Raw genomic sequence first — 140,110 nt, 5'->3', positions numbered from 1 at the left:
GTTACCTCTTTCTTTTTGCTGTTGCCTGGCAACTCCACGCTCACATTGTTTGCACCAGAAAGACCAGCTGATTACATTGATCCTTACCAGTATGGTGACGAGAGTGGCTGTGAACATCCACCATTAGAACCGAGAGCGAAACGTAGGATCCAAAGAGAGCAGAATAGGGCCAGTGCAGACAGCTGTTCCCGATTCATTGGAAAAAATATTCTGTCCTTCATTTTTCCCTATTGTGTTCTCTTTAAAAGCCATTAGATTTATTTTTTACATTTGTATTTGCAATGACTCAACAAAAGGTTGGTACATAAGATTCTGAAATAGAAAAAGGAAATATTTTTGTTGTGTTTTCTGCAACAATTAAAAATAGGGGCCAAAATACTGTAACTCTTTGGTATGACCATCCAACTGATCTCTGGCGATTAATCCTATTTGAAGTGGCTGAAAGACTCAAGACTCCAAAACAAAGAATGTAAAAAAAAAAAAAAAGAAATTGTGCCAAATTTTAGCAATTGTAGCATTTCTTTTTTGTCTTTGACAATAGACCTGCTACTGCTAGACTATGGGTTTATTTTGATTGTATGTACCCAGAATGCCCTGCTCTTTAGTTTGCTTCCTGGTTTTGGAGCAGCCTTTGGTCTTTTTGGGAATAAGCATTCGAACCGCGGACTCTAGTCCGCCTACGTTTTTAGGCGGACTAGAGTTTGCTTTTGAACCGCATCAGAGTTTGATAATGCATTCACAACTCCCCAAAACAAACAGCGCTTTCAAGGCAAATAAATTATAGTTTGATTAAAGCGGATTACGCAACGCTGGTGTGAATGCACCCTAAATTAACCTAACTACTTACCACAGCCGCAGTATAATCATGTTAAAGGCAGATGTTAGGTTGCAGTTGATGAGATTTTTTTTTTTCTTTCTGTTAGTTATTGTACTTGAAGTTGGAGTAAAAGTTTTAAGACCTGACTTTGACTTAACCCTTAGACAACTAAGGTTTAAATTGAATTAGAGAAAAATGACATGTAAACATGTTTGACCAATTTCCACAGGATAATCCAATGGCTCTGGTGTGTCTCTGTGCATTCTCTGATATTTTGTTAAGTGCAAAGTCACAACACAATTTGGGTCTACAAATAAGATTTCTAAAAAATAATCAAGGCCTCTCTTAGCTCATAAAGCCACAAAAGTGATTTTTCCTTTAAAAATGTTCATTTTGATGATAAGCATTGCATTATCTAGTTTCACATGCTTTGTTTTCTGTGACAGCTGGTGTCTATTAATTCTTTCTTGATGATGTGTTGTGATTAAATAAATAAGCGACTTTTACTGAAAGTCACATATTTGTCACATATTTATGCCACTTTCAGTGAAAGTCACTAAGTATTTTTTTCTTTTTCATCCTTTTTCTAATAAATTCAAGTTAGAGAGAAAGGGGACACTTAAAATACAGAGCTTGAGGTTTACTCTACAATGTGGGATTTAGCCTAAATCTTGGCAAAGTCCTCTGAATCTGGAATACACACAACTTTTACTGTTCCCAACATGGGCTTTTAAGCTGATGAAGTCTTTACTAACATCAAATGATCACACGTTAGAAATGAGCACCTTCCATTTGATGGCGAGGGACAGCTAGATCGGAAATCTGAATAAGAAACGTACTGTGCATCTTTCTTTGGAGATTTCCTGGGTATGTCTACCTTGAAGGGGCAGAGCCAATACTTGCTGGAAGGACTGTACATCCCTTCCGGCTCAGGACTGCCTGGGGATCTTCTGTGAATAACTAAAGAGGATCCCTTGGGCAAGGGAATGTCTAGGATTCCTTTCATCCTAAACATTTTATTTCTGTGATCCTAACTCAGCCAAGTAGAAGAAAAGAATGATTATGTCACATACCATTATTCAACATGTGTAGGTGGGCCACATTTGCTCACTCTAGATGTGGGCTAACTTTGGCTGAAATGGTCTCTGATTTCTATCGTAGGCTACTTATGTGGGTTGATGGAATACAATCCAAATCAGTAACCAGTTGTGTGCCAAGTAGGCCTTAGATGGGAAAAGTCATTAAAAGTGACCTATTATGCTGCTTTGGACAATTTAGCATAGGTCTATGGGCTATGTAAAACATGTTCATTAGTTTTTTCAGCACAGTATAATTCTTAGATGATAAGATTTTAGTCTGCTCAGTTCTGCCTATTATGATCTCCTTTCAGAATGGGCAATTTTAAAGCGTCTTGTCACTTTAATTCAAACTGCTGCTGGCCACGCCCCTCAACTCAATGTTTACACTAACACATGGATGGCTGAAAACAGATGCGCAATTCTACAACCATACATCTTTGTAAAGCCTCTGCCGCAACCAACTGGATGGTAAGTCAACAGCAGTATACTTCTCTTTTCCACCAGGGTTGCTCGGTCACAGGTTGGGCTTGCTAGGTAAAAGGGTTGCTGAGTTTGGTTGGGGTTGCTGGGTTTGGTTGGGGTTGCTTGGTGAGGAGGGCGGGGGTCCCAGCTGATTTGTAACTTTACATTCCAAAGGTTTCTGAAACAAGTCATTTTCCAGACATCAAAGAACACCAACTTATTTTAGAAGCAGTAGAAACTCAAATGGAAGGACAACATGCAAAATGTGTGTTTTACACAATGCATCCCCTTTAAACAAATTTAGCAACATATGGGTCTCACTTTTACCAAGAGTTGACCGGCTTCAACTCTCTAAAGGCATTGAATTATGTAGCATGCGGACAGTCCCATCTGGGTCCTATTTTGTGGGATATATCTTTACATAAATATTAACCAGGAAAACAATAGTAACCCGGATGTTGGAGCGTTCATTTCTTCCATGCTATACCTTCAATTTTTTTTGGTATTATTTTCTAACCTTATTTTTGTTACTCATTCCTCTAGTTGTCCCTTCAATAGAGTTTGTTCTGGATTTCTTCAGTAGTAATTCTTGACAAGGAGGAAATACTCCACAATATCTGGTGAAGCAGTTTTTGTGTCGGATTGTACCGAAGGGTATAAAAACCAGAAGAATGACCTTTCAGAAATCCCTCCCAGTATCTCGAACAGTAAAAATCAGACATTCTCATTACTTTCAGAGATAGCATCAAAGACAGATTGCAGAACCATTGTGGCCCAAAAACCTCCTGCGCCTGAACAAAAAAGGTGCCAGAAGGTGATGAAGGGATTTAAAACTGTTCTCATTTGTCTGAATAGACATTTTTTATTCTCACTTTGTGTCATTAAGTAATGGTAATTACTTAAAATGTGTTCCTAATGAACTCCTAAAGGTATTTTAGATAATTTGCATACAAGTCATGAAATTACTATTCCTACCTGACAGCGAGAATTTGCAGTAATAGCTGCCTTTGTTCCCATTGTTTCATTTCACTTCATTCTTTCCAAATGAAAAAAGAGGCTTGTGGTGTTCTGTGATGTTTTTTAATGAAAAAAATGACACGTATCCAAACTGAAGAAAAAATAAGCAATGATGTATGAGACCAGATCTGCCATCATGCATAAAGGTTGGAGTAATGCCACTGTTTCCTGTGCATCAGTGTGTGTTTTCTATACCTGCAAGGGATGTAAGGCTACTATCAATTATTTTCTTATAATGCTCTCATGGTTAAAAATGTGAACAAAACTCAGAAGCATCAATCACTGTTCAGAGCATGCCTTGGTGTACTGTAAGTGGTGTTTTGTCTGTGCATGTGCAGCGAGGTTGTTTGTACCTACTTGTGTGGTTTTCTTTGTGTGTTTTCTGGGTGTGTTTTTTGGTTTCTCCATGCTGTGCATTTACAAGTAGCTCAGGGCGATGTGCTTATTGGATTGGTGACAGATTGGTGCATTATTCATCACCTGATGGAGAGTGACAGATGACTCCCTTTAAGAGTGTGTGTGTATTTCAACGTGTTCATTTAAGAAATACATAATGGAAAAGTTGTGCTGCTATTCCAGCTGTATTTACAAATAGCTTGGACATTAAATATGTGTGTGAACATGTTTTTTGTCTTTGTTTCTGCCCATTGTAAGAATATAATGACTAATTATTAAGTGATGAAAGACCAAGGCCTTTTTAAAAAGTTGAGTGTTGGCCTTTTTCAGTCAAACTAAACAAGTTAGAATAAATCTCTTTATTCTTTAATCTCCAAAATATTTTCACAAAAAATGAAAATAAATATATAAGGAAATCTACAGATTAATTATTCAGTTTCTTTGACATTTCATTTACAGAAGTTTTAATGTTTCAGAGTCTCTGATTGGCTTCAATGCCCTTTAATCTCTATGTAGACACATTGTTTGTCTGAACTGTAGTTGATGATGGCATGTTGCTGAAACACATCCTATTCTGGCCTTAATTAAAACCTAAGAATATTTTGAAACCCTAAAAATGTTTTGGAGTGTTGGTTATTATTTTCGTTTACATAAGGCTAAAGGAACTCTTGTATCAGTCGCAAAGACCGTCAGGTCCAATCACATCAAACTGAATCAAATTCCTTTTAGCAGGATCCAATCCACATAGTCAGATTTATATTCAAATCCAATGAAGTACAAATCAATAATATACAAAATATTCACAATGAAATATTTACAACCACAAATTCTTGTGAGATTGAAGTAAGTGGACAATCAAGTAAATGAAAGAGCTCAGAATGTTTTTTTTAACAGAACAATTTTTGCAACATCCGTCAATAATCAAAAACCGTCCAAAAATGTCCCAAGCAAGAACTGATAGAGTAATATACTAAACCTCCAACCTCACTTGAGCACTTCTGTGTCTAAAATAAATCATGACCACTTCAAGCCCAAAACAAAAACATGCATTTATAGTTCAAAAACGACTTAATAGTGCTGCTGAGTGCTGTATTAAAAATGCTAATATGTTGAAGTTTCAAGTCCGCAATGAAGAATTACAATAAGTTGTAAAGAAATGGATTTCTTTAGTCAGAATATTTCTGACTAAGCCAGAAATATTCATTAAAAAAATCCTCCAACATATTTCACAAAATATTTACAGAGTTAAGTAATTGATACAGGGCTTGTACTCAGCACCAGACTGGCTGGAATCATCCATCAACCTGCTAAAGTGAACAGAGTCAGCAATAGTAGGCAAGGTTCCTCTGTTTCCTGCTGAGTTAAGAGAAGGTTACTTACCCCGAACACCTTCTGCACAGCGTGATGTGTCCTTGTGTGTGCGACAAATAATGCATTTTGTACGCTTTCATGCTCGCTTTAATGCGTGTGCCTTTGTGTGTCCTTTTCTGGTCTCCTCTCAGCATGTAGTGAATGACAGCTGGTGATTTTCTGCAACAACTGTTCAGACTTGAGGAACCCCAGTGTTCAGCTGTAAATAAAAAGCTTGTTCTGATTTAAACACTGGAACCCCGCCAGTTTGGCCCTAATACATAACTTACGTCCTGCCTACAGCTCAGCAGGTAGATGTTTTCAGTGGGAAAGTTTTGATAAACCCACTGTACGCTCAAAAACCAGCGACACACAACAACAAAGTGAGCCTTTGCCAAAGCTGTTGCAGCAAAAGCATAGCCAGACATTTCACAGAGGAGTTGTGCTCTGCAGGAATAAAAAGAAGCTGTCAAAACGCCAAAATCTTGCTTTGTCTTAATAGCAAAAAGAAAATGGGACTGATGGGTAATGAAAACAGAAAGTCGTTTTAATTACAACATGCAGTCCATAAGTGCCATTCTCTACCTGGAGTATTGTTGGCTCATTATGTTGCACCTGAATATAATTAGAGGAGGAACATCCAACAAATATACCACCTGAGGCTGCAATGCACATGCAAAGCCTGCAAATTTCCAGCTGCTAACTGGTAAAAACATAAAAATTTTATTTGTAGATGTAAAAGAATGGTCTTTGGACCTCTGAGCAACATGACAAGTCTTTTTTTATTGCATTTGAACTCTCTTTTTCCAGAGTGTCTTAATAAAAAAAACATGGAAAAGTTGTAGCACATGTCCAAGATAAATCTGTGTGTGATGGATCTGAAAGCAGTGACACCATCTGCAGTCCAGGACGTTCGACTCTCCCCCACAGTCCTGGGTGGCTTTGCATCACAGTCCTTTGGTTGTCTATATTTCATGTGCACATTTCTCAATGTAGGGAACTTTTAATACAACAACACCTTTTGTGATGAAATTTCTATGTCAAGTTTGGTTCAGTTGAAAGTTGCAGAGATTCTGATGTTAACTGACTTTTCATGACTTCTCACATCAATAGGCTTGTTCATGTGTGATTTTAATTGCATTTCTCATTTAATGGACACATCGCAACTGCTAAAAAATTTTGTTTTGTTTTTTTTCTGATTTTGTTATTAAAGTTTTCGCAAACATTTGGAAACACAATCCACTCCAATCCAATTGACTCCAATCCAAAACAATCAAGTCTTGTTTGAATCTGACTATAGTCTTCAAATTTTACAGAAATGTTTCATGCTAACTTTATCTTTTCCACCTCATAAAGAAAATCTTGTCAGCTGTCGGCAGTTACAGCCCTTTTGAACATAGATAAATTCTTTAACAAAAAACTCAGTTCTCTATTTGCCCAAGATTCTTTATTTTTCTTCCAATTATATATATAATTTATTTAATGGATTTAAAGTTCCTTTTTGTCTCACACAGCCAGATTGGTGTCCCACCAGATTTGTGTTTGGCCCCATCATTTTAATTTTATTTAGAGTTTGCACTAAATAAAATTAGTGCAAAAATCCAGTGGTTCCCCCATCTATTATCAATTTGGCAAAGGAAAAACATCCTATGAACATAAAACCTGAAGAAATGGCTCTCGGCTTTTCCATAAAAATATATTTAAAAGAAATATTTTCATTTTACACTGCTTTTTATTTTTCTGTTCAAGTTTGTAGAATTCTGTGTCGGCTATATTGGTTTTGCATCATAGAGATAAATTATCCAGGTTTATTTTCATTTGTCAAAGGACCTAAATTATTCACGATAAGAGTCACCAGTGTGTTTTATTTCTGCCACCTACCCTTGCTTTTGCTCAATAAATTCTTCATCTTTCTCGTGTTTTCTTCATATTTGCTTTCGTACACATCTGTCCTCTTTCTCTCTTCTCCATGATTCACTCCCTACAGGCAATGGCGGCCCTTCTCTTATGAGAACCCTAGATCTCAGTCGCAACTTTTACAGAGGCTCAATATTGTACAATCTATCACTCTGTACTGAGCTGCAGGCAGCATCAGCCTCAGAGGACGGGGAGCAAGATTTACAACAGAGGATGACGCCCTGAGTAGGTGGTGGGAGGACAAACAAAGGGAGATGGAGATGCTATTGGACATACTGAGACAGAGAGGAATCCATGCTGGAAAGTATTCAACGGGGGGAGGGAGGGTGAAGGAAAGGTGTTCTTTAGAGATGGAGGAAGGGGAGAGATGGATGTGAAAAAGAAAAGTAAGCAGAAACATAGGTGTATGGGAAGAGAGCGCTAATGAGGAAGAGGGATTGAAAGTATAATGATGGTAAGCAAGTGTGTGTGTGTGCATGACAGATGTGGAGCTTAAAGGCCAATGCAGGGCTGTGTGTTCATTAGGCGTTTAGTAAAAAGCGAGTCTGTAAAAATATTTGTGTATTCACTATAACCATCTGTGTTGGAGTCGTTGATGATTGACTGTTACTGTTACATTATATTCCCTCAGACACATGGAATTGAGTGACATTAATCCATAGGATTTAATATGATTTTGGCCCACCCTAAACAAATATGACAGCTTAAACTTTTCCTGGAGGGTTTTCAGCAAGGTTTAGGACAGTGTTTAAAGGAACCTTCAACCATTCTTTCAGAGTAGTATTTGTGAGGTGAGAGACTGATGGCGACGAGAAGACCTGGCTCTAGCACTCTTCTGTAATTGTGTGAACTGTGTTCTGTCAGCTTGAGGCCAACACTGTGTGAAGGCAGTCATATGTTTCCAGGCCTAACTCATTCGTCCATGTCTTTATGGAACTTTTTTTGTGCATGGTAAGGACTCAGGTTACAACATGAAGTAACCGTCACAAAACTGTTCCCACAAATGAGCCTGAAATTGACCAAACTGTCTTGGTATACTGAAGCAATAAATGTTGCATGCTGCAACTCAGGGCAAACCCAGCTTGTTATAAACACCCCAACACCATAACCTTCTCTGTACCACACCTTACAGTTGACACAATACAGACAGGGAAAGGCCATTCTCTTGTCTTTTGGATTGCCAAATTTGGTCTGGGTATTATCCTTCTATGCAATTTTGTTTGATTCTCATCTCCCTTCAGTCTCCTACCTGGGATTTCTCCCAGTGATCTGGTTGAATTTCAATCAGAGAGCAGAAAGAGGAATGGATAATGTGGAGCTTCTGTGTTTGAATTGTAGTCTGCCTGTAGTCCCTTGTAGTCCCTGGCTAGAGCAGTGGAGGAAGTAAACAAGATCATTCAGTCCATGTTGGCTATGCTTCCAAATGTAAAGTCAACGCAAGAGGAATGTTTATGACATTTCATTGCTAGATAATATGTCATAACAGAGTTGTTTACAGTACACGCAATTTCCAGTAAGCTCAAAGCCAACAGGAATTATCAAAAATCCCAAACGTTGGCGATTGGGTAAAATCACACCCAGTCATTTACAAATTCAACAGAGTCCATGCCTCCATCAAGCCATAGTTTCCCAATATCTGACAGTCTAGACTCTGTACAATGCAATGAGCACACTGGCTGATTTTTACTAGACTAATTCAGATTCAGAAATCCTTTATTAATTCCAACAGGAAATTAAATGTCATAATAACTAACTTTATCCAATGTTCATCAAAGAATTGTTGCAGATGCTGAATCTGTTGATATTCTACCCCTTTCTCAAGCCGGGCCAGACCTTAACATTGTCTCTACAGCAACGCCTCTAATTACTGCTGGATGTGCTACTCATACTGGCATTAATGAAAGAGTTGGGGAATACTTCCTGTTTTAACCTGTACATCAATTGGTTACTGTAGACATTGTGAATGCAGGCTATTGGAGAGACATCGCTGTCTAAGGAGTTATGCAGATTACTAGAGTGATCTTCTACTGGTGTAACTCTCCCCTATGTCACAGATAATTGTATGATCTCCTGACATCTGAATGCTTTTGTTACATTCAATATTTCTTTATGTAATGTGCTTTTCCCTGTATTTTGGTCCTCCAATCACATGATAAGAGTCACCAGTGTGTTTTATTGTGACATGAGACATGAATCAGCATGATCTATGTTAAAGGAATCATGCTGAAATTGATCCAGAAAATATTCTCTTCCCTGATCAAGTCATATTGAGCCCAAATACTTTTTCTGGGGTTTATTGGAATACCCCAGAAAAAAGGGTATCTTGTCCTCTGGAATGGAAACAGAGGACAAGTGGAGCTATTTTATGAATGGATTTTACAATTGGCTGAGACCACATTGCTAAAAAAAAAAAAAGCAATCAAATCAAGAGCTATCTTTGTTGTTCTTCATCAGTTGTAACATTACAACAAATTACATGTTTTATAGATGACTTTCTAGGAAAATGGTCATAGTTGCAATTGCTACAGAGACTAATGTACCCAACTTTCCATTTTCAGGCTGCCAGGGTCTTATTATACCTCTGATCCTTCAGTTACCATGACATCTTCCAAAATCAGGTCCAGTAATTGCAATGTTTCTTGAAAAATTTAAAACCTTTGGTAAATACGAGAAGTCATACAAAAGGCAAATAAGTTGATGCCAACTGAAAGAAAAAAGAGAATTCCAAGTGCGTATAAAAGGCAATTAGACTTCTGTTGTTTCTTGAAGACATTTCATCTCTACAAAAGGCTTCTTCAGTTCTACGGATGGGTTGGAATCTACACCAACGTACAATGAAGAATAAAGGATGCAAAAGTTGCCATGAATGACAGATGAGTTTGAAAATAAAGTAAAAATACATAGAAAGTAACGGCATGAAGAACAGCGGAAACAAAAAGAAGCTAGACAACCATAATGGTGTGTGAGTATGAGAGTGCAAGTAAACCAACCTCAGACAGACAATCACCCCACTCCAACAGTCTGGATGCTCAACTGTTCTCAGCCTTTCTGATATAATTCACCCGTTCCGCCATGTCAAGTTTCCTATCGTGGCTCTGTAGGGCCCACCACGCCTCCCTTTCTCCTCGCTTCCAAATATGGGTATCCTGTCCCCCCATGGAGCTCAAAGGGATTATTATGTTTATGTCTGTGCTGCTCCAGTGACTCTGTGACAGAAAAGAAGAGAGATTGGCCTTGCCATTTCCACCCAGCTTTCTGTGATGGCAAGCCGTCTCCAAGACTTTAGTGTGGTGCTTGTGAGACTTTGCGAATGAATATACAGAGAAAATGTGAAGAACATCAAATCTTTGTATGTTTGTAGCTTTATTTACTCAAAAAAATTAAAGTTCAAAATGTATTGATAACACATCCCTGAAGTGCAATATGCAATATCGTTTTTTGCATAATAATGTATCCTTTACCTTCTTGTCAAGTTGTAGCATTGTATTGTTCATTTGTTAATTTCTAATATTTGCTTTTAGTGTTCTTTTTCAACACATACGTATTATTGTGGTGCTTTTATATTATGCTTTTTGTTTACTGATATAATACATGAATAGACATGGGATATGGTGTTCCTTTGGTGTTTGTTGTTTAGTTTGTTCTTATTTTGTTAATATGCATTTTTCATAAATCCTTTTTGCCATATTATTAAAATATTCAAGATATTTAATGCGTTTAATCTGACAAAAAAAACACCATTTAGTTATTTTAGCCCCATGTAAAATCTGTTCATCTATATGACAACATACATAACAAAATAGGAAATACTGTGTCAAAGCATAACACTTTGATATTAAATCATAATTTATAATTAATATCCAACTACATTACATACATGACTTCAGGAAAATCTGGAATACTATTTTACCATTAACTAAGTATTAAAATAAATAGGTTTCTTTTTCTTGTTACTTTTCCAGACTTTACACAACTTCATAAAATTATATTGAATTTTTATGATAATTATTATCACCTAACAGATTACAAGAATAAGCCCTGGGTTTCTAACATATTCCTCTTAAAAGAAATGGTTTTCAATCATTGTGTAATGTAGATAAATGCCAATATGTCTAAATTGGGCCAATTCTACAAGTCAAAACAGAAGAAACTGCTCAAATGTAGACTTAATTTTAAATGGTATTTTATGACCATATAATGTCCTGTACAGTCATGGCCTAAAACTCCAACATAACAAAGAAATGTTCTCAATATATCACCTACAGTAACAACTTTGCTCCTAACAGTCCGCTAAAAAAAAGGAAAAAGTGCCTGCAAGCATGACCCTTAATCCAGACATAGGCCTACATAACCTACATAACCTTTCATGTAACTTGTAAAACTTATTTTTAATGCTTCGCTGCAAGCATTAGTGATTGTCCAACAAGACATTTTATCATAGCGCTGTTGTTGTCCTGATAAAGAGGCCTACCTTGTTTTGCTAGACTGCTAAGGCCTGTGACAAGTACGAAATGTTTACACATTCCTTGATTCTTTTTGAGTTTCTTATTTCACAGTCAATTGCCAATATATAGAAATTGACACTGATCTGTTTATGCATGTTAAAATGCTGAATTGTTTTCCTTTAATGTAATTTTACTGCCCAATGTAAAAGCTGCAGTGTTTTTAAATGTAGAATCGTGTTTGCCAAGTTACTAAACTGAATCCCAGAGAGGAAGAGACTGAGACAAAGAAAAAGCCTGCAGAAATAAATCCCTCCAGCACTCCAAAAAAACAAAAAGATAAAAACAGGTCTTTAAAAGAGTGTGTGGAAAAGTTGCCTGGCATTGAAACAGACACGCCCCATCGCACAGTGTTTGAGACATTAACTTCTCTGCTCTGTTTTTTCCACTTTGCCATCATTCTTTCTCTCCCTCCCCCTTTGTATCTCTCCATCTGCTCTGCCACAGCACCTGGCCTCTTCACTTTCTCTCACTCCGTTTCCTCTCTTTTGCTTCTTTTTCTCTTTTCAAGTCCTTCCTCTTTCTTTTCAGTTTTCCCAATTTTACCCGCCTTCTCTTACTCTATTTTCTAGCAAATGAACCATTTTTCTTTTCCTCTTCGGTGTTGTTTTTCCATCTGTATCTTTACTGTTACTGTATCCTTCCTGTCTTGGCTGATTTTGCCGTTTACAGCTTCAGACTTTATCACCAAATCTGCTTCTGTCTCTGTGTCCTGTGCCGTTTGCTTCTTTTCAAGACAAATTGCTCTTTTAAAACCAGCTTTTCTATCCACTCTATTCATCTCCATTCTGTGGCATTGTTTTCCAATCTTGACCTAGCATGAGTGGGCCATGTGTGGGCACAAAGTGTTAGGAGTTTCCTAAAAATTCCCGGAACAGTGGCCATATGGCGGAGCATTGAGCGAAAAGCTCTAAACATTCAGACAGACACAACACACAGTCTAACAGACGCCCAGTGTGATGGAATAAAATGTGTCCTCTGTGGCCAGTGGGCATGTCCACCACTCATTAGTTTCCCATGGAGAATTGATATTATTCTGTGAACTCCTTAGCTTACCACAGAGCATAACCCTGACCTCATGAATAGGTGGATGACATGTGTGCGAGGGAATGACTGTTCAGGGCACAGGACGATCAAAGAGGTTAGTGAAGCATTTCAAATTTAATGTCAGTCTCATTAAAGAACAACTTAGTTTCACCTTGAATAAGAAAGAATATACCATACTGTGTCCACAGATGTAAAAATGTTCAATGCAAGCTGAAATTTGGACCTGAATTTTCGTTCAGAGGGTATATTTTGGTGTTAGAGCTTGAAGCAGCAATGTTAGACACCAAAAATAAAGACTATTTCACCCAATAAGGTAAATTAAAGGCACGTTGAGCTATTGAGTCATTGCTAACTCAAAGCTTAGTTTGAGCAAATGCTTCTTGTAGTACAGCAATAAAAAATACCTATTCAGACCAAAGTCCACAGGGAATACAAAAACCATTTGTCATAACTTAACAAAAGGCACTGCAAGTGCAATAGTCAAAGGGAAAGAAATCCAAGGACATTGTTTAAAAAAAAAGTTCAGGACAGTTCAATCTCTAAAAAGACCATCATGATATAGATTAAAATAATTTAAATTATGGAGTTTTACATAAGTTTTATGTCTAGCCTTTGAGGGATCCTGCATATGCTTTGCAGATTTTTGTTTTATTTGTTTTGATGCAAATGGTATTCAGCTTGGACAGGTTGTGTATCTGTCGTGAGTTATTTTTTTTCTGATTTCCTTTATTTTAATTGTTAATAATTTTTCATTCCCTGATGTAGAAATCTTTTTATAGTGTGAGTTTTCAGTGTTCAGTCTTGCGTGGAGCTGAGCGATATGGTTGAAAAACGTTTCACAATGCAAGCATTTTGTATCAGTCAATATCAATAATTATTGATAAGTATTTAGTTTACCATAGCTGAAATATTACCAAACTAGTCAAATAACCTTTCCTATTTTATCCACAGTTTTCACTCTGCAATGTTGTTTTTCATTTTTAAGAAGTTATGAAGGACTGTGGTTAAAAATCTTCAACTGGTTGAGTGGCTAAAACCTTTCCTCTTCCTACATCCCCCAGACTGCTGTGCGGTTCTGGATCGCAATTCAATGAAATCACTGATCACTTGTCTACTGCGATACATATTGTTATTGATTAATGTTGTTGCCAATTTTGGACACATTTGGGCTTGGACCAAACCCAGAACCTTCTTGCTACAAGGCTAAAGTCCAAGATGTGTACATGGCCCAATTACTGCAGGAGATAAACACCTACACTGAAGAGCAGGTATAGACAACTTTAGAACCAGTTTTATCTTTGCTATGGATTTGGGTTTTGCGTTTTCACCATGACCTTGATTTAATTTTTCGCAGTTATCTGTGACATAGCAGGTATCATTCATTTTCAAAGTGGCACGTTAAGCTCTATTATGCATGTCTTGATGATGTGCATGCAGTCGAGGTTGTTACTAATGTCACTGAAATGTGAATCATGATGTTGGGGGTCGTGTGAAGCTCAAGAGTGTTTTCACATTGACTCTTTTTCTAATAAGATAATTTTTCATGCTTCTGATTCAGCCCTATTCACTGTGTTCCTCATCATTACGCACATACTGACTAAATTAAAAAGATTACTCACTTTTGACAATTTCAGTGTTCCTTTTTACAGCTCGCCCATCTCAGCCACAGTTCATGTAAATTAAAAATGCCAGCATTGAGCAGAAATCTTGTTTGTCTTTGTGTTTTGTGGTGTTTTGGCGTCTGCTGTGGTAGCTGAGAATTGGCTCAGCCTTGTAATAAAAGAGTCATCAGAGCACATTAAACAGAAATCAGTAAAATGGAAGAGCAGACAGTCCTCAAAGGTCCAAAAGCATTTTAAGCTGCCGATGTTTTGGCTAAGACAAGTCTGGAACTGCTGTTATTGGAAATATTAGATTTTGTAGGTTTCACCTTTTTTTTAAGCTTACAGTGTCCTGCAAAAGTGTTCACAACTCCTGAACATTTTGGGATTGTGTTAAATTCCTCAGTCTCCAAATTAATCATGTCAGATTTTTTTATTACATTCATTTTTAGTATCATCCTTATTGGCTGCAGTAAGTCAACCGACTCCCTGATTATGTATGCATGGTCTAATATTTGCATATGTAAAATTTGTTTGTACGAGTGTCGATTTTAGGCTAATATTAGCTTGAAGAACAAAGCGGCGAGTTTTAACTGGGGCATCTGAACTTAAAAACAAACACTCGGCAAGGACAACAACTCTGCATTCAAAAACAATGAATGCAGAGTTGCCATCAAAGCACAGAGAGGAACAAAGAAGAAGCTGAAAACTGAGTCATTCACTATCAGACTGTCTTTATCTAAAACACTATGATTATCAATGTCTGCGCTTCTTTTCTTTGTACACTACCATTGAGTGTATTCATTATTATAATAATTATGAAAATGTGTGGACTACTAAGTATTTATTTTGTGTAAAAAAAATAAACAATTAATAATATTGTGTATGTATTTACACAACTGGTTTCTGAGACGAAAAGAAAAACTGCTTTTAAATGGAGACATTTTCACATTTCTAAAATATATAGCAATAATAACCGTTATTTTTTTATAGATAAATTCAAGCCGCTGACCTTTTATAGTCTCCTAACATCAAAGATCCAGCTTCCCTTTTCATTGGACATCACCTTCATTTATGGTCACTGATTGGAAATGTATACATTTTGAAATAATTTCCTTGTTATCAAGCAATCTAATAGTTATGGGGTCCTTTTAGCAGTTGTAGATGGAAGAACCTCCTGTAGCAGTCTGCCTTACATTAGATCTGAGGGAGCCTCTGACTGAACACACTTGTTGTTTGATGGTATATAAAGACAATGCCATTTTTATTATTATTATTTTTTTTTTTTTTGCACTATCAGTTATAATGAATAACAACTTAGGGATAAAATGTTAATAATTTACAAATATGTATTTACAGTTTATACTTTCTTATTAATTGATAGTTACAGTTTGTAAATAAATATCTGGTGACCAGAATATAACCATTTTCAACCTGATTGCCCCCGATCAGTAACAAAACATTATTAATGATTGCGTCATATCTAGCTGGTAAAACAACACTCTTCAGTGCAGAAGTTGCTACAACAGGAAGTTATTTTCAGTATCAGTGAGATGTTTAAAAACAAAGTCAGATGATGAACACAAAGTGTAGAAAGTTGTTTGAAAGGAAACTGTATTTTTAAGCAGAAACATGTTGGTTATTCAGTGAGGCTGCTGTGACAGAGAGAAGGATTTTGGGGAGTGCTGTTCGGACTTGTACCAACATAGAAGTTCCTCTTTCTGCTATAGAATGTCCAGGTTTTAAAGTTGCATTGAGGTGATGATCTACTCTAGAGAAGCCACACTGCAGCTGATATTTAAAGTTAACAATTAGTAAAACCCTGTTTTACAGCGACTCTGAAGAAGCTTGAACTCTCTGCAGACGTCAGTCCCTTTTTTCGGTGATGGTTGTTATGGAAACAATGTTTGGTGTGACAGATGCTTTCATGCCAACCAGAGGTGCAGCGAAGCCACAAGGGACACTCACGGACTGAGACGGTGCTGGGGATAGATAGCTGAACAATAAGACAATCACAATGGCCCCGGTGGGTGAGGACATTCAGATTCATAAAAAGGGATCATAAATGCCAGCATGCTGGCAGGAATGTCTCAATCTGTGATATTTTTCCACCTGAGTAAAGATGTAAAGACTTAATTAAGTGTTAAATTATTAATCATATCTTTCCTGATGCACAATAAGAGGACGTTTCAGCCATACAATGTGACTCAGTCTTCGTTTTATCATTTTGCAGTGTTAGTGAGACATGCTAATTAGACATTAATAATTATATATCTATAAATATTGTTAGGTTACACAGCTAAACAGTATTTTCTATTGAGTAATTCAGTGATTTTATTTGGGAGTTAGATTGTTTTTACAAAAGAGGGCATTGTAATCCCAGAAGCAATAAGTGTGGTTTAGGTAGGAATGTAAGATCTGTTTGTTCAGTGTTTGGGAACCTTTGAGATGCTTCTAGTTGAATGTTTACTTCATTTTTTTAAGGGTGCATTTGCACCAGTCCTGTTTAGTTATTTAGTCGTTTGTCTAGAAAGTCATCTTCGTTTGGGGAGATGTGAATGCATAATCAAACTCTGGTTCACCTAAAGTTTCGGTTTGCTTGAAATGGTGTGCAACATATTACTGATGCATATGTGAACGCCAAGCAGACCAGAAAACATTTCAAAAGCAGGAGGAGGACAACAGCACGGGGAATTCTGGATAAATACAACCTAAAAACGCACAGTAGGCTATAGACTGGTATTAACTGGTGGAAAACAAGGAAGATTATGTTCTTCAGCCTTTGTTACATTGGGATGGATATTAGTGAGTCCTCTGTGCCTAGTTAAGAGAAACTAATGCGACAACTCTTGCAGTTGCAGTACAGCACACATTTTATGAAACCTATATGAGAAAACAAAAGAATCACTAGCTTAACTAATTTTTAAATGTGTGTTTCTGCTACTTTAGAAAGAGGAATTGTTAGACTCATTACCAAACTTTTTTGGGAGCAGAACAACAAAACCAAAACACCAGCACAGAGTTTGCTCTGTGCTGGCCTATTAGCTGAGTTGCCTATTAGCTGAGTTGCTGAAGAGTCGCTTCTGCAAACAACGTGCATTTGGGCCATTTTAAATTCAAAAATCCACCATTATTTCTGACACTCTGTCACGCACCTGTTTGAGTTGAGAACGCTGATGTTCTGAATGTATTCTGTTCTGTTTGCAGTTGTAACAAAATGCCCTAACAAGGGCCAATATGAGGTAAACAGGTCCTCATTATTTGGTACTGCTTGACATTTGTCCAATATTTTGACCATTAAAATGTACTGAGAGCCTGCCGCCATTTGAGCATTTTATCCCAGCATTTTTGAAAATGTGTGGATACTGTTGCAGATGTTGCACCAGGTGTGTATGCTCTTGTGTGCCTTGACAGGTCAGTGTGTGGTCTCTCTGGCACTCGAGATGCCTGGGACTACAAGGTTTGGGTCCGGAAGATAACACACAGGAGAACAACCTCCTCAAAGGAGCTCTGTCAAGCTGTCTGCTCCACAGAAACCCTCTCTCTGCCTTGCTTTCTTGCCTACACACAACCCTGAAACTCAGTGTGTTTTACTCTTGTTTTACCCACAGAAAATCTTTCAGGTTTTGAGAAAAAACACACACATCACGCCGTGTGAATCCCTTGTGGATTGCTTGTCAGCTTTCATTATTGGCCAGACAATAAACCTGGTTCACTGATGACGAGCAACCCTGTCTCCTGTAAGAACCAAATATTTGTCTAACTTTAAATTATTATTTTTATTTTTAAATTTTTTTATTTCAAGAGGAACACATTTTTTTACTTTTCTTCAAATAAGTTAGTTTGCATATTGTGCTTTTTTTTTCTTCTTTTTTTTGGTTTTTGGAGAACTTGCTGTTTAAATTTAGGTTAAACATTTTAAGTGTGCTTACAAAAACTTTTCACAGTAGTTTGCTGGGATTTTAGCCAATTTCTCCAAGAAGATTGGTGTAAAGGAATCAATTTTGAAGGTGGAGTTTTAAAAAAATAAATAAATCTTTTGAGCTCTTCCAAAAGCTTTTCTAAAGGATTAAGATCAGATTATTTGTGATGGCTGCCCCAAAATATTGACTTGTCTTCAAGTTACTTTGCAACAAATTTTGCAGTATTCTTTGGCTCACTGTCGGCCCATTTCTGTCCAAGCTTCAACTTCCCAGTGTGTCAACAGGTTCCAATTTCTAAACCCTTTAAGTTTAGCTTCGATACGCCTACACGTCTAGCCTGGTACAAAACCAGCCACTTGTTCTACACTTTGCTTCATACAGAGTCTGGACTCTTGACTATTTAGAAAACCTGAAGGTGTGGACTCTGTTGAAGTTTTAAAACTTAGATAATTGCTAATGTTTGCACTAATTCAGTGCTATGAAGAGTCCTGGAAATTGTGTGTGCTGTAAATAACAATCCCTCAATGAGAAGAGAGTAAATCATGTTAATTAATCAATATCTGGAACACAGACTGAACAGCTTTGTTCACGTCCTCTGCTACCATTGTTAAAACTACAGTCAGACTACAATTCTAAAACAATGCAAAAAACCAACATCAATTGTAATCCAATTGGAGAAATTGACTTCAATGGGAGAAAGTTCAGCTGGAGCACGGAAGGGAGATGAGAATCAAACGGAATCACGTTGAAAAGCAATGGCCAAGTTACTACATTCAGTTCAATTTATTTTTAGAGCACTATTTCATAACAAACATTGTACTTTAGTAAAAAAAAAAAAGTAATCTCAATTTAATTACACATTCATCCAGCAGATTGCAATGAATCACTGATGTGCAGCATTCACTCCTAATGGATGAGGAATAGAGAATCACTTGCATTTTGTTGTTGACTTTACAGCAATCCTTCATACCAAATATGCATGTGGAGACAGTGGAGAGGAAAACCTGTTCTCTAACATGAAGAAACCTTCAGCAGAACCAAAACCTGGATTCTTCTGACACAACTGAGTGGGGGGTTGAGAATTCAGGGCACATTCAACAAAAATACCCATTTGGTTAACTCTCTTTCTAAAGATCTTGGATGATCTATTTCAATTTTCCAAAAATCTCTCTCCATCTCTCCAAACTTTACTGCAGGTGAGATACTGAATAGGACTTTCCAGAGCCCTACTGCAAAGTACTGAAAGCATCCCTTTAACTAATAACACTCAAAACATGACAGATAAATACTAATATTTTCCTAAAGAGACACAAAGTGCTGACATAAAAACTGCTAATTAAAGCCTGTTTGGTGCGATTCAGTTCTTGTGAGGATAATGAGGCTTTTCACGGAATGTGGCACATCAACGTCTCACCTGACAGACTCACACAAGCAGATGGCAAACACTCTCTGGCACAATGCAGCCCTTTAGGAATCAATTACCACTCAGTACTCACGTCTTTATCATCTCACTGTGAATATGAATGCCTTCCCCACACTGACCAGAGACACAAACACAAAGGATATAAACCTGCTTTGAAAAGGAAGATGCGCAAGCTCATTTAGAAAATGCCAAATCTCACAAAGCTGTCTCCAAACAACACAATAGTCATTATTATAATAACACACAAAGAATCACGTTTGTGTTTGGTTTTTTCCTCCCTGTTTACAGAGTTTACCTATGGATATTGCAGAACATCTGGATGCAGAAACTCGCTAAAAACACCAACAAAAAAAATCACTGGAAAGGAGCAGGAAATTCAGCTCTTCTCTGTGCAGATGTATCAAATCTCATTAAGCTCTGTTCTTTTTTAATATGCTATAGAAACAGATGTGTGGACTTCACGCAGAATGTAAACATTTATTTTAGCCAGTAATGGAAAATTAAAGAGCATTTGATTTTGCTGATTATGTGACGGAACAAAGTATTACACTCTGGCAGTTTCTTAACAAAATAAGTCAAAAGACCTACTGAATGTATTTTTCTTTGAATTTATCAGAACAATGTGCAGGTTTTTCTTCATTTTTGTTTTCATTTAAACTTGAAAGATGTAGTGTTGATTTCCCAGCCTTCTTTAATGGAGGAAACTCAGTTTTAAATATGTTACTGAAATGTAAGTATCTTGTTTAATCTGCAGGACGGGGATGCATGAAGCATTGTTCAAAACTAAAGATTTGCTGCAGATCTTTTTTTTTTATTTTTTATTAATAGGCAGTTATAAATGTTTGTACAAGTGTCTCAAGGATTTCACCATTTTCAAATGCTTAAGAAACATTAAATCAATAACATTGTACAAGCTCTTTCAGAGTAGTCTAAATTATAAGCTAACACCATTGGCAGGAATCTGGTATCAGTTGCATTTCTTGCAAAGGTGATTAAGTGTTCTTTGTCATCAAGAATATGTGTACCGAGATGTTCAGCACCATCTTTGAAAGTCTAAATTGAATAATATTGGTCACACTGAGCTAAAACTCTTTGTAAAAAACAAGAAATCAAATAATCAAAATTGCAGAATAGTTGCAAATATTTATGATAATATACTTTCCCCTGCCTGCACTTAATATAAACTTGCTAAAATAATACAGCTAGAAAATTAGGCACATGGTTAAAACTATAGTGCTGATTTCTTTAGAGCATTAACATTTTTAGATAACAGATTTCTGCAAGGTATCACCACCAGGTCCCACATTCTTGCCAAAATTCTGATCATGCTTAAGCGATTGTGACCTGGCATAAGGTCTGTGTCTAAAATCAATTATTCATCTGCAAGGTGGAAGGGAGGCGGCCCATCTGCTGAGGGGAACAGTCCTGGTTGACTTATTGAGCTGCAGGACATTCTGCTGCCTCATAATCATCCAGCTATGCTCTGCTCTGGAACTTGAGCCAGTCGATAAAAAGTAAAGTCCCAGCAAAGACTCTGCTGTTTGCAACAAAGATTTTCTAATGTGTCGCTTTCCTTTTACTCACTTTAATTTAAAAATGTTTACCAAAAACCTAAATCTCGAACAGAAATCTCTCCTCTTGGGATAGGGTTTGAGGTTGGATTTGTCAAAATAAGATTTCCTAAAGCAAAAATACATTATTCTCATCAAGGAGACCATCATAATGATTACTAGGGTGTTAGGACTGATTTACAACATCCTCCTGCTTTGCGTGGCACGTTGGGTCTGAGTTGTGCTGTAAAGTTCTACAAATCCAATACGAAATAATCAAGTAAGACCAAATCACATACTTGATAAAACCAGAAATCCAAGAGGAAATTAGCTGCAATCTCAGCTAAAGCCTCAGATGTTTAAAATTTGATGACTGGTGTCATACACAGAAACAAATTCCCTGTACTGTAAAACAACTTATTCTGAGATTGTCTGGTTAATTCAGGAGCTACACTGCCTCCTAGAGTTGAAAATAAGTACTGCATTTCCCCCAAACTAAAAACTTTTTTAACTCTTACTTGTTTCATAAAGGTTGAAAAACAAAATATATTTTTCAAAACACCAGTTCATAGCTTAATGATTTTGTTTATATGTCTACATTACAACCATTTACACGTGTTTTAAAAGCTTTTGCAGCTTTAAGTTTTTTTTTTTTACAGTAAATTGTCAATTGAATCCTGAACGTAATGTTGGAATTCTCATGATTTTGGCATAAAACACACATTTTCATCTATTTGTGGACATTTTCTAAAGATAATTAAAAGCACAATGGAATAAAAGTAGCCGTTCTCACAAAGTGTAAATGTTGAGTTGCAGTGCCATCTAGTGGTAGCAAGGCCAACGTGCAACATGAATCAGATTAGACATAAAACAGTTGGTACAAAATAGATGTTGGATCATTATACAGATACACATTTGTGAAGCAGTGGTTGCATCATGAAAGAAAGAGAGACAGTCGTTTTCTACTGTAGCAAGGTTTTACTGACTCATAATCCAATAATGCTGAATAGAAAGTTTGTAGCATTTGAGACGTCACGAGTTGTTTTTCCAGTTTTGTACGTCTGTTACTACTTTTTAGGTGGAAACACCCAGAGGCCAAAGATGTGTAGTAACTGTACTGCATGTAGTTTCAAAAAATACATACTTTATATGATTCAACTTCATATCTACAGTCATAACCATTTGCTACGACATTTCTTAGATAGCACAAAGTTTGAACATGTGCTGAGTATAAATTATCTACACCTGCTAGAGTAAAACAATATAAAGCATTTGTGTTTTAACAACTGGATAATTACTATACATCACTGGAGTGAGTTACCAAAGGAAAAAAGGAAAAAAAGAGTTGGTGTCAATACATTGCAGGGTGTAGCGGTACATGTATCTGAAATACACTACCATCGGAAGAAAGCTAGTTTTGCTAGTTAGTTTTGCTTTAAATGCAAAAACAGAAAGTCTGGAAAATTGGCTAGCATCTGAAGCATGCCACATCAAACCAATGCAAGAATGGCTAAACACAAAGCTGCTTTGTTTTGGTAAAAAGCAGACGTCGTGTTTTGTGTACTGCAGCAGTGAGTAATAAGTTTTGGAAATATGGCAAGTCATACGGTCATAATTGTGCATTTACTTGAAAATCTAAATCCTTAGATCAGGGGTGCCCAAAGTCGGTCCAGGAGGGCTGGCATCCTGCATGTTTTAGGTTTCTCACTGGTGGTAATAACTATTTCAGCATGTCAGTGTTCTTCTTAGGCCTGTAATGAGCCATCATTTGATCCACGTGTGCTAAACCAGGGAGAGAACTAAAACACGCAGGATGCCGGCCCTCCAGGGCCGACTTCGATCCTGGAGGGCCAGGATCTAAGCCCTGCCTTAGATAATGAAAAGGAATGAAAAATTGTTTAATCCATACTTATCTAGACAGAAAAAAAAAAAAAAAAAAGATGACGATAGCATATTTTATACTTTCCAAGACGAGGTATGAACCCTGTTAGTTTATTCGATTTTAACTTAAGGCATGACCTTTTAGCATTTAATTCAAACTGAATTTTTAAATAAAGTGTATCTTTGCATTTTAGAAATTTACCAGCACACAAATGATGTCTTGTTGCTAACCTTGTCATTTTATTCTCTTTGTTTCCAAGACAGTTGTTTTCCATTTCTAAGAAGTGAAAATATATATATTATATTTTTTCCAGTCCAACCACAAACCAGAGTTCTGGTTTATGTACCGCTACACCCCAAAACCTTGTGACTCCAACGGTCTAACTCTTTACAAAATCAGCCTTAAGAAATTTCTAACTTCGTTTCTCCTTAGCAGACTACTTCAGCTTTTATGGATTTAAACGGCGTCAGACAGAAACATATTTGAACTGCGGCATTTCCAGCATTCTTAGATCACACATGTCAAATACATTCATTTTACATAAGGCATGAGAGAAGCTACAACATGTTAAGACAGAGGTCGAGCCAACGCAGTCCCATCGTCACAGCTTGTCAACAGCTTTCGCTTTTGGCATTTCGATGCCCGATTTAGAAGCTAAAATAAGCACGCCTGATGTATGAAAAATGTGAAAATTGTGGATTAAAAAGAAGGGGAAGAAACTTTAATTCAAAACAATAAAATACAACTTAACATTAGTGGTTATGATGAAGCTTGCTAACTGGATCCAAAAAAATGATGCAGAGCTATTTTCTAATTTATTGAAACATTCTGGAATGGGCATTTTAAAACAAAACAATAACACAGTAAAACATATTTATAAAACCAACTTTCTCTGAAAAGTCCAGTGTTGCAAAGAAAATCCAGTGAAGGTTTCGTGTCCAGTGCTAAAGAAACTCAAAAATGAACTTTTGAGGTTCAGGTCGGCCTCCTGGAGCAGCTCAGAGATCCAATGGTTCCAAACACCACGGCTACAATGAAAATTTTAAGTATCTAACACTTTGTGTCTCTTGTTTTCAGGTTATAGCTCCACCTTCACAAACACAACTTGAAGATACTGACGTCGCTAGAGGAGATCTGATCAGCTTGGATGGATTCAGTTAAGCGGCAGGCAGATCAACCCCCTCCTAAAGAAATCACATAACGTTGAGATGATAATGCTGCATGTTTGCAAAAAGTAGAATTCATCCTATGGTGAAAGTGATTGTAGTTCGTGTGAAACGTGTTGCTTTGAAGCTGCCACAGTTTGTGGGGAAACAGTCTAGAAGAGGAGTGACTTCATCAGAGTTCGGTGGTCAGGAGGCCTCTGGGTTTGGCTCCGTCCTCTATGACGGGCGGCTGAACGTCGGTGCTGTAGGGAAACACGGCCGGTTATACGGCTACCTCACATACCTCACAACCTGCTTTGCTACATTTGGGTGTCAGAATGACATGGATCATAATGACTCTTCAAATTTCTTTTAAATTCTGCCTGGAGAGTTAGATTTTATCTCATGGACAAGATTATTCCATAAACTTACACCTTTATTTTAAAAATGTATTTTCCTTATCAACACTAAGATTCAAACAGAATGGATACTTTTAGAGAAATAAAATGATTTTATTTTATATTATGAGAGTTTAAATGTATTTATTTTAATATATTTTAAATATATTTTATAAACTTTTTATATTTTCTGTTTTCTGCAGTTTCAATGCTCAGAATTGCAGATCACAATCACATAGCTTTGAAATTACATTTCAGTTTTTGTACTCTGGATTTAAAAAGTAAATAAATGTACCTTGAAGAGAGAGTGTTATGTGGGTGAGTGAGGTGAGCAGGGGCTGATGGGAGAACTGCTCCTCCATCAGCAGGGGGGAGGAGAGGAACCACCTTTGACGACGGCTCCATGTCAATCAGCCCATTTGTAAAGAGGCCAGCAGGCTGCTTTAGAAAAGAAGCATGGATGTCAATTCTTAAAACAAAGCTTACGAAATCGGTTTCATGATTGTTAATCCCAGATGAACTTTATTTGACTCACGGCTGATGCAGGAATGATCCAGCGAGGTGTGATGAGAGGTTTGGGATGCTGCAGAGGTGGCAGCTGGAACACAATAAAAAGACTCGTTATGTCTCTAATACAGAAACAAATAGACACCATGTTATTTAGTAACGAGCCTTTGGCCTGACACAAGGTAGAAGATAGAATTATAATTCATTTTGTTCAGGTGACCTCAAAGAAATAAAAATGTCTGTTTCATGTACCATGAATGAAAGGGGGAAAAAAAACATTGAAACTCACTAGAAGAATTGGATCAGTGAAGTCGATCAGATTCTCAGAGAGAACACCAACGTTCTGAATATCAAATTCCTCTGCTTTGACCTGAATGGAAATAAAAAAATTGTCACAACAAAAAATTCAACAGAACTAAGACTGGCTTCAGATTGGCTCTATGATCCAATCAGCACCAGAACCTGGACTAAAACAAGCAGGGATGGACATGGTGAATCCATTTCAAACTATTGAAAATCATTTCAAATGAAACTCAGTTTCTGAATTTACTATTTTGTTTTATATTTTTATTTCGCAGCAATCTACATATTTCTAGACTCTCCCAGCAGATTCACAGTTCCCATTTTAAATGAGGCCGAGTTACCTTTGGTGCCAAGCCTTCACTGACGGCAGAAATCTTGGGAACAGAAGGGCTCGAATCCTCCGCCAACCTCTCTGCACTGGAGTGGAACAAGAGCGTACAAAAGCACTAAGGATTTCACACAATGGTTAAGAAAGAAAATAAATAATCATAATTGCAACCAGATGAACATCTTAAGAATAGAGTGGTAGATTAAAACACTTGTACTGCAGTTTAAATCGCAACAATAAACTTGGAGTTTTTGAGTTTGTGAATTTTTTGATCAAAAGTGCATCCGTGTCTGATTTTTGGTGTGGCTGTGCCAGCAGTTTCCAGGCAGAGACCAGGTCATGTGACTCATCTACTGCACACACAGACACTACACAAACAAACCAGCAGATGTCAGCGCAGACAGCAAAGATGATTATGGATCTCTGAGTTAAGGCTGTGATGTTTGGCTTTCTGTGCCAAACATCAGGATTTTTTTTTTTGTTTGTTTCAACCAGAAATAATTTTTTCTACACTTCAATTATCTTCAGCCAATCCCTGGCATGTTTTCAATTATTGATAGAGATGTTTTTAAATTAGTCATTTAGGTTCAGTGAACTGAGTTTCAATGCATTTTTCAGAGTTTCCAGTATTTACAACAAAGGCAATAAAGAAGTCCCATTGAATGCAATAAAAATATTTTTATTAAGTGTGAAACACAAACTACAGGATGGATGAATAGATAGAAACAGACGATGGAAAGAAAAAATTAATAGAAAACAGATGGTCAAAATGGGTGGATGAATAGATTGATGTTGGCCTGTCATAATAAATTGTACCATACATTATTGCAATCAACAACAATTGTGTTGCTTTGTGTCAATTTTCAAGTAACATTTTGATAATGGTATACTAATGCTAATTCAGCCTTCTCAAAGACTAAAACTTTAAAGTTTTTAAATAAAACTACGCACTGGACCTTGAAGACATTTTAAAAATCTAAAAACAACCAAAAATCAATAAAAAGTAAATAAAATGAAGTATGAAGACTGTAAACAAAATTGCTCTTCAAAAAATATTCAACAGAATAAAAATAATCAAACTCATTTTAACTTATCTAATTAAGTAATTCCTTATTGAGACAGGCTAAGTTGATGAATTAAACAAAATATATTAATAAATACAATGACAACTAATCTGAAAGAAAGAAAATCACTACGAAATAAAAACTCAAACCTTTTCCTGTATGTAAACACACATACCTGGCAGCTGCAGAGGAGACTAGTGAGGCTGGCTTCAGCAGGTCCCAGGAGTCTTGGGGGTCTGGTCGGCTGCTAACAGAAAGAGACGAATTACTGCCCGTTCGGCCCGTACGAACCTTCAACCTGGCAAACACACAACACACACCACTGTAGCAGCGAGCAACCATGTGTTACGCACATCTAGTCTAATTTACAGAAACAAAACAAATCATGTTTTGAACCAAAAAACAGCAAACGTATAACTCAATTTAATGTTGTAAAAACATAAGTTTATGAAACATCTAAGATAGTTTAAACACAAAACCATGTACAGTCATTTATGTCCACTACTTATATATCCTAAAAATGTTTGCATACAGAATGAGCACAACTTTTGTTCATTAATGGGACTGAATTTATGACACACACTTTCCTCCCTATGTTATAACTCTCATGAAGAGTTTGCTTTATATCCAGTTTGTTTATTTAAAAATGCAATACATTCAGTTATTCCCTTTTGACTGTGGTCAAAAAGCTCCTTAAAAAGTAACAAAGGAGAAACCTTGTTAATGTCCTGAGTGCAAATGAGAAGTTCTGTTATTAGTTTGAACTGAAAGTGACATAATCCTTTGAGCTTTGCTGGGAATATTCATGAATGTTAAGGAGGTTAATCTGTTCTAGAAGTCAGAGTGATGAGATCGGCTGAGAATGCAGAGAATGACTCAATAGAAGGAAAGATGAGATATTTCGATAGAGACATTTTGAGGGTTTAAGTTGTGTGCATTTTCAAGTTGATATACTTTACTGTCAGTTTTATTTAAAGGATAAATAAATACAATAAATACAATTTTTGTGACATTAACCTATGTAAAAACATTTATTCTAAAAGAAAACACTAAGAGTGGATTTTATTCCACGTTTATTTACACACATAGAAGTTGTAAATTTATCACTTTTCTAGATTTCTGCTTACAGAAAGCAAAAATCTTTCTGTAAGCAGAAATCTTACAGAATGGCAAATGCTATTTATTTAGTATTATGTTAAATAAATAAAGCATAATACTCCCATCAGTTTTCTATTATACTTTTTAAAGAATCCTCATGTTTTTCATGAGATAATTATCTACTGTTTTTATGAAACACATACCTTGCAGAGGCTTCCTGCAAGTTACAGTTCTTGTCACCAGTCATGAGAAGTTCCTCCTGATGACTCTGTACAGAAAACATATATGTGCACTAGTAACTGCAAATGAAGTACGATTAAATTCATCATTATTTATTATTTTTCAGATCAAACAGTAGAGTATTGATGCTGCTAGGTTAGTTGAGTAAGTAACATCTGGTTCTCACCTTCAGAGCAGCAGCTTCAGCTTGAGCTTTCAGGATGTTGCTCTTAAGATCCTCCGGGGTGCGCAGTGGAGTGACAACTGGACTACTTCCTGCACTGTTCAGAACGCATTTCTCCGTGAGCTTCACCATGTCGTCCTAAAATTGGGATCAGAGCATTTACAAAAAAAGACAACACGTAAACAAAATGGCTCAGCGTTAGCAGAAATGGATACTCGCCTGGTTGTTCATGGCCACATTGACGTTGACATTATTTCTTGGAGTAGCAGGAAGTGGGCTGCTCTCCAACTCCAGCTGCTTCAAACGAGCTGCTGCATCTGAAAAGTTAATAACTCACATAAATAAGCCCAACTCAATGTTATCAAAAAGTCCACCTACCTTCTAAATGCTCTATTTTACATGACTGTGTGCGAAATGGGAATATATGCTTAATCTATTCCAGGGTATCTGCATCTTTTAGAAAGTCAAGTTAAAGACTTTTTCAATGCCACCTTTAACAAAATGTAAGACTGAAAAAGTTGGATATAATCATCAGTGCAAAAAAGCTAGTTAACTAGCAAGAGTATATTAGCAGCACAAAAAGGTAGCATGTTATTAATTAACGGTAGCCTCAACCACCTTGAGTCACAGAATGCAATAAAATCTGACAGAAATGTCCCATGAGAAAAAAAGGTTAAGTAGTTCTGCCACAACAAAAGACCTGTGAATAATGTATTTAAGACCAACTCACATTTTCTAAAAAATAATTTAAGACACTACAAAGCCTTAGTTTTAGACACATAAATTTACTTTTTTTTTTTTTTAAGGATAACCTGTATTAACTTTTTAGCCATTTGCTTTGTGCATTTTGTTTATTCATATGGTCTTTTCTTGGTTAAAGCTGATGAGAAATTTCCATTTTCTGCACATTAATGGACAAAAGTGTATCCTAAGTTAAGGCAAACAAACAGTAAAAGTTAGTACAATAAAACTAAAAATATTTGTTCATAGGTCTTGATAGATTTACAGGTAAAACTGTAAAAACTTAAATAAATTCAGCTTAAATATTTGGAGCATTTCCAGTGCCTTCTTAAATTATTACTTTTGTTATTAAGAGTCCAATGTAAAAATGCATTTTCCAACCAATCCGGTTGGGGGTTTGGCTTTTCCAACTTTACCAGCAAGGCTGAGTGGATCTTCTGCAGGTATGCTGGCAGCAGCGTAAGCAACACAGGGTCCAACCTCTTCTGCAGCTGTGATGGGAGGAACTACGGAAGCCCTAAGGACGTCGTCAATGCATGTCTCCATCAGGTCAGCAACTACGGGCAAGCTGCAAGTACAAGTACAGGGGAATAGCTAAAAGGACCTGCCATAAAAGCACTTAATTTAGCAATGGATTACAAAAAATACAATAGTTTTTTAAAAAACAAAAATACCCAGGGTCACAAAGCTTACCTCTGTTATCCACAATAAACTCAGCATTGACGGTACAACAGCTCCATTTATCAGAGAATGTGAAAAGGACTCCAACATCCCCAAAAACCACACTCCAACAACAAAAGTGGATATAATACCCATAACCCGCTGAAAAACCATTTAATGAAGCCAAGCTGCTGTGTGAACACAAACATTCAAGGCAAGCAATAACTTCTATGGGGGAACAAAAAAAAAAAAACAAAGCAATATTCTCAGAATTATCAGAGCTTTAAGCAAAACATTTGATACATAGACTTTGTTACAAAAGCTCCAGCAGAGGCCTGGTATCTGCCTCATATTTCTGTTGCCTGGAGATGAAACTTAACTCAAACCATGATGCATATTGCTGTCCACTGCCCAGAGTACACAGGAATTAAAGAACAAATACTCCCAAAGACCGAAAATCCAAGTAGAAAACTGTAAACAGCGAGGAAAACATTGTAAGTTATGAAGCGAAACAGAGGGCCTTGCACCCATCCCTCGAACATTTTCTCTTGTAAAGAAAACAACAAATAAAGGTGGTTTACTGGGACATTATAAAGAGGTAAAATGCACAATATCAAAAATAATTTCTCCAGTGAAAAACTGAATGTGGTCGTCGTTTGTTTCCCTGAAATTTTACTCTGATGTGTTTAAATATAATTCAGTTAAACAAAACTACCCATAGAGCGTTAGATCAGCTCAAATCCTGCAAAAACAGCATAATTATTTCCAAGAAGTTACACAAACATCTGTTTCCATACATTAGTTTATTCTTTGAAATTATTTCAAAAGTATTTCAGACAGAAACACAATTTGGTTGCAGTCATGTAAACATGTTCCTAATGACTAATATTGTTAAATCACCTTCGTTATTTGCTTTGTGCAACAAAGAATCACTCTACTAGACAAGCCATACTAAGCATTACAATGAATTTGAATTCCTTCCGTGAAACCTTTCAGTCTAAGTACTATTGATGTTATTATTACAAATAGCATAATTGTTGAATTTACTTATGATTCAGCATAATAAATATTTATTTAATTGTGGCAGAAGTTGGATGAGATGGCACCTACAAAAAACAAAACAAAACAAATAAAAGATCTGACACTGGAGACAGAGACAAGAAGCCGGCTTCAAGCAGGAGATAAAAACAGAAAATCTTCCTGCATTTCTGTCAGTGAGGATACGGACCTGATTGGGAATTTTTGGAATGTACCTCTGACAGAGGGAATGTGGTTCTGTTCTGTGGCTTCAGTGTTCACGCTGTAATGCCCTCTTATCCAACTCCCTTTTACAACAAACAAATGCATGAAATGCTGGAACAGATTAAAATTTTAAAAATTAAGAAAAAAAAAAAAAGACTAAACTAAAAGCTCAGAGAGAGTTTGTAACAGTCGGGACCATCTAATTCTTGTGTCCTCAGTGAGTTGAGACTGAAATGAAATTCCTGCACCTCACACTGATACCTGGTGATAATTTCTTCATTAGGTGGGGAGGAGAGGTAAAGGAAGCACGTTAGGAAACAGAAAAGTGGTGAGAAATGGGACATAAAAAGAAGTTCATGCTGGACTCTAGAAAAAGTCAGTGTTTTACCCCATTAGTCTTACAAGCAGTCTTATTCAGGAGGTTCCTTCATAAATACCAGCAACTTTTAAAAGAGAGTCACTTTGGAGCAGAGCCTCTCATCATTGAGTAGGTAACAAAGTCATCAGAACACAAAGTAAGAGGATTCTCAGTTGGGCTTTGATGAGACGAAGGCAGGAAGGATGGATGGATGTGTGGATGGGAGGATGAACGGAGGGAGATGGAGACCTGATGAAACATGTAGAAAGGAGAGGTGAAGGACAAGGGCACATACAGGAGATGGGAATAAAAATAAAAACAGGAAGTGAATGTGCTCTTCGGCTAGTAACAGGAAAATTCAGGAAGCAGGAAAAATCGGAATGTAAACCTTAAAAGTATTTTTTGAAATAATTTATTTTCAATTCAACATAAAAACACACCAGTACATGGGTATGAAACAATAATAATGGGTGAGGTTAAGATAATCACAAGTGTATTGCGTAAATTGCATTTATTTTCAAGTTAATGATTTTCTCTTCTGTATTTTTTAAAGTTTATCCAGCTTGTTTGGCAATTTGTAACACTAAAATCATATTCAGTCGATGTGAAAGTATAAATTTCTTGAGAAAAATTCTAAGTGAATCCCTACACAAACAGATAATACATCAGATAATTGATGTAAACCGGAATTTTTGTGATGCATAAATGTGCAAACTCTTGTAGTCAATTAAGTATCTCGGCAAAGGAAACCGTTGGATCACGACAAACATGCAGCTTTACATTTTCTTCTTCATTGCTCCCAGTATTTAAAACCACTGAATATTAGAAATATTTTTATTTATTTTTTCTTCACAGGCAGGTTTTACAGGAAAGAAAGGTCAAGAACCTCTCCTGTAGTGAATGGTTTATGGGAGCATGTTGCACATCTGGGATGATCATTGCAGCACTAAGAGTTTAGAAGAGAACATTCAGCTTAAAATTATCCTGGTTGATAATCATTCAGTGACTTCATATTTTCATATCCATTTCTCAAAGCCAAGAGATAAATTTGAATCAGTTTATCTTTAACTAGCAGACTTCATGAAATTGTTTACTTTTGGGATTTTGCTGTGTGAGTATTAGATGTTTTAGGCTTGTTATAGGCTAATATAAGAGGACAAATTGGTTAAACCCTTATCAGACCTTAGTCTCATTCGTCTTGATTTTAAAGGACAAGCTAATTAGCTTTTTGTGTATGCTGAGATATTTATGCAAAAGGATACAACATTAAGATTCTAACAGGATTGAGCAAAATCAGAAAGAGGACAGATCGCTTCATGCAACAAAAGTGACTTTAAATCTGGTTGATATTTTAATCAGTGAAGTTCAGTTTTTATTAAAGCATGTTTGATTAATTTATGCATCTGAAAAGCAAAAAAGGACACACCTACCAATTGATTTTGCATAAGTAGAAGTGTCAGGGTCTGTGTCAGCATAAACTGTAATAGGATTATAATCTCATCAAGAGTGGCTGCTCATATTATAAGAGCAGTTACAGGCTGCAACACTGCATACAAAATAAGTGACATCAAGCAAGAGAAAAAAAAACAAGGAAAAATAAAAGAGATCAGCTTTAGTTGTTTAGCAGTTTTAGCCACAATTAAAACTGTTTTACCACAGTTTTACCACAATTAAAACTGATTTAGTTGTGGTATCTTTTGGTTAATTCAATTTATCCTGAGCTCATCCTGTTAATTAGACAGAACATATTTGGACCTTTAGATCTTCTGTCTGTGCTTGTAAAGCCTCGACAGCTCTGCCTTGTGAAGACAGCAACATGTTTGCTACTTGTGTGATTTTATTTTTGGCACCATATAAGAATCTTTTGAACTTTCTTTAATTCAGTAATATGAAATTGTATAAAGGATAAGGTTTAAGTTTGTTTCTCTTAATATGTTTTGTTCCTGTGATGTATAGTTAAAATATTTTCAAGAAAGGTGTTTTAGTGAAGTTTGCATTGGAGAAGGCGGACAGGATGCAGATAACCAGAAAAGAAAGAAAGAAAGAAAAAATAAGCTACCGTTTAGAAGATATCAAAGCTGGAAACAGAACAGATAAAAAGCTGAAATCAAATCCCATCCCTGATTCAAGCCACCAAAAACAAGATCCCAACAGAAGCTCCCAAATCATCACAATTACCTTCACCAATCAGGATGACACTTCATGCTGATTCAAAAGTGCGCAAACAGCAGATCACCATGAACTGCAGGAAAACATTAATCCAAAGCCAAAAATCAGGATGCCTGCCGCTGCACCGCGACTGATTGGTTAAAGCCAGAGCCGAGTATCAGAGTTTGATTGTACCTACCAGCCTGCTGCCAGACCAGGACAATTTATCCTCAGTACATGTTAATACTGGAACACACAGGGGGACAATGTGGGTTTATGACAAATAAAGTTACTTATATGCATATGCACAAGATTCTTATTATCACAAACTCATACAAGTCTATAAATCCTTAACTACGGGGTTTGGAAATTTTTCTCCACAGTAAAATTCAAGCACTTCTAAAGCATTTTCAAGGCAAGTTTCCAAAACCTCTCGAGCATTGTACTTTGGATAGTCAAAAAATAAATAAATGAAGACAATTTGAAATTACTTTGATGTATTACTGTTATTAAAAAGTATTTTGCAATACAATCCTACATTGTATGTACAGCAGAAAAAAGCTAAAAAAAAGAAAAAAAAAGAATTTGAAAATTTTGTCTGATTTAAATTCTGACAGCAAAATAAAAATGTGTATGAGATACTTTTAAATATCTGGTTTTACCTATAAATAAATTTCTAATTTAGGTTTTTAATTGAACAATAAATTGTCTTTGAAAAATTGTAGTTTGAATATCAAGCACTTACAAGGACTTTATACAGAAATCAAGCACTTTCCAGACCTTGAAAACATATTTTTGAAATTCAGGCATGCTCAAGGATTTCAAGCACTCATGTGAATCCTGTCACCAAAACCTGTGATAAAATAAGCGTATCTATATTTGATAGCAAGATTTAAGAAGTCCAACAGTGCAAACTTGTTTTATGTTCACTGCTGACAAACACCCTTGAATTTCAACAAGAGATCAGCCTGAATGCTGTATTAAGCAACTACCGAACATTGAAAATCCTTATGCAATGACAACATGTTCTGCTGACTTGCAACACTTCTGAGTCTTGAATATTTCACAGTGTGGTCAAGTAGCTAAAAATGTACATAATTATTCATTTTTTTCTCTGCATTTGGTCTTTCTTCATCTGTCCTTTCACTGCTCCTATAAAGGCAGGGTCAGCAGATAAGCCATGCTAAGCCACTCACAGGGCATTACACCATGAAAAACACACCTAGCTATCTGCCCAAGTCTATCAGCTCTCGGCAGGGAGCAGCCAGCCTGGCCCAGCCACTCCTAATCTGACTTTGTTTTCATCATCATTAATGAGAAATCAAGCTACAGCCACTTATTAAAAAATCCCATGTTTGTTGTATTTTCTATACAGATAAAATAATTACAAGTAGATTTTAAAGACTCCATGGATTCTGAAGATACTAACCCGCGTTTTTCTCCGCCGGGACTTCTGGGTAAAGCTTCGATTTCCATTGGCCCACAGGTTGACGTTGCTACCGGGCTCACCACGGGCATGCCGGACCAGGCACCTCTGGTTAGAGAAACCTGAAAAGAAAATAAACACAAAATTATTAAAATCCATCAACAACAGGACCACACTTTGAACACCCTTGATCTAGATAAATGAAAACAGCTCGAAAAGAAAAACCTACTCTGACAAACACAGAAGAACATTTAAGTTTTGAATGTTAACTTTGTTTTCAGGGGGTTAACATGTGGAATTCAACAATTTGCTCCACATTCCTGATAGAAACATACTTGAGTTGCTCACCTTGTTGTCTTTGTTGGAGCTCACACCATTACCTGAAGAATGAACACTGAGAAAACAGACAAAATAGATGTCAATAAATGACAAACAGAAAACCTAACTTTAATTTCAGTCAAACACTCTGAAATATACTATATTGCATTAACTAGGTCTCCAGAGAGTATTTCTTCATATTACAATATTCATTTGCAATCTGTTATAAACTAATTTGCAGAACAACTTTGTATTTTACAACTGAACTGAGCCAGAGCTGTAGTAAAAATAAATAAATACATAAAATAAAAAAAACAACCTCAAAGCCAAATTTTTATAATTTTAGCAACCTATGGGGGAACTTTGACTGTTGAATCAGCCTACAATTTAATTTTATAACCCACAACAAACAGCTGTTGTTAAAAGAACAGAACATTAACCTATAAAGCTGTCTTGTAAAAATATGTAACAGCAGAGTGGATACAACAAATTTCTCTAAAACAAATAAAGCAAAAATTATATCTGTACTTACTCCTGAGGGTGGAAATGTCCTGTAAAATATAAACAGTTCATTGTGAGAATAGAATGAATCCAACGAAACTCTGAAACACTTTTTGATCTTTTTGTTCTGAGATTATTTCTTTGACTTCCATCTTGCCTTTGGAGTAAATAAAGAAATGTTTGGAAAGACTGAGATAAGGGCTTATTTAAGCCATTTGCTCAACTTTAAGGCTGTTTTTATAGAGTTCCAATTCTTAGTTAATTTCAGATCGATAAGCCTTAGTTTACATCACCTCTGTTTTGCATGGTTCTTCTGGAGTATCGCCGACTGGGTCTTCTCTCAAACGAGGCTGACCGCCTTGTTTTACTGGCTTTGGTTGTCTGATACTCTGTCTTTCCACTGGTCAGAAAAATAAAGCAGAAAAACTTTACTTTTTATCTTCACCGTTCCTAGCAAACTCCAAATCTACTATGAATTCTCTTTTATTACAGTAACTATCAGAGCTATGACCCCTGCTGAACTCTGTAACCATCCAGGCGATAACCCTTTTCTAACAACAAAACCCTGCAACCCCTGTCTTAAATCAACACCACCACTAATGCTTATCTTACTGGATACCTTTTAAACACACAAAAGGGAGCAAGCTGACTTCTGCAGTATGTTGACACCGAGTACCAGGGGTGTACTCATTTAGCTATGTATGGATGGATACAAAACAAAATATTTTGCACACTGAAAATGAGTTTTTAACTTTCTAAATTCTTCACTGGATACACAACGGCCTGTAGAGCAAACTATTATCTTTTTCTTTCACAAGTACGTGAAGTTTTTAGTGGTGATGACATCACTGCTAAAATTCAAACTTCAGTGCTTTTTTCCCTTGGTATTATTGGTGCATTTGTTACCTGTATCTGAAGCGGGACCCCATCCGTATGAACCCAGAGCGCGCTGAGTTTTTCTGTACTGGCCCTCTGAGCCTGAAGAATGCATGATGCTCCACTGCACACTTCCACAGATGCTTACAGGCTTTGGGGTGGTCCATTCTGAAGACAAAGGTGTGCTCCTGTTCTTTACCCTAGAGGGATTCAGGGTCAAATGAAAAGTTTTTAGAGAAATGACTCTCCATAAAAACATTTTCTTGACTCAATGCTGCAGTTCAAGTTCAAATAAAAATTAAAAGAAGACATCTCTGTTCTGAGTTGGAGTTCCTCTCCAGTGGTTGCATGAGTCTTACTTTTTCATACATTCCTAACAGAGTGGTTTAACTTCAGAATGCAGGATTCCTGGTGATTTCTGAAATTTATAAAACTGGAATAGGAAGAAGATCTTTCAGTTTTCAGGATCCTCTCCTGTGGAAGCAGTTCAGTTGTAGTTGGCGAGGCAGACTGTCTACTTTTAAGACCAGGCTTAAACTTTCTTTTTTTTCTGTAGCTTAGGTTATCTTGAACTATCTGAGGAAAATTTGTTTGTCCTCCAGCAGGCTTTGCCTATAACTTCACAGACATCATCTCATACTTTCTATTTAAACATGATTTCAGTCCAATCCTTCCATATAATCTAATCTCTACTTTCACTTTATTATTTTACTATACTAGAAAAACATAGTATTAAATATATAGGTATATCGTATAAGATTATTTTTTCAATGTAAGCTATTGCTGTATAGTCACCTGTATTTTAATATAATTTTGATTACACATTTATATTGTATTTACATACATATATTGATTACATTTTGAATATTTTTATGAAAACAGTGATGGCACACAAAAAAAAAACAAAATCGACACTATAACTAAGAAATAATTGTAATATTTTTTGACCTTATTAAAGATAACAATGTTATAATACATCATAGTACTTTCAGGTAAATAGTATATTTGCACCATCTGAAAATAGAATTTTAATTCTGAAACAATATTAACAATTTTATTGTGCTTTAATTTAAGTACAGCTAATATTCCTTTATTTCTATGCATGTCCCTTAAAAGTAAGGCAAACTCTTTTTTTTTTGTCCTCCCCCTACTTTGCAGAAATAATTAGCACATTTCTTGCTTTCGGTATGAACCTGCCAAACAATGGGTTAAGGTTAACAATGAGCTGGATTCAGCCTCTCTCATTTAAAGGCTTATAGAAATCACAAGATTTATTTCAGAGTTAGAATGCTGACTCACCATGTAAAGACATCTTAGAAACACAACCAGATTAAAAACTGATAGAGTGAAAAAAATCAACATACTTATGAATTTACCAACATTCTTGAAAAACAAAAAAGTTTGATGAAAATGTTTTAGTTTTTCAAATGTAAAGTTTTGTTAACTTTAGCATTATGTAATCTGATTTGGAAAGCAAAACCAAAAATATGAATGCCTCCCTTCGATATTTCACTAAAAGGTGAATAGCTGAACTGAGAACAAGGTAATGCGATGATATTGTTCAATTTGCTCATCAGTAACTGCAGAAAGGTTTGCAAGCTGAAATTGAACTTCTGTGTGATGTGTGTGTGTGTGTGACAGAGAACGAGGTGGGGGTGACTGTGCATACCAGAAATACCGGAGAGGGCAGGTTTCTTTATTAACCTCACTCAAAGACTCCCGGGACGGACATAAACAGACTCTTTGTCTCTCTTTTACAGTATTATTACAGTAGTTTTTTTACCTCCATAACATTGTGACACGTTTTACAGCTCATATAATGGAACATATTTGCAGAAAAAAAAAACAAGCTTCCTTTGAAAGGAAAAAATTAATCTCTAAATTAAGATGAACATTTGTTTGAAGCACCTGAAATTTGGTAACATTTTAAGATTTATGCAAAATTATGAAACAGTTTCTGGATTATTGTACAAAACAAAATAAAATTAGGTCAGTTTTGTTCCAGTTGAACGACCAAAATATTTTGTATTTTAAGCAACCAATAGGTAACAACATAAAATTGTAAAATTTTTGTTAAAAAGAGATAACCAGGAAAGGCTTTGCTATCAGAAAAAAGGCCTGTGGTTGGTTTGTTGATTGGGATCTTTGGATGGAGTTTTGTGGAGAAAGTGCTAGACCCTTAAAATTAGGATCCTCTTTATTCAAAATATATAATTCTGCCATGAAATAGCTAATATCTGTAGGTTTTATAAACTTTCTCCCCATTTGAAGAGGCATCTTAAATGATCAGAAGCTTTTAGCTAGAACAGCAGGTTTTAATCCCATTTGTATCCACCTCTCTTCTTCTCGCCTAAAAAATCAAGAGTACCCAAATCCATGTCAGCAAAACCCCTTTGAAAATTCCAGGTCCTTTTGTTGCAATACGCCTTGTGTGACCATAAGTGACTGTTGGTTTGGCACTTGACTAATGTGTAGATAGATATACATTTCTGTCATGTAGGAGATGGCGTGAGAGTTTTGGTTCACCTGGTCATCGTCCTCCACCACTACCAGAGTCAGTTTGCTCTTCTTGAAATCCAGACGAGTTATCTTGGGCCTACAGCAGGGAAAACACCTAATTCAGCTGAATATAATATCAGATTTATAACTTCTAGGAAAAATGAGCAAAACAATTTATACAGTTTGTGATGACTAAACATACCAGAAGAAGAGTCCAATCTTAGTTTGACCTTCAAACACCAGAACTCCAGTAGGAGTTAAACCCAGGCTGTACTCATTACCGTCTCTTGCCTAAACACAACATGGATGACTATTAATGTTTCGTCTGCACAATTAATTGCTCAGATATTCTTAGTCAAGCCAAATATTATTCACCTTGACCATATGCATGTCCACTCCGTACATTTCCAACCACTTTACTTTATTTAGGTAGTTAATTTCAGCCAGTGCTGGAGTCTGACCTCTGAAAAAGAAAGCATGAAATTGGAAGAGCCACAAATGAGAAAAAAATAATAAAAAACTTACAAAGAAAGTGTAAAAGTACAGAATGAGAAAAATTTAATTCTGAAAGAAAAAAAATGCCTGAAACTGTTTACAGATCTCTTTTTCTTCTAAATTCAGTGTCAGTTAAATGAATACCTGCACTCCTTCCAAGTATTGTAGATTGCAAGCTCCATATCCTCCGTCTGCTCTGGAATGAAGCGAAATTCTGACACCAAGTCCAGATTATGTTCCAGTGGGTCACAGTCACCTAATTCAGCTGCAAAAAATACAAAAAAAGGCAGACCAGCACTTGAGATTTAAGATGATACAAAGCAAAACAAATTGACAGGCATATCCAATATACTCGTCAAAACTTTTTGCCCTAACTAACACTGAGGCGATAAACAGAAAAAAATTAGAAAAAAAACACTGACTGAGGGAAAGAGAGAAAGCAGAGAGGGTGTTAGATTAGGGGGCCTCTGAAGAGGATTGAACACTAATGAGCTGGCACTTAACCCAGAACTAGCCATGTATGTGTAAGCACGTCCATCCAAGAGTTTGCGCACGCAATGCCATTCCATAAATGTCTCTGGTGATTGACTTTTTTCTTAATGGCTTCTGAAATCACTTTTTTATGTGAAAGAATGAAGGCTGGTTTACTCTTATTAAAGGAATTTGGAAAAAAAAATGCATTCAAGGAACATAGATGCTGTTGTACAAATAGTACAACAGTACCTGCTTTTTTACCACAAAGGTCAAGAGTTTACTATAAAGAACAAACACGTAGCTGTACTTACCCTGTAAAGAGAAGGCAGCCAACTCCACCGCTGTGTCAAATGGACATTCAAGCCTAAAAATCAAATATTGGAAAGGGTTCACTGCGAAAGTAAAGGCACAAATTGCTAAAATAGCGCTGTTCCAAAATGTAAATGTTACATGGCTCTGCTGCTTTACAGTTACAAGGCCAAAAAGGACTTTGAGGAACTCACAATCCAAAAAGTCAAATATATTTTTCTTATCAGTAAACAGGGAGGAATAATTTTGACTTATAACATTGTTATAAATCAAAATAATAATTAAAAAAAAGTTTTTGCAATTGTAATAAAACTGGGGGAAAAATTTCCTGAGCTGCTTCCTAATGATCTCCTCTGAGTTTTGGGTTTGACTTTTTAAGTGCTCAGTCTTTAATGACGGAGTGGAAACCTCTACGATTTAAAAGCTTATATTTTTGGCTTGTGAACCATCAGGGCAACCAAGTGAAACATCCAGAACAATTAAGAGATAAAGAGAAGAACAAGCCACCACAAAATGTTTTTTTTAAATGACAGTAAAGTAATTTAAATCTTCTTTCTTTTTATTACATTCTTTGTTATCGTAAAAAAAAAAAATAATAATCACATACTTGCCACTGAGGAGGTCTTGCTTCAACTGTAACACAAAAAGGTATCTGATAGAAGGAAAACATAAACATGGTTAGAATAATTTTACCCAAAATGATAGCTGGGAACACATAAAGAATATTTTATGTTTGGATGAGGAACTCCTTGTTAAATAAGACTAGACTACAACTTGGAGTCACTGTTATTTACTTACCTGGTGAGTTCTTCATGTAGGTTGTTCGGTTCCGAAGAGTAGAATTTGACTCTCATATGAAGGCAGTATGGTGGACCAACTACGTTCAAATGGACCAAAACATCAGTTTAATGACAGTCATGATGTAATGTTTAACAGGTAAATCAATTGTTAATTAATACAGAAATAATTGTTCATGTTAGCACTGTGAATCGTACAATAATACTTACTTTTTACTTGCTTTTTGATACTTTTTGTGACATCAAGCCAATGCTGAAACAATAAAGACAGCAATTGAAAAAAAAATTATTTTCAAGGTTTAATTGAAAAAGACAGCTTCAAAGATTCACAAGTTTCCAACCATATTATAGTAAGGGTATTGGAAGGCCATTGTTTAAGAAACACTAAAAATGTTGATGGAATTTGGGATCACTAAGATGTTGCAGTAATTAGTCGTGAACATGTTTCAAACCTCTAGCTGTTGATTTACAGTGCACTAATACATTCGGAGGTTTCTTCCACCTTATGCAATGCACTAATAGCAGCGAGACAGGTTCTCTATTTTGCACTGAGAGCTTCTTCCTAAGTTTTATTGTCAGTTCAGTTAATGACAAGTTTGAACTATGGTAGTTCCTCATTTGTAATTTTAACAGGACAATGCACCAAGAGACCCATCACATGAAGTTTCAGAATGGATACAAAAGATTATGTGAGAAGATTTTTATAGAAAGCTTCTGATTAAAGACCTGATTAAAATTTAAGGAATAGAGCTAAAAGCCTGGTTGGTTCCAGAAAGCAAACCAGTATAAATGAGCTCTTCCAAATTCCAACAGGAAGAATTGGTAAAAATCAAAACACAATTTTGTCCAAAATTTGTTGACAGGTATAAAAGGTGTATGGCATTTCAGCAATGTGTTAATGGACTGCTTTTCAAATATGATTTGTGTTTTTGTACATATTTTAACGTCTGTGTATATATTTTATCATTTTATCACATGTCCAAAAGAGAAAATCCACCCTTCCCCATTAACTACATGTTGAGGAATTGTCAACAAGTTTAAAAATACCGAACAAAAAGAAGAAGGTCATAAAATGTTTTAGGAAGCAACATCCTCATTTACTAATGCAAATCAAAAAGAGATGATGTGGTGGAAGGCAACATGAAGTCTGAAAAAGGGAGCTGCAGCTCGAACGTTAAAACAAAAACTGCTACAAAAATAAAGCTGTCAGTGACAGTTTAACCATGTTACCATTATCATTTACATATTGTTTCCCTTCGAAAACATGCAACTTTGATAACGGCACATGATGTCCTTGCCACTAACTGAGCTCTTGTACCCAGTTCATTAAAATCTACATAAATCAGGACAGAGAGTGGAAGTCAACCAGCCAGATGTATTACTGCCATGTGTCATACTGCCATAACTCTCATGAAATATGCCTCCCAAATATTGCAGTCCTTTGCAAATATTACTTAGAACATTCTGATTTAATTACTAATAGCATTTTAATATATTGTGGAGCTCTAACTCTTATTTTGATGGCGATACTGTAGTTTCCACACCAGGACTGTCCCTGTTTGTCACAATCAGATATATGTGGAGATTGAAAGCAGATTCTTGAAAATCTCTTAAAAAACACCAGAAAACCATAGGAATTGTGTCATAAATTATTAAAGATTTGAAATTTTAACTTTTTCTACACTTGGTATGAAAGTGTCTCTGTCTCTGCAGAGACAACTATTTAACTAGAAATAAAAAGTAAAATACTCAAATTAATTGGAAAGTTTTATTCAGGCTGGATGAGGCACAAACATTGAAGGAGACAGAGTCATGGCTTCGTAAAAATGGAGGCAGACAGAACGACGGGTTAAGACAGATAACAGAGGAACTTGCAGCACTTTCTAGTTTCCTCTCCCCCACATTCCTCATCCTTCCCTCTCCCACACTCTCAACTTAAACATGCTCTCCACCCTTCTCCTGCATTCATCTCTCCCTCTGTTGGCTCCCACTAATTCAGTGGCTTTGCAAAGTTTCTGTGAAAGGAACAGGGTCACTGACTTAAAACAGTTTGTGTAACAGGACAGCGTAACGGCAAGCACTGACAAATCTCCCTTAACCAATCCCTTTAACCCGTTCACTGAAAGGGAAGAGGATTAGATCTTTGTACAGATGAGTGAATGATTTGGAAAGAAATCAAACGTTTGACCAAGAAATACAACAATGATAATACTGTTAATATGTATTAGATCAGTTCTGAATTTGTTTTTCTTGTCCTAGTTCCTCCACTACTGAAGACTGTATTGCAGTTCTTACCGGAACCTGTGCAGAGTCCATGAAGCGCAGTCCAAAATAGTCTTTCTCTACAATGTCCAAATGGTACATGATCTGCTCAAACAGTTCTTCACCTTTGGCTTTTTTCTGGCGGAAAAATAAACAAAAAAAAAAAAAACCCAGAACATTTTAGCAACTATGTGTCAGACGGGATTAAGTCAATAAGAGCTATAAACTCAAACATGGCAAAAAAAAACCTCCTCTAGTTTTTTTTTTATTAAATTACACAAATAACATTTTTTTTTGTCTCTGTGGGCTGTTTCCTGGGTGAATGTTGGACTTCTTATAAGGAAAGGAGACATTCAGTAAATCAGGTGTTGGCCTGTCTGATCAGCCCGTACCAGTTACAGCCTGTGTTTGGCCTGGAACTGGGAAATCTCTTCTCAAACGTTCTCAGTCACATGCACCGTCTCAAACCACCTCTGATTTCTTCCCACAGAATATGCCTTACCTTTGAATACACTTATCTATACTTTCTTCTCAACTATAATTATTTTTAGCAGTTTTTTTTAACTTTAGGATCACCAGAGAGAAGCATAAAATATATCCCTGTTATTATGAATATTTAGAATTAATGTTTTTGAAATTAAGTCTGTCATACTCATTCTCTTCAGATGAGTATAACAGCGTCTAAATTAAGAATCAGTGTAAATTCTTGAGTGAAAGCAAAATCTCCCATTTTGCCTATTTCTTTGGTAAATAATGACATGGTGTGTTCATTCCCTGCATTTTTTCTGCAGAGACAGTAAGTCAATGATGCTGTCAAAGAGACAAAATGCTGCAAAAGATCCATATATTCAGCCTTCTTTATCCAGAAACCCCTAAATAAAACACCCATTAACTTTCAGGCCATAGTGATTGTAAAACATGGCAGTGACAGCAATGCTAGAGAGCAATGCTATCACCTCTGTGAGGAGGCTTTCCTTCAGCACAAATGTACCCATCTCTCCAGCCAACTGGAGTTGATGGGAACATGGATGGAGCTTCAACATGAAATCTTAATTTTTTCCTTATCAGACCCAATTTTTAATTTTAATCTTTTTTTTCCTCGCTTTTTATTTTTTAAAGAAGAAATTAGAAGAAAATGTATTCAAAATGTAGATTTCCCTCCCACCCCCCAATTTGGAGGTAGGGTATTAGGCCAGGGAATAAGATTATTTGATTAATTACAAGAAACAATTTTACCAGAAAAATATCTTAAAACACGCTCGTAGATGGGGCCCTGGGCGTGCTGACATCACTCTGAAATATGGAAACCCGTCGAGTTCATTGGTGAAAAAAATAAGTAAGATCTTCAAAAGGCAAAAATGTGATTTATAGCAAAAAACGATTCACCGCAAAGCCAAAGTTACAAAGTAACAGTTTATATCCAAATCATTTGAGTGACCCAGTCAAAGCCCAAATCTAAATCCAACTGAGTATCTGGACTAAGCATGACAATTGAGGTGTTATTCATCTAGTTTCAATAAATTTGATCTACTTTACAAAGTATAAAAAAAAAAAAAAAAAAAAAAGGGGGGGGGGACAAAACGAAAAGACGCAAAGCAAGAGAAACAGTTGGAAAGAAACAGATTGTAGCGGATCTCATCCCAAGAGACTCTGTAGCCAACTTAGGGGGACAGGCCCCATGCTAGCTGGCATAGTTAACAAGGCATACCGCACCCTACAGTACCCATGGAGAGACAGCACAAAGGACTTATTGTACGTGTGTGTATGCGTGTGTGCTCTGCACCCAAGGTCCTGCTAAAGTGCCTGCACTGCTGTCTACTTTTTTGTATTCTTTCTTCCTACTTCAGAGGAGACAACTTTCTCTCTTAGACACCATGTCAAGTATTTCACTCATGAGCTAAACAACTGACAACAACAAATCCAAGAATCCTTCTTGGGATTTATCTGCACAGAGCTCAAACAGTAAAACAAGAAGCAATGGCACACTGCAAAATTAAAGAATGTTCCTCACTTGGTAGAAAACTACAACTTTAGAATCATTTATTGGGAAACGGTAAAAGCAATTTGGGAGATTGACTTTTCCTCTGCTAACAAAATCCTTAGTTCAGTTTCTACAGGTGAATGTTGCACAACTGCGCAGAAAAGAAACGAAGGCATATTGAAAACACCATGAAGGCAGAAAACTACAATTAGAACCTAAAAATAACACAGGATACCTCCCTGATTTTTTTCAACATTTGTCTCAGTACACCAACAATAACTGATGTACACTCTGTCACACACTGTGTGGCAGAGAGAAGGAGAAATTATTGAACAGAGAGTGGTGGACAAACTGAGGAACTGATGGATAAGATAGAAACAGATGGATACATAGACAAAAACATTTACACAACTGGACAGAGGTTCAACTCCAGAGGTACAAATATTTTCTTCAAGTTTTGTTGTGTTTTTCATCCAGACTGCTTCTCAGTTCAATACTCGTAAGAACGGTTATAAACAGATTAATGGAGTAACATTGTCGTGATGACGTTATGAACACAGAGTGTTGGATAGAGTGGGAGCTTCTCAAAGATACAGAAACTGACCAGAATTTTCAGTGAGAATGACACAGCCTGTCAACACATCCCAGGCTTTTCTTAAACTGGTTTCAATGCAGTAAAAGGACAAGAAAGGTTCCTGAGGTGAACAGGAAAACAGTAAACGTACTGACAGTAAACGAAGCAGCACCGCAACCTTCAATGATGAGCAAACAGTCTTACAACTCACGAACAAAATGTTCATGCCTCCAATTCAAGATGAATTGTAACATAAAAAAATACACTGCAGAAATTTAATTTATACATTAGTCAACATCTTACAATTTCAAGCTTCTAAACCTATCAGTGGATATTTAAAGAAGAACTTTGTAACAACACCAGAGGAAATAAACCCTTAAAACTTCCATTAAGAACCATTAGTGGGGGTTCTTGTGAGTTATGGTGACATTTTCTTTGTTTTTTCTTGGATGTTAAAAGTTCAGCTCCCTTTAGGTTTCAACCGGTGTTTATTTTTATTATCTTTCCAACTATAGCTCATACAAACTTAAATTTATTAAAGCTGTCAAAGACGAAACATGATGTGGGCAGCAGAAGCAAAGCAATGAAGTTGTGTAACAGCAACAATCAACAACGAATATTTGAAAAATCAGCTTTTAATTCGAAGGAGACTACTATCGTTTCTGTGCCTGACTAAGCACCTTCATGTTTGTGCTAGCTGGCACTGCTCAGCGAAAACTCACTAACAAGAGTGATTTAAAAAAATGTATGTGTATTGAATAAATTTTTTTTATTGTGGACATTCTTTGCGGAAAGCCTACTTTCCATTTCTTTTGATAACTTAAATTAGCATGATCTGACTAAGCCTGTATTGAAATATAGTATGTTATATAAAGGATTTGAAATGTAAATTAGGGAAAATGTTGTGTAATGGTTATATTACGGTTATGCATCTGTCTGAATATATTATTGATATGCAAAGTGTGCATATATATGCTCCTGACATATTTAAGCCAACAAAATCTGCTATCAAGTATTTTGCAGTTTGTGATGTCTAAACTGATACAGTTGTTAAAATATATTTTTTGAAAAGAAGCATTTATGGTACTTCCTACAATAATCAATCGTCTAGAAAAACGTTAGTTTAATCAGTTCTGTCTTTAAGCATTTGCTGATTTTATTCTGGCAATAATAATTCTCTTTATAGGTCGGCTGTCCAGTTTCTCAGCTGAAAGCTGAGTAACTGACAAGGCAGGAGAGACAAATGGGAGTGCTTGTCATGATTATTAGTTGCAAAGGGAGGCCGGTGGGTATAAAAAAAAATAAACACAAAGAAGAAGCAGGAGCTGGTGGTAAAAAAAAAACACGGATGGAATTGTGGGCACATTTAACTATTTTTAAATGCAAAATAAAGAGAATTAAAGAGAATCAACACTTCTTCTTCACACATTATAATAATGATAACAACAGTCAAACCCTAGCATTATTACATTTTATTCACACATTGCTAAATGAAAAAGACTTGAGACAATAGAGAAGCTCAAATATATTAGGGAAGTTTTTAAATAAAGCATTATCTGCAACAGCTCCATGAATTAAACTGGTAAAAATGAACAACAATAAACTGATGGGAAATTCCATCAACAATTCATGCCAAACAAGAAAACAAGAGAGGAGAAGAAAACAGGACCAACAGAGAGGAACAGAGAGAAAGAGTCCGGGCTGATAACATTCCGCTCAAAAGAAAAAAACTCACTAAGAGTACAATACGACCTCTCTGTGCAAACTATAATGAGCTGATAGGATAAGAATTTGGCCAGCCTCACACTTGACATCACTTGTGACATATAGGTAATAAAAAGCAGTTTTACACTGCTAAGAATTGTTGCACGGCTGAAGGTTTTGGGGCTTTTGTACCTGAGAAGAATCCACACATTGTTTCCAACAGTCTGTCAGAAATACAATTTGTTGCTTTTTCTGTACATTTGGAAAAATTGCAAAAGATAACAGGTTGAAGAAGTCTTTGAAATTCTAAAACTAGTTTTGAATGCTAAAAAGCAAAACTATTGTTCCTAAATGCAATCTATGTTTTTGAATCCTCCATCTGTAAACACTCTTCATGCTTGACTTAGTGTCTAAATTCAAGTATCTAAAAATTTTGATTCATTCTCCCTGTTCAAGAAAAATACCAACACAACTTTGCAATTTGCTTCAGAATTAAAATGTGTCTTTAAAGCACAAATAAACATAGATCTGCTATTATTAAGTCTTTGCTTGCTAAAAATTTATCAGGGGTTCACTGAGGTAAATTTAGCCTCATTGACACTTGCAGTCAATTAGGTTCTTAGACTGTGCATGATGTTCGCTAAACTGTTCGCTAACTTTATAAAGTTGTACAAAGAAATTTATAAATAAACAAAAAACATGTATGTTTTAGTTTTATTTCTGAAGACCACTATTAAATTTGAAAGCAAGTTTTGCCCTTAATAGCTAAACAAATATATGAGGGAAGACTCAAAATGCCAGCAGACCTCTACTTCACCTCAGACAGAAAAGGAAAAACTAATTTTGTACAAGATGGAAATAAAGAACAAGAAGGAGAGTTATGGGACGGGATGATGAGTCCAACACGTCGTGTGATGCTGTCATGTGCTCTTAGGAGAGGATCATGGAATTACAGGTGATCAGCAGTGCTTCAAAACACACACACGCACACACACACACACTCCAGAGGCTTAACTGTACTGCTCTACTGACATAGGTACACATTGGTCACCAGTACACTGCTGCCATTTTTCCCAGGAATAACGTCTCATATCAGCTTGAGAACATCTTTTGCAAGAGTTTCAATGAATAACTCACCCTTAACTGACTGTGTAGGAAAAATAACAGCAGACAAACCAACAGGGAAAAATCGAAATTAACCCAATACATCAGCTTTTAGAACAAAGTCTGATTCTATTATTTATCTGCATCACACATGAACGCCTCAATGTCTGGGGACAACTTGGAGCAAACTCCTTACCGGCAGGTCAACGCTGACATCTGTCCCGTCCAGTAAGGAAACACGGCAGGTGATGATGGACGTTGCGTCCCCAGCTGCAGGGATGTGTGTCGTGGCCCGCTGTGCTTCTCGTAAACGGGTTTTCTCGGCGTGTTTGCGGATGGAGCGCCGGCCTAAAGTCCTGCGCAGGAAACTCAGCATGGTGGGTGAGGAGCAGAACAACAGGACCACACCTGTTGATGAAGAATGAAATTAGTAAGAGAGTAGCTGTGTGTCCCTGATTATTAATCCCTGGAAACAGTGGGAAGTTGCAGATTTCAGGGTCCAGAAATACAATTTATCAGGCTGGATTTTATTTTCTACATGTTATACTAATTATAAAACAATACTGTAGTAAAGACTGATAAGCCTGTTACAAATTTACAATAAGCAATAAATCAATTAACAGCATAATTAAATGAAATGAGATCAATGATTTAAAGTCTGACAACAAATGTTCAACAGATGGTTCTCTTTTTCACATTTGCCTGTTCTGCCTGTCTAAACTGAATGATTATTGTTTTATGAAATGCAATTTTGGTTACATAATCTATTTTAATTATTGTCATTTTGGTTATTTTGTTTGGTTATTTGGACATTTCTAATATTCCACAGTTCTAGTGTGAAATGTGCTGGAAGTTTATTTTTCAGCATTTGGAACCTTTAGAGGCAGAAAAATACAGCAGACTGGGGCAGTCTGCTGTAAACATTCAAACAGCAACAATTTTGTAGTTTACATGAAATTATGTAAACTAGTTTGGAAGTTTGGAATTGTTCAATCCAAACTAGATTGAATAATTGAGAATCCTCTTCATGAGATTAACATTTCTTCAGTCAGAGGCTTCTTCAGAGTCGCTGTAATACAGACCACCACAGGAGTTCCCTCCTCCACAGCCTTTAGCATCTACAACTCTGAAGAAAAGTATGAGTCACAGTAACATTTAGCTTCCTTCTCGGATTAATTAAGTATTTTGAATTTGAATTGATAGAATAAATAAAGGCATTTTATAGGAATCTGTTATAAACAATAATTGATTCTAGGGTGAAATGTCTAAATATTTTAAATGTGGCCTGTAGCCCAGATTCCTTAAAAAGAAAAAAAAAAGGCTAAATATCCCTTCAAACGAGTGCTGAATAAGCTGCTGTGCCTCGGTTGCTAACTTCAGCGTCAAAAATCAAAACCTAACGGAAAAACCATGGATTAAAATACATATTTAAATCCATGGTTTATTACGTTTTCAAAACTATTTGAATAAGCTCCCCGGCAAATAAAGGCAGATTTATTTGCGTATTGTACATCTAGAGTTCGCAATCACCAAATGTCCGCCGCTTTGTTTTCTCCGAGCAACTCTATTTCAAAAAGTCTGGAACATTCTCTCACATTTTAATCTTAAACTGGAACAACGACTGGGAAGTAACCGTTTAATCCTAGCGACACCTGTAACGGTCGGGGCCTGAAGTACCTGAATACCAGCAACAGGTGGGCACTTGTTTTATCACACCGGCTGACGGCTGCATATAGAACTAATCGAATATAAGAGACTCCGAACGTGCTCCGCTACAACAAAACAAACACCACCGTTAGCTCCCGAAGCTCACTGACTTACACACGCTTGGATACTTACAAAAAAATCCTCCTAGTAAGGAATTCACGGGGAAAGCACGTCCGCCTGCATTGTACTCCGCTAAAGTTGAAGTTTGTATAGTTCCATACTCTATAATTTAGCCTTATCCTGTCAATTTCTCCGCTTTTTCAAACCACCGTCCTCCGTCCAGAGAATGATTTTCCTCAGTCCCAACAAAAAAGTAGGAGTCGAGCTCTCCTGAGGAAGTGACGTCAGGAGAAATCCAGAACAAAAAAAAAATCAAATTAGCATATTTAAAGGGACCAACCCTTTCTCCGCTTTCAGACGTTTTAGTGTCTTTTTTTCCAACTACAAATAATTATAAAATAATACTAATAATAATATCTGTATTTGGAAGAATTTCTGGGCAAGAGGTAATGATGGTATACTTTAAGCACACCGTCACTCAGCAGGATCCATAAAATTACTATAGCCATAATTAAAATATTTAAAAAATAGAATGGCAATGCTTCAATTGCCTTGAAAAGACATTTTCTTTCTATTTATTAAATTTTAGTCAGAAATTATGTGCATCAGCTTCATGTGGCAGCAGCACCTTCTGCTGATCAACTGCAGGAATCACACTTCAGACTTCTCTGGGTGGTTTCTGAAGGTTGATGTTCACATTGTATTAATTTAAATCAGTGCATTGCTCTTGACCAAATATTATGAAACTGTTCTACAAGTACCTCTAACTCTACAAACACTCAGAAGATATTTTTATTAGTTATTTATAATATATATATATATATATATATATATATATATATATATATATATATATATATATATATATATATATATATATAATGTTTAGTAACTACTTGCTTAGGTTGTCTAGATCTAGAGCTAGACATTCATTTATTCCTTGATTTTTTTAAAATTTTTTTTGCATGCCTTGCTTCAAATGACTATGACTTAAATTTAAGGACAATTTGGACTCCAATTGTATGAGAGAATTAAACAATATCAATCCTTGGTTGTTTGGTTAAACAGTAATTGAAAGGACTAATAGAGCAGGTATGTGTCTTGTGGAAGCAGAATCAATAATTTTGGCCAAAAATAGTAATAACAATAATAAAAATAATAAAACTTGAGATCATACTAAGCAATCAAAACATCACAACTTCAAACAGATAAAGTTTGGATTCTTAACAGAGTCCTGTTTTGAGAACATGCATCTAGGCACTTACCTGACTGCTTTTTAATAACAGCTTCCAAAATAATTTCTTTAAACTGAATTCCCAAGTCAAAAGTGACAAGGAGTATAAACGAGTTAAAAATAATAATTAGTCTAACCTATTTGGGATCCTATGGTGTATATTCCACTTTGGTCTCCCTTTCTGCTAATTTGAAACATCTTTCTTTAAATATTTTATATTTAATATTTCAGAAGTTGTGATTTATCCCTCTAAAATATCCACCTGCATTGTACTACAACCATAGATACAACCAAATATCAACCACATATATTTGCTTTGTAAATCAAGAGATCCATGTTTTTTTGTAGTTAATTGAAGTCTTCGGTTGTGATCCAATCTTTCTCATTAGCTGATGGATGTTGCCTTATCTGATTTTAATAGTCTGGAAAAGCAATGTGATCTGAAGCCACATCTCCATGCTTTGACAGACAAGCTTTAATTGATCAGAATCAAGCTTATAGACATGTCCAAAGCACTGTAAAACCATAATACCAGATAAAAAACGAGCAACTGAGAACAAAAGCATCTTTTTATGACACAGGTAGGAAATAAACCAAAGGGTATAATACGGTAAAACACTTTGTGGTTCATTAAATATATACACTCGCTGTTTTAGATTGAAATAAAACAAACAAAACTTTGAATTACACAGCATTTGTGTCACATTTGGAATCATCCAAATAAAAAATAAAACCATTTTTCTGCTCACAAATGATTTTCCCTTTTATTTTAAAGTTTTTTTTTTTCATATACAACATTGTATTTACATGGTCTAGTAATATTTACACAAAATGAACAAGTGGCACTGTGTCATTAGGAGTTCTCTTCTTTGTTCTTTACAGGTGTCTCATTTTCAAAGAAAAACGATAAATTAAGAATAAAAGTACTTATTTTAACAATGCTTTACGTCTCTTAGATCTGCTTTTTATGTTCAGTAGCACTACCTGCCCACCCAGCCTCTCTACAAAGTGCTGTTCCCTTCTCCTACCCAATTAAAACTGCTATTAGTTTTTTTACAAAAATACAACTGAAAACCTCCCCACATCTCTTCTCCTCCCGACTTCTATCAATCAGTACCTTAAATCCCCACTTAAATGATCAAATTCCCAACAAATTATGAAGATTTTCTGCTTTTGTTTGATTTCTTTTCAAGCTGATTTGCAGCTTTAAGCTCTCTCACACACACACACACACACATCAACAAAAACAGTTAAAACCAGTTCTTCAGCAAGCCATTGATTAGCTGGTTTAATACTGAGCTGTGCTTCTGGACCCGGCATACTCTGCTCAGATGTGTCGTTTTGCTTTGAGGCCATGCAGAGAGTGGGATCTGTGTACAATGAACTGAAAACAGAGGCATCTGGGTGGAAAGAATGGGGAAAATGGATGTTGTGTGGGCTAAGCAAAGAGGACTGAAGGATGCTGGGAGGGTGACACACTAGACGGAAAGCTTAAGCAATAAATAAAAAGTGGAAGAGGATGGCAGCTCTTTGTTCATCCTTAAAATTATGATTCAGCTCTCTAAAAAAGGAGGATCAAAACACTGCACATATTTTCTCAAGCAAGACTCGGGTGGATTCAGAAGCATTTTTCCAATTTTGTGCAAAGAGGAGGTGGAGTACCTTGTAAAAATATTCAAAAGTTATGAATGTTTTACGTTTTACATTTCTTTGGTTCAACTTACTATCAAGGAACTCAACGTAATTGATTTTTTTTTTAAATAGGCCAATACAAAGTTGTGCATAATTGAAGATCAGAAAATAATAGAAAGTCAGAAACTTCTCTGGGATTTAGGAAAGAATGCTCAAGAATAAACTGGAGCCAAGAAGAAAGTTATCCCATCTGCACTTTGGAAACAAGTGGAAGAAGGTGAGCCAGTTTAAGCTGAATATTTTAACTTAAGTGTGAAAACAATCTTAATACTGTAAATACAGTAAACCCGGGTGGTGGAAGCATTGTGCTTTGGGCATGCGTTTCTTAAACTGAGACAAGGAAGTTGGTTGTGTCTGATTGGAAAATAGATGGAGCTGTTTAAATCCTGTTCAAAAATAGCCTTGTCAAAGTCTAGACCCAATTACAATTGAGAAAATTGTTTTCTTCTAGGTCTAAGGTCTAAAAATTAATCTTCACAGTTCCTCCAATCCCTTTTTGAGCTTCAGTTGATCTGAAAAGAAAAATTTACTCTCCATGTTTGCACAGCTGGTAAAAAAAATACCCTAAAATACTAGTAGCAGTAACTGAAGACAGAGTGAGTTACAATATTTACTAAGATGCATAGAAATAAAACACCACAGTAACCTTTTTGAATAAAGGAAACCAATGTATCCTTTTACTTCAACTTTAAACATTTGTGATTTTAAAAGGGGAAAATAATGGAAATAATTTATATTTTGAAAGTCCTCTGAGGGAAGGAAAGAGATCAACACAAATGAGACTTCACGCGCGCGCGCACACACACACACACACCCCACACACACACACACACACACACACACACACACACACACACACACACACACACACACACACACACACACACACACACACACACACACACACACGCACACACACGCACACAGGTTGTGTACACACACGCGCACACACCCCAAAGCAACACAGAGCTGCAGGGGTTTCCAGAAAAATCCATGAGTTAATCAGATCAAAAAGTAACTTAAAAAAAAAACGCTCAAAAAAATTTGGCGAGGTAAAAATCAATCATTCCTCTTTTTCATCACTCAAACATAATTGATATAAAACACTCTGGAGAAGATCAGATGGAAAAATGATTATGTGTAATGTTTGTGCCGCCTCTGAAGTCTTTCCTGTCAACTAAGTTCCTGTTTGCCACAACCCAGTTCAAAACAGGTAGAGTTTCACTCACGTCTTTTTATTTTTAAAGAGATCAGCTCACTGTAACTACTTCTGTTGATGCACCTCAAAAACAAACAAATACTGATTGCATACAACTTGTAGCAGCTTTTCAACCACATCTGAAACAAAAAAGAAAACTGAATGAAATACCTGGAAATATCTGTGTTGCAAAACTCATTTTGATCAGACAGAAGATTTCCTTCTGGAATGAAGCAGGGCTTTCCTGTTGGTGTCTGGCTCAAGGACACTTCAGCAGGAACACTGACAGGATAAAAACGACAAGTGATCCCAGTTGTTGAGTTCAGATTATAGCTCAGGTAAGTATTTCTCCTTCTGCCTGAATACTGCTGTGAATATTTGCAAAAATTAAATAAAGATCTCCACTAAACAAAGGCCCTGAGGACTGCAAACTATGAATGTGTGCGCGTCCAAGCTTAAAAACACAGAGCATGAGAAAGTACCCAACCTGCCACAGCATTGAGTAAGAGGCGAAAAAGTGCTTTCAGCCACCCACCTGAGTCTATGCTGTCAAAAATGTAATCAAGAAAAGTGGAGGAAGATTTCAAACCAAATACAATAAATTAAATCACTGCGTTTTTCCCCCTTGAAAAGCCCCAAAACTAAAACTTAAAAAAAAAAAAAAAAAAAACACAAGAAATAGCCCCAAAACTAAAAAACTCAAAACAGAGCAAGAAGCGTAACACTATTTTACTAGCTAAGATTTAATCAGGAAAGCATGAAGCTCTAGACTCGTACAGACAAACAGAACATACAGCTATTTTTTTGTTCAGTGGACAGGGTTTGACACAAACGAAAACACAATAAATACTCTGTCTGAGGAACAAAACATAAGATTTCTTTTTAATCAGCTAAAAGGACTTTGAAAAAGGCAGGTCCGTCTGGCAGACTCGCTTAGAAGGGGACAGGATGACCCCTTTGGATTAAAAAAAAAGAGAAAAAAAAATCAAAAATGAAGGTCGGGGGAGCTTTTCATCCATGGGGAAGCTCCTCCCCTTCTGACTTATGGCACTACAGCGATTTTCCAATCCAAACTTTATTTTTTTGTACTTTTTTATTCTTTGTACACTTGTCTTCTAACCCTGATCATAAAACACCCCGTCACTGTACCTATTCAACACAGCTGGAATTCTGTTATTTTGTTGTTTCAGTTCAGCGTTTTCATGTTTGTCCTTTTTTTTCCGTTTTTATCAGCATAAAGTGCAACAGTGCTTCTGTTTTCTCCTCCTCCTGGCGACTTCCACGCTGAGGTTAGGGGTCAGCAGGAATGGGATCCGGATCTGGGTTCGCGCTGGTGTCGCTCGTCACGCTGGTGCAGCTCGCGACGCTCGGCTCCTCCTCCGTCACTTCCCCCACGTCCAACACCTCCACTTCCTCGTCGTCGTCCTCGTCCTCCTCATCCAGGCCTCCCTCCAGAAGCTCCACCACAGCCGCCTCTGCTTCCTCTTCCACTTTCTCCGGCTCTCCTCCGTCCTCTTTCTTCGCTTCCTTCTTCGTTTCCTCCTGAACCTTTTCCTCCCTGGGCTTCTCCTTCAGCTGGTAGATGCCTGCTGCTTGGGGCTTGAACAGACCTTCATCGTACACTTTCAAGATGGCCTCACACACAAAGCGGTACTGGCTCTGAGTAGAAAAAAGCACAAAGACAGAAGAGAACATTAAAAGCACTGATCTGATTCCAAGGGTCCTGGATCCCATCATTTAGGTTCATTTTTTAATATAAAATTCTACATTACACTGTGAATTTATGGCATATATTTTCAAAGTAGTAAAGACCTAAAACCTGCAAAATCCAGAAACTGGGATGAATATATGGACATAAAAAAAGAAAGAATTATATATAAAAGGAAAGAGGAAGGAGACACAAAAGGAAGGGAGCAAGTAAGGAAGGACACAAAAGACCCAAGAAAGAAGACAAAAAAGACATAAAAAGGAAAAAAAAGAGGAAGGATTCAAGTTAAGGGAAGAAGGTTACAAAGAAGGAAGAAAAGAAAGAAAATGGAAGGATTCAAAGAAGGCAAGATATAAAGAACTGAAACAAAGAAGGAAATAAGGAAGAGTATAAGAAAGGTAAAAAGAAAGAACATGAGGATAGAAAACAGGTACAACAAAGAGGGAAAGAAACACAAGAGCCAAGGAAGAAAAAAAAGACAAGGAGACAAAAAGAAGAAGACAATAAAAGAAGATGTAGGACCCAAGGAAAGGAAGGAAGGTCAAAAAGAAGTAAAGACAAGAAAAAATAAGAAAGGGCACAAAATAGTTAAAAAGGAAATAACACAAGGATGAAAGAGAGGTATAACATAAGGAAGAAGTAAAGAAGGAAATGAAGAAATAAATGAAGGAACAAAGGATACAAGAGAGGAAAGAAGGGAAAGAACAAAGGAAACACAGAAGGATGCACTCAGGAGGAAGCAGCTGCGCGATCACAAAGGCCTGTCCACTTACTGGTGTTTGTATCATCATGGCCCTCTGATCTCTCATTGTTCTGACAATATCCAGAGGATACACAGGCTGGCCGCACTCCATCAGACACAATGACGTCTCCATGGTGATCAGAACCCCTGTTCGACCAATCCCAGCGCTGGAAAAAAAAAGGTGAACCAGAAGAATGGAAAGAAATTAAATTCTCTTTAACCTCTCAGCTGGTTAAATATCAGGTTATGATCTTTTCATTAAAATGACATTTTTAATGTTTATTTTTAAAAAAACTGTGCTTTGAGTAACAGTTGATTTGTTGTAATAAAAAAAGTCTTGATTTCACACTAACTAACAAACCCTCTGGGGTTTTTGACAGTATTTTTTTAAGTACAGAATGTTTATCCGCTGAGATCATGAGGCTGTGTGAGCTTTCAGATCATGCAGGTGGGATTGTGGAATCAAAGGAATGTGGTTTATGATGTGCTGCCTTAATCTGTGGGGGATTTCCCATTGTGCCTGACATCTGGTGTAAAGTGTTTAAGCTACCGTAATTGTTTTTTGGTTGACATGGCTTATCTTGTTCCAACATCATCACTTTCTTAACTTAAACATTTTAGAGAAAATTGTTCCAAAATAACTTGTGGTTCATTAAAAAACAAAGTTGCAATCCTAGCTTTTTGCCAACATGTTATAAGAACACTCCAAAATGCCATTTTTAACTAATACTTAATATGCTCTTCTATAACACGGTCCGCTTGATAGTATATCCTGCCATTCCTTGCCATGTGTTTTTAGGATTGCACATTCTCCTTAGGATGAATTAGCAGGTCTATCTCTGGAATGATGAAAAGATTGGCAGCTGTCCTAAATGTTTTTCATTTCAGAGATTGTCTACCTGCAGTGCACCACCATGGGCTGGTCCTGTCCGGCTCGTTTGCTTCGTACCAGAGCCACAAAGTCCAGGAAATCAGTAGAGTCGTCAGGAACGCCATGGTCCGGCCAAGCCAGGTATTGGAGCTGAGTGAGCTCTCTCTGCTGTTCACTCTGGAAAAAAAAAAAATTAATAAATAAAAAAATCACCACATAAAATTACGAGAGAAATGAATAAGATTATGTTGTTCAGGATATGTTCTATTGAGATGTGAGCAGCTACGGCAGATACAGTCTAAAGTTCAGAACATCAAAGTACGGAACCATTAAAACGCCCATGTGTGGTAATGAAGCCAACTTTTCATTTACATATTCCCTATTTTGTAAACAAAAAATTATTCATCCCACTCCTCGTTCCTCCAGTTAGTTTATCCTTTCTCTCTCTCTCTCTCTCTCTCTTCTCTCTCTCTCTCTCTCTCTCTCTTCCTGCAGCGTGACCGACTGTGGTGGTTGCGTTGTCATGGCAGCCAGTTCCCACAGCATGAGACTGGCGCTCGGCGGTGGGATCCAGAAAAAGAACAGCCCACACTGGTCACTATGGCAACACACCTCTTCGGGGTTCTTAGCAGGCTGAATGCACCTCGGTTCTAAGTCCGTTTGGTTCAATAAGTGCGTGTGTGTGTGTGTGTGTGTGTGCGTGTGTGTGTGTGTGTTGTGTTACCTGTGTGTGAGTCAGAGTCATCTCCCGCACCAGGAAGGCGGAGTTGCCCTCTTCGTTGTGGCACGTGACTTTAAAGTCTCCGAAGGTGGCGCTGCTGTCTGGGTTGGGCCAGTACTGGTGACACTTCACCTGTAAACACAGACAGAAGGTTCCAGTCATATCTGTGCGCCGAACAGATCACAGATCTGCGTTTATTCCAAGAGCTTGCAGGTGTCAACACTGCTGCTGGAGCGTTCGTTGTTGTTACGCAACGCCGGTTTCACTCTTTCATGAGTTTGTTCCATGGAAAATGAATGAAGAGATGCAGCAAAGATAAAACTGCAGTCTCCAAATAAATATTTTGAAAAAGAGAGAAAATAAATGAGGCAGTCAATTCATAACAATTCAAGACAGGCATGAGAAGGTTAAACTTTTAGAAATGGAGTGATGGATGGACGAATGGATGAATGGACGGACGGACGGATCCTATCGAGAAACCTTTATCTTTTTTATACTCTAAACTATCTGGTTTTAACTCATTAACACAGAAACAAAACCTGAAAGCTGAAATCAAATCTCCAGTAGAAGCATCATGGTGTTTTGGTATGTAGCTGTGACATACCCTGCCCCTCTCCACCTGAGTGGTCAACATGACCACCATGGACGAGCTCTGCTCCCAGGTCATCCGCCAGAAGTCAGGGCAGGTGTTGGGCAGTGGGCCCTGGCACGCTATGTAGCGGTTTATCAGGCTGGACGCAGGAATCTCCATCTGCACAGAGGAAAACATCATGCGGCAGAAAATGTCAGAAAGAATATTAACGTATCGCTTTATCACGGGTGAGCTACAATAAAAACATGTGAAAGATACTTACATTGATGTAGTTTGCATTGATGTAGTCGTCTGTGCTTTTCAGTACGACCCGTGTGGCATCATCTGTTAGAGAATAAAAGGAGTGAGGCGTCACAGTTAGTAGGGCTGAAATTATTGATCATGATTACTCCATTACTGAAATAATGCTCAACTAATTTAGTAAGCCATCAATCATTAGCTGGAGGTTACAGACTAAAAAAAACTAATTTTCTCAAAGAACAATGAAATCAGCAGTAACAAAGAGCAACAATTAAGGAGAAACTGTACAACAATGTATACATTTTAAATTTTTGTGTGTTGTATTTGTTACTGGCTCTAGCCCTTGAAAAGTTTATTTTTTAATCTCAATGGATTTTTATTCTGATAAAATAAAAGCTGAATGAAAATAAAGATGAAAAATCTTTATTTGTAAACTCTTATGAAGCATCTTTTGTTAATAAACTATTAATTTGTTAATCCAAAATATATTCATCAGATTATCCCTATAATGTACTGATGCCACGTCGAGCAGAAAGCTTTTCATGTGTTGAGAAGTATTTTCTTGGCTGATGAAAAATCCATAGCTGCAAGTGATCAAGTATTCACTAAAGTAATGCTGTTATTGGATTTTAGGCAATAAAATATTTATTTTCTTATTTAAAAAAAGAAATGAAATTATTTATTATTCATTCAGATTCTTTTATTTTATTTCCAATATTGTGTAAAAAAGGTTTTAGTGGTGAAAGAAATATGGATATGGATTTTTTCATCCCATTATTATGATTAGTTGCAGCTCTGAAATTTAAGACGAAAACAAGCAGAGAAAGGAGCGAGTGTGAGGGGAGGAAGTAAAAAAAACACATACATGGGGAGATGTCTCTGTAGCGATTTTTGGAAACGTTCTGAGGTAATTTGGCACACAGCATGGTCATCCCCGGCCTCTTCCTGTACAGTTGCTGTGGGATCAAAGATGGAGATTATCAGCAGGATAAGCCTTTCCCTCGCCGATGCATGCGGCCAGTCTGACTGTGTGAACCTGCTCTCCTTACATCAAACTGAGCCAGAATGGCTCCACTACTCAGGCCTTCCTTCAGAGCCATCATGGAGTCCCTCAAGGCATGTTGGTCGAGCTGGGTGGAATCCTGCAGGGACTTCTCTGGGATGTACTGAAATTCCGGCTCGGAGTCGACCTTCTCTTCCACTACGTCGTAGATGGCTGGAAGGTAGGGAAACAAGTCACACAACTTTTTCTGGACCTCAAGATGAGAAGAAGAAAAGCATTTTATCCTGCAATTTGTTTATAGTCAAAGGTTTATATACACCCAGCACAACATGATCCTGCCACCACTGTGCTTCGTATTCGTAAAGGTGCAATCCAATGGAAACATTGTTCAATTTTTGTCTTTTTTTCAGTCATACTTTACTGTAAATATCTGGTTGCAGTTGAATGTTTCCATAGTTATAATAGAAATTATGCAGTGATCATGGTGTGACGTACTCTTTCAACATCTGTAGCTTAGCCCCAAACAGTCAAGTATGGCTGATCTTTCTGATGCTACCATTACTTTTTAACCTCTTTTATCAACTACTTTCAGCATACAGAAAAATAGGATTGGTGCTTTTTATTAAAAGCAGACCTACAACATAAAACCTTTAACTTCTCTGTATTTTTTAGGAGTATTTGAATTCAAAAGCTTTGTTTCAACTGTAAAAAAGAATGTACCGTTCGGCCTGACCAGTAGGATGAGTTCTCCAGAGTGGCTTTCACAGCTGGCCTTGATGAACATCACCACCTGATCATGGGTGTGGTCGGAGATGTCACGCCCATTTATTAGAACCACCTGGTCCCCTTCGTTAAGGCGAGGCACACAGAGGTCAGCCTGAAATAGCAGAAATGGGTAAGGAAATGATCTTATATCGTCCTGAAAGGTTTCTGCTCAGATGTTTCGGTCGTCTTACTGAGGTTCCCGGAGCCACTCTAGAAACAATGATGGGCATCTTCTGGTCAGCTCCACCCTGGAGATAAACACGTTAAAAGTCCAATAATGTGCACACCAATTTTTTTTTAAAGACTGCACACTAATAAAGGATCCAGCAAACCACAGAATTAAAGCTAACCTTGACATTGAAGCCGAAACGTCCGTGTTCATCGGGCCTCATCTTGATCAGGACCAGATTATCATGTGGGACGACTCCGTTCAGCTGAAAGCACCCATTAAAAACACAACAATGTTAGACTTGTATCCACACACAGACCTGCATTCGTTATAATTACTGAAGCTGTAAGGGAGATCAAAGACATGAACGTGTCTAATGCAACCACCAGAGGGCAAAAAGTGACATAAAGCTGTATGACTGTTTTATAGCAGTAAACATTTTCATTTTTATTTTAGCATTAACACCTTTTGAAGCATATTCTATGAGGTATTATTGTCAGATCAAAGGTAATTTTAAGGTATAAACTAGCTCTCTTTCTGCCTTTGTCTTATACACAAAGCAGAAAATGTTTTGGAAGAAAATACATTTTAGCTTTGCACAAAAACAATAAGTATTTCTTGAAATATATTAGTCATATTGTTACGTAACAAGCATGCAACAATAACTGTTCTGCTGATGGAGGAAGATTTTATGAATTAGTAAAAAGTTGCTTCATTGTTTATGATGAAAAACCTTCCGATAAATTAATCTTTTAGACAAACCCAACCTTTAGTTTGAGCACATTTTCAAAGATTTCTTGAAAGTCAATGCAACTGACACAATATTTTTAATTTAACTTTTGTTTTTACAAATTTATCAAAGTGACAGTGATTACTAATTAATAATCTATAACATTCTTAGTTTTTGTTTTCTGAATATGACACAAAAACCCATTTCTCTGAGCAACTCTTCAAAAAACAAAGAAAGTCAGATCTGTACTGATTTGTTTTAAGTTGTGAAAAGCCTTCAAGAAGTAGATACTTCACTAAAGTTGCCCATGTCTACAGTCAGAGAAAGTAAAGATAAGAAAAACTGGAACTGTCACAAACCAGGCAAAAACAACTACTGATATTTATCTTTCCTAAACGGACAGAAAGCAGGGTGTTGTGGGAGGTCAAGCAACAAAACAATCTGATTGTGATCCGGGAAAATAAAAACCTGCCCCGCATGGTCACAAATGTAAACACGAATGAATTTTCTTCAAGAAAAAAACCAGCTGGTTCTGGTGGGAAGCAAATGATGAACAAGTGGGAAAGCACTTCTTCTCCACTTTGAACTACGTTGTAGAATCTGTGATGCTGTGGGCCTGTTTTTCTTCTACAGGCCTTTTAGAGCACATGCCACCATAAACTCTGATAAACCAGGAGATTTTAAATAGAAAAGTGCTGTTTTTTGCTACAGAGTTGAAAAAGAATCATGACTAGATCTCTTGGTGGAATAATGTTCCAACACATACCGCCAAAACAATAAATAAATGGTTCATTAGACAAGAAATCAACCTTGTTTAAGGTAACAAAGGCAGCAATGCTGAAGTTTTTTTTAAAGCTCAAATTAATGATTTTATTTTTTGGTCTTTTTATGTGTCTATATGAGGTTTTGATACTGTTACAAAAGTTACATTTATTTTTAATACTTTTTTTTCATGTGTCAACTAACAACCGTGTGATCAATATGCAGACAAACAATGTTCTATGAGGCAATAAGAGTGCTTCCATCTGGCTCACTGACCGTGGTTTTGTCGGCGTTGACAGGAACGTCGTACATCTCATTGAGGTGGTTGTCCAGGAGGCTCTGCTGCGAATGGGCCTGGATGATCTGGCTCAGTGTTTTCCTGCTCAGCTGCTTCGGGGGCAGCGCTGGAGGTTGGCCATCAACCCCATCGGGAGACCTGAAGAAGAAGACAGAAAATGTTCATACTGCAGTAGAATAAGGGTCCTTCCACAATGGCTCTTAATAACCAGCAAAAAATTGAAGAAGAACCACTTGATGTTTTACATTTCTTAGAATTAACAAACACAGGTTTTCAAAGGTTATCCAGAAGTCAATATTTAAATTGAATTTCCATAAAAAATTACACTAAAGTAAAAATTTTTTTCATTTTTTACAGAATTTTCCATCCCACAAAAAAAAATCCATCATCTTTTTGCTCAATTTGATGTTTACCTTTATTTCAAATCCTAAAAATTGAAGTAAAACTATCAAGTTTTCCATAGCAGATATTTGTCTAAGATTATAAGTTGTTTTCAAAAAGTCGTGCAAGATTTGGAGCTCTAAAGTTTTATTTGGCTGGCCTGTAAGAAAAAAAACACTCTTTATGTTGTAAAAGTTGCAGACCCTAGCAATAAAAAAAGATAGAGGAAAAACTGAAGCATTTACAAGACATATTCTGATGTTTCTTTTGCATGATATGGTAGAACCTTTATTCACAAAACAAATTTATTTCCAAACATACTGTAAATTTGTTTAAGAGGACAGGAAAAAGAAATATAAATGAGGATGAGGAAAAAATAGACAGAAAGGGGGTAATAACTGTTTGTACCAGTGCATTAACCTCAATAAAAAGGCAGCAAGGGAAGGAAAACAAGCACCCCTCATGCTCCATCTCCATCAAGCAGACAGTAAAAGACCGTTAGTGCGCAGGGGGAAACAACATGGTCAGTCAGTTAAAGCTTTCAGCAGCGTCAAGGCTCGCTCCTTTGTGGGTTAAAAAGCCCGTCGTTTCACTCTGTGTGCGTTTCTGTGTGAGGGGGAAAAGGCTATGAACCGGCATTCCTTGGGGGAAGGGAGCATCAGTCAAAAAGCATCGCATTTGTTTTGGCTGCTGCAACTGGTGCCACTTTGTGTCTTAAACAGACGCACACAGGCTGACATTTACTACGGGTCAAAACCAGGTCAGGCTGAGACGGTGCACAGCAGGACGGAGCCGAGATGGCACGTCCACCTCCTTTACTGTGATCGCACAGACACGAGGCAGACGCACATAATGGATCTGCAAACATCTGCAAGCCTAACTAGTCATTTACTTTTCACACTTAGTGATTCAGATTCAATTGAATTCCCAAAGGGAAATTAAATGTTGTAACTCAAATCATCCAAGTTTGCATAATAAATGACACACTGCATTCATTAAAATGTAATTTTCATTACTGTTTTTTTTAATTGTTGACTGTATAGTGTCTATTGTGATTTTGTATTTTTGTGTTTTTATGATGAAAATCACTTCAAAATGCTTGTTGCTGAAATGTGCTATACCAAAAAAATTAACTGATTGATTGAATTATGTTCAAAGAATCGATACTGATGATGATGCTGTTTGCAGGAGGGATTTCTGGTAGAGCCGTTCTGCAGGTTTCACCAACTCAAATTTAAGACTTACAGCTTTTTTAAGATCTGCGTTACAATAAAAATGCACAAAAGATGACAAACTGTAAATAGTTCTGCCTTAACAAAATTTAAGACCTGTGATGAAGGCCAAAATATTTTTCTCAGTAAGTTTAAGACATTTTACAGCCTTAATTTAGATAGGCACCAATCCTTTCTTAAATTCTGCGTTGTTTAAATATGTGTTAGTTTCCCAGGTTTTACTGCCTACTTCATGTTGGCATACAGGTTCTGTTGTAGATATTTACTGATTCTACAAGTCTGGAATCATTTGTATCATTGTGAATGTGACAAAAAAATATATTAAAAATGTGAGAATTCACAAAGAAAGAAGAAATCATATCTGTTCAGAGGATTGTTAAGCAGACTGAGTTAAAACTAATCATACACCAGATTAGGAAACTGGGCATTAAGCTTTTAAAAAAAACACAATTCCTGCTGATTCAACTAAAACACAGTATAGTATTTAGATTCCTGCATTTCTGAGTGAATTGCAGAGTGAGTAACTGCTTCTCCTGCAGAGGAAATGTAGACTCTCAGTAGAGAAAATCAGGGAAAAACGTTGGGAAGATCTGGATTATAGGCTTGAGTAAAGTGGTGAACCAGGAAATCAGTCAGGATGGCAAATCTGCAGTTGCATTTTTAGTCTTTTCCATCAGGAACATAAATTGTCAGAGAGGAAAAAATGCAGCATTATAATCTGCAGCAATCAGATAGTTATTACGAAGGAAGTGGATTGGGACCAAATCTTTTCCACAGACGCTATAATGGAGCTGGTGAAAGATAGACATTAGAGCCACCGAAGCTTTAAAATATAACTAAACCTTAAACTCCTGGGAGGTTTGCAGAAATATCTGATATTAGAAAGAGCCAAAGTGGATATGAACGGATTGAAAAAGTATCATTTGTCACTGTTACGATTACCGTGCCAACAAGAGAAAAATCCTAACACAGACTGCTTATGTGGAGTTCAATCCACTCTAAATTTACCACCAACAGTGTGATATGATGCATTGCATGAACACCAGCAAGAGAATAATTAAAGGCTATGCGCTAAAGATTATTTTTTATGCAGAAAATATGGATTACAAGATCATAAAACCTGGGGAGTAGTGCAGTTGGTAGCACTGTTGCCTTGCAGCAAGAAAGTCCTGGGTTCGATTCCCGGCCCGAGTTGTTTCTGCATGGAGTTTGCATGTTCTCCCTGTGCATGTGTGGGTTCTCTCCGGGTACTCTGGCTTCCTCCCACAGCCCAAAAACATGACTGTCAGGTTAATTGGTCTCTCTAATTTCTCCCTAGGTCTGAGTGTGTGTGTGTGCATGGTTGTTTGTTTCTGTTTTTTGCCTTGCGACAGCCTGGCGACCTGTCCAGGGTGTACCGCGCCTCTCGCCTGAAACGTTCACTGGAGACAGGTACCAGCACCCCCTCCCCACCTCACTAGGGACAAAGGTGTACAAAAAAATGAATGGATGGATGAAAAAACTGGGGAATCAGTGCTGCGTGATGCAATGCCATCCAAGGTTATTTGGCCCCTGCTAAAGATGGGAAAATAAGTCTTTAAATAAATATTTTGTTAGTGCAATTAACATAATTTAACACATTCCTTTCAAAAATATTTAACAAGATTGGAAGATCAGGGAGATATATCTTTATACAGAGAGAAACAGATAACTATTTTAAACATCTAAGTCTGAGGACTAAAATGACTGTAGAAATTGCTTGATTTTGTGTCTAATCACTTCATTATTACTCTGGTCGTTTAGACAACTTATTTGCAGTTCTCTGGAAGACAGAAAGTTTGGTTTTTCCAAAAGTGAAGAATCTGACCAATTTTCAAGCACTCATAGCACACATATGTAAGTATTAATAAATATATTTAGGACAAATAGAATAAGGCTAAAGAATACATATGTACATGTTTTTGCAGCTAAATAGTTTTTTTCAGAGGAAAACAGAAAAAAAGAAGGTGCAAATATGTTTTTTGTTTTGTTTCTTTCATAGCAGAGGAGCTGAATACTCAGGCTGTTGGCTATTCATCGATCTGATGGAAGAACATGACCCTGATCTGATGGTAGACATTTGTGTCCAGCATGTGTGGGGTCTGCAGAGGTGTCAACTGCCATGTTCCTGACTCTAGATCTGTACAAGTCCATGATACCATTCATCATTTCGGGTTTTCCAGGACCTTAGGAAGAAAAATAGAGCCACACCATCACAGATCCCCCACCCTGCTCAGCAGTGGGCCTGAGTTGCTTTTCCACTTTACTATTTACACTTTGTTTCACAACTGATGCCCCTGGAGCGTTCGTAGCTAAGAAGCTCAATCTTTGACAGTTTTTACAACACAGCTGTGCTTCAAACAGTCCAGAGTTTGGTTCTTCAAATTGTCCCCTTCAAAAAAACTTTATAGGACACTATGATCAACTTGTGAAAGGAAAGTATTAAGAAAATTATGTTTCTCGTCAGTTTATTTTTTCCTAACTGGTAGAAGACCAATAATTGTGGCTCTGACACTTTGATTCAACTTCACCACTCTGAATATTGCTGCAGCTCTTTAATTCTTTACTCTCCACGTCAGACTTTAAAAACAGCAATTTGGGACCTTAAAGAACTTTACCAGATATTTTATAGTGCGTGAGCAGTCTGAGGATGAACCCAGATCTACTTAAGTTCTGTTGTTCAATCTCCTCCACCCTGCTCTGCTGCTATAAACACATTTTACGGGCTGTTTTTCCAAAGGGCTCATCTTTCCAGCGGGGCAAGCTAAGTGACACTGGGAGAGGGTGTGAACTGCTGAGAGAAGCCACAGACACCGAAAGACGTTTAAAGGGACAAAAATAAACCAGTCAGCGCAGCAGAACAGGCAGACTAGCACTGATGAGGAAAATGTAACTGCTAAATTAAAGGCTGGCTGTTCTGAGGAGATGTTTTATTTATGAAGCAGTGAAATTATGATCTAACTAATGCTCTGCCAAGTCAAAGCTGATGTTTTCCCCGAGGAGGAAGACGTTGTTTTGAAAAGAAGAAGAAAGGAAGATGGAAGGAATGGAAATATTCAAATAAGAATTATGATTAGCAAAAAAAAGTTCGACTGACGGTGTCGAGTCCAGGCTGATGCTGTTGGCCTGTGTGGACGACGCCGACTTGTGATTGGAGGAGAATACAGGTAAGCTGGGCGAAGCGTGGATCACATGATCAACCAGGTGGCCAACCGACGACGGGCGTAGCCGTGTGCCGTCTTGGACAAACAGCGAGTTCCTGGCAAAAACAAACAAAAGTGGTTTAATTTTAATATAAAGTCACTGTTGGTGCATCACAGAACCAGAAAAATTTATATTTGCCATTTTTAGATTTCTGTTCTATTGGTTTTGAATTTGAATTTAAGGTATCATGTTTATGGCACTATTGTTGCACTTTCTAGATTAGAAGTATAGCTGCGTTACCATTACAAATATGCAAAAAACTTTGTCGATGTTCCTCTAATATCAAAAATACACAATTTTGTAATTGTGGTGTTTCCATTAAATAAGAAACGCAATTAAAATTACATGCGAATAAGTTTATTCATCCAAAATGATTAAAAAACCTGCCTCGCCATAATCCTACCATTTTCTGTCATCTTATTCGTCTTTTCTGTCAGTTTTGATATTTGCCTGTTGATCATATGACTCATGCGTGTGAAAAAAGTGTTTCAATACACCTCATCTTAGCACAAAAACTTTTTAATGGGAAAACAAGAGTTGTTTTTCTAAACCAGTGAGTCACTGTATATTCAACCTAATTCATTCCATCATCTAAAACATATGCAACAACCTGTAAGGTGGCTGAGGCATGTTATTATACATCATCTCTATAAAAGAAATTGTGAAGGACTAAAATCTGTTATAACTCACTGGTTCGGTGTTCCAGGTGGTGAACGTGTGGGCAGGCTTTGGGTTTCCAGTCTCTCGTCTGATAGGCTGTTCCTGCTTACAGACTCCCAGTCGGTCCCGCCCACCAACTTCCTTGCCAATGGCTTGCTGGGAGACCTGCTCAGAAAATGTCGATTTCCAGTTAACAAAGTAAAAACAAAAGTAAAAGTGCATTTATGTCACATTTAAAGACAACTCAGCTTGCTTCCACTTTATTCACGACATCTACCGGCTAGCTTGCTTTATGATTTCTGTACTGTGTGTCCTTGGTGTAGGCAGAATGCTGTAACCGCCATTGAAAGAAAAAAAACAGAAAAAAAGCAGGCCCCTCACAGAATGAAGAATGATGAAGATGTTTCAATGTATGAATATCAGCTAGCACCTAGCTCTTTCGGTTTCAGAATCAAAACCTTTTTTTACTAATTTGTAGTAACTTTGACCACCGATGTGGACCGTATCGGTCCACACTTTGACGTCATATTTTTATTCAAAGCACAGCAGTTCTTGTGGCTCACACATTCATTTACTGAACTTTGGTCACACATACATGCAGAATCTTAGTCTCACAGAAAAAAAGAAATGAAGACCAGATCAAGGTTTACATGCAGATATAAAAAAATGCAACTTAAACTGATGAAAATAATTCTGGATCAATTGTGAAAGAGGACAATATTTCAGAGTCTGTTGCATCTGACACCGAGTATATAACTATGCATCACTAAAAAGTAAATTTAATGTAGCCATTCAAATCAAAACATGAAAGTCAAATTTTTTAGAGTCACTGCAGATAGAGAGGCACAGCTCATTCTTTATTTCTCCAAAAACCCAAACCCAGTTCTGTTTCTCCAAACATTACCAATAAAAAGAGATTTTTAAAACAGAAATGTTATTTTATGGCCACATTATGGTGAAGACTGCTGACTTGACAGTCACTGGTACTTTAAAAAAAATGGTTAAGCCACAAAAGCTTATTGCTAAATAAGGAGCTTGTTCATGGCATGCTGCATCTAAGCTGAGATGCTTATGTAAAGGTGGCTGTAGCTAATTAATTTGGGAAATTGTATCATGAAACACTTTTGAGGAGTGTCGATTTCCAGTTTCCAGTTTCTGTGGGAAGTTTGAGGTCAATGTCCTCAAACTTCCCACAGATTTCAACACAACTGCATCTTTAAAAGCTATAAAAGGAGAACAAAGCCTCACAATTTCCAGGAACCGACAGACTGAAATATTTATCTCAAACTCAGTCTGTGCCTAAATGTGTTGATGATGTTTGACTAGAGATGGAAAATACCAGGAAGCAATACTAGAGATGATTGGTGTATATTTAAAAAAAAGTCTGATGAATCCCAAACAACTATCTAAGGGAAAGGTGTGCTGGTTAAAGTCTTAGCACATTAAGGCACCAGGGAGTCAAATTGATGCCCTTTTGGCTGAAATACAAACATTGATCGATTGAGTCATGTTGATTATTGAGTGGATTGATGAGTCGTTAATAAATGCAGGCTATCAGAATTTGCCCACAAAGCAAAAGTGAGTACAGTGGAGTCAAGTTGAGTCAAAATGGAAGAGGAAATTAGGCTACTTCCATCTAACCACAAAGGACAGAAGGTTTTTACTACCTGGCAAAAACTCTGTCCTTGATCCCTTTCTCCTTTCCATACTGCACAGATTGCACTTCTGTCCGCCCACTGAAGAGAAAAATAAGGAAAACAACAGTTAATAACGTGATTTAAATACTTAATATGGCTATTGTTCACTTTTCCCACAGTGAAATTTAAGCACTTTTCAAGCATTTTCAAGGTAAGTCATCAAACTTTTCCAGTACCACACTTTGGAGTTAAAAACAATAAAAAGAACTTAAGAAAAGACATTTTATCGCTGTTATCAATAGTGTGGTTTTTTTGTACAGCCAAAATAAAAACAACACTTAACTGTTCCAAGAAAACAGCTGTTTTTTTCTTGGAACAAAAAAAAAGCACCCCAATTTTATTAAATTGTTTTAACATATACATTATAAGCCAACTGTTAATTCAATTACATAGATCAATAAGTAACTGAGCCATTAGGACTAATAAATATTCATTATATTGAAGCAATCCAAACAAATCATATGAAGGTAAATGGCCTTCTTGCTCAAATTAAATGTTTACACATTATATACAAAGAAAATTACCCCAAAAAATTTCTATAAACCTTTCACTGAAAATTTTCTGGTATTTAACAGAAAATATTTTTTTGTAATTCTAAGTAACCTAAAAGTAGAAAAGTTTGATATGATTTAACTTCAGTCGGTGGGAAAAAAAGATACAAAATAAAAACTATCTTTTTATGTTGTGTGAAAAAAATTTCTGAACTTCAAATGTTTTTCCAAATTTAGGCTTTTCATCAAGCGTTAGATTATACATCATTACAAAATGTGGGTATATCCTTGAAATACCCAGTTCCCATAAATCAGAAAACACAGTAGTGAAGATGGCTTCCCTGACAGCCAGTGTCAGGTTTTTAAGAACTATAAAAACAAAAGAGAATTTAGTTTTGCAAGTCCTATTTCCTCAGTTCTAAAATCTGTATTAAACCAAAGTCACGTCATAATAGAAAAACAGAAGTGATTCCAAAAATGGTCTTTATAGGAAAGTGTGGAGATACCTTGAGGGCAAAAACACATTTGAGCCAAACATCAGACAAGGCTCGCTCACGTTGCATCACTGCTACTCAATAATAGATCACAAAGCTCCCTTCATTTTTCACAACCGCCTTTCATAGAAAAGGGAACTGAAAAAGGTTAGCTGTGAAATGAAACAGAGTTCGCATGGGGTGAATTTACTGTGGGGATAAAAGACACATTTCTAATGAGATCTATCTGAAGGGTGCAGAGGTATCAGTGTTAGTCTGTAAACTTTATCACAAGTCGAAATTTTCAAAGAAAATGGAGAACAATGTTTGGACCAAAGAGAAATGACAGGGGAAGAAATGCTCCTCCAGGAGAACATGTTGGGATGGTCTTCTTACCAGTATCTAAACTTTGAGCCAAGGCTGAAGTAGTGAGCGAAGAAGTTTTTCTGTGGGGGGATGGGCCGCTCCAGCCTGAAAAAGGTGTGATGCTCCACGCAGGCCTTCCACAAATTCTTACAGGCCCGGTAGTTGACCATGTTGAAGCCCAGGAGTGTCTCCCGAGTCTCTGCCTGCACACAGGAAGAAACAGAGCAGCTTATGGAGGGCTGAGGCAAATGAATGGATGGATGGATGGCCTAAGAAAAGTCAGGGGGATGGGCGGAGTAGCGAATAGCCAAACGAATTGATGATGGATAGAAGAATTGACTGATAGCCAAACAAATGGCTGGATGGATGCATGATGAATGAATGATGAATGCAAGATGGATGGATGATGGATGCAAGATGAACAAATGTAAGATGGATGGATGATGAAAAGATGATGGATGCAAGACAGATGCATGCATAAACTAACAAATAATCAAATGGATGGCCAGATGGATGTATGATGAAGTTAAGATGGATGGATGATGGACGCCTAATGAATGGACAACTAATTGGTTTGGATGGATGGATAAATAATGGGATGAAGTAAGAAATTCCAAATATTTTTCATCCTCCATTTTATTACCCAGAAAAAAATTAAAACAAATTGTACACATTTAAAACTGCATATTACCTTTGTTATGAAAACCATACCTCATGAATATTTAATAAAAGTTATCTCAACAGATTTTCTTTTTAAAGTTCACATGCTTCCAAGGCAACATCAGACTTTGGAAAGACAGAGAAACCAGTGACAGGACAGTAAACATTAAATCAAAATCAAATCAAATTTTATTTGTATAGCTCATTTCAGCAAGGCATTTCAAAGTGCTTTACATCACTGCTACATCAAAGTGCTTTACATGTTGCTTTACAACATTAGCAGTTAGCAGCACACAGTGTTTCATTTTTTTTCCTAATCTTAACCTCTAATTTGTCCAATTCCGTATAATAGCCTGAAACGTAACAAGGGCAAAAGACTTTTAATCTTTCTCTACAGATGTGCTAAGGCTTGTTTCTGTTGTAGTACTCCGCTTTTATATCTCGTCCTTATATGGAAGCACAGATGCATAAAGCATTACCCTTTAAAGCTTGTCACAGCATCACAACACTTTTAAAATTAGAAACTACTTTAAAAATATTTAGAAGCTACGTAGTGAGTTATTTATGTTGCTACAATTAAGCTTTGTAAGTTTTCAGCCATCAAAATATTACTAAAATGCTCTTGTAACAGAATTGGTTTAAAGAACATAAAAAATTGTTGTACAGTGAGTAAAAGGCTGAAAGAAAACAAAGAGATTTAAATGTGAAACAAAGGATTTACTCAGGGGATTAATGCATGTTAGGACAAAGTCAGCAGGGGGTTAATCTGACACCTGATTACACAAATGGATACAGATGCAGAACAGTTGAAATGCTGCACCTTTATAAAGGTAGGTTCATACAGCTGACCCAATCAAAAACAGTGTCTCAACTACAGCTGCTTCATTACTGAGCAGTGGGTAAGAAAATATGGTCTAGAGGTGTGTATGTGTTTGTGTGAGGGTGTGAGCATGTTTGTATGTCTACACCCACCGCTTCTCTTCTCAGCTGGATGAAAAACTGTTTGCACTTGAAGGAAATTTTCACTATTTTCAACCTAGAAGTTGGAAAAGGAAACAATACAAAGTCAGTTGTTGTCTTTAATCATATAAATATCACATGTTTAAAACAAGATGGAGAAGTTTGTTCATTTGTGAGGTCAGACACTGATGTTGGACGAGAAGGCCTGGCTCGCTGTCTTCGTTCTAACTCATTCCAAACTTGCTCTATCAGGTAGGGGTCAGACCTATCAAGTTCTTTCCTACCAACCTCCCTCATTCAGGTGATTGTGGACCTTACAGTGGTGTATTGTCATCCTGGAACAACAGGAGATAAATCCCTAACCCACATGGTTGACAGTATGAAATTACCCCAAATGACTCGGTATGATGAAAGACAAGAGTTTATTTTCTTAAAACCGTAATTCTCTCAGCACCAGACATTACACCATCCTTTTGGCAGTTCCCAAATTCTTCCACTGAAATGTAAGACAGAGAGGTACGATTTGTCACTCCAAAGAACATGTCTCTCTAGCTCTAGAGTTCAGTGGAATATTACTCCCCATAAATATTTCCATTATTTATGGAAATAATTACTTACTGTTAATATGGAAAGTAATATAATGGAACAATACTGTTCTGGTAATCTCAAGAACAGTGAGTTATTCTTACTGTTCTTGAGATAATCTGAAAGCCACATGAAGCATGGAGAGTTGTGGGTACTGTTTTCCCTCAGCATCCACTGACTGCCCCAACAGAAGGAAGACCAAGGCAAGACAAGAAAAACAGTTATATAGATACCATCTGTGCAATTTTAATTAACAAGTTGATGAATTCCAATAAATAATTGAACTCTACCACTCGTATTGCCCTTATCTTCCTTTATGCACCATCAATTTTCCGTACGCTGTTTCAGATGGTTAATTCATGGGTGTAGTGAAGGTGGGATGGAAAATTGGTGGTGTGAAAAGGTCAGGCAATAAAGTGTTTGCTTCACCATGATGAGTACAAGAACGGCAATAAGGGGGTTGTTGAGGGTGACACGGGAGTGGGGCTTAATCTATGGAGTAGATATCACCCTAATCAACCCTATCACCCTAATCAACCCTAAGAGTTGATTAGGGTGATAAGAGGGTTGAATTATTATGATAAGGGGTGGGTCTCAATATCACAAGTAAAATGATGGGGATAAGGAGGCCAATAAGGGTGATATGGGGTCAGTTTTAATCTGTGCAGTATGATAAGGGTGATAAGGGTTTGGGGTTCAATCTGTGGAGCATGATAAGGATATTTGGGGTTTAATATATACTGTACAATAAGGACAATAAATGCTGGATTTCAATAATTTATCTGGGTAATATCTGGGTAATGTCATCTTGTGAATTAAAAATTGACAGATGGTGTATATATATATATATATATATCTATATATATATATATATATATATATATATATATATATATATATATATATATATATATATATATTATATATATACAGTTAGGGCCAGAAATATTTGGACAGTGACACAGGTATTGTTATTTTAGCTGTTGACAAAAATATCTTCAGAAATACAATTTATATATAATATGGGCTGAAAGTGCACACTCCCAGCTGCAATATGAGAGTTTCCACATCCAAATCGGAGAAAGGGTTTAGGAATCATAGCTCTGTAATGCAGAGCCTCCTCTTTTTCAAGGGACCAAAAGTAATTGGACAATGGACTCCAAAGGCTGCAAGTAACTCAAAAGGCCTTTCCCTCGTTAACCTGTAATCAATTAAGTAGTTAAAAGGTCTGGGGTTGTTTCCAGCTGTGTGGTTTTGCATTTGGAAGCTGTTGCTGTGACCAGACAACATGCGGTCAAAGGAGCTCTCAATTGAGGTGAAGCAGAACATCCTGAGGCTTAAAAAAAAGAAAAAATCCATCAGAGAGATAGCAGACATGCTTGGAGTAGCAAAATCAACATTCGGGTGCATTCTGAGGAAAAAGGAATTGACTGGTGAGCTTGGGAACTCAAAAAAGCCTGGGCATCCACGGAAGTCAACAGTGGTGGATGATCGCCGCATACTTTCTTTGGTGAAGAAGGACCCATTCACAACATCAACTGAGGTCCAGAACACTCTCAGAGAAGTAGGTGTATCTGTCTCTAAGTCAACAGTAAAGAGAAGACTCCATGAAAGCAAATACAAAGGGTTCACATGTAGATGCAAACCATTCATCAATTCCAAAAATAGACAGGCCAGAGTTAAATTTGCCCAAAATCACCTCAAGAAGCCAGCCCAGTTCTGGAAAAGTATTCTATGGACAGATGAGACAAAGATCAACCTGTACCAGAATGATGGGAAGAAAAAAGTTTGGAGAAGAAAGGGAACGGCACATGATCCAAGGCACACCACATCCTCTGTAAAACATGGTGGAGGCAACGTGATGGCATGGGCATGCATGGCTTTCAATGGCACTGGGTCACTTGTGTTTATTGATGACATAACAGCAGACAAGAGTAGCCGGATGAATTCTGAAGTGTACCGGGATATACTGTCAGCCCAGATTCAGCCAAATGCTGCAAAGTTGATCGGACGGCGCTTCACAGTACAGATGGATAATGACCCCAAGCATACAGCCAAAGCTACCCAGGAGTTCATGAGAGCAAAAAGGTGGAATATTCTGCAATGGCCAAGTCAATCACCAGATCTTAACCCAATTGAGCATGCATTTCACTTGCTCAAATCCAGACTTCAGACGGAAAGATCCACTAACAAGCAAGACCTGAAGGCTGCGGCTGTAAAGGCCTGGCAAAGCATTAAGAAGGAGGAAACCCAGCGTTTGGTGATGTCCATGGGTTCCAGACTTAAGGCAGTGATTGCCTCCAAAGGATTCGCAACAAAATATTGAGAAAAAACTTTTTTGTTTGGGTTATGTTTATATGTCCAATTACTTTTGAGCTCCTAAAATGTGGAGTGTTTGTAAACAAATGTGTACAATTCCTACATTTTCTATCAGATATTTTTGTTCAACCCTTTAAATTAAACGTTACAATCTGCACTTGAATTCTGTTGTAGAGGTTTCATTTCAAATCCAATGCGGTGGCATGCAGAGCCCAACTCACAAATATTGTGTTACTGTCCAAATATTTCTGGCCCTAACTGTATATCTATATATATATATCTATCTATCTATATATATATAGATAGATAGATATATATATATATATTAGGTTTCTGTAAGGCAAAGCGAGGTCGACAAAATAAAGTGAATAAAGGCCTGACTTTAAAGCCCAGGGAAAATAATCCCAGACTTGACTATTACTTTCTTTGCTTATTTCACCAAGAGAATCCTGAAATTAATTTTATCACACCGACATAGTGTGTTAGAATCCCGTGACTTCCTCTGCGATTTTTCCTCGTGTTCTCAGACTTTAGAGTGCCCACTTTGTAAATGACATGGAGAAAGATTTGAGGAAAACCTCATGGCACAATTTTCTCAGAGATTGTGGTCTTTCCCCAAAACCGAACACACGAACAGCCGGTGAACAGAATAAAGTCTGGTTATTGTGAGACATAGTTGTAATATATGTCTTTTAAAGATAATGCTCAAACAAAAGTACATTTTAATAAACAGCTTCTTGCAATTTTATACATACAGTAAGTCATGTTTTATAACAAAGGTGAGGACTATTGTGTCATATTACACATCCATAATGTTCAAATGACCGCCTGCCTTTCTCTATAGGTGTAGGGTTAGAAGCTCGTCAGAACAGAGGAGCCTTGAAGTGGTACGACGGCATGTATTTTCCAATCTCACGTAGGAGCAAGGGCATAAATTATGCTAAAATCAGAGGACCACACGCGAGGCAGCAGTAAGTCGGCTGCTGATGAGCGGCAGAAGCAAAGTAACATAATCCCTTCCCAGAGTTCTGCTGCTGCTTCTGCTGCTGTGACTCATCGCTCTCTGCTAAATATATTTTACACACTCACTCGCGCACACACACTTGCATTGGCAACAACAGCACACACTTAAGCAGAGCGTGAGTCATGCCCCATCCAAATGTGGCTAATTTGTCAGGCTGTTGCAAACAGAAATGGGAAACAAGGCAAAAATCTAAATGTCTTTCTGCTGCCGACTTGCTCCCTATTTTTATTCTCAACTTTCAAACAGAAAGGAAAGACACTAAAAAATATGAAGTAACAGGACATTAGCAGTGAGCTAATAAGAGGGTAAAGAAAGAATGAGTTACAGAAAGTCAGTCAGAGTAAAGCTCAGAGACAGTGACTGTGAGTATGTTTCGCCGTTTCTGTCTTAAGGACACGGTGCTGAACAGCTGCTGAGGACGCCACTGTTGGTCTCTAAATTTAACTCATCTGGGGCGGATAAACTTAGGAGGCCTCGGCTTTGATTTAAACCTTTTGCATTTAAATGTCGTCACTACGATAAAACAGAAAGGCTGAAATTAGAAGACAGGTGTGTCACAATTTACACCATCATCGAATCGCTGATTTATTTTGACAATTCAATTCAAAATGTGAAAGTTACAGTATTATAGACTCATGAACTTATTTCTGTTACGGTTATGGTTCAGTTCAGAAAAATGATTTTAAATATAGACTTCTTCTATTATGGACTACACTATTTTGGAGATGGCTGCTGACTCCCCCTCCGCATAGAGGGGGAGTCACAAAAGGTCATTGCTAATGAAGCTGATGAATCCAACTATATTAATGGAAACACAATTTCAAATTTAAGTCTTTTTAAGGCCTTTCAGAACATTTATGAAAGACATTTAAGACCGGTATTATGACAGAAATGTGCAAAAGAAAGCTGCACGTTTTATACATTAGTGGAACCACCAAACTTTTTGGTGTAGACATATATATGGATTAGCAGCAGAAGTTAGCCATTGGTGCAGATGAATGTCATCCAGCCAAATTTATAATTACCAATGATAGAGCTAGCTAGCTAGCAAAGGTATAGTAGCTTTGAATGCCTGAAGTACACATGCACAAATCCATGCAAACTTAGCTCCAACCACCTATTGAGTGTGTAGAGTAAATACTGTCTGACAGTTTCATATCATAAATAATGTTTTATTTGTGTAAATCTCTGAGATACAAAATTTTGGACTTCAATAAACTATAATGATCAAATTTAACAAAATGAAATGCTTGAAATGTAGCATTTTCTGTTTAACAAATTATTAAGATATGGCAGGTTCACCTTATCAACTGAATAAACTTCTCAATTATGTATCACAACTCATTCATAGACGCAAGAGTTTGTATAATCATTCAGAGTGAATAATGTTTCTCTTTTATCCTCTGCACACAGTAACAACTATTCTCCTCAACATGCATCAGCAGATTTCCAAGTACTGATTCACCAGAGAACAAGACACAACGAGTGATAAGAGGAACTAACAGCAGAAAAGAGGTCAGTGAGGGCAAACAGATTTGATGTAATGTTTCCAGGAAGCACAGTTTAACACCAGGACACTGCTATGAAAAATAAAAAATAGTGAACTGCATTATTCTGCAAAAGTTCAAGAGAGGCTTAGATATAAACATTCACTGTCAATAATCATCATGTGAGAGATTTTGAAATACTATGCCAGCCAGTTCTCTGTAAAACTCTTTCTGGACGCAGCTCAACTGAAGCTGGCAGCAGGCCGATTAGAGGCAGGTTTGTAACAAGGACATCCACAGTTTGAACTTCCACTTCAGTGGAAATGACAAAGAACATAAATATCAACAAAGAACACTTGTTTCAACAGTGAAAGAGCTTCTCAGCTGTGTTTCCTGTCCACACAAATTCACTCACTTCCATCTGATAGCTGCCAGGTTTTCTGCTGGCCAAAGAGGACACACGCTTTTAAGCACTTGGCTTTGGACAAGCGGGATATTGGCCTCTGAGCAGTTGGAATTAAAATCTTTGATCGTAAAACTTCTGAACAGTATCTCTGTAACATATGTTTGCTTTCAGGTACAGAAGCCAGTTGAAAAAAAAAGTTAAAACGGGGATTAGTAGTTCTTCCTGATTACACACCGACCAAAACATCTAGGATCAGTATAATTAGTCGCTTTGCTAAAAGGATGCAGGTCATAAAGAAACTTTCCTTTTTTTTTGTTTAGCTTTGCTCAGCTGTCTCTTATTTAGCCAGCTTCAATTTCACTTTTTAAGAATATTATCTTAATTGGTAATTAAGAGTAGCTTTATAGGATTTTTGAATAGTAGGAATATTATTTTGTTAGAATATCTACCATATCTTTTGTGTCTCCTAGGATTTATAAATATTTATGTCAGATTCTTTAAAGGCTGCCAAAATTAAACCAGGATTTTATGAGTCTAGTTCTGCGTTTAAACCACCCGAATGAATGGACGGCAAACATGCCTCTGTAGGAAAAGAAGTTTACTTTCTAAGCTTCCATCTTTTGTGCTCCTCCTTAAAAGAAGCAGTAAAATTATCCCAGATTGAATCTTGTCTCACACTTAGCATTTAGGAATTGCAGATAAATTCATGAGAAAAATTCAGGCATTGAGATAATCAATTAGAGATGAGCAAGTTGAAAAATGTAGTTTGTCACTGCACCAAACCGCAGGTTATAAAGATAACCCAAGAATCGAATAACATGCAGAAGAGAAAAAAGCAATTAAGTCGTTTTTTCTAAAGAAACAGCAATTGTTTCCATACTTTGAATAGTTTATCTCTCAGTTACCACAAAGATACAAAAACTGCAAAGAGAAATGCCTTTGTCTCTCTTTTTTGCTTATTTTCTTCTTCTCCTCTGAGCAGACTACAAACCAGCATGTTATAAACCTTTGAGGAGGTTGCAGTGAAACTGACCCAAATATAACATGAAAACATGTCATCTGAATTCAAACAGAAATGCATCTAAGTTGTGCACAACTACATCTGATATGAATATACCTCATTGATGATTATAGAAATTAAACTGGAAGAAGGTTGTGGCACTTAAGGCCACTTAATTTAATGCATAGTTCAGTATTACTCTGCAGTTTTTCATTTTAAAATCTGATGCTTTCTAGATTCAAATTTCTAACTTCATTTTTGGTCATTTTTAACATCCAAACACAAATCTTACAGCAGATATTTCCAGTAGTCAGCTTTAATTATACACTGTCTGCATTAAAATACTCACACCCGCTAACTTCTGCTGATTTCAGGTGTTTCACTCAAACCCATTGCCACAAGTGCGTGAAATCATAATCACGTTGTGCTTCCAGATTTCTGACAACACAATGAGAATGTGAAGAATGTAAAGACAAGCTTTGATAGGTCCAGGGTGGCGCGCACCGAGCCTTGACCTCGACCTCAACCAGGACCTTTGGAATGAAAGCCAGCAGGAAAAGCGACCCAGACCTTCTCATCTCTAAATGACCTCATGAAGACTCAACAACATAAACAGCCAGTTTATGTTGTTATTCATGCTCCAAAATCCTGTGAAAAGCTGTAATACTAGAGGAAAGACATGCATCTAGAGGGAAAGTTGTGGGGATTTGCACCCTGATAAGCTAATGACTATTAAACACTAAATTACTAGCGCTTCATTTTTAAGTGACTTATTTTTGTTTAAAGTCTTCAGTGTTTAATGTTTCATACAATGGAGTGCGATGGCCAGACAAAAATATTTTTTTATTTTTTGGAGTTACGATACTGCAAGACACCAAATCATCAGGAAAAAAGTTGTTAAAATACTAAAAAAAAGTTTTTATTAGTGCAAAGCTTCAATAATTATCCAGATCTAATTTGACTATTTTAGTCCTGATTCTTTCTTCCAAATTTACAAAGTAGTTTGCGTATCTGTTTCAAACTCTTGCAACTGACACTAATTTGATGCTGATGTGTTGAAAGATTTGTAAAACTCATACCAACGAATAACTTCACAAGATGCTCAACATTTCTCATTTAAAAATTTAATTTTTTCAGTTGGGTGTTTTATAAAATGACAATTTCAATCTACAAATATTATAACATTGATCTGGCAATATTATAACCTATATTTTTGTTTCATTACGACTTTTTTCTAGTATTAAGACTTTATACATGCATCAATAAAATTTTGCTCTCATTATAGTTTCATTTAATTCTCTTAATTCTTTTTTCTTTTCTTTATTATGAAGTTTTATCATTTTTGTTCTTAGTCTGGCCCTAATAGTTTTCTATGTGTTTGGAAGCTAAGTAAATATGCTGACCATGTGAAAACATATAAATAAACTGATGTCAATGTCACTGTGATATGTAACTTCAGAAGCTTGTGTTCAGTTTGTGTTTCACTCACCATGGGAAGTAGTTGATCCGTACCCTGTTCTTGTAAACCACAATGCCAGCGGACATCACCCCAATCAGAATCTCTGCGTTGCTCTGGTCCTAAACAGAAAAGATTTGCATGATGAATAGAGGAAATAATAAAACCAGAGCTGAACCAGAGAAAATATGTATATATATATATTGTTTATGTCAAATTTGGATTTTCACCATCCATGTTCAAACTCACGGGTCAGATTTTCCGAATCATTTTGGTAATGTGAAGATGTAAATGCAGACATATTATTTATTTTAAAAAATTGGAAACCATGTATAATTTTCTTGTCATTTCACAATTACTTTGAGTCACTTAAACCCCAATAAACTAAGTTGACGTTTGTGGAGGAAGCATGACAAAATGCAGAAATGTTCAATGGTATTCATCAGCTGAACCTACACATTTACCCATAACAGAAAACACATAAAAACTGACAAAAAGAAAGAAACACGATGGTTTCAACTCGAAGGTAATGAAAAGGTTTGCGGGCAACAAACAGAACAGATGAAACCATTCCTGATAGCTTTCAGATCCCTCAGGACTGGCTAGTCAAAAGTGGATCCCATTAGCTCACTTGCTTTCAGCTGAAGCTTAAAAACTAAGACTAAAAACTGTATTTATAGAGGAAAATGTATTTAGAATTTTTGGAAAACAGAAGAGATGGACTCAAAACAAAGAAAGTTGTATCAGATCTATAAAAAAGGAAATCCCAGACAAAAGAAACAGATTTTTTGGTCTTACGGAAGATTATCAAGATGGGAGAAATTATATTAGCTAAATATCCTTGATACGGACTAAACTCTACATATAGTCTGATCAGTTATTATGGATAACATAAGTGGTGCAAATGACTCCTACTAAAAATGAAATTAATCTATGCCGTTTCTCCTACTAAATGTGTAAAATTGTGTAAAAAAAAAAAAGACTAATTTGATTCAATTTTTAAGATGAATGCTAAACATGTCTCTTGTGAGCACTTGATCATATTTTTTATCTCAGCACTGTTCAGCTGAATCCATACTGTTTATCCAACAGCTTATCTCTTCATATTTCCCCCCCACATCATGACATTATGGCTGATGGTACATTGCTCTAATTTCTGTCATGTGGATTCACTCTATAGAATGAGCAGGAAATGACAAGATGAAAGCACCATTCATCCTTAGAGTGGGTGTTACATAACAAATCTTTAATCTTTTTTCTTTTTATCATTCTACATCTATCCAGCGGATGTGAAAAGAACGACGGTTTCAGGATTCTGCTTTTAAGATGAGAAGGTATCAATGTAAACAATGAAACTAATGGTTTCGTTTCCAGCTGCAGAGCTTCTCGCCTCTGCAACTGGTGGCAACGTTCAAGCTACACAAATCTTAAGTTGGCATAAACATATAGAAACATACGCAGGAAATAACAGACATGGAATTAAACCTTACTCACCCTTGCATAGTGCAGCTCCACCCCGTAGAGCTCCAGCGAGCGTGCTGTGTTCAGATAATTAAACTCCGACTGGGCAGGAGATAGACCGCTGAGAGAGGGAGGAGGGGACAGAGACAGATGGGGACGAGAGCGTAGCGGTGAGTGCAAAGGGAGCGTCGATGACAGGGTGGCAGAGGGAGAAGGAGACAAAAGAAAACGAAATCATCAGCTCCAGATGAATGGAAGTAATTGCAAGAAAAGGGGTCAAGTAAAGGGCAACGCAAAAGGTGTGTTGGTGTGTGAATCTGTGTATGCCGGAACAGACTGGACTATGCTACTGTAGGTGTGGATATTTCAAAAGATTACCAGCAGATCAAAATGTGATGCACATGAAAGGGGAAAGTTATTTATGGCTGATCTGTTTACTATGTACATTTTAAAATTCCAGGCAAATTTTAAGAGCATGGATGGATGGACGGACCAACAATTTTTTGTATGGATGAATGAATGGAAATATTTATCAATACTCCAATCTTTTTTCCAGAACTGTGAAATGCTAAAACAAAATATTTAAGACATTTTCATGTAACATAGAAACTTTAATCTGATCTGGATTTGAAAACGCATCTTTCCCACCACAGAGTCTATTCCCGCTGTCTCTCTTTGTTCACACATAATCCGATCTGAGTGGCGGCCATCAACTCTGCAGCGAGCGGCTCGGTGTACCTGTGCTGCTGGTGATGTTTGGAGACCTCTTTGTGGAAGTCTTGTGGGGGGTTGGAGATGAAGCAGAAGTCGGACAGGTAGCCGGAAGAATGCTCTGCTTCATTGTAGTCCCCCAACTCGGCTGCAGGAAGAGAGAGGAGGAAAAAAGACCAATATGTGACTTTAATAAAAGAAAACCAGAATGACTCATAACAAATGATCTTCATTGTATATGCTTGTTAGAAAATGACTGGTTAATTTTTTCTGGAAAATCATTGCCTAATTTTAAGACAACCACTATACCTCATCATGTTCCACCTTTTGTTTTTACTGGTAAGAAAACATAAATCATAATAGAAAAATTATGATTTATGTTTCGTTTTATCGTATTTTCAACTGAAAAAAATCTTTTATTAATTTATCAACTAATAAAAACCAAACAAATTGACTTACTCGCACCTTATTTGTTGAAAAAAAAAAATCTCTAATCTTCAATGTCTGCTTAAAGTGAAGCAATTTCACCCAGAGAACAGTACAAAAACTGTCGCTATGGCATTTTTAAAATTTTAACATCAGCACCAAACCACAGCTGAACTTTGTTACATCTGTGAATCTTTCTGTAATCCACTCAGTGGTGTCAGCAGTTTACACAGAAACAGTGCACAGATAAAGAAGAAGTCCTTTCATAACTTCACCCCACATTTTCTGAGAATATGGCCTGCATTATCAAAAAAGGAACTGCATGTGTCATTAAAACCACAATGCAAGTAGGATTAAGGCAGTGTGATAGCATCAAACGATTGAAATCTTACACAGCTATGATCAGATGCTTTTGACCTTTCATGTGAATCTTATCTAGGGTGCAACAGGGGTGTTCAAAACGTGGCCTCTGGGCCATTTGTGGTCCAAGATTTTGTTTGGCCCCTGACTGCAAGTCAAAACCAGTAAAACTTTTGCCAAGAAAATAGGAAACAATTCAAAAATTTGGAAATCGTCTGTTTTTGTTTTAAAATGGCAACAGTCCTGAATCTTTTTTGTTTTAGATCTTTAATAATATACACATTTCATTAAAAATGTTTTCATTATTAATGGGTTAAACTAAAAAGAACAAAAAATTCACAAACTAATTTTTAAATGAATTCATTTTGTGGCCCGCCACTCGTTTAAACAAACCAGTTTTGACCCATTTTGGACTGTGGTAATCTAAGACGCATGTAACAAAAAGTCATTAGGAGCCATTTCTAAACAACTGGAAATTCCCCAACGATTTGTCGAAACAATTAGACATTTCATTACTTTGTGAATTTTAGCAGTTAAAATGACACAGTTTTCTGTTTAATTTTAACTGCTAAAGCCAATTAAAGTTCCTAAATACTATAAATGTGGTCTAATGCATTGTCTTTCCTCTCAAAAAAACAATGGGAACGCACTATGTGGTATAATGTATTTTACAACATGACATCCATCGACAGAAGAATTTAGACCTGCCTTTATTGTTGTGGGACGTTCTTTTAATAAAAAAGTTTTATTAAAGAAACAATTTAACTGTCTCAGACAAAGAGAAGGAAACCCGATGGTATCAACTCGAAGATAATGAAAAGGTTTGCGGGCAACAAACGGAACGAATTAAAAGACTCCTGATAGCTTTCAGAACCCTTAGGGTTTACCAGCCAAAAGTGGATCCCATTAGCCCACTTGCTTTCAGCTGAAGCTTTAAAACATCAATTCGCTCAAGTAGTCCCTTGACTGACCTGCAGGCCGGTAGCCTAAGCATATTGACCAACAAATCAATGGCAGCTCAGACGCTCATTGATGCGTACACACAACCAGGGCTCTGCACAGTTCAGCGTCAACATGAAAACAGCTAACAGGTGAGGAGAAGAACACTGTAGTCGTGATGGCATCTGCCAAAATCTGATTTATAATGTGAGGTCTTTTTTATTAAAGTAGTAGGTTTTTTCTTGTTGTTTTAGCTGTAAAGTTGTTTTGGTTTTTTTTTTTCTGAAAGGGGCTGGTGAAGGTTTAATGCTACTTGCAATGATGGGAAAAAGCTAAAAGAAAAAATAAATGCAAAAGAAGAAATAATTTATCTCTGTGGCAGATAAATAAATCATAAAATTTAAAAGCAAACAGCCAATCAACAGCATTTCTGCAGTTTATTCCAGTTGAGAGAGGGAGACTACAAACTTCGGTAAAGTTGTTCTTTATTCATTCAAGGTTCAAACTTATGTCTACAAATATTAATTTTAAAACTTAAAACTTTTTCAGACTCAGATTTCCATGGCTCAGTCACTATTTTACACATTTTTAGAATGTTTACAATAAAGACATTGCACATATTTCTACATATGAAATTACCAAAAAAAAACAAAATGAATGACGCATGAAAATCAACTAAAGTCAATACTGAAAGGTCTAAATGTTAAAAACCTTAAATCAAAAACTGAAAAACAGGAATTCTGAACTTTGCACATATAAAAATAAATCAAAATCTAATTTTGCACACATCAGTAAGTAGTATACAAATATATTCTATCTGCTTCAACCACTGTTAGAATAAACCAGACGGTGAAACCACTGAAAACAGCCACTTCAAGTGCAAGCTTGAAATAAAATACAAAAACAGGAGGGATAAAACACAGCTAAACCATATTTTATTCCCCTTTACCAAGACATTTACAATGTTGAGGGAAGGTGTATTTTTTTTCTACAGCTTTTCAGTCAATCATAAAACAGGAATTTAGGATTTAGGAATTTAGGAAAAGATTTCAGATCTTTTCAGAATGCAAGCTTGAGTGAGAGATTTGGAGTCAGCAGTGCTGGCAGTCGAGCTGAATTAGCAGCATAGCAGCTGCTTCAAGCCATTTTTTTTCCTCCCCAAAGCAAACATTTATCTCCATAATCTGTGCTGGCACTGTGAAGAGTGACAGCATGGACCCAGCAACACAGTATGTGTGTGTCAGTGTAAAAGCCGTAGGGTCAGAGCCACGAAGGTCTAGGTCAACTCTCTTGTTTGACCTATATACTGAGGCTGTGCAGATTCCTGGCTAAATATGCCATAGAGGGGGAGAGCAGAGGGACTGGAGGGGGGAGGAGTTACTAGAGCTAAAATGACCAAATGAAACAAGACACTAGGCAAAAGGCATCAATGCAATAAGCAAAAATTTAAGAAATATCAATAAGATTAGCTCCTGAAATCTATTAATATAAACTAATTTCTAGTTTCACACTGACATTTCCAATAATAAGATGACAACAATGTGAACAAGCTTCTCAAAGAGATGCATTTTTGACATTTTAACCATTTGTGAGCTACTGAGAAATACTCCAAATTAATTTTTTAAAGAAAGTTTCTGTTTAGAAGAAAGAAAACACTTAATTTCACTCAAAAGACGTGTTTGAAAAATAGTAAATATGGCAAATATGACAAATTGTGAAATCAAAGAAAAATGTTAGGGCGGTCCATGATTTTTGTCTCTATACCAATGACTAGGTTTTTCAGACACATACTGTACAGTTAAGCTCAAAATTATTTATTATTTGGATTTAGAGGAATCTATGTTCCTTCTGACTGGAAGTAATATTAGCATTTCGGAGTGGAGCCAATCTTCAATCTGATAGAGAAACTATCAGATTGAACATTAGGCAGCTAAACATTAGGGTGATGGCAAGGAGACCTTCCAACATACAGCTCATCACCAAAGATAAATAAATGCTAAAGAGTCAAAATTGTAATTTATCTGTTCATCAATAGATAAAAAAACAAAAACAAATGCACATTAAGCTGGAAATATGAAGAGAGACTGAACATCAACTCAGCAGTTAGCCAAACTACGCGCCTATCGATCTGCTTCTCTCCATCAATCTATTATTAAAGGTCGACTTTAGAGAAAACCAGTATCGCATGCAATATTTATGTAACCGATAGTAATATAGAAACCCATCCCACCACATAGTTTTAAAGAAAATCTCCATGGCTTCAGAGCAGCAGTTGTAAAAGCACTCCAGCAACCACAGTCATTACATTTAACAGTGTGTGTAGCTAAGGAAAGTCCTAATGAATCGCCTTTTCATTGTTACGTGTAATGGGTGTACCCAGGGAGCAATGCTTACACTGAACAGCATAGGATGCCAGCAGCGCAGCTGTGTTGTGAGGACAGGGCAATCTGAAAATAGAAAGAAAAGCAAAACACATAAACTTAAATATACAAAACGTGAAAGATTTCTGCACTTGGTAATACTTAAGATGCAGCTGTTTTCAGAGAATACAATATTAGGATTTGATAACTTGAATTAAAAAATAATTAAAAAGAAAAACTAATTAGTATCTTGTGCATGAAGCCAGAGCTTCACTCCCATAAAGCCACATTTCATGACTCATTCCACTTTTATAAAACAACAGATCCCTAAAGTACAACATGCTCACCTTCCAGTTAATATATCCTGCTTGATCTGAAGGAAATACTGGTACCTTATGGAGAAAAACACAACATAATGACAACGGATGAGCAAACTGTCCAGATGGTTTTGAAAATTAGACATAATAGGCAGTGAATGCATTCCAGAAAGGCTGCATTTTGATTATCAACCAAAATAAACAAAGGAAAAATTATTTCTTTTACCTGAGGTATTGTATGAGAACTACTCTAAAACTATATGTAACCCTAACCCCTAACCCTAACACAAGTGGCAAATATTTTACATTTGAACTCTTCTGAGAATTCATATCTTCTCTGGTGTCACAATGAAATATCTCTATGTGCAATATGGAAGAGTGGGCGCTTTTCCCTAGCTCACAATATGAGATCACAAAGGATTCAGAGTATTTTATTGACGAACACAGTAAGAAGTTAACAAACATTGTCAGTTTCAAGTAAAATTAATATTAATTTATTAATTTATTTTTCAAATTATTAGAGCACCAAGAGTTGTAGCTGTATGCTCAACTTTTTAATCACATTAGGACAGATGCTGAAGATGTTTTTGTCCAACTTCCATGCAGATGAAAATGATTATGGTCCTCATAATCCAGCATGTTTTAAAAACATAGCAATTAATGCAAAGTAAGTTAACATTTAGGTGTTCATAGAAATCCAGTATTGTAGCAGAAGATTTCAGGTTCAACATAAATGATTTGTCTTCTATTTACTAAGCTTTTGTTTCCGTTTTAATTTCATAAAAACGGAAACAATACTGCTGCTAGTATTCCTGTAAAAGCAATACTAGCAGCAGTTTTACTAAAAAGCAGATGTGGTTAAAGCCATAAACTTGGCTAAATTTGTATCATACATTTCCTACAAATTGTGACACATTTGTAGTTCTTGATGGTGTAAATATACCTATTTTTTAAAAGGCAAACCTTTTCTGTCATATTTTGTATTTGCGTGATTTATAGACCTCTTCTCTGCAAAAGTCTGTTTATTGCTTTGTTGCATGAAGAAAAAATTTACTTTTTGTTATCCGAATTTTCAACTTGATCTTCATGTGGCAAAAAGTTTGGACGCCTCTTTAAAGTGGATATAATTTAATCTTAAAGTGAAGTTGTAAAGATGTGGATCTTTACATATTCAGGTGCTGTGAGAAAGTGTTTAAAACTAAAACTTAAATAATGAAATAAATAAAAATAGCTTCACTTTGCACCCTGCTAAAATTCAAAAAAGAAATAAGAAAAACACGAACTCTGTGTCAAATTCCAGTTGATACTGAGAATGAAACGATGTAAAAACTGTAACATAATGACGCTGTGATGATGACATCCGGACTTACCGTGTGTATTCTTCCTGAAGTTTACTTGGATCAGTCACAAAGAATTTGACTCTGAAGCTCAGGTTATGTGGAGACCCTCCTGAAGGAAATTAGGAGAAACATCAAGCATTTCAATTATATCAATATCTCATGAAGGTATAGTATTGATACAATTGACATTTTCTCTACATAATTTTTCATTCATAAAACTCTGCACAAAGAAAAAGCAAGTGGTGTCTTCAGCCGGTGAGTCAATCAACCGACAAAAAAAACAAGAGTTGAAGTACAGTTCAATTATTGCTGCAGGACGACTGCCGGCTCCACTTGAGCTACTCCTTAATTGTCCTGCATGTTACAAATTCTATTACTCATTATCAAAAAAAAGAGCAGAGTTGAAATAGAGTTTAATCATTGCTCCAGGCGTTTTCAGAATGGTAAATGACATCATGGACTTTTGCTAGAGGCAAAGTGTGGATTGTTAAATGTTACTGAGACTAAACTGCAGATAGGAACACAATGAAAACTGATCAAGTTGGAGTACGGTGAACTTTTCTGGTGGTTTGGTTAAGAGTTTAGGTGGTATGTGGTGGATTTCACCTACTTTTTAACTGTTTCCTGATGGGCTTATTGGAATCCAGCCAGCGCTGTAAAATATTGATAAGAACAGACTTAGTCACTTTGCACAAAGATGGACCACATCATTTAAATTATTCACTGGTGGCCGTCAACACAAACACAGAAACCTGCCAAAGGCTCACACAGATAAAAACAAAACAATCAAACAATCAATGTAATATAAAAAAGGGGAGGGGGATCAGGCTAGAGATGAAACAATTAAGTCAAATTAATCGTGCTGACTCATTTATTTAAGTACTCGGCAACTAATTCAGTAAACAATTACTCAGTAATTGGAGTATACAGACTCAAAAAAGGTAATTTGCTAAAAACGAACACAGAGCACTAATTAAGGCAAACCTGCACAAAAATACATATCTTTTGCAAATTATAAATATGCACATAACACCAGTCAGGCTTTTTATGAATGTCTGTGACTGTTGTCATAAAGTGTCATTCGGTAAATAACGACACTTTCAATGCAAAGTTACTCTAAAAGTTGATTGAAAGTAAACTAAAAGTGCCAGCTTTGCATTGTTAACAAAATAATATCACTTTAAAGCAAAGCTGGCACTTTTAATGGACTTTCAATGCAACATTTAGAGTAACTTTCCATTAAAAGTGTCATGATTTACTGAATGAGATTTATAAATGCTCCTTCATGTTCATGACAAATGTTACGTTATGTTTTAATAAATTAAGTGCTACTAAATAAATCAACAAATTGGTGAACAATATCTTTTTGTTTAGCGTCAGATGCATCCTTTGCAACAAATAATCAACTGCACACTCAATGAATGCTATGATTATATGGGATACTTTTTCTAATGTAAAAATAGTAATTGAATTATTTGCTTAAATATATTGTTAAATGTATTTTTAATATTAAGTAGTTCAATGATAAATCTGAAGAATGTGCCAATTTCTTAATCCGATTAATAGATTTATCAATTAGATGTCAACACAGAAATGCATGCTCTAAAACTGCCCTAAAACTTAAGGGCAGTTTTAGAGAGATCAATTAACCTAACAATTGTGTTTTTAGGCTGTGTGAGGAAGTGGGAATAATACCCAGAGAGAACCCACACAAGAATGGGGAGAACTAATCTAGATTATATTTTCTTGAATGTATATAACATTTCAGATGCATTATTGTGCATCTATTCCTCAATGGGAGCGATGCCTTAATTTAAAAACCTATTAAGCACCAGATGAGTTTTTGTTAGAACGTAAAACATTTGAAATCATTGCCTTTTTACACTCAAGTATGGTAGATATTAAGTTAGACAAGTGGAACAGTATACACTCAGTTTTATAGAAGAATTAAAATCCCACAGATCTTTACTACATAAATTCATAATTGATGGCACTACAATAACTTCCCGCCAACACACACACATGCATGCACACACAGAGCAGACTGAGAGCAGGATACTAACTGGTGTATCTGAGCCATCATCAGCCAGGTGCAGGCCAAAGTAGTCTCTCTCGGTCAGCTCCAGGTGCTTAAACACGGCGTCCAGCAGCACCTGGCCGTGATCCGACTTCTGCGGAGAAGAAAAGAAAAGCAACGAATAAGCTCGCTGCTCGTTGTGTTGCTTGGCAAACAGGCCTGCAAATCCCATCTTGCAGCTCCCCACTGAAAGGTCAGGGAACGAACAGCGAGCGAGCCGAATCCCCTTTTCCCACCACAGACATCTAAATTATTTAAAAAGACCCTCGCTGCTGCAGAAACATTTCATCCATTTAAAATTTATCTGCAACTAGTCGGTGTTGAGCCTCATTTAATATGGTTCCAACCACATTGGGGAGTAACATGTTTAAGGAATTAAGCTGATGAACTCCTGTGGGCTACTCTATTTTTTAATTTAGCTCCATTTTGAGCAGAAATATATTATCACAAACACGTAATGACGGCATTTTCACATTAATGAAGAGTATCGATCTGCTAAAACAACGTAACTCAAATCCAGCTGACTTAAAAATCATCCAAACAGACGCTAGACCTGAATGTGCATTTGAAAGAGAGAAAATAATTTGACTTTTGGATGGACTGTGGTGAATTGGATGCAAGCCAGATAGCAAAATGTCACACTAATGGAAGCAGGAAAAACGTAAACAAGGGGAAGCAAATCAAAGAGTGAACAGAGTGCCACTTAGAAAAGAAAGAATGGCTGGAAAAAGCAAGGAATAATTGATTGAATCAATCATTAAAAGCTCATCGTTCTGAGAGAGCGTAGGACGGGCGAGAGGATAAACTGTGGGAACACAAGTGGAGCAGAAATTCACACCTGTAACTTTGAGAGCAAGAGGGAGAAGCTGAGTGTGGAACGCCATCAGCGCTCCCACGGGAGAAAAATCACACACACACACAAACACAGAGACACAGTTTGTGCTTCCGTCCACTTCTCCTCTTTGCCCTGGTGACACAGTTACACAGTTTTACAGTGCAGAGTGTGTGAGCGAATGATAGCTGACAGTTGACATGTTGACATGGCAGCCCTCTAGGAGACCTGCCAGTGTGCGTGGGTGCACGCGTGTGTGTTGTCGACGGCTGTCAAAGCTCCATTAAATGTTAGTGAAGCCTGTGTGCCCCTCTGTTCTTTTTCAGCATTTGAACTTGCGAAGTGGTGTAAAACAACTGACGGAAATAATTACCATAACAGCGATCATTTTACAATGAGGCTGTTTGGGCACCGGGAGTGGTTTTGCTTGTCTCTTTTGCAAAACAACAGTCATATTAGATAGGGGACATCTGCAAAGATCAATATTTAAGTGTTACTAGAGACTCTTACTTAGTCCTAGGTCTGGACTAGACCTACATCTAAGTGATCTAGGTCTATGACTAGGCCATTGTAACGTGTTTACAAACCTGATTAGTTGCGAAAAAGGCGTCATCACACCCACTGCACTGACTGATGTAACTCTCATTACATCTGATTGGCCAAACTCTACTGGTATTTAGAAAGAGAATGAGAGTCCCTTTAACATAAAATAGCCTACACACAAAGTGATGCTAAATTCTTATGATCTAGTTGGATCCCACTTATTGGGACAGGCAGGTACTTTACGGGCACATAGAGCCATTATTTAGAACAATCAAATGATTATCTTCAGTTGCTATAAAAATTCTGTATATGAGTTAAAAGAAATTTGATTTTGCAATTTAACACCTTGAAATTGGGCCTCTGTCTCTTTAAGGAATTCCTGGACTTTCTGAAATGTTGCCTTCAAAAAGTCTTCTTACCAGTTTTTACCAGCGTTCCACTGAGAAGTTGGTGTAATGAGATCAGCAGATGTTTCACCAGGTGTTTACTAATTGCTGCTGGCTAGTCTTAAGAAGCTGATTTGGGATTTCATTCTCAAAGGCGGCGCTCGGTCCACTCAGGCATTTTGTACAGCTGACTGGCTGTCACGGGCGATTAAATAATTTCCCAAAACTCCATGAAGGAACATTTTGTGAAGACGTTATAACACGGTATGTAGCTCTGAAATGTCAATTGTACACAATACTTCTCTTTTAAAAGAAAAATAGAAGTGAAAAACATTTCTGTTTGTATCCCCCTGCTATGAAGACACTTCTATCTTCGCTACATGAGAACTCTAGAGCTTTTCCAGTGCTTCTCCTTTGTATGATGCAGCTTTCAGTTGGATGTGTGAGCCCTCTGTGAGTCTCACACTGCGCTTGCTGAAAGCGTGCACACCGAATGTGAGCCAGTGCAACAGCAAACAGCCGTATGTTGTTGAAATAAAAACCAAGTCACACAGGCAAACATGTCCGCATGTAGTCCTTTTCAGTTGTCTTACCGAACAAAAATTTTACAAGTAGCTGATGGGTTGAACTCACGGAAAATGTGTCACTAAGTGTTACACAATGTAAACTACTGGACACTTTCAAAAGGGGGAAAAAACAAGCAAAAGAATGCAAATGAAAGTAGAAAGAGACACTGAGGGAGACGAGAGAAAGCATGGAAGAAAAGAGGTGATTGACGATGCGACCGGGTGAGACAAACGCTCTTTGTGCCGACTGAAAAAGTGTCTGTGTGCATGAGAGTGAGGAGAGAGGAAGGAGACATGGTGATAGAGAGCAATCACGAGAGACTGGCTGAGAGGGGGAGAAAAGGGGGAGCGACGGGGGAAGATGTGATGATAAGTTTTATACCCTTGGGGTTTATCTTTGGCATCAAAGTGAAAAAAAGACCCCCAGACAGTGGCTGGAGTGACACTGAAGGGGAAATCCCAGTGTCTGTGTGCCTAGTGATACATGGACTTCCCTTTTGCAGCAGGAAGCAAGACTGAACATGGAGGATGAGTTTGTGTTTGAGGAGAAGGGAAATTCAGGAAATTACAGGAAAAAATCATAAAATAAAATTTTATACTTGCATCCATCAAACCACAAACAAATCATGTCTTTTCAGTACGTTCTAAATTACATTTTCTTCCACCTATAGATTTTTTTGCCCAAACTCCTGGTTAATCAGTTAATTAGTTGCTTGTAAAATAAACTATCTCAACATTTAAACCACATTAATGGTCCCAACTCCAGCCACTTATAAAGAATTTAGTGGTTTAAATGCAACCTGACAGATGAGTAAAAGAAAGAACTTTGAACTTTCTCTAAAAAAGCCCTTTTTATGTCTAGATTTTAACTGGATTATTCAATCCAACTCTGGATATGTTTTTAGCTGTATGACAAACCTCTGACAACGGGTGGGCATTTATCGTGTCATTTATCATTATCGTTTCTTATGGTAATAATTTTGATTTATTGTTGTTACAATAAATTCCAATGAATGATTAAAACTCCCAAAACGGTTCATATAAGTGGGATTATTCGTTTCACTAGGGTCTGCAATGCTTGGTCAAAATTTTAAAAAAAACTATCAATAAACTTGAAAATATGATTAAATGCAGTTACTTTGTGCAGTTTAGTAATAACAATTACACTTGTTTATGTGACTGGTGTCCTAGGGAAACGTATTGCAAACGAGATTGTTTTTCAAGAGCAGTATTTCTGTTTGTGGGGCTATGATTGCTGTGACACAAAGTCATACAGTTAGTTACCTAAGAAATAGTGGTTAATAGTTCCAATCACCACTTTTAGCGTTATCATGACAGGACCAGAAAATATTGTGATTAGAAGATAGGCGTCACATACGGCAAACTAATCAGCTAATTTTAATTGTCTTCATTATCTTTGGACCAGCAATGAATTTCAATGAGTCGAAATAAAATTTCTGGTTTTCCACATTCCTGCCCAAATTCACTCTCCCTAGGGTGAGGAACAGATACCTATGGATATCTGTTCAATAAAACTGGACAATAAATCAATTTTATCTGTGATCATATTTTCTGTTTTTTGAGGATTTAATTTTTGGAAAACTTGGACTTTCTTTTTTTTTTCTACCAAACCATTTCTTGCATATTTCTATCGTTCAGAGTAACGTTACTCCACCCAAAAACTATCTTTTTTTTTCTTTTTTTGACAGCATGTTTTATAGCTTTGACTAATTTTGACTTTGATTTCAGGTGAACTTAGAAGGCATGACTGAGCTATAAAGCCATTTTTTAAAGATATTTTCTGTCGTTTAAGAAAAGTTCTGGAAGTAAAGAAGAATAAAACTATAGGAGATTTTATTTTTAAGCCATCCTAAACTAGCATCAAATCGGACAATAGCCTGTTAGAGTAACACTTGAAAATGAAGAAGTGGCTCTATATTTAGCTCTAAATACTCTGTATTTCGCTCTTAATCCTCTGTATTTAGCTCCAACCATGCTCCCATCAACTCTTACCAGCTTTCTTGTCTGGTTATGCATTTTATGGGTAACCAGACTTTCTCTTTCTTTTTTTATTGGTGAGAAAGTTGGTGTTTCCTGGAAATAGCAAGAAACTTACCAGCACTGGTTTATTACTAGTGGCATAAAAACCCACAGTGATATCATGCTGAGCTAGTCTCTATTCAAACAGTTTGATTTACTAAAGAGGAACATCAGCAGCGTCATGTTGCACAATCACTGTGTGAAAATGAGATTGTAGATTTTACTGAGAATTATGACCTCAGTGAACAACTAAATCAAATGTATTTCACAATATGCAAAAAGTTGAAGTGTCGTAATCACAAAACAACTAAAGATAGATTAAAAGAAATTTTGCGTAATTTTAGAAGGAAGTATAAGGTTACGTTTGGAAATTGATCCAGACATGTTGGTAATACGAGAAATTACGCATTTATGTCCACATCAGGTAATATTAATGTGGTCTGTAAATCAAAGTGATGCTGCTTTCAGCTCTGCTGCATACTTTATGACCAAATACCTCTTCCAGGCAACTGAATGTTTACATGGAGAGCAGTGGTTACTATGGTAAACTCTGCAATGCATCTAAATAAATTATCCCTCTGACCTTTTTTTCTATTATCTGGAAGAATCATCCATCAACTTGAGCTTTTAAGCTACTCCTTAGCTTTCTATCTACTACTGATTCTGCCTGATGTCAATTATAATTTCCATCTATCTGAGATCACCCATGCAGCCTTCCGCATGCACACAAGCTCGGTGGTTTCCATGACAGTAAGTGACTGCTTCTGGATTTTCACTCTCCACTAGAATCGCTGACTGCCGGCCAGAAAGAGGATCAATGGAAGTATTGTTGCTCAGAGGATGGCTCGTCTTTCCAGGAAGTTGCTGCGGCTGTAGACGTCTGATCAATGACACCGACAGAGACCGAGTCGTTTCATTCAGCGTCACATGGGGAGGACTGAGTAGCGCTCACGGAGCTGAGGACAAAAGCTCCAAAAGCTCCCAGAAGAGCAAAAAAGACAATTTGATGAATTTCAAAGAGATATTTCCAACCCTCTAAATGAACAGTAAAAAGTTATAGTTTTTATAAATTAATTAAGAATTGATTAAATTTTTTTGTTCCCAAAAATTCTGGTTAAGAAAGAGTGTTTAGAGGAAGTTTCCATGACAAAGATCTATTTTTTTTAAAACAGCAATAAAAATAAAAAATATTTTAAAAAAACATCCTGAAAAATGATTAAATATATAACGTCCTTGCAAAAAATGCGAATATCAGTTGAACTTTTTCAATCATATAAAATATGTTTCCCGACTGACGCATTGTTTGATCCATATATCTTTCAGTTTCCCTTCTTGGTCCCTCTTCTCTGCTCCAAATTAATTTCACTTTCAAATCACCTTAATTTTGACCTTACTTATTTTTAATATTCAAAATTTTCTTATATTTAGCGTTAAGCAACCATTTTAAATAGCTTGAGAATCTGTGTATTCCTTTATAGGGTCTATTTCTCATGTCAAGCATTTAGTAATTTAATATTTCATTCCGAAGGGGTTGTCGGAGTCCGCAGCAATACACCATCCATAAAGAAGATTAGAAAGCACAATCACCAAGCAGCAGACACAGAACGCCTTTGTTAAGCACACATTTCATATTTTTTGGAATATAATGGTTCCAGACACATATGCTGTTTTCTACACAAAAAGGATGCGGTCGGTCAAAAAGGAGCAATTTTTGACTCAAAGGGAATTTCCAGACTCATGTCGACATACATCTGATCAAACACATGACAAAGAGCCTCATGGAGCCAGAAAGAGACGTGACTGTAAATCATGAGCTTATTTGTCACTTCCGTTTTTGCTTCATCCATGTGTTTCTAAAAGCGACGACTCGTGAAGTGACACTTGGGCCAATGAATTTAATTATTGCTGTGGAAAAGAAAATGGACATAAACAGTGTGGGTTATGCTTTAAATGAATCCCAACGAAAGTGTACAGCTATATGAAACCTCTAAATAAGATTAATATGAGGAGGTGAGGAAGAGGAAAGAGAACTATGGGAGGAAATGGGGGAGCAACATGAGAAGGTGTAGGGGTGGTTTTAATGTATTACGTATATTTGGTAAGAGATGCTAACACAGGGGTGTCAAACTCCAGTCCTCGAGGGCCACGGTCCTGCAGATTTTTGACGTGCCACAGGTACAAAACACAGGAATGAAATGGCTTAATTACCTCCTCCTTGTTCTCCAGTCTTGCTAATGACCTAATTATTCTATTCAGGTGTGGTGCAGCAGAGGCACATCTAAAAGTTGCAGGGCACTGACCCTCGAGGACTGGATGTTGACACCCCTGTGCTAACACATCCAGAATTTATCTAGAATATTTTTTTAAAGAACAGAATTATATCGAGTCATACAAAAGTAATCTGATAATCCCCCAAAATAGTATTTATTTCAGAAAAAAAAACATATTTTAAATACAGATATGACATATAAAGGCCTTATTATAGTTATGGGAAAGACTGCTAACTTGACATGTGAGCAGTCACTGAAATTTGAGGGGACGACAGAAACGGTTTCTGCTGGCTGTTCATGGAGGACTCTTTTTGGAAATTTGAGTGAAAGGAAAAAGTGTGGCAGAATGCAACAGGGATAGCACCAGCCTTAAGAGAAGTGCAAAGTAAGAATTTTGTGGTATGAAATTACACAATTAACTGCATGAAAAAGTTAAATAAGCTTGATCATTTTCATTCTGATATTTTTTTGTTTGTTTGTTTGTTTGTTTGTTATTTTACAGAGATGTTTTCCTGTTGTGGGCAACGGGGCCCGGCGAATACCCGTGGTTAAACGGACGGCGGAGTCCGGCGGTAACAGGCGCTTAAATTCCGTGTCAAAGGGAATAGGGAAGAAAGGGAAAAAAGAGGGAAAAAAAAAAAACTTGGTATTTTATTCTATGTTGCATGCCTTTGTGTTTTGTGTTTATGATGTAAAGCACTTTGAAATGCCTTGTAGTTGAAATGTGCTATACAAATAAAATTTGATTGATTGATTGATTGATGTCATTATCCATTTTATTTATGCTTTATTTTCAATATTTAAAATATCTTCCATTTCTCATATTAAGTGCAATTTACAAAGTTAAACCTTATTGGTCTTTGAGAGGCCAAACTTGTATAATTATGCTACAATCAATATATTACTTAAATCAAGGGTGTCCTCTTTCTAAATGAAAGAGAATTTTTCTTTTGATTTGGAAATCAAGCTCTCAGAATATTGGAACATGCATGGAGATGCGGATTTAATTTTCTAGCAGGTCAAACAGAATCTATGGAGGCCTATGAAGAGGAAGACGAGAGAAAGACCAGAGGAAATAATAATAATTCAGAAGAGTTGAAAGCTGCTATTAAAGCAAGTTGACCTTACTTAACCCACAGCAGGCAGGCTGATCACCTTCATGTCACGCTCTGCTGGTGCAGTAATTCAAGCAAAATGAGTCCCAACCAAATATTGAGTGCATACAGAAACCAGTGAGTGGCTGACACATCTGTATTAATTTGGTTCCATGGAAGATCTTCTTCTAAAACTGAGCTTGGGGTTTCCATTAGTTGTTAGTCATAAAATAAAAAGAAATTAAGACCTGCCATATGCACTCTGCATAATGAATCTATATAAACTGAGTTTCACTTACTGAACTCAATTACTGAGATTAATTACCTTTTAAATGAGAGTATAAATTATTAACAAGCACCTGTACATTACATAAAAACTAGGTGGCAATGTGTGAATGATAAATAGCTCATGGGTGCTTTTATCCCATTAATGCACTGGGTTACTTACGTTGACTTTGAACGCCTGCACAGTGTTGTCCAGCAGCAGCACGTTGCACACAACCTGTGTGTGCTGCCTGTCTCGCTCCAGCTCCGTCGCCCGGACATTGTAGGATCTGCCAGCAGGCAAGCGGAAGCGCGCGCTCATCACGCTCCTACCAGGCTCTGCAACAAGCAAACGCAAGGCACAAGATGAAGATGATGTGTTAGAGAAATGGTTAAAAAAAAGGAAAAATGCTGTGTTACTAAGCTGCGCTCAAATCTAACATTTCGGCTGCAAATAGATTGCTAACAGTGCAAAAATTCATGTTGCAAAACAAATGAGAAATGCAAGATCGTAAAAGATGTAGCCGATGTATGTATAGTGTGTTTTAGTTTTCTCCAAATGACTCAGTGAAGGCAGCCAGTGAGAAATGCAAGCCTGTGCAGGTACAGTGAGGCAGCAGAGAATGTGTTTCATCAGAAAAGAATGTCTATCAGAGGGCAAGCTCAAACCTCATCGAGTTTTGAAAAAAACTGAAAATATACATATATTACTTAAAACATGGGTTAAAATCAATCGATTGATTCAGCACATTCCAGCAAGAATTCAGTTCTTCACATCATAAAAACACAAAAATACAGTCATAAAAAACACCATACAGTCAACAATATATTGTTTGGAATCTTCACACTACACAAAATAAAATTTAATTTTGTAATGACATGATAAAAGTTTGTGAAAATGTGAAATTATTGTGATAAACTAATAATATTGTCATTTGGAACCACTTGAACTAATACATTGATAATGACATAATAATGCAATTAGATCTATGCCTGTCACAATAACAAATTTAATTGGATGATGAATAGTTCCCAAAATTATTGCAATAAATGATAATATTGTCATCTTGATACCCTTTTTTAGGGTATCAAAATAAAAGCTCGCCCTCTCAAAAATTAACTAACCCCACACTCAACTGGAACACATTTAAATATCCAAAATAAAACAACAAGGAAATAAAACCCACAAAGAACCAAAGCCATAAGTAATTATCAGAATAAAATGATTAAGCGCAATGTATCATGTGATTGAGTATTATGACATGCTTGATTTCATGTTTTTGTAGTTTGACTGTATTCCTATACAATTAAACAAGATTAAAGTATTTTTAAAACATTCAGTGCAATTTAGGAAAGTAACCAAAAGCCAACTAATGCCAATCAGTCATTCAAATTTGAATACGTCTAACTAATGTTCAAAGTAAATCATATACCACACTGCTGAATAATATCTCCTCCTATGATTGTGAGTGGCTGGTAGATGATGGCAGCTGTGTCTCATTTTGTCATTATTATAGGATTAAGGAATCAAAACTACTTAGTTTCACACATTGTGATGCTTCCATGTCTAAGTTAATGACTCTAGTCAGTCAAAACCAGACCAAGAACTAAACTCCAGTTTGCATAGTTCAGAACAATGTTTTTGTATTTTGTTGGATATTATAAACTTTTGAAACGGGAGCAGCTATATAAATACCAATACCCTGGTGAGTGAATGCTTCATTTTTAATAAACTGTGCGTGTTGAAGGTTTGCTATGCACTGGCATGCAAATGCTATGCAATGACAGTCTTGTCATTACAGATTATATCAGATTATATCAAAGCTCAGAGACTACTAGCAGATGATAACGCATACTCACTAATAGCCACACAGCCATTTGTCTGAAAACCACATATTCTTTAAATTTCACATGCTAAAATACACAAACATGGTTCATCTGAATCTGGAAAATGCCATTTTTTGTGAGTAGCAGTTGTACAAAACACCTCTGCTGCTCTTAGAGGAAATTCTCACACAGCTAAGAATCCCACACAGGAAAAGAGCAAATGACTTTTACAGAATGTGTGTGTCATGCACACAATAATATTTCTATGATGTAATCAAGTGACAAATAGATGAAAGGATGGGATTCATCACTATCCATCTGATTCATAACAGCAGGCGACAGAGCTTGCCACCTCCTCTTGGAGTGGGTATATAATATTGGCTCGTGTCATGTTATGCGTCTGCGATTGGCAAGATGTGCAGGTTTTAATGTCGCTCTTCTGCCCGCCAACAGAACAACCACAAATAAACAATCTGGCAAGCACAAATGCAGAAGTAGAGGCACGAACCCACAAACATGTGCGAGCGTACCAACAAAGGCAGGCAGGCACAGTGACGCTGTCGGCGGGATGGTCAGCCCGGCAGAAGTGGATGCTGAGATGAAGCCATGTAGAAAGAAGAACAGAGCGAGCCTTGCAATGACGAATGGCACTGGAAGGTGAAGAGGGACTTTATCCATGTGGTGCATTATGTTTTTCCAGAACAGCTCCTCCACTCATCATTTTATCTGATCACAAAGTGTGATCCAAAATCAAAGTAATGACCTTTTCTTTATTGGTAAAGCGAGCAGCAGACAGTCTCTGCTTGCCATAATGTTTACTTTTGTTTGTTAACGCATAGTGGTGTGACTGCTTCCTGCTGTCTCACAGTAATCAGCCTGTCTCATCTCAAGCCCCTGCAGTAAATGTCGCCAGAGAAGAAACAGCATCTGAGCACAATGAAGTGGAGTGTCACATCAACTTTGGGTTAGAAGAGGTCAACACATCACTTCACTTTAATTAGACAAGTTGCCCTGGAAAAAATTTTCACACTGCTTAATAGCATCTTCAAATTAAAAGGTTAAATACAGAAACATTTTTAAAAATTAATCCAGTACTTGAATAAAGGTGTTTTCACACCTGACTGTCTGGGAGTCTGTTTGATAGAAGAACAAGATTTCAACATTCACAATGCACCGAGTCAAATGATCCAAACCCTTTAGAAAACCTGTGGTGGCATTGCACCAAGAACCACTGAAGGAAACGACACAAAAACCCCTCAAGACATGAACGCAACTTCCTTCTTCAAAAAATGTAAACCAAAATAGAGTAGCATCTGATTTTGAAAATTGTAGGATTTCTGTTTTGTCTTAGCTACAAGACGACATGACATAGGAAACTAAGCAGGACTGGAATGAATGCAACCTTAAACAATTGGCCAAGATGTATCATCATATATTTCACCATGTCATCATTAAGCAGAACTGCATGAATATCACAAACATTGTTTTCTTTCACCCAGGATGAGCCATTTATATCCAAAGTTGCCACAGGCCAATTCTGCCAAGTTGCATCATTGTGTGTCTGAAATGGTACAAAAGAAATGGGACAAACTAGCAACAGTGGCTGTGCATTAGAAATAGAGGAGGATGTGGATGTTATTCATAAATGTGTTTGGGTTACAATTTTTAATGTAACTGAATTGTTAAAAAATAAAAACAGAATAATAATTCTAACATTAGAAGAAAATGGCTGTTTTCAACATGATTCCTACATATTTCACAGATGAAAGCCGTGTACTTTTCCAGCCATTTCTTCATGGCTCAGACTTGAAATATGGAACCACCAGGAAGAAAAGAACATTGGCTGATTGGACTAATAATGGATTAACAGATTAATGGATGGATAAAATGAACAAACAGAAGGGTGGATAAGTGGTAATGGAAAGAGATGGTTAGTTGAAACAGGGACAGACGGAAAATGGACAAAATTATTGAAGAAACCTGGATGGGAGGACAAATGGATGAACAAACACAAAAACACAGGGTTAGATGAATGGATTATGGAAAAACAGATGGATAAATATACAGGTATTAGAATATTTTGTATTTGTTCAAGAGGGGCAAAAGTAACTATAGGTTTTTAAAAATGAATTACATTATCTTATTTTCATCCCTGAAAATTATTGCTTTAAATACAACAAACAGGTGAATTAAACAGGCTACTTCAATTCACCTGTTGCATTAGGTAGTAGTATACTTACTTGAAACAGAATAATTCCATTTAATCATATTTCAATTATGTGAGTTTTAATGATGCTCTCATCTGGGTAAGCTTGAAAGCAATATCAGTTCGTCTGTCATTATGACACAGCGCAAATCTTATGAAGATAACTTTCCCCTGATTACAATAAAATTGTTTATCTCTAAAGATTCATCAATGAAAGGACAAACAGTTGGAAAGACAATGGATATTATGATGGAAGGATGGAAGGAGGTGAAGTCTGGAATACAAATATTTTCCAGAACATATCTAGACTGTGCAGGACTCTTGATGTAACTGATGTAAAATATAAATAAATTAAATAAAAAAGCAATGATAGAGGCAACATGCTTTTATAAAACTTTAAAATATTAGTTTATGTGGATTTTGTTTGATTAGATATCTGCCAGTACACCGCACCTTGAAAAAAAAGTAACAGTCTCATACGGGTTTTGGTGCTCTACTAAAAATTATAGCAGCTTTCTTAGCACTTTGTGTCAAATGCAACATGACCCTGGATACTGTGTGCATTTTACAAGCCCAGAGGAAAATAATGTAGTGTAACAAACCAACTAACATTTGGATGTTTTTTTTTTCTTTTTGCAAACAATTGCTTACTGCAATTATTTCAGTTGTTTTTTTATTTTTTTCTTTCTTTTTAAACTGTTCCAGTTCTGTTGTATTGTACCATTCTCAATTGTACTCTAGTCTATTGACAATGTTCCATAATTTTCTGCACCGCTGTGTTCTTTTCAGCGTTGCTCTGCTGAGCTGGACAGGACGGCTTCGCTCCCCTGAGAGAAGCCTCCGGAACTCCGGAAGCATGCTGCCATTATTGCTTCCTGCAGTCAGCAGAGCTTACAAACATGCGGCAGAGCATCTGCGTACGTCCGAATCTGTGTGTTTGCACTATAAGGGCCCATGACCCTAAAGCTTCTCTCACCGGTGGGCTTCTCTCAGCTTATGGCAATCACAGACAGCCCTGCAGCCTTCCTGTCGGCTCTGCGTCAAACATTCTTACTTTAGCAGATAACGTAAACATACATTTGCATTATTTTACTTTAAAATCAGGCATGCAAAAAGCCAAGTCAAACAACAATATTGGTACAGATGTAGCTTGACAACAAATTAACTTCATTTGTCCCATGCAATTGTACTAATGCTCTAATTTCTTCAAAATAACTTGAAGACATGCATACAAATGCACTGATGCTTTGAAACAAAGCATCAGAGCTCTTAAATGGACTCTAGCTTAAAAAAACAGCACACAAACCCTGTAGTTGTGCATAAAAACACTTTACAGTGTTTCAAAAAGCAAAAACTAGGGCAGAATCAAACAGGTGGTCAATACAGATAGAACTACTTGGTCAGCAACAAGAATAAAATGCATTTATTCAACAATCTTTATAGGTAGAATAAATATAGATATGTGTGGGAATAGAAAGCACCTAAAAAGAATGAACTATGTATTCCTGTGGTAAAGTGTACTTTACCAACAGAGTTACACAATGTTGGTTGACGCTGGATTCAGAAGAAGAACATGTCTTCTTTGTCTGACCGTGAATTTAACAAAATAAGACAACAAGTGACAAAGATTAGCTGCTGCACACAAATGACAAACATCAATCTGGTCTTAATTTGCTTTTTGAAAAGGTGTTATAATTTATTTTAGCTGTTCTTTTGAGTAAATTAAAATTGAATGTGAATTTTCTCCACTTTGTTTAGGTCTAAATTAAACTCTGTTTTTCATAAATAAGACCAAGATACTGTACAATAAAAGCAATGCATATGTATATTTGAACATTATAAAAAATAGATGATTAAAATAGGTAATAATAAAACTGTTCAAATATCAGAATGCATTTAATCACTGATGAATCTAAGGGTCACTGGAAGGCAGGATCTACAATAACATATCTTTATTCACTTAGGACATAGCAGTCTGAATCAAACATTATTACCAAGATTGAAGTTCAGAGTCAAATGCTCATGATACCATATTACACTCTTGCTAGCATCACACACTGGGACCTACAGGAAGGACCTATAAGAGTTGTTCAGGTGTGGCTACTATATGTCAAATTAATAAAAACGGTTGTAAAACAGCTCGTATGCATGCTTTAGTTTCAGAAACTGCACTTCACTTTCAGTTCTCTCTGTAAAACGCCTACACAACCAAAACAAAGCAATACTTTGAGGAATACTACCCTAGCTACGGTGGCAACATTCAACCCCAGTCATTTATTATTGATAAAACAAAACGGCATTAATAGTAAGCATTGTCAGATGAAATAATAATGCTGATGGAGCAAACAGCCGAGGAACCAACGCAAAAAGCCCCAGCCTCTACTAAACTTCAGCATGCATTAATGCCAAAATTAATGCGTTCATTTTGGCATTTTCTATATACTTCAGTTGAACTTGAAGTGATTCTGTTTTTATATTAAGACAAGCTTTTACTGAAACAAAAATATGCATTCTGATAAGAAGTTACCCTAACACAATGCGTATAATTCCAAATAACCAACCCATCAGTTGGTAAAGATAATAAACCAACGATGCAGACTTAACTGCCGGTATGGTTTGCAGGCCGATTATGCAAATTGTAGCCATCAGTGCCAAGAACCAGGCATTTGCTTGTGCACACAAACACACACGGCCATTCATGAAACCAGACACCTGTCACAGAGGATTCCCGCTGAATCAACGATGGAGATGACTGAGGCTTGCAGTAGCCTCCGTTCAGCTCACTCTGGAAGCGGCCCTGTGTTCGCCTCCTTTAGATGCAACACGCGACTTCTCGCCTCTAACCATCACAACAGGTTTATGTCATCCAGGTCATATTAGCTTTTTATTCCCTTCTCCAGGTATGTTATTGTCAACATACCTTTGCTTCCCACGCTTCTTTCTGATCTTTGACATGTTTTGATATTCCACACATTCTTTGCTTCCATCTCACCTTTTCTTCTTGGCTACTCTGTCACAATAATACCCCTAAAGCTAAGCCAAATTCATTTTCCCTTTATCTGAAATTATTATCGCACTGAATATTTTAAGTGACTCCATGAAGTAAACTCAAGTTGCAAAATATTGATAGTGTTTGAAGAAAATAATGCTTTTCTGTTTCTGTGCTGCTTCTTGAAAGCAGTATAGCAATTATATTGGATCATTCCAAACGTTAATAGCATCATAAGCGCCCACAAATGAAAGAGGCTTTCACGCAGGGGGGTATCAACTGTTGGATCTTGAAACTGGATAGAACTCTTAAATTGTCAGATTTATGTGACATGGAAAATTAGACCGTTATAACTCCTTTCAAAACTGTTTATATCTGTAGTGAAAACAAGTCTGCTGGATAAATGTAAAGCTGAAAAATAAAATCCATCCTTCTGCGTTCGGAAGGGTTTATAACACTGGATAAAAACAACCCAGATTGTGACGCTGCCACCACCAGGTTTACCTGTAAGTACGGTCTTCTTTTGGTGATGCAGAATACTGCCAAACAAACAACTTTGGAGTTGTTTGACACCAAAATCCATAAAACATTTTCCACATAAAGCCTGTTTAGTTGGTGTTGTCCTATAAGTTGTCCTACATGTTTTAATGGCTCTATAGCATAATGCTAATGGAATTTGTTTTGTACTTTTATCCTGACTGATGTCTTTGTACAAGTGAATCATTTTAATACTTTCTAACCTCTTCACACAACAGATAAAAGATGCAGAAAAAAATTGAAAAATAAGAGTTGGAAAGCTGAAATTTGTTTATTCAGTTGATCTGAACATAAGCTATATAAAAGGTGGAAAAAGTTTTAAATGATTTATGGTATTCTCTTTTCTGTTGTTGAGAACATCTGTAATGATAAATGCCTTTTCCAAATGATTCTGACATGGAATTTAAAAGGATCCGGCTCCAATCACAGAAATATTAATTTCTTATTTCTGTTTTTAGTAAAGAAAAGCCTTCCACATTTGTAAAGAAAAGTAAGAAAACAAACTCAAGTGTGCATAACTTTCTCCTCATGGTGTGTAAACGCCTCCACTCCTTTCACTTTTTTTTGAATTTACATACAGCACAAAGGTCACAGCGGTGGCTGGGTAACTGTGGGGGAAAAGCCCTCTTTTTGAGGTTTCCTGCTTTCAGCTAACATAGCAAGAAGCATGCCTAAAAGTGCTCTAAATTAATTAGCACAACTTTCACATTTACACTTTTTTGAGAAAACAAGCAAGAAATGCACAAAAAATACAAGTTTTCTATACAGTAAATCCATTTTAGTTGAGAGCTTCTGTATGAAACAGTTTTTGTAAACTACAAGATTTTTCTTAACTAAAGAGAAAATAACTGAAAAGATGATTCTTGGCTGGTACATTCTGCAGAGTAGAAATATAAACAAGAGAAAACCTACACAGAATCTCTAGATTAGAAAAATGAGCAGGGTGTGACAGTGCTCCTTTAATTATAAAACAAGAGGCTCTCCTTTGTACAGTATGCAGCATGTGTGCACAAACACACACTCTGGTAACACACCTCTGAGCACGCACAAAGAGAAAGTGAAAAGCACGGAGACAGAAAAGCAGGTCTGACTAAAGCAGTACATTCCCCTGATTTTCTTCGCTTTCCCGCTGACGCCGGCACCTTTAAATGTTACCGGGGGTCGAGTTCTGAGCACTCGGCAGATTTCTACCTGCTCCCACCCCAACCTTGCACATTCCTGCCCCGCCAGCAGGGAGGCCAGGTGTTCTGCAGCAAGAAAAAAAATAAAAAAAACACACACCCTCCTGCTGATGGGCGGCTACACTGCCAAATCTGGGCAGCCACAATCACACATCATTTTATTAAAATCTCACACCGAGATGTCAAATTGAGATATTTCTCTTAATTAAAGCAAGTTTATTAGTAAGCGAATTACTTATATTTGACTAATCTTAAACCTTAAGTGAAAAGATTTTAAAATTGATTCAATCAGTGATAAAAAGTTCAAACCTCAGTTTGTCACCTTAAACCTTGCCAGGAAACATTTCCTTTGTGTCGTCTGGAGCACACAAACTGGAAATATGAATTGAATTATTTGCCTCAGGCTCCTTTGCACTAAATGCAAGTTTAGCACAGTTAAAGCATGAAAGTGTTTAAACAATTAAAAGCCACAATTTTTATTGGGGCTGAGAACATTCGACATATTTTGGCAAAGACAAAGATATATTCACTTAAAAGGCCACTGAATGCATCATGAATCATGGTTTAATGCAAAACAACTTGCACATACAAGCCAAATAATATTTTAGTACATGGCTAACCAAAACCGCACACACCAAGCTTCTTCCTTTAGCTTGCAAATAGGGCTAACTGAGGGGGTAAAGAGTGTGTCTGAATGTCATCTTTCTGATGAATACGCCAGTCTGGTGGAACAGCGATTACAGCCATGATACCACACTAAAAGTTTCCACGTTCGAACTTGGTGCTTTGCATGAACATTTCTTTATGCTGCTTGCTTCTTGTCTGCATGACTGCATGGCTTTTTGCTGGTTCTGCTATTTCCTTTAGCATCACACAGATAAATCAAGATATTTCTGTCTGTGCAGACTGTTTTTCAAATCTGTTGAACACCAGTTTTAAGTTGATTGCAAATGAAACATTTAAATTCATTTTTGAAGGGTTTTCTATAGTTGACACTTGCTCCATGACTCAGTCAGTGAGTAAGAGATGCTTAAAAAGAGTGATAGCAACAACAAATTAGGCTAAGGTTGTCAGATTCATACAAGTCTTTAGTAAATACAAAAATAAAAGGAAAACATGATCTAATAGTTTTTATGAACAATTACTATGATTACTGAAAAAATGATCGTGAATTTTACAGAATTGATTAGAGCTGCTCAGCATGTTGAATCACAATTGTCATCATATCAATCTGGGCAACACTGCAGTCACTAATAACAATTTGGCTGAAATAACATATAACATCTGTCTTCTATAGCCCTTTGTTAGGGCACTCAAAGATGCTTTAACATTAGGTAGGATATTATCCATCCCAACAATACATCTAGTCTTTTGGATAACCTTTGACTGACCTCAACATCAACCCTTTATTTACATGGTCAGTGGTTGGGCTGCCACATCTCATAAAGGATGCTGGGGTTGTGGTGTAGGAAAAGGTGGGTAAATCTCCATTGATATTGTCATGCAGCTACAGCAAAACAATTGCAAGTAGCAATGTTAACTGATATTTAAATTTGGTCTTTCACCACAGTGTCTCGTCTGGTTTGTGTTAAAGTTTTTATTGCATTATTTTGTTTTTTCTGATTGAAGTAATTTAATAGTGGCGAACAATGACATTTAAAACCTCAAACAAGCGAAACGGTCAAGAAAAGTTGGTGCTTAATGCACAGTGGTTTTCGCTGTTGCTCTCTCTTAAGAAGAACAAGCCAATATCAAGTTAATTAGTCAAGCTATGTGTCTAATACCATGCTGCACGTTACCATAGCAAGAAGGGAAAAGGTACAATTTTTTGGCACTTCAGTCACACCAAAAAAGACTCAAAATTTGAGTTAGATTTGAGGTCTGGGACTCAATTCTCATTAAAAATAGCATCTTACGCAAGTATGGACCAATAGTAAATTTTCCATAGTATGACAGAAACTTGAAACAGAAAATGAGTCCCATAGTCTTTTTCTTCCAAACAGCAGTATTAGATCTCATCCATTTAGAAACAGATACACTGTTATACTGTCCAAAACACATATGTAGGTGTTTTTTGCTAACAAAAATGTTTCCAAATATCTAAATGTCTACCTTTTCAGCAAAGCACAGCAAAAAGTTTGAGAGGGGCAGCACTATGCTAATCTAAACTCCGCACAAGGGAAAAAAATTCAGGTCATTTCAGCATTTTCTCCGACTCATACCCAAACTGGAAGAAGCAAATCTGTCATGATCTGAGAGGACAGCATTCATGTAAAATGTGTCATTAATTATCTGAACTGTAAAAACGAGTGTAGAAATTTGTAGAAACTAGAGGTCACTACGAGGATCCAGTGATCAAGAGCTATCAAACTATCTTTTAGATTGTCCTCCCAGCTCTTAATCATCAGTCTGTCATCCTACTCAAACCTGACAGAAAGAATTAGTCAGGCGTTGACATTTAAACAGAAACAATAGAGATTTACAGAAACTCTTTAGACGAATTGTGACCTTTTTCTGGAAACTTGGTGACACGATTGCTTTACTACACAGTCACACTGTCCGGTAAACTTAAGGTTTTCAGCTAGCTTGAAATGTATCTTTAGTTCATGAAGACTGAGGATTGCTGCTTTTTATTAAAATGGGGTGTAGCTTCATTCATTTATGGTTGCTGCTTGTTAGAATGGCTCTACACTTTTGCAACATCTTTTTAGAATATTAACTCTTCAAGATCTCATATAAAAATATAAAATTATCAGCTTCCATAATGTTTTTAAGATGGATTTCATATGAACTCCTGCAGATCCAGAGTCTTTTGCAGGAACACACACCATTCAAGAGGAACATGTAACTCAGAAGCCAAACTGATTCGACAGCCTGTTTGAATGTATCACGCAGCTCCTATAACAAGAAACGTGTGTAAGGTGTAAGGTGATCTCTTTGCCACTGAGTGTGAGACGGGGTGAGGATGAGAAGACGGAGGTGGGTGGAACACATTGTGGTTGGTAAACAGGGCCAAAACAGGAAAGCGTGGGCCTACCTGACATTCACCTCACGGCCTGTCCTCCGCTGCCACGCTGTAGAAAATAAGGTTAGCCTAAGGTAAGATGAACTGAGACAGCAATTTATTGCTGCTCCCCACCCCATTCACGCTTAGAGGTTTAAAGGTATTAAAAAAAAAAAAACTCCTGAGCAGTAATAATAGCGTTATAAAATGGATGTTGTTCATGCCTTCCTGCTAAACTGGAACAGGTGATCCAATTCTGGAAGCAACAAGTTTCTTCAGTACAGCTTCAATGTTTTTTTAATGGAGAGCACATACACACACACATGTGGGATAGACAGCACTTTTCATGCTTACCTTTTTTTTAATTAGTATTATGTAGTAGCACTATATGGTACTGAAAAAAAGCTGATAAAACTTTTCATTTTGAGCATCCAAAATGAATCCATTCTCCTTTTAAAGTCTCTCTATAATATTACGGGTCATTTCTTATAATCTCTTCTCTCTAGAGGTTTTCAACAGGACTTATAGAAGACGGTTGATTTTGTGTCTAGTGAACCATGTCTGCACTGATTTAGCCATTTGTTCTGGATCCTTATCCAGCTAAAGGATTCAACCAAGTGTAAGTCTTCTGGCAGATGCTTTTCATTCAAAACATCCTAGTACTATAGGTTTCTATGTACCCTTGGTGGAGAGATGAGCCTACATCGTCGCAGTCCTCCGTCATAGAAAACAGTGGTCATTAGTTTATAGAGATAAACATCATCATTCTACAATTTTGTCACAGTTCAATTTGCCTAATTTTTCTGACTCTAAATATCTCAAAATGACTAAATTTTGAAGAATGTCTAAGTAAAATATTCTTCTGTGATATAATTGTGGCATAGAAAAAATTTTTTGGGTTCTTTGATCTACTCGAGACCTTAAATATCCGTTTAAAAATATGCAATAGTTATGTTTATCTTATAAGCGTTGTGATGAGTTGTAAAAATGATGACACCTCTAATTTTATTTCTGACAAAATTACAGTATTTTCTACCACACTCAATAACTATATGAAAGTTAGAGGTTGGATTTGTTGGAATTTTCTTTGCAAGATTATAATTCTGCAATTAAATATTAATTAATTTCCAATTATTTAGCATTTATACCAGGGATCTGCAACCTGTAGTACTGGAGCTGAAAGCTGTTCTTTGGACCTTCCACAGTTGGTCTTACTGACAAACCATTTAATATAGTTGAATTAAGAAATAATAACAAATGCAGATTTTAGCAGTTTTTCCAGATTTTTTTTTATGGAATAATTGGATCACATATCTACAAAACAATGACTCCAAAACAACAAGTGATATAATTTACGTATTTTTTGGTTATTAGATTAGAAACTATGTGCTTTTTCAGAATCTGAATCAACTTTATAGAATAAGAGTATGTGCCCAAACAAGAATTTTGACTGTTTTCAAAGGCTCAAAGTGTACAGACATTTTTTTTTCTGAGGGGGTTTTATATATATATTTTACACAAATATCAACATCCCAGAGCAGAAAATTTATTTTTATTATTAAGAGTTATGTTTTGGGGGTTTTTTTTTCACATTTTCTATAGTAGATATTTATCAAAACTTATAAGCAGATTTTTGACCCAAACAAGTTTTATTTAGCTTGACTTGGGCTAAAACAAAAGTTGCAGAGCCAACAAACCTAAGCATGTAGGCCCCAGCAGAATGTAATGTGTGACAACAGAGCAGCTCAAACCGGCGCTGCTTAAAATAATTATATGAATGTTGAGATGATGAAAATAGACTTTCATCTGCAGCCTTGATCTGACACACACACAGACACGTTCAAACCAGGTTTCACACACACACACACAATTATGCTTCATTTATTCTGTTCTCGAATAAACCGATTTCACAAAAGAAGAGTCGAGCAGCTCTGTATCCAGGAAACTGCTCCGATAGCTCAATGACTCTTCAAACTTGTAACAACAGTATTAATCAGAACAGAAACACAAAAGCTACAAACCATGTTGCCTTGACTGAATGTAAATGTTACTGTTGCATTGAATGTGCAGAAACATTAAACCTTTTTGCTGAGCCAACTGAAATGCAGATGCCTCAGGTGACAAACAGCCTTGAAGCTGCTGTTTAGACTGCTGATGGGTTACCAATCTGGTGTCTGCACCAAACATAGATCTACGCCACTTTTGGCTCTTCAAATGGAAACGCACCCCCACCAAATCCTACCACAAGTTTATATTTTTGATCATTTTAAATGTCCTGTCATCAATGAGTCTCAGATTAAAGCACCCAAAAGATGTCCAGTGCTGTCCTCTTGGTTATACCTTTCATGCTGGCACAGAGGCTGACGGAGAGAGAAAACAGGCAGAGCGGCCATGAGTCAGCCAGAGCCGGCCCCCTGCCTCATGTTGAAATCAGAGAAACCACAAGAATGTAACAGCTTCTGTTATTATCCCTCCCTGCTGCCTCGCAGCCTGATGGCCTGCCCCAGAAAATAGCAGCCAGCCTGCCTGTTTCTCCCTCTCACACACACTTGTTCCCCGTGTTATCCCTGTCCTCGTCTCAGATATACCAATTTCTCTCTGGGTAGAGCTGTACGTTTTGTTTGTGTTCGTTTCTGCACAAGTGGATACTTCAGGCAAGCATGTTGCAAAAATGCTGTAGATGTGAAATTCAGAAAACAATTTAAAATAAAGTTGATGCTGTCTGCACAATAAGTTTGCAGTTTCTGTCCAAATTTGAAAAGACTTAATATTTACATAAATATTAAAAAACAGCAAACTGCAATGGACTTGCAACTTTTTCACTTCTGATACGATATCATAGCTTTATGTATTGGCCAATGCCAATATTGACCTGATATCGTCACAAATCCCACATATTTTATCACTTTGAAGTTTAGAATGTTAGAAAACATTTTGATTAAGGGATATTACTCAAACAGAGAATAACCAACAATTGACTCATTTATTATTTACCAATAGGTCTGCGTGTGGAACACAAGAGATGATGGATAGAAATGTGGGAGCGGACTAAACGCCAGAGCGAAGCGATTCTATCACATCAGAGATTTTAGATGTGAGAAATATAATCCAATACTCCATTTTTTTCTTTTTTGGCTGATAACAGACAATATCCAAAATTGATATTGGATCAGGACACCCCTACATTATCAAGCAAGTCTTCATTTATTTATGAAACCAGTTTGTAAAAAAATTTACAAAATTTATTATGTTATGAAGCAGAGAATTTTTCATCTATGCCACTTTTGCATCCAGATTACATAATTTTTAAGACAATTCAAAGTATGCTTTTATTCGTTTTTGGCTTCAATGACAACATTCAATGTGGAACTGTTTGTTGATAAGATTCCTCACCCAGAATGACACACTCATCAAATAATTGGTTCCACAGCGATTAAAGTTAAAGAAGAAGGTAAATGAAGAAATGTATAAATTTGAGCCACAAATGATGCCAATTATGAATGAAAAATGTACATATTTAAGTCCTTGGGTATTTCTGCAGGGAGTTGGCATATTTTCCCTGGGGTTGCGTTTGACTCGTTTGACTTCCTCCCACATTCCAAAATCATGACTGTTAGGTTTTAATTGGTCTCACTAAATTGTTCGTAGGTGTGTGTGAGTTGCATGTGACAGGGTGTAAGAATCTTAGCCCTGCTAATTGCGTCAAAATTCAACTTTTTAGTTTGCAGTCATAAGTATACTCTTATTTGTGTTGTTTTGAGTTTAGAAAAATCTGATAAAAATTTCTTCCCTGTGTATTGAAGAACATCTGCAGTTCAGTTTAAGACCTTTTAATTGTTGAAATAAAACTAAGTTGAGATAAAACAATATCCTGAGAAAGAGAAAATCAGAATTGGACGACAGGACCACAAAAATGAGAGAAGTCTGTGTTGCACAATAAAAACCTAAATGTTGAGTCTCTTCTTCATTTCACTTTATTTTTTGTGGCGATCATTGCACTCTGGCCTTGTTTCTGTGACTAATGCAGGATCTGTCGCAATTTACAAATACCCATCTAAAGCCTTCAGCTTCAATATAACAGAGATTAGATTTGTCCCTGTTTAACTTCCCAACCAATTATACTCCCGTTGCCTGAGTACCACAGCAACAGAAGCAAACTACTGATTCACAAAGATGAGTTGATTTTTCTTTTCCATCATCAAGGTTACTACAGCAGTTCAGCCTCCCTACATTCAATCTTTTATTATTGATATGACATTACATATCAAGTTCTGGAGTATTTTTATTTTTCCCATTCATTTACCAATTCAATAATATCCATGTTTCCCTATCATGGGCCTTTGAATCTTTTTTTACATGGAAAAAAACCTTTTTAATATCCAAAAACAATTGTCTTTAATCTCATGGCTAAATTGAAACGACCAATGAGCCAGAGATCTGAATTATACAATTTCTTTCCAATTGGATTCAAGTCAAAAAGAGAAAAAAGTTTTTCCAAATTTATTGTAATGAATGAAAAGTAAGAACGTCCCAATTCTTGTTAATAAACAGATCTCTCAACATGATTTAGTTAGTTCAAATCAGCCTACAGAAGTTCTTCTTAAATAAGAACTTCTGTAGATTTTTGTATTGATTTAATAACATTTTTAGTGAAGTACTTCTTTAAAAAAAGAGTGAAATATGATAAATTAACCTACAAAGTAGGTTAATTTAGACATCGATTACTTTACCTTGATCACTTCAGATGAAATACTGAAAACAATCTTTTTTTTGTTTTGTTTTCATTAAATTTATTCAAATCCCGCCATTTATGGTCTCTAAACACCTCAACTAACTGCATGTTGATTCATGCACTTTATTTTAGTATAACAGGAATTTGATCATCTGCTTTGTTGCATAAATTAGAGAAAAACTGTAGTTCTTCATATGTCAGATTCCAAAGCACTGTTTCAATAACAGAACATGCAGAACATGATTTTCTCTTTCATATATTATAATTTTTACAAAAGAAAACAATTAAAGTTGCATGTCAGAGCTTAAAAAAATATTTAAAAAATATATGCCTACCTAATGCATAATAAATTCAATCTGGGGTATTTTTTTGTGTAAACCTGTTAAAATTTCATTTACCAACATCAAAGCTATGGGAACTTTTTGTGTTTATGAATGTGTGAAAATAGATTTCAGAGGCCCCTAAACGTGACAATATTTTCATGGCCTGAAGCTGCACTTGGCACATGTCTGTTGGCTCAACAGGTTGGAGAGGAGGAATCTACAAACAGCTCTGGCTCAGTCACATGCAATATGATTCATCAACAATACAGATTGATGAAAAAATATGTAAAAGAAAAAAGAAAAAAAGAGATGGATAAAAACAGAGAAAAACACCTTTCAGAAATTACAGGAAGCAGTGTGAGGTAAGGAGAGCAGCAATAAAAGCTCCTGTGCTCTTCATGTTTGAGTTGGATATGGAATCGCTTTGCTTTTCCTCCACAGATCTCCAAGCAAAACAAGCAGGGGGGGCATAAAATTCAGTTTTACTAAGTAAACTGTTGATGTTCCCGTAAAGCCTCTGTCAAGTGCTGCAGAAAAATACATAGAATAACCAAACAAGAAGGAAGGACACTGTAAAGTTAGGACTTAGCTAAATTAGGACTTTACACTTCTTGTTATATAACCGAATAAAAGCACAACCACGGGCCCTCATAATACATTCAATGTAATATTCATAACAGAGACTGAACAAAGTAGGGAGAGCTGCCCATTCTAGGCTCTAACCCAGTTTGCTTGAGCAACTGTGTCCTTTGCCTTGCAAAGGTATTCAAAGCTCTTTAAGCAGCTGTTTCATGGGCAGACCTGACCCACATACACACACAGCTCAGTTTAGCCAAGTGGCAGAAGGTTATAACGAGCATGTGGCAATGGGTCGACAAACTCTCCGCTAGGCACAAGTCAACACACACGAGGCATGAAAATGTTGTGAAAGTGGGGGAAGGATCATAAATGTCGGTGTGTGGGAATGGGAGGACGGTGGAGGCGTAAGATAGAAAAGTGGGGGGACAAGACAAAACATGTCCTGAAGAATGATCACTGAGTGAAGAGCCAGGAAGCAGCTGTACTTGCATACCTGGAGATCGTAAAGAAGAGGCTGCAAACTTCTCCTGCGTGGCTCAAATTTGCAAAGAAACTGCAAACAAGCCTGAGCTACAGTCACACTGTAAAACTCAAGCTATCCTGTGTCTAAGCCTGTCGCAATAAGCTATTAATCAATTAATCACATGATAAATTGAAACAAGTTTAATCATTTCTATTTGAATGATGGATTGTTTTCTTTGTCTGTCTTTCCACCAAACACTGGATGGCTTTAGTCTCAATTCGTTCCTTTTTGAAGAACAACTTCATTAGCCATTTTATTTGTTGTTTGTTCAATTATTTTGAAGATTTTAAAAAATATCTTCCAGTTCCAGTCTTAAATGCATGTTAGAAATTAAAATTTATTTATTTTTTACAGGGTCTACTTGCATTATTTTGCCGTTATCACTATGTTATTTGAAAGTTATCTCATTACAGCAGTATTAGCACTTATCACAACAACATTTGGGGCAATTTATGGTTCAGCAAAATTTGTTATTAGGAAAGTTTTTGGAAAATGAATACTGTGGACCCCTGTCTGTTTTGTGGAATGTAACTAAATTATTCAGAGAAAATCTGTTTGTTCACAGATTTTAAGCATATCAAAAATATTCGAAAGAAAATGCAGCTTGGAAACCTGAAATACCTAGCCAAAACTTCCTGTGCTGAGTAGACTGAAGATATTTGAGATGAAAATTGACATTTTGACAAATCAGTAACTGATTTTATGAGATTCGTCATTTTAAAACTGGCTAAATCCAAGTGTGCCATCCATTTTCTGTTTCAGGTCAAATAAAAGCAGACAATTTGAATACAAAAAACAGATTTTCTAACCTGTACATTTTGTGCCTACATATAAAAGAGCAGTACCTCAAAGCTTTAAATGTCACAAATTATGAGTAAACCCTAGTCTGTTCTGTTTATCAGTAGTAGAGTGGCTTATATTGGCGGTGTATCTGTTTCATATAAATCAGTGACAGCATAATGTTGTTGTTGGTACAAGTGAGCAGTGTGTTTTCTAGAAACTAGGTTAGAACTCATCAGTGGCTCATAATAAGGACGATAATAGATGATTAATTACAACAGCTGCTTTCTGGAGCCTCTCTTTATGAAGCCAAGGTCGGCAGATGGGGAGTAAAACACCAAAATTTCTCTCTAAATTTGAAGAAAGAAAGTTTCATATGACACATTATCTAAACTTTTTACTTAATATTTTACACCTTACTTAATGCAATTTTTTTCTTCCCCAAATAGCGTCTTTTCCGCTCTAGATACAGTGTGAAACTTGATGAGGAATATACTGTCTCTAACATTATCTTACTGCTACCAGTGTAGTGAGAAAGAGGGATGGTCATGATACATCCTGATGGGTGCAAAATATATATAGGAATGAATATACATGGACTAAAAACCTTCAGACTTTTTTTAAGATAACCTAAAATGTTAATTGACAAATTGCTTTAACTCATATCTAAACTCTCTAAACTCCACCAATTTTCTTTTTTTAAATTATTTTTCAAGAGGCTTTATTGTTATCATTACTAAGCCCTTGTGACATGAAAAATGTTTAAATGCTGCTGGCTTTGTATGTTTGTGCTTCGGATGTTTTTAATCTAAAAGCCAGGCTCAGAAAAAACGGCCCAGTAACCTTCAGCACTCTGAATGAAATGCAGAAGTCACTGCAGTAAATCCTTTAGCAGCAACATATCTAACATTTTATTAAAGCAAAAGTTAGAAGAACATATGTTGAAAGCTGACAGCACCAGAAGCACAGATGATACAATAATTTACCAATGTTTCCCATACCTATCGCAAGCTTTTTATATACATTAAGCATCCCTGGTCTCAAAAGACACCATGTCCAGTTAATGTCCGTTCCAACACATTTTATTCTAAGCTTTTCTGTGGTACTAGTTATCCCAGTAACACTGTAATTTACTTGGACTGCTTTAAACAACAAACAGTCTTTTTGATTGGTTCACAATCTAAATCAGCTTATCCACACCAGAAGCAGAATTTACCAAAACTGCCTGATCATAATGAAAGACCAATAGTTAGAAGTATTTACTGGATTCAGAGAAAAAATGTTGACTTTAAACGCAGCTATAAGCAGCACCTTAACCTATCCAACTCTGAGGCTGGACAACAAAATAAACACTGGACAGACACGGTGACCTTGTATTATTCTGATGCAACACCAGTACCCAATTTGGGTTTTTTGTTTGTATGTTTGTTTTTCTAATCAACCAATTAAGTCAAAGAATATTTTCAATTTACATAACAGATGAATTTTTGTCATAATTTTTTGTTTTTTTACTGAAAATTAAATCTTCAATTAGGTAATCTGCAGACTATGCATTAGTTGATTTTTAAAGGGTGTGGAGGTTTCTGTGTAATATGCAGTTTCAACTCATATTACGGTATGAAGAATCATTGACATAATTTACAGCTCCATCTCATTGGTTATGGAAAATCCAAAGGCCATAACATAATATAAAAATACAAATGAAACAATACCATTACCTGCATTTCAATGAATATGAAAACAGGACAATTGTGTGTAATTCGTCTGTACTTTATCCGCATGGCTAATGTTATTTTTAACCCAGTGTTCACAGGCAGAAAATCGCATTTAAATCTTGAGATTCAGATGTTAAAACCTGCTACATTCACTGAGAGAAAGCAGCCGCTTCCTGAAAACTAATTCTGAAATAGATTTTTTTTTCTCACAACAAATAAAAATAAAAGCTTCACTGTCAATATGGCATTACATACTTTCCATTTCCAAAGTCATGATCTGCTAAGACACTTTCATCCTGGCGTTCTGGAGCTGTGGCAACTTTCAGCGAATAAACACAGCTGTGTTTGGAGTTTAGGAGACAGTTTTCGCTAAAGTCTGGTTGCCATATCCTCTCCAGCGACAACCTACTAACTAGCAGCCTTTTTCAGACTTATCTGGGTAGATATTTGCCTGCATGGATGGTTGTTTGGGTGGTTCACTTAGACACTGGCAGTCACAGATTAACAACTCCAGCTCACGAAGAGTGTTGTAATGTTGCCTAAATCGTCTCTACCATCCTTGATAACTAAGCTCTTAATTTGTGTGCCGAGGTGAAATGATCCATATAATTCAATGGGATTGACAGAAAAACAACTGCATACATGGCATGGTTATGCAAACCTCTGGCAATGATCCCAAGTGGTCTAATGTAAGAAGGAAATGCTCACATCTTTCATGCCTGATAATTTATCTTGCTTGCAGCACCCAGGCTGTATTCCTCTAACCAATGCTGTCAGTCGAGACCCATTTGAAGCTCTCTGTATTACTGAGCAAAAAACAAAGAGGAAGGGTGTGCCTTGTAAATTTTGAGACTCACAAGAAATCAACTGCTCGTCAAAGAAAGAGTGGAAAGACAAGTATAATTAACTAATTTTACAGAAAAAGAAATAAGCATTTTTTGGAAAGCTAAATATTAAAGAACAGATCCAAATTATCTGATTTTAAGACTATGGTAAAACAAAGAAACTTTCTTATTTCAATATTTAGCACATTCTTGATTGATACACACGAAGCCCACCCTATCAAAAACAAAGTCTGTCCTTACAAAGCTTTAACAAGGAAATATTATGCGTCGGCGTCTATAGATTAGCCCTGTGGTTCTAAATTATTTTCTGTCATGCCCCCCCAGGGAACATACCATTTTTTATGCCCCATCTTGAATTGAATACTATTGAGAATCTTATACTAAGCTATTATCTATGCAAACCACTGGAACAAACATTCTGCACCCAATCATCCGAATATGAAAACGGATTAATAAAATGAGCTGAAACCACAACAATTTTAAGTTGTTGCAGCTCATTTTATTGCTTAAAGTTACAAAACTATTTCAGAGCTCAGTTTATTAACTCAATTTGTAACATTTAGTCAAAACTGGCCAGTCTGAAAAGAGAAAAAGTGCAGGGGTGTTAATTTCTTTAAACACAGTAACAATCAAAACTTTTCTAAACTGTAAACTTTGGTTACTTTTCAGCCTATTCAGCTTATTCTTCAAAAAGGTATGTCACTTTTTAACATTTCTTTTGTACAAAACTAGCAAAAATATTGCTGACATTTTAGGTTCCCCCTTTTTTCTTTTAACGGTCAAACTCCTCCATGTCTCCTGCTCCTCCGTCAGCTCTGTGCACCAGTGTGCCTGTGCTGGCTACTTCTTCTACTGGGTAGAAAAGGCAACTTGTTGATTAGTTTGAGCACTGCCACTTAGTTACTGGAGGCTTGTTTTTCATTCAAGCATGAATAAAAACAATAACAAGAAGTCCTCCTGCCTTCCCCCATCATAAGATCTCAACAACCTTAGTTGAATAGTCAAATAGTTCAATTTACTTCTGCTTTCTGTGGGCACGCCTGCTCCTACTAGAGGTACATATTTGACTCCATGTTTGATCTGCAGAACATCATAAATTAAATAATGACTTGCAGAATGATGATTTTGAAGTAGTTTCATTTTTAAAATACTTAAGACAACTCAAACCTGATCCTCGGCATTCTTCAATCATTACAGAACCATCAACGCTGTTATTGATTTGTTGAACCATTTGTTTGTTTCATTATTCTGCAAATAACTTCAGATTTGAGTAAAGCACAGAAGCTACAATAATAATTAAGTGCGAATCACCTGACCCAGGATAGTCCTTAGTTATTAAAAACAGCAAAGTGCTGAGTAGAAAAAACAATATTACTGTCATCCTATTTACTTATGTGCAACGGCTCCTAAAGGGTTGGCAAATAGAAACGAAATAGTATTTGCTTAGCAGTCATCATCTTTCAGGCTTTGTTTAAATTTTCATAAACACTACTGTGGAACAAGTATTGTTACATAAAAAGTTGTAACAACTCTGAATGTTAACTTGCAATTGTATTTTTTTATAGTTACCAAATATCACTTCAAACAATTACAGGGAGAAATTTCAACTGCAACACTGGCAAAATGATAAAACGGGCAGCATAGAGCTTTATGCAATATGTATTTGTAAGGAGAATGTTTTAGTCAATGTTCCATACATGTAGAGTTGTCCTCAGCTTAATGTCTGAGGACAACTCAGATTGTGAATTACCTGTTTTTCAAACTGCATGAAATGGACTATGTTGTTTCTAATACAAATATACCTTTGGAGTGTCAAAATAAAGCAATAATAAACCGATGTGGTTTAATGCTTGGCGACAAGCAGAACTGAATGGGCCTTTCCAAATAATATGCAATCTTATCTTCCACAACTCCTGCACTGATAGATATTTTCATCTGGTTGGTTGTGGGAACAAGAAACAATTGAGGTTGTCACTACCCTGCATCCAATCCCGCTGAAGGTTTTTGTACTTAGAAAATAAAACAAAACTGTTTTTTGCCAACAGTTTTCACCTGCTGCGAAGACGTTGCCAACCTCCACCAGTAATCTTCAGCCATACCTAGCACAACAAGGCTGTCTTAATTAGTAGCCAGAAGATTATCACTACCAATAATCAGCTGGGAAGGAAAAAAATATGTACATGTTTTCACAAGTTCTCCTTCATCTCAGTAAATGTATGCCTTCTTCCTTCCCATTCACATGATTGGTGCATTTCAGTTATACAGGAAGAAATTGGTTTCAATAAAAGGCCACGACTGCTGATAGCTGGCAAAACAATATGAATATCTATTTGAATTGACAAATTTTCAAATTTAACTTCAAACAAATGGTTGAAATGATCAGAAAAAGTTGTATATCAGAACAACATTTAAAAGAGCATTAAAATGCCTTAAAATCCCAGTGATGTTTTTCTGTATTCCTATTTCTGTACTCCTATTGATGGTGTGATGCTAGAATGTACAACTTCACCATAGCGTATCATTGTCTTTTATTATGCTTGCTTGGTGTTTAAAATATGTGCATTAAATCAACTGTAATTATCTTTGAATCAAGTCCATCTCTTTAGATCAGGGTTTTTAAAGAAGGGCCACTGTTTTGCAGTTTTTAGATGTGGCACAGGTACAAACCACAGGAATGCAATGGCTTAATTACCTCCTTTTTGTGTCGAGGCCTGATAATGGCCTAATTATTCTATTCAGGTGTGGTGCAGCAGAGGGCAGTGGCCCTCCATGACTGTAGTTTGACACCTGTCATTTATATTATGCTATATTTTGGCCATTAACAATGACATTGTAGTGTTCAATAATATCTCTGTACTGAGTATGTTACTTTCCTGCACAGCCAGTTAGTTCATTCTCAGAAACATCTATCCAAACTCCCCCAAAGTGGGTTACCCTCTGCTCTCTGCTAACAGGTATAGTTTATTCCAATTTTACCACATCTGTGGCTCCTTCTGCTCCCACACAGGTTCAGGTGTGCTTCTCAAGTAAAGCATGGCTCCTGCCATGGGAAGCTTAATCAACCCCAGCTGAGCCACCTTCACTTCTAAAACACAGAATTTAATCAGAGCTAAAAGAACACCCATAGAGTTCAGACCAGAGTTCTGTTCAGCCCACAAGTGAGAATGTATTTTCTTTTTTTCATAATAATCTGGTTTGCTTTAATGTAGTCCAACTTCAAACCTAATGTCTGCCCAGCACTAATTTATGAATTATATGTGAAAGAAAACATGGTCACCTTATCTCTACTTTTATAAAACCAAACAACCATCTTCAGAAGTTCATTTTGCAAAAATACAGCAAGTTTTGATTTTGAAGAAAAAGAAGAATGTTTAAAGCTAACCGATAATCCAAGAATTTCTAAGACCAACAAGTTATTTGATCTCATTAGGCGTATTGGATTTTCTGTACAAAAAGAAAACTAAATTTTTCCATTTACTTTTTTTTTAAATCAATATTTATTTGATGATCTGAAGCCTGAAAACCAAAATAAAAACAGGCAAGGGGAAGTCGCATCTACTGCAGGCAAGATGTTATCTGCTCACCACTTTTTAACTGCACTTCAAAAGTCTTAAATTATCTCTTTAACTATTATGCCATGGGCGGTTGAGGGGGTCAGTTGTGGCCCAGGGGCACATATTCTCTTGAATCCGGCCCTGAACAGAACCTCTTCCTCTGGATTTCATTCATAACTCCCTGGTCCCGATGAGGTGCTCCATTCAAAGTGAAATGTGATGCAAATTTACAGTCATTCATGCACTTCGACTGGGCCAGAGACAGAGAGACGGGCGAGACAAACTGGACTGAGCACGGTCCATATGATCCTAGCAGCAGGCGGCGGAGGAACCAACTGCGACCCGAAAGATGTGGCACGGATGGTGGAGGATTACGTCATCGTAGGAAAAAAAGGAGGACGCCTCATCACAGCAGACCTTTACCATCCATAATAAAACAACCTCCCATCCAGCAGGCCGATTCAACCCAAAATAACGATTATTAATGCAAAGCCACGCTGAAAGCAGGCTCTCTGTAAGCAGATTATCCACGCAGCCGGAGTGGTGTGACGTTTCTAGAATGTGAAGCCTTGCTTCACCAGTTTGTCACCAACAAGCAACCAAACTCTGTTTCGCATTTTCTGACAGACGGTAAAATAAAAATGTTGCAATGGTGGCGAATGAGCCGCACTGAAAGCTAACTGGACTCGTCATTAAAGGGGCTCATTGTACACTGCCCAATGAATGAGTTGACTCCTTTATGGGATAAAAACAAATAAATAAATAGGCATGTCAACAGAATGGTGCATGGACGGGTTTTAACGCCTCAATGCATGTTTCAAATGCAACGCATATTTCAATAGCTGCTGTTTTTAAACGCAAAAATATTGAATGGGCTAAAAAAAAAGAGCAACTAGCTAACAAGCAGGCAGCATAACACTCACAGCTTGACATGCGTTTAATTTTCTTCACATTTTCCAGTTTTTAAAAATGGGTTGAAATAGAAAAAGCCTTTTCCGAACTGTTATCTCAGTGTTATGTAGCATTTTTAGCCATTTCAGCTGCACGGTGTATAAAAGTGACAGAGCTAAGCTAGTTTGCTAACGTCAACTGTTAGAGGAGAAAAATATAAAGCGTCCCCGTTCTTACCGTCATAAACTGCTCCAGGGGCGTCCAGTTTTTAAGGAATTAAAGTGTTGCTGTGGGAGAAAATGGTTCGTGTAGGGGGGGCGATGTAGCCCGGACATCCAAGATCAGTTGACCCAGTGCCGATGAAAGCCGAGCAGCAGCATCGTTATCACCGCGCCGCCTCACACACATCCATCCAGCAGAGCGGGGCCTCCTCCGGGCTCGACCGTACGGCTTGCTCGGCGACGACGACGACGGATAATCCACAAGACAGAAGCCCCTGCAGCAAGCATTGGCTATACGCGGTACCTATCCAGTCATTTCAGGCCGTCGGAATGAGAAATGAAGTCCCAAAGTGAGCAACGAAAACGCACAATGCGCTTGTCAGAAAGAGAAGAAGGTTGGAGTTGAGAACTGTCGGATCGCAGAGAGAGAAAATGTTGCGTTTCTGACTTTTCCAGCATGAGCCAGCCCGTTGTTGTCAGCGATCCCTGATCGCACTCTCTCTCTCTGCAGCTGCTCTCTTGCCTTGCAGCAACGCAGCAGCGAGCTGTGCAGCGACGTAATTGCGCAACCGCACAGGGTACTGGGGCGTGGCCGACGAGCGGGAGGCGCGGTGTTTGATTTCAAACGCACCAAGGGAAACACACCTAATCCAAGCGTAATTTTAGAGAAATTATTACTTTTTAGAATACGTATTGAAAAGCCTGGAGGCAGCCCTCGTTTTGTTATATTTTGCCCAACAACCAGGCGACTTTTAACTAAAGATGTGCCAGACACAAACACACCAACAGTTTGTTAAAGTGAACTGTCTGCAAGCTTCATTGTTCATAATGTTATTTTTTGCCTGCTGAGCCTGATGCGCCATTTGAAGATCAGCAGTAAACAATATATTTTGTCACTAGAAGTTACACATAAATATTATCGACTGTAAGTTAATATGTTGAAAGTTTAATGTTGAAAAACTGCAGAACAAATGTGTTCTGTATAAATCTGTGTCTTTTTTTAATATCATGTCTTTTTTTTATTTGTGTTATTCTTTTCAATATTAGTATTTAAAATAGCAGAATATGCACAAATCTTTATGGGGGGGTTTTCCTGTCAGATCACACAGCTGCGTCCAAACCCTAAACATTTAGCGTTTGTTCTCCTTAATTTTGGCTTATTTAAAAATAAAAGGTAAATAATTTAAAGAACAAAGCATTGACAAAGATACAGTGACCAAAAAAGGCCAGACAATGAACAAGCTATTTTTTTGTTTGCTCACATCTCAAATATTGCACCAGTTTGCATGAGTGATTCCCATTGAATGTGACCACATTTAAATGGGGCGGGGAATTATACACCATCTGCTGTGAAGCAGAGCAAAAGCAAAAAGGAGATTTTCCTTGTGAAATATCCAAAAAGATTGAAAATGACTGTAGGAGAGAAGAAAATGTTGTTGAATAGATGACGATTGCTCAGTGTCATCGAAGAATGCTAATAAATAAAGATATTCTAATAACTTTTATATTTGTTGTTCAATTGTTACTGTTTCTATGTCTTTGTGTTGAATAATAGAGCATAGACATGTGAGTGAATGTAAGCAACTGAGTTTTTTTTTTATCTAGTTTTCAACCTTAGTGTTTTACTTTTAAAAAATTGTTGAAAATGGGGATAAAATAGGCTAAATTAAAACTATGTATTTTTGTGTATGATAGTATAAAGTTATAAGTGTATGGTCATTGAAGGTATTGATTCAATGTGAATGTTTTGGACTGACAAAACAGAATTATGACATTTATCGTACAGTAAGCTGATGCAAATAGGCTGGATTTCTATTCATAAAAACCTCTGATGCTAAATTACAGAAGCCATTGTGTCATAATAAATCAGTATTTGAGACAATACACACATCTACATATATTTTAAATCTCTTTAAAAGTTACTTCATTCATTTTCTGTATTTTATTCTCTTGACCGTCTATTGAAAGACAACCAGCAGTGCAGCCATTCATGAACATTGCAAATCTTTGCTGCTGGATGCTGTGAGAATGGTGATGCAGGTTGTACTGACCTCCAGTGGCATAAAAAGACAAGCTGCATGTTCCACAACAGCAAACAATGGAGTCATTGTACAGACAGCTCCGTCTGGCATACAATAAAGTGCACTGATGAAGTGGAGTGGCGAGAACAAGACAATGAATCCAGTGTTGTTGATCTGCGCTGCCCAAAGGACACTTTGTAGTTAGAGAAACGATAAAGTGAACATGACAGTTCAACTTTGTCAATTCAGCTCCTGCTCTATTTTTTTTTTCTGCACTTCATCTCACACTAAAACAATAAGTTGGAGCAAAAATATCAAAAGTAAATGAATAAAACATTTGATTAGTTTAACCTTTTGTAGCTTTTTTTAATCAAGAGCAAAATATTAATATGTCTTGGTCTTTTTTCGCATTTTATCACATGGAATGTATTTTGGTGTGATTTCAAATTGTAGTGCATAATTGTGAAGTGGAATGAAAAGTGAATGTCTGTTCTTGTCTTTTTGCCACTAAGAGTATGCAGTGAAACTGATGTGATGTGCATGTATGTAAACAAACAATAATAATTTGTGGTGATGAGCGTTTACATCTCTTTCTAGATCTATATATAGATGTCTGACACACACTTCACTCTGACGTTCCTGCTCCTCAGGTATGGAATGACTTTAGGGCAAAAAAGGTGGAAAATTGTATAAGTCTTACACACATTGGCAAATTGTTTTCATCCAATCACTGCATGGGTGGTAAAGAACCAATCATTACCAACAAGTCTAAATACTATTTGAATTTAAGAAAAACACAAGAGATCACAATACATTTGAATTTTGTAGCCTAATAATATGTAATTGATCACATAAATAAGCTTACTTGGTGGATTTCAGTAACATTTCTTGATCTAATATATCTAATACAGATAAGAGCCACTGCTAGATCTGATCTGTGAATATATATATATATATATATATATATATATATATTATATATATATATATATATATATATATATATATATATATATATATATATATATATATATATATATATATATATATATATAAACATACAGTCTGGATTTGCACTTTATTTGTTTTGACTCCAAAGAGCAATGTGGTAAAAATACAGTTTCTATTGGCAACCTAATTATGCATGTCTATATTTAGTTCACTCTACAGGAAGCTGGATTGAAGATGTAATTAAACAGCATATCTGTCCCTTATTAATGCACAGATGGATGACCTGGGGGAAATTCAAGTGCTGGATGAAGAGGTCTGAGTCACTGAGCTGAAGATTGTAATAGTTTAGTTAGGTTGTACAAAATTAGAGATCCTTTGTGTGTTGTGTTTCTTTTTATCTCACTTGACCTGCAGGAAATACAGACATATTTCCTCCAGTAATTATCATGGCATCATAAATGTCTGATTCTGGATAAATCCAATACTTTTTTTCCTCACTTGAAAAACGTTTTTATTTTGCCGTTCACTGAATATTTACACAGCATACAACATATTGCAAACACAAATAAGGCTTTTTCACATTTGTTACCAGCACTTATTAGCAACAAGCTGTTTGACATGACTGTATTATAAAAAGGCTACTAATGGTGGGTATTTCCACGTGTATTTTTTATGTGTGGATCAGTGATCAAAACAGAATAAAAATTTATTTTACTGTGCTGAAATAAAGATAATGCAATTTTAACTGATTGTAAGCATGGTTTATTGTAGTTTAATATGTCTGAAAAATCTAGCAGCAGCACAAACATAATATTAAAAAAATACTGGACAATAGATTAAGTTCAATGAGTCCCGTTTTATATTAAATAACACCTTATATTCTCACCTACGACATACAAAATACTCATCTTTCTGTAGATAATTGTTTTGGTTATTTCTACCCAGCAGAGGGCGCAATTTATCTGAAACTAGCACAATTCTATCAGTTACTCCATCAAAAATCTCAGTCTATACTCAACAATGAAAGGTTTTTAAACTTTCCTACCACATTTCTGCCAAAATTATTTTTTTTTTGTTTACCGGCCTTTTTATTATACAATCTATTCAGTGTGTGCGTGCATTATTGTTTGTCCGGTCAGCCTCTACAATGGCTCTGTGATACACTGATTGCCACTAACAACCTGGAATTTAGCAAACAAATAAGGTGCTCTAATTAGATGAGACTAAAATTACTTTTTGGCCTACATATAAAATATTATGTGTGGTAGCCAAACAACACAACGGCATCATTTCCACATTGATACATGGTGGAGTACGCATTGTTGGAAGTTCAGACATAAAGAATTTGTTGCAAAACTTTGAAACATTTCTGTTCACAGATGCTCTCCATCCAAACTGACTGAACTTTTGCTATGATGGAATAAAGACAGGGGAAAAGATGATTCTACAAAGTTTTAATTGAAGGTGGGGCAAAACAGGTGTGCAAATTTCTCAGATATTTAATTGGAAAACCAACTAAATTAGAAATGTACAGTTTCTCTTCAATTGTACAATTATTTTTTTGCTACTTTCTGCTGGACCATCACATTAAATCCCATCTAAATATACATAAGTTGGTGGTCATAAAATGAAAAAGTTAAAGGGTTGTTGATATTTTTCACTGTGGCACCTCAGCTTTAAAGCAGTAAATGCCAGCTGAATTCAGAATCAACCACATCTTTTTATTGGATAAAAGTCACAAAGTCACATGTCTGACAGCTTGAATTCTATCTTTTAATGACAAAAAAAATTATATTCAACAGATGCAGAAAGGCATATTTCTATTAGAAATATCTATCTGCTGGTAACAGCTTTGTAGCTTTATGGTTTGTTTCATGTTTTCTCTTCTTTTATCAGAGCGAGGATCCCTTCTCTCCTGGAGGTGTAAGGCGTGTGCTTCAGCTGAAGGACATGAGCAGGAAACAGGTTCCCACTGGGCGCGTACATCTCCTCGCCTTTCTGTCCCATCAGTGAGCGTAGCGTCTTATTTCTGGACAGGATTTTATCATAAAACTCCACTCCTCCTCTGGCGTATTCCCGAGACACTCCCGCTGCATGTTTGTCTGAGCTGTAGTCAATCCACTGGCTGAGAGCGTCAGAGGTGAGAAAGTAAGAAACGGCCCCGATTCCCAGCGCCAGAATGTTCACTCCCAAACGTATCAGCACGGGGCCACCATGCAGGCCGAACACCTGCTTCAGCACCACGCTGTACACCCAAACCCCACCCAGGCAGAACGGAGCGACTGCGGCTGTCAGGACCGGACCCCCGGATTGTAAGCGGGCCACCTCCCGAGCGATGGCGAACTTCTGCGCCTCTGCAGAGAACACCAGTGCCTCCTTGAGAGCAGAGCCAGCCTCGCTGCTCCAGTCCACCGTTTTTCCGTTAATGAAGATGTTGCGGTTGGTTATTCCACTTGGATCGTCTGTGGTGCTGTTAAAGTTGGCTGGGATGCCTATTTGAGCGCCAGCAGGAAGCCAGGGAACACCGGCACCAACCGGGTGGAACCCGAAGGAGGCGAAGGCAGAGAATTTCTTGACTGAGCTGACACCGAAGTCCTTCAAGACCTAAAAATTACACAATTATGAAAAACGACTACAGTCAGTGCCGCAAAAAGTGGGTTTCTCATGCAAATGTCACCTGAAATAAGAAAGCTAACTTGCAAGTAACTTTTCAGAAAGCAATATGAGCTTTTTAAGGTCAATAATTTCTTAATACTGATTAAAAATAACTGTCTGTTTGCCCTGCGACAGACTGGCGACCTGTCCACAGTAACGCCCAGAACGTTAGCTGGAGATAGGCACCAGCACCTCCCAACCACACTAGAGACCAGGGTTTAAGAAAATGGATGGATGGATAGATTTTAAAAAATTCAAGTTCCATAATGGCAGAGTATTTCACTTATAATAAGACATATTCCCATAATCTGCCTGTATTTTTTCTTCAATGTTAAAGAATTATTGACTTAAAACAAGCTCATATATCTTGCAGAAATGTTACTTGTAAGATGCTTGATAAGAGTTTGTGTTTTTGCAGTATTTTAATTTGAGTCGTGCTGTTGTCTGGTGACAGGGAGCTAAAGATGGAGATGCAGAACATAAAAAAATTAAAGAGGGACAAAAAACACTTTTTAAAGTGGTTTATAGACAGAAAGTAAGATATTTAAATCTTCCAAGAGAAGGCTTGTAAATATTTAGATTATATTAAGTTGCTACTAAAATGACAGGTAAGTGCTACAGTTACAGGTGTACAGAGATGCTATTGATGTGTCCTGAGAAAGTATGTAGCTGCACCCCTGATGACAGTAACCCCATGAGAGTGTTACTGTTTGATTTTTTTTTTTTTACTAGACTGCAAATCTGATTCAAACAACAGAAATCTAGCAAAACTACCTGCTGAAAGACACTTTCCAGCTTTTCTGACAGCACCACTGGCTCTCCTTTATGCCAGGCTTGATAGAGCTGACGGTAGGACAAATCGGGGAAAACGTGGTAGAACATGTTGGCTGTGAAGACTCCACCGCAGCTCGCAATGAGCAAAGGAGCTCGGTACTTCTGGAGAAGCACCGAGAACTTGAGGAAACGAGATGCCATCGTGTGGTCTTAATGCAGATGTTTCAGCCTGGAGCAGCAACTTTCAGTACGTGATATCTGTGAAGGAGAAAAATCTTTCATCAGCCTCCACATAGGATTGTCTCTATGCTGCCCCCTTGTGGTCATCTTACAAAGAATGTAGCATGCAGAAACTAGATGTTGCATAAAATGATGCGTTGAGAATTTTCCTTAAAATACCCAGAGGGGCCATGAGATGTTTGTGACAGCAGGTGTTTTGACTTTTAAAGCACTGAGCAGAAAGTTCATGTTGACTTTTATGAAACGCCTCAATGGTTCGGTGAACAGCTTATTTTAGCACCCAAACCCTACTGGGAGCAGTTTCTGCTTTTCATCCAAACCTACTGGGAGCAGTTTCTGCTTTTCATCCAAACCTACTGGGAGCAGTTTCTGCTTTTCATCCAGTCTCAGGTGTCGGTTTGGGAACTGATTCCTTCAGTGACTGTAGATTTTATTTTTATTTTGTTTTAATATGCTACATATTTTTGCATACATGTTGTATGTATTAGTTTCTCTGACAATCTGTCAATTTTAAACTGTTTAAATAGTTTAAACTGAATTGAAACCCACACGGAAGATGTAAAATACAACCTTTAAGTGAATTTATTCAGTTATTTTCTTTTTTGCTTTAACAATTTCACTAAAAATATAGCGCTGATAGCAGATTGCATCAATTCATCATAGCGTAACTTCTTTACGCATCTTAGTCCGTTGTCGTTTGGTATCTGTTCGTATAATGTGACAATTTTGCAGCTTATTTATACAAACAATCATCACCGTAACGTTTAATACAATTGACTAAATATAAGGAAGGTGCAGCTTCAATACAACATCCTGCTAAATGTCAATAACATGTAGCTTCAACGCTGTTATGGTCGTCCTGTAAATAATATATTTCAAACAATTATCCAGACAAAACAGTTATTACACATCCAATCACAATTTGATTGGATGTGATTACGCTTTAATTTAGAGGAAAATACCACTTAACACTCACATGTTCGGTGCATCTTTACAAGGACAATTACATACTTCAAAATACAGCCGGTGGTGTACGTAAAGCGATTCGACTGTCGTGATTATGAAAGCGTTTACGACAAATTAACGACAGCATGAGAACGGGGAAATTAGGGGTTTTCCAGATATTTATTTAAAAAATAATTGGTAATGAAACATTAAAGCAAATGAAATATAGACTGTGTGTTGTAGTATAATTGAAAAAAATGCATGTAAATTAAAAAAGCAATAAAAAGGGCAATATGAAATAGCTTAAATAGTTATTAGAGTATATGAAGATTTATATTACTTGATAACCGCAGCAAGTTAAAGCATTTCTTTTTCGTAATCAATATGTGTACAGATTTGACAAACTTTGTATGATAATTTTCTAGTTCATAAACCTGACATCTAACATTGCTTATACAAATTATATGCTTATACATATTATTATTAATAATTAGCATTATAATTCTTTTTCGAGTTCAGATTAACTTTGGACATATCAAATATAAGAATCTATCACAACATAACAACTACCTGTGGCTAAGCTGTTGAGGAATAATTATTTTATAAAGGGAGTTGTTCCAGGATCATTTCACAGATGTTCTGTTTGAGGGCAGGAAACTGAAATGTTTTGGTCATGTAAACTTTGATAATTTAGCTCTTAAATAATAATTAAACCCTTTACTTGCAAACTTAACCTATTTCCACTTCCTAAAAACACTTTTAATAACTATGAGTAATTTTAATTTGAAAAAAATAAATGTTTTTTTCTTAAAGAGTGTATTCCATACAAACAAGCCATGCTCTATAAGGTCATCTTCTCTTAAAAACTTTGCAGAATCTGCAAGAAGCAAAGCATTTGCTTGCCAAATTAAAATCTCTTGAACCTTCTGTCCATTCTGGTGACCTCTCAATAAATCAGCAAATCAATACCCTAAGAGGCAATCAGTTCACTCCTTCTTGATTGCTTGTCCAAAGCCTAAATCAATGAGTTCTTCTAAATGGACAAGCTTCTACTACTTAGCTGTAAATTAGACAGCAATTCTAGTTATTTGTGACCTAAGGGGTTTTTTACACATTAGAGAATTCTTTGACTCCATTTGATTTAAAAAATTGTTCATCAGTACTTTGTATCAACAAAATCTTCACAAAAGGTTAATACAATGTTTGTGGTACAAATTGTACAAAATAATGCTTGAACATTTTGAAGAAACTAGTGATCTAAGCAGAACAGGAGATGTGGAAAAGAAGGATGCCTCGGTGTCAGGGTGCTTTTAAATGTACCATGATTTTGTGGAAATGCTGCAGAGAACACATTATTCATTTACAGTCACTGAACTAAGACAGGCATCATACAATACATAATACCAAATATTTTTGGCATTTCTCCTATGTTGCTGACTTCTCATTATTTTCATGACCATATCAAAAATATTGCCATTTCTGGTATATTACAAATATATCAATGTGTGATTTGTTACACTACATTTTCTCCCTTTTTACTTATGCCATGAATGTATTTATAAACGGCTGAATGAACATTTCCTAACTACTGTATGTTGTCCTAATGTATCAGCAGAAGCATTTTGATGGAATAACTATACATTCCTGAGTGTTTTCCTCATCTGTGGTTTGAAGGAACCATTCAGAGCTCCTGCTGACAAACAACCTCGTAATTACCAAGGTTTCGGGGAAGCACTTCTTTTAAGTGGCTAGTAGCAGGTATCATGACTAACTTCTCAGTCACTCAGAAGGCATCTGTTTAAATGTGGCAGAGCTTAACTTCCAAAGCCATATGGATTCAAATTCCTGGTGTTTGTGGTGTAACATGTTTTTAATATAAAACCATGAGAGTGCGTTCCAATTAGAGTTTATGTTTTATAAAGCACAGCGATGCTGTAAAAGCTAACACAGAAATGATTTTCTATCATTGTCTATCATTAAATCAGACAAAGAGTTTTCTCTGTTTGGTCAGTGAAAATAAACAAATTAATTTCTACAACATAAATATCAGAAAGTGTTTTTTTATATTCAGAAGTTCACTTTAACCAATTTATTAAAGCCCAGATTTTGTGTCATAACATTGTAAGCTTCTGAAAGACTGACAGCATTCAAGTCAAAATAAGGCACACCTTTAGATGCATTTAAAAGCAAAACCTCAAATTTTTTTTCCTTGTGTGTCCTCTAAACAGATTACTCAAGATGTCCACTTGGCCTTTTTCATCTTTGGGAACAATTTCTAGATGCCTGAATGCAATGTATTCATCTGTTAAAAAAAACTTTTTACAAATTCTAAAGACCAAAGTGTGAAATTTGTCTATTAACCCGATTACAAAAATAAATGATCATATGCAGATTGTGGCTGAAGCTGGCAAGAGAGCATATCCTAAGCCACGCTGACATTGCATGGGCCCAGAGAAGACACTCAGAGAGGAAGAAACCCCAATTCCAAAAGCAAAGCCAGGTTGTTGGTTGCAAAGGTCTTTGGAGACATTTCTTGTGGTCTGACAAAACTAAAATTGCACTATTTGACCATCATAATCCATAGCCTTTCGAAAAAAACTTGGGGAAACAATGTTCTTCAACCCATTTATGAAGCTTTTACTTCTTCAGTGACAGATTGCTACATCACAACTCAGATCCTTCCTCCCAGCAGCTGTAAAACTTTATTACCATCAAATAAAAGCAGGTATGTACGTTCCTGCTGTTATTTGCCCAGTTTTTCCATTTCCTGCAAATAGTCTGTTTTTTTTAAATGTACAAATATGTGCAAATTAACATTTTAAAATTGTCATCTTCAATTGAACATTTCTTTTAATATTTATGCTATTTTCAATATCTGTTCAATGTTTTTTTTTCTAATACGTTACATTAGCTCTTACTGAACACTTTCTTATTGTTTTACCAGCACATTTTAGATTCATAGCTGGTCCAACAGAATCAAATGGCTGAATTACCTCAGCATGCAGTCAAGTTCAGAAGAGTCCAGCTAATATGTGTTTAATAAGATGCAGATGAAAAACCTGTGTGAAACTGACCCTGGATGGCTTAATTGTCCACTGCATAGAATTATTGGTGTAAGTATCATGTGATCAGAGTACCTTGTTCATGGCTTTTTCATATTTATTGAAACTACTCCATATAGGTCTGTGCAGTGTGAGGAAATTCAGATAAATATTATGAGAAAAATATCAGAGATAAGTGATTGATATGATGGGACATAAACACAAAGTGTTTCCCATTTTCCGACGAAGTAGCAGAAGTTTTTGTTCTTGGGTTGCTCGGAACCTTAATTATCCGGAAGATCCCTTTAAAGAAGTCCACGATAGAAGGGAGCGGACCATTTCGTCATAAAAAAGGGGAACTGTGCAAGCGCTTCGGTAGATTTCACTTAAATAGCCGAAAATAAAAATCGCAACAAGCAACAAGCAGAAACTTTAAGACCATCGAGGAACGTCGAAATGATTTTAAGCAGGAAAATTTGCATCAGCGACATTTACAGTGCCATTAAAAATCCTCGTCCACCCCTCCGGGCATTTCTATTTATAGCATCAGCTGTTGCAATACAAAGATTGGCTGCTGAGCGTATTGTTTCGCAGATTGTGGGGCATCTCTGAGCCTGTGGATGTTAAAGGGCGGCGCGGCGGCGGCGGCGTGAAAAACGGCGGACATGAGGAGGAACATGTCGGCGTGAGGACGGCGGTCGTGTCGGCGTCAGGGAGGGAGCTCGTCTCGGTGAGTGGCAGGTCGTGTTAACGGAACATGTTCGGTTTATAAGGAAAAAAATAAAGAAAACGAACCCGATGCGACGAGCTCATTAAAGCTCAGACTGATGACAGCAATCATAGGAGATGAGCTGCTTTTAATTAGGGCGTTTGTTTGTTGCTAAACGGATCATATTTGTTATATTCCGGGGCGGCTGCTGTCTGTTTGCATCCAACTCCTGCTCACAGAGACAGACAGACAGACAGACACGGACAGAACGACGGGGCCTTGACTCTTGTTTTTTTCCAGTGGAGCAGATTTCCCTGGATACGTAAGAAAAACACGGCGTTTGTCACAAGTGATGAAGGAAAACCCTGCTGCAGTGTTTATGAGTTTCACGACGGGCCCCTTTCTCGTTTTTCCACGCACACGCACACACCCGCACACGCACGCACACAGACATCCACAGCAGCAGCAGCTCTGAAGCGGGATTAGTGAGGACATTTAAGCGCTGGACACGGAGAGAACAGAGGGATTCTTCTTGTATCAGATCATAGGATGAGATCATCCAGGAGCAGCAGTCAGTCTGGAGCAGGAAGCACACTTTAATCACTATTAATAGGGTTGTGAAATCATCACATCAACTGGTTGTGTGTCTGGGGAGGAACAACCTTGGGATTCTGCTAAAACTATACAGGAATGCTAAACCAGGATTATCTTGGATCAGTGTACAAAAGTGTAAATACTGCCTTTTTGATTGAATTGTTGCAAGTAAATTATGTTCTGATTATGAAATAAATCTCAAACATTTTCAGGTTTCACAAATTTAGGGTGTCTTGTGATTTTGATGTGATAGAACCATGTAAATGTGAAAAATTGTGAATAAAAAAATTGAAGTACATTGCATACATTTGTATTTGGGCAGCCTATTTGCTGACTGCCTGAAATTTTATCTCCTTATGGATTAGGAGTGTCCCATTCTGATAATACTATCGCAATCAGCATGACACTTGTCAAAAAAGTATCGGATTGTTTCGGTTTGCATAAGAATTTACGATGGAAACATTCTACTCCAGCATATCTAGAAAATCATTTTTTGAATCTCAAAGTTTGATTTTGCAGCTGTAGGTGCAAAAGTGAATCTCTGAATAAAAAAGGTTGCTGTGAGTTCATCCCTCAACTTTATGATGCGTGCCTTAGTTTTTAGGAAGCGGTTTGATTCCTAATATTCACAAATAAGCCTCTGAGTGCAGACCAGAACAGTTTCAATTCTGATAATAATTGATTCTGATAATAATTCATAATCAAAAACATTTCCTTTATGCTTTTGTAAAAGCCACATGAGGCAGACCCTTGACCTGAACTGAAGAAAGAAGCTGCACAGGTGTTGACAGAAAGATTGGCTATGCCATTCAGAAACGTGGCCTTAACAAAGCCGGAAAGAACGGATGAGAGAAAACCATTAGACACCCCTTTTGCAGTTTGCCACAAGCTTATTAGGGGAAACAGAAGAAAATTCAAAAATCAGAAAACTAGAGCTATAAGCAAAACGCAATCATGATGCCTCCGCCATCAGTTCTGTAGAAGCTTGTAAATCCCTCGCTGGTGAGTCAGGTGTGTGTCAGCAGGGAATCCCGCAAACATGAAGGACAGAACATAATGAAGACCACTGGGTTAGAGGCTGCTAAAGACTTTTGACCAGAGTAAAGGTTCACCTTCCCATACAGCGTTATGTTTTAGAGCCAAGCAGTAGAAATACCTAAATCCAATCAGAAACCAGCTTTGTTGATACCCCATTCAATTAGACTGAATAGTTGAGCTGCACAAAGATTTCAGTCTATGGATCTGCAAAGGTGACAAATGAAGTACCCCAAAAGACTTGCAGCTCTCATGGCAGTGACAAGTTGTTCTTCGAAGATTTTAGAGGGCCTGACTGTAAATACATGTCACAAGTTTTTATTTGTGAGAAGATTTGGACATTGTATCACTTTCTTCCCACTTCACAATTTAGCACTTCCTTCTGTTGTGTTATCGCATAAAATCCAAATAAAATGCCTTGTGGGTTTTGAATGACAATTGTGAAATAAAGTGATAACAATAAGTTTGCAAGGCACTGCAGAGTTATAGAAGTTGATTTGATTTGGACTGCACTGCATTTAAGTACTGTTTAGCTGGACAATAAAAGTAAGAACATAGATGCAGCTTCTTTGATGTTCTGTTACGAAAGTGTTTTCTTTTTCCGATCAGAAATGAGGGGAAAACAGCATTATTTGAGTTTATGCATCAAACAAAAGGAACATTACCAGATTAAGTAAATACCAGTATGTTTTTTTTTCATCTATACACTAATCTACTCATCAATCTGGGACAGTGTAAATATGCAAAATGTTGCTTAAGTAACTTTTCTTTTTTCTTAAATTTAACCGAGTTTTAGTTTTGACAGATTTGTGATGCTATGACTATATGACATCTTTAAGCACAGTACATGCAGATGCACTTTCAGCAAAATGTATTACTTGATGTTGATGAGTCAGTGATGTGTTGGGCATTTCTTAAGCCATTTTTATTAATCTAATCTCCTTAGTTACATAGTTTTCCTTATGTGGACCAAAAATATGACCCTTGTGACAGAATATTACTAGTATTTTCTAGTAAGTTGGGGAATGAAGAAACCAAAAAGTAAAACAAAACTAAACAGAAACATGTTGCCATAACCACAGTACATATTAAAATTGTTAGATCCCCTTTTGTCCCAGCAATGCATAAACTCCCCAACGTGTGGAGCATATTGAAGTTTTATTTCAAAAAGATAACAGAGTTTGTTTACACAAAGGTGGTGAGTCTTTTGGACTTGCCACAAGAATTTATAGAATAGGCTCAGTTAAAAAAATAAAAACATGGAAGTGTGTCATCCACAAAATTGTACTCCATGCTTTGGCTACATAGGGACTGTGACTGCCTTGAAAGTGGGTCAGATACATTTTATAATTTATGACTTAAATTTTAACTTTTAAAAATGTTTTTCATATTACTGTAGTCATTGCCCAGTATTAGACATTTGTGTGGAGGACAATACCTTGGTATCATGGTTCTTTTTTGGTTACTTTTGAAACAGAAAATCAACAGTTTATTCCTATTGCTGCTATGATTTATACCTCAACATGTATGTACCAATTTGATATGAAATACACAAAATTTAGTAGTTTATATGTGCTTGCATACTATCCCTTACCAATTATCACTTTACAGAGTTGCACAAGTATAACAGTCTTATTCCAGCTGGTAAATTAGTCCGGCA

At 36.7% G+C, this 140,110-nt stretch overlaps 4 protein-coding genes across 7 annotated transcripts in view; 1 reads left to right on the top strand and 3 right to left on the bottom strand.

Annotated features, from left to right (window-relative positions):
* Nucleotides 1–23,183: 23,183 nt before the first annotated feature.
* Nucleotides 23,184–50,712, bottom strand: epb41l5 (erythrocyte membrane protein band 4.1 like 5). Of its 4 annotated transcripts, none has more exons than XM_055052802.1 (26): nt 50,521–50,712; nt 48,878–49,089; nt 43,352–43,456; nt 41,267–41,309; nt 41,058–41,136; nt 40,867–40,911; nt 40,262–40,314; nt 39,621–39,741; nt 39,357–39,444; nt 39,184–39,272; nt 39,009–39,078; nt 36,513–36,682; nt 35,900–36,006; nt 35,638–35,656; nt 35,136–35,181; nt 34,791–34,909; nt 29,370–29,521; nt 28,432–28,529; nt 28,216–28,350; nt 28,013–28,077; nt 26,887–27,009; nt 25,661–25,736; nt 25,306–25,386; nt 25,045–25,107; nt 24,805–24,950; nt 23,184–24,374 (listed from the first exon to the last, which is right to left on the bottom strand). In XM_055052802.1, the coding sequence occupies exons 2-26, from the start codon at nt 49,055–49,057 to the stop codon at nt 24,305–24,307; spliced, it is 2,343 nt and encodes a 780-aa protein (XP_054908777.1). In that variant the 5' UTR covers nt 49,058–49,089; nt 50,521–50,712; the 3' UTR covers nt 23,184–24,304. The 4 variants fall into 4 exon arrangements, with proteins under 4 accessions (XP_054908777.1, XP_054908778.1, XP_054908779.1 ...); XM_055052803.1 differs by having other exon boundaries at nt 24,805–24,947; XM_055052804.1 differs by having other exon boundaries at nt 26,887–26,958.
* A 1,423-nt stretch (nt 50,713–52,135) lies between these two features.
* ptpn4a (protein tyrosine phosphatase non-receptor type 4a) lies at nt 52,136–126,027 on the bottom strand. Its single transcript, XM_055052795.1, has 27 exons — nt 125,502–126,027; nt 99,763–99,917; nt 91,570–91,677; nt 90,117–90,159; nt 89,537–89,615; nt 88,197–88,241; nt 87,884–87,936; nt 83,792–83,912; nt 83,087–83,174; nt 81,626–81,714; nt 73,328–73,391; nt 71,726–71,898; nt 70,336–70,404; nt 68,699–68,833; nt 67,902–68,063; nt 63,152–63,311; nt 61,565–61,648; nt 61,406–61,462; nt 61,170–61,326; nt 60,496–60,662; nt 60,312–60,402; nt 59,469–59,530; nt 59,219–59,365; nt 58,618–58,746; nt 57,922–58,070; nt 57,054–57,189; nt 52,136–56,231 (listed from the first exon to the last, which is right to left on the bottom strand). Exons 2-27 carry the CDS (start codon nt 99,898–99,900, stop codon nt 55,863–55,865), a joined length of 3,075 nt encoding a protein of 1,024 aa, XP_054908770.1. The 5' UTR covers nt 99,901–99,917; nt 125,502–126,027; the 3' UTR covers nt 52,136–55,862.
* Nucleotides 126,028–129,894: 3,867 nt separating this feature from the next.
* Nucleotides 129,895–133,172, bottom strand: tmem177 (transmembrane protein 177). The gene is made up of 3 exons (XM_055052932.1): nt 133,103–133,172; nt 131,887–132,144; nt 129,895–131,061 (listed from the first exon to the last, which is right to left on the bottom strand). Exons 2-3 carry the CDS (start codon nt 132,085–132,087, stop codon nt 130,330–130,332), a joined length of 933 nt encoding a protein of 310 aa, XP_054908907.1. The 5' UTR covers nt 132,088–132,144; nt 133,103–133,172; the 3' UTR covers nt 129,895–130,329.
* A 3,500-nt stretch (nt 133,173–136,672) lies between these two features.
* LOC129374517 (ras-related protein M-Ras) overlaps nt 136,673–140,110 on the top strand; it is a 17,427-nt gene continuing 13,989 nt past the window's right edge. The window contains exon 1 of the mRNA XM_055052974.1: nt 136,673–136,842. The gene's annotated coding sequence lies outside the window, so the exon portion shown is untranslated. The remainder of the gene's footprint in view (nt 136,843–140,110) is intronic.

Source organism: Poeciliopsis prolifica, unplaced genomic scaffold (assembly GCF_027474105.1).
Source record: "Poeciliopsis prolifica strain line A6 unplaced genomic scaffold, Auburn_PproV2 SCAFFOLD036, whole genome shotgun sequence".
Taxonomy (NCBI): domain Eukaryota; kingdom Metazoa; phylum Chordata; class Actinopteri; order Cyprinodontiformes; family Poeciliidae; genus Poeciliopsis; species Poeciliopsis prolifica.
The sequence above is the reverse complement of the archived record's forward strand: the minus strand, read 5'-3'. Positions and strand labels throughout refer to the sequence as shown.

Coding starts and splice junctions, on each gene's coding strand:
- epb41l5 (XM_055052802.1), bottom strand. CDS start 49,057: ATGCTGAGTTTCCTGCGCAGGACTTTAGGCCGGCGCTCCATCCGCAAA. Junction 29,522..34,790: donor CCCGGCGGAGAAAAACGCGG/GTTAGTATCTTC, acceptor TTGTACTTGCAG/CTTGCCCGTAGTTGCTGACC. Junction 24,375..24,804: donor CATAACACTCTCTCTTCAAG/GTACATTTATTT, acceptor GTTTCCCTACAG/CACCGACGTTCAGCCGCCCG.
- ptpn4a (XM_055052795.1), bottom strand. CDS start 99,900: ATGAGCGCGCGCTTCCGCTTGCCTGCTGGCAGATCCTACAATGTCCGG. Junction 83,175..83,791: donor AAACATCACCAGCAGCACAG/GTACACCGAGCC, acceptor TCCCTCTCTCAG/CGGTCTATCTCCTGCCCAGT. Junction 60,403..60,495: donor CCATTCTGGCTCAGTTTGAT/GTAAGGAGAGCA, acceptor TTGATCCCACAG/CAACTGTACAGGAAGAGGCC.
- tmem177 (XM_055052932.1), bottom strand. CDS start 132,087: ATGGCATCTCGTTTCCTCAAGTTCTCGGTGCTTCTCCAGAAGTACCGA. Junction 131,062..131,886: donor TGGAAAGTGTCTTTCAGCAG/GTAGTTTTGCTA, acceptor TGTAATTTTTAG/GTCTTGAAGGACTTCGGTGT.